Genomic DNA, 144,179 nt, shown 5'->3' with positions numbered 1-144,179 from the left:
GTTGCCGGTGCCAGAGCAAAATTCTCCCACATTGTTGCTCCTCGGGCCTTTAAAGGTTCCTTTGTTCATATCTATCTTGTCTCCCTTTCCTCAAGCTTGCTACATGGCTCCTTAGTTGCAGCCTCCTGCATTATAATTCTTGCATTCATTGGATCTTCCCGTATACTCCAGCATCTCTCAGGGGAACCGGGATTGTGGTAGGGCAGAAGTTGTTGTTGTTGTTGTTCAGTCGTTCAGTCGTGTTCGACTCTTCGTGACCCCATGGACCATAGCACACCAGGCCTTCCTGTCCTGCGCTCTCTCCCGGAGCAGAAGGCAGAGTGCCAAATCCAGCAGCACTATGCCACTGTTGGTGAAGCAGCTTTTTCAGCCTGCCTCCCATATGGCCATGAGGAGGAACTGTAGCCATGGTGGCTAGCCTTGCTCAGTGCTTCTGGGTTCTTATTTATTTACGTATTTATTATCAACATTTATATACCACCTCATCTACTAAAAAGCCATCAAGGCAGAATTCAACAATTCAAAACAGTAAAACCTTGCAACAATAAAAACAAGAACATTTAAAAAAGTAAAAGCATTTAAACAGTCAAAACTACACATTTTTAAAGGCTAAATTGAAAAGATGTTTCTTTACATCCTTTCTAAAAGCCAAACGAATTAGCACTAGGGATGGACGAAAGTCACTTACCTGGTCCCGCAGCTTGCTTCGCGATGAGGGGGAGGCGCTCCATTCCTCCCTGCCGAAATTCTGGCTGGGGGGGAGGTGCCTCATCCCTCCGGACGAAATTCTGGCTGGGGGGGAGGCGCCCCATCCCTCCGGCCGCGAATCCTCCTGGCCGGCCGGGATGCAAATGGCGGCAGCCGTAGCCACTGCCGTTTGCGTCCCTGCAGTCAGCCGTGATAGGCTACGTAAATCCTTACATAGCCTATCGTGGCTGACTTTGGGGGAAAAAAAAACACCGCGCGTACGCAAATGGCGGTGCCCATGTGCGCCGCCATTTGCATTCCTTATTTGGGCACGTGTAGTCTACGTAAACATTTACGTAGACTACGGCGAAAATAAGGGCAACGCTATTTGCGTTGCCCTTATTTTCGCCGTAGTCTACGTAAATGTTTACGTAGACTACACGTGCCCAAGTAAGGAATGCAAATGGCGGCGCCCATGGGCGCCGCCATTTGCGTACACGCGGTGGTTTTTTTTCCCCCAAAGTCAGCCATGATAGGCTACGTAAGGATTTACGTAGCCTATCGTGGTGTTTTTTGAAAATCTAGCCGTGATAGGCTACATAAATCTTTACGTAGTCTATCATGTTTGCTTGTGTGTTTTGTTTTTTTTACTGGGAAATGGCGGCGGCGGCAGCCGGTCGGAAGACCGTCCGCCGCCGCCGCCGAACTGCCGCTAGGAGCCGCCAGCGCCAGGGACATTCGACAGAGGTAAGTCCCATTCTGGGGGTGGCGGGGGGGTGGCGGACCATTTCTCCACCAATTTTGGGGGGCCGAATGCGTTGGCATTCAGCCTCCCGGAGATTCGTGGAGAAATTCTCCGACATCCCTAGCACCAATCGTAGCTCTGAGGGAGAGCATTTCATAGTTTGGGGGCAACACAGGGGAAAACCCTTTCATGCGTGCCTGGCAAAAGGGCCTCTGTGGGTAATGGCGCCCCCAAAAGGGCCTCTCCTGCAGATCTTAATACTCAGGAAGGGTCATAGTGAGTCAGGTGGTCCCTTAGATAGCCAGGTTCTAAGCCATTTATGGCACAATTGTATGCATGTTTAGACAGCAAAAAGTCCTAAAACTCCCAGCATCCCCCAGACAGGTATTGGGTGTGGTAGGACTTTTTGTTGTCTAAACATGCATAAGATTGTGCTGTTAGAGCTTTAAAGGTTAAGACCAACACCTGAACTGGACCCAAAAAGCAATTGGCAACCAGTGTAGGTCTTTCAGGACAGATGGAATATGGTCTTATGCAGAGCCAACAATGTTGGAAGGTGTGCAAGACTTTCCTAATACAAAGTTGCCATGTATTTCCCAGCATTGCCATGTAAGAGATAATTAGTGCTGTCTAGCACCAAACACACACACAAGCCTTGCAGGTAACGATGAGGTGTAATTTGCAAACACTCATGCTGATGAGCTGTTTCTAAAAAACTGACACAAATATTGAGTATGGATTTACCTTGTGCAGGTAGCAACAAACCACTGCTGTAAAATGTATACTGAAACCATTTAAGAGCATGCCTTCACCCTGGGAAGTGGCCCTCTGAGAAGGTACGAACATAAGACAAAGCCTCGTGAAATCGGACCAAAGAGCCACCTAGACGATGCCTACCCTTGACTCCAGCTCTTGCTAAATGAGATAAGTGAGCTGAAAGCCAGCCTTGAGGAAATTAAAGATGTGGAAGCTGAAATTAATCTCCTAAAGCAAGCTGTTTAGAGATCCAGCCAAAGAGCCAATTATGCTGGAAAGAGAGGGAGCAGTGAAAGTTAAACTGGTATAAAGGAGACATAGATGTGGAGTGCGGTTAGAGCTGCTGCGTCTAACTTGTGGCCCTACTATTAGAGTGAGGCAGTTGCCTCAAGCAGCAGATGGGGTGGCATCAGCGCCGACACCACCCTGCCACCATTCTTTCCCTCGGCACTGGTTGCCTGGTAGTGGCCACACTTGCTTGTTCCTGGCTTGGATGGTCTGCCTGTCCTGCCTAGTCATCTTCTCCCAACATGGCAGAAGCAGTGCCATTGAGAACGCTACGCTCCTTGGCGGAGTGAAACTGGCACAGAGGCAGCCAGCCCAGACCATGGACTCTGGCAGGCATCACATGTAGTGCGCATGCTCACACAGCTCATGCTGCGCCAATGCTGCTGCAATGCCAGCATTTCTTTGGGCAGCAGGTGGGGCCTGGTGTATTGGTGGTGATGGGGTGTTGGAGAACAGAGCTGTGTGTGTCACACAGCCTGGACTGTTCCTCTAAGCTAGCCTGTTCCCCACAGGTGCAGTGGATGACCCAGTCCAGCCAGTGCCTATACATGGAAGCGGAGAGATTCCCTTGTCCTTCACCTCAGGCAGCAAAATGTCTTTGGCTGGCCCTGATGTTCAACACATGTCTAGACACACGTGGCCCACTTCTCAAGTGTCCCTTGACTTGAACTCTTCTTTAAAAAAAAAAAAAGCTGCCACTTACTATCCTTCGCCCAAGTCCCTAATTTTCACTTTATCTCCCTGTGCTTCTGGATTTTGTTGAGGGTCATCTCTGCTGGTTGCAAGAGTACACTATGCTACTAATAAAAAACACAGGGGCGAGGAGAGGACCTCCAGACATTTTATACTTGCCTGTCCTTCCTAGCAGATGAACCATCCACTTTGTATTTCACAGTGTTCCCATTACACCACAGGTCTGTCCTGGTCCTTAAAAGCCCTCAGGAAAGATGCCCTGAAATCTTAGAAACGCCAGTCTTGTGTGAAAGGACTCTCAGCTTCCCATTATGTTCCATTTTGCTGTTTGCAGAAAAGCTGAAATCTTCTGTTTCAAGGTACCCTGTCCCTCTTTGCCCTTTAAGGGCCATTCACAGGAGCTGTGTCCTCCTGGTAAACCCACTCCAATTTTACTCAGATTCTACCTGTGCTCATCTTGAATGTCATTGCAGCTCTTTCCCATTAGGCACTTATTGTGATAATCTGTTTATATGCAAGCCAGTTCACAAGGTTTCATCACATTCTCATGTGAACAAGAAGCGGAAGCCAGGACTGAGAGGGTGGGGCTGTACAGACAGAATGCAGGGTTGATTTTCATTGGCTTCCACTCAGCTCTAGGGGACAAAATAAGTGGGCTGCAATCTGAGACAAAGCTGAGGTTAAGCTCCCACGGTATCTTTAAATTCACCCCTTTTCTCTTGGCAGCCTTTCCCTTTACTGTCAAATGCTGCATTTGGGGACAATAGTGCATTGAGGTCAAAAGCCTATCACACAGCCTGTTTTACAGGGCAAAACCCTCACAAAGAGGATTAATCAAAATAACAAATAAAATATAGCAAATAAAACAGCAGCAGCAGATAACCCTTAGATAAAAGCACCGTACACTAAAATTGACCAAATGCAGAATGGAATAAAGAAGTCGTGAAAAATAGGTCCGCAAAAAGGGAGCCATACACATTTCCCAGGGGAGGATGTTCCAAGGATGCAGGGCCACCACAGAAAAGGCCCTGTTCCTGGTACTCACCAATCTCACAGCAAACTGCCCTAACTCTGCTGACAGCAAGTGGCTCAGTTTGCACCAAGAAGGGCCTGTGAACAGTGCAAAGTGTTTCTGTGTGCAGAGAACTATATCGTTTCTCCTCAGAGGTTGCTGTCTTGTGCACACTCTCCTCTGTTCCATGTCCCACCCATCATAATGAGAGGCACAACAGCAATGCTTAACATTTATATTGCACTTCGCAATATTCACAGTGCTTACATTGTATCAGTAATTCATACAGCAACACTGTGAAGTAGGTCAGTATTATCCCCATGTGCACTATGTAAAAACAGGATGCTTCCGAGCGAGGCTTCAATTGTGCAATCGCTTGGATGAAATCAAGGATGCAAAAATTCCTTGCAAGTTTGTGAAAGTGACCAGAAACAGGGGACATCACTGCCCACTATATCCTGCCCTGTGTGGACAGAACCTAAGAATATAAGAAGTGTCATGCTGCATCAGTCCAAAGGTCCATCTAGTCCAGCATTCTGTTCCAGTTTCCAACCAGCTGCCTGAGGGAAACCCACAAGCAGGACATGAGTGCAACAGTGCCCTCCCATTCATTTTACCCAGCAACTGGTATACACAGGCATACTGTCTCTGATACTGGAGTATATAGCCATCAGGACTAGTAGCCACTGATAGCCTTCTCCTCCATTAATTTGTCTTTTAAAGCCATCCAAAGTTGTGGTCATCACTACATCTTGTGGTAGTGAATTCCATAGTTTAACTATGCGCTGTGTGAAGTACTTCCCTTTTACCTGTCCTGAATCTCTCACCAATCAGCTTCATGGGATGCCCCCGGGTTCTAGTATTATGAGGGAAGAAGAAAAATGACTCCCTATCCACTTTCTCCATACCATGCATAATTTTGTACCCCTCTATCATGTCTCCCCTCACTTGCTTTTTCTCTGAGCTAAACACTCCCAGATAGTGAGATGCACGCACCTAAAAAGCCACTAGACCCCCTGTAGTGTGGACAGTAAATGGGAATTCTGGTTTTAGCGTAGAGCAGTGATTGGCAGCAGGAGGAACTCTCCATGTGGAAGCACCCAAAGTCGCTATTTTCTTCTGGAATTTCACAGATTTGTAGCCAAATACCTTCAAATGTGTTTGGCTGCTGTAGAACAGCGGGGCCGTTGCTTTGATATCAGAACTGCCAACTTGGTTAGTGAAAGAAGTGGTTTTGAAATTCTGAACATTCAGTAATGAGTTTTATGGTATTGAAAAGTGAGGTTTCTAGAAATACACGCTGAGAAATTCACATTTTGGGTACGGAAAACAAAAACATTTTCCAGATGGGTAGCAGTGTTAGTCTGTTGCAGCAAACACAACAAAGTCTCGTAGCACATTAAAGACTAACACATTTATTCTGGCATAAGCTTTTGTGAACACTGTCCACTTCATCAGGTGCAAAACAAACAAAGTAACGTGCCTACTATTGAGGCAATAGAAAAATGTAGCAGGGGATTATTTTGGATATATTATTGATTTATTTAATGATATTTATGATCATTAAAATAAAATTTTAAGCCATGTACATGACAACACAGCAGCTGTCCCCAAACTGGTGCTCTCCAGATGTTTTGGACTACAATTCCCAGAATTCCTGACCATTGGCCATGCTGGCTGGGGCTGATAGGAGTTGATGTCCAAATGAAGATTACCATCGTCGGAATGCACGTTGGGGAAAAGTATGTTTTCAGTGGGTACCCAAAACCCCGAAGGGTCAATGCCTGTCTAATTTGTAGTGGTAAAGAGTTCTAGAGAGTGGACGCTAGAATACTAATGGCACTAACTATTCCAAGCCATCCTGGACCAGACCTCTGAAATCGCAGGCACCGCCAGGAGAGTATCCCCTGATGAACATAGCAACCACACAGGCAAGTACAAGATCAGGTGTTCTCTTAAGTATCCTGGATATATGAAGCTGCCAATCAGGCCCTTGCTTTATCTAGGCCCATGATGTCACTAGTGGTCTTTCCATGCTGCCCAGGATCCTCTGAATTGGAGATGCTGCAGGTTGAACCCAGTACCTTTGGCATGCAAAGCATGTGCTCTCAATGTTGACCCTGTCTTTTTTGAATCCCCCTCTCTTCCCTTTCCTGGAGGAGACTGAAAATAAATTAGGGGGGAACATTCAAAAGCTAATTTGCTATTTTTGCAACATCCATGGGGTCACGAAGAGTCGGACACGACTGAACGACTGAACAACGACAACAACATATATCTTAGAGTTTCCAAAACTTTTCTCTGCTGATAACAAAAATGTCTCTCATCTGGTGGTACCTGAGATAAGAGGTGCCATTTGCTGGCAGGCAAGCCAAAGAATGTGTTTAAAGCAGCATCAAGAGGCATGTGAATGATTTAAAGACACAGGCCTGAGCACACACTTAGACAAGCAGCCCTTTTGTATTGCAATTCACTTACTGTCCACTATGTTGAGCAAGTTCCCAGCTTGAGCTCTGCTTGCTGGGCACAACAGCAGAGCTCAAGCTGGGCAACAGCACCACCCTGTGAGCAGCTGCAGGACTGCGACCACGTAATTTGGGGGCAACCCTACTGAGGTTGTAGTGATGAAGGGAGTAAAACGAATATTTTGAAAACCTACTTTCCAGAATTGCCCATATGAGCTCGGGGAGGGGGGGGGGCATTGTGTGGAGAAGGGGAGAAATGTGAATAAGATTTGCATAAGTATCAAGCTGAAAACCATTCTACTTAATCCCCTTTCCTACACTTGTCAGTTACACTCACGCTGGAGAGTTCAAAGATGTTTTAGCAGATGAATAATTTACAGGAAAATGTGTTTTGTGTAACTCTCGAATTTCGCTTCACCTTCGACAGCACATTTGGGGTGCATTTACTAATTTAAGACATGACAGGTGGCTTTCAAATGCAACACATCATCTAACAGAGTTTTTGTTTTACTGAAAGAGTGCAGGGCTTCCTTGCAAAAATTCAGACCATGTTCTTGCACTGAGTATTTTTGTAGTGGTATGGCACCCTTCCCCCTCAATTTATGTAAGATATGCAGAGCATTTTATTTGTTTGTTTGTTTGATTGATTTATACCCCACTTTTGTACCAAAAAATGGCACTTGAAACAGCTTACAAAACAATTTAAAATAGAACACATTAAAATACAATACAAACATAACAATTGCAAAATAAAAACAGCATCCCACCCACAGATCTGCTTACAGGCCAGAGTCCTTGAATAAAGTAGTCTTTGTCTGCCATTGGAAGGATAGCAGAGAGGGAGCAAACCTAGCCTCCCTTAGGACAGAGTTCCACAGCCTGGGAGCGGCCACCATAAAGGCCCTGTCTCGTGTCACCACCAAACACGCCTCTAACGGTGGCACTCTTGGAAGCAGGGCCTCTCCAGAAGATCCTAAGGACCGGGCAGGCTCATATGGGAGAAGGCGGTCTTTCAGGGAGCCTGATCCCAAGCCACACAGGGCTTTGTAAATCATAACCACCACTTCGAATTCTGCCCAGAAGCAGACCAATAGCCAGTGAAGCTGCTGCAACAAAGGAGTCACGTGTTCCCTGTAACCAGCCCCGGTCAACAGTCTGGCCGCAGCATTCTGGACCAGCTGAAGTTTCTGAACAGTTTTCGAAGGCAGCCCCACATCGAGCGTGTCACATAGTCCAAACAAGATGTAACAAAAGCATATGTGGCTGTGGCCAGATGAGACATCTCTAGGAACAGTCGCAGTTGGCGCACTAGCCTCAGCGGTGCAAACGCACTCCTGGCCACTGCCGAGAGCTGGGCATCAAGGTTCAGGAGACAGGCAACTGGTCACTGGAGTGCAACTGGGGCCTAAAGGAATTCCCAGCTGGCTTGCAACATGAGTCCCACTGAGTCTCACCACCACCACCACCTGCATTACGCACCTCAATTAGGGCGGCCGCTTACACATTGCCCCCAAACCCCGAAATGCATCACCACAGAAGGGGACCAAAGAGGACATGGATTTGCATGTGCTAATTTATATGCATAGAAGTACTATGATTTAAACAGAAACACAATAAATCTCACTATAGTGGCGGAGACAGTGACCAGGTGACCTGTGTGCCTGCTCAGCCTGCTGCTATTCATTGCTGAGCCACTTCCAGCCCCTTCCCTCTCTTCAGATGGGTCTGGATCTCTTAAACTGGGCTTGCAGTGGACAGCCCTTCAAACAGAGCAGCCTTCCCCAACCTGGTGTCCTCTGGATGTTTGGACTTCGACTCCTATCAGCCCCAGCATGGCCAATGGTTAGGAATGCTGGGAGTTGTAATCCAAAACATCTAGAGGGCACCAGGTTGGGGAAGGCAGAAACAGAGGAATGTCCTCTTTTAAAAGACACATGGACACCCTAACCTCAGCTACTTTCTACTAGGGATGTACAAACGTCACTTACCTGTGACGAAATTTGATTCGCGGTGGGGGGGAGGTGCTCCGTCCCTCCCCCCGAAATTCTGGCCGGGGGGGAGGCGCCCTGTCCCTCCCGCCGCAACTCCTGCCAGCCGGGTCTGCAAATGGCAGCGGCTGTGGCCGCTGCCGTTTGCGTCCCTGCAGTCAGCTGTGATAGGCTACGTAAATGTTTACGTAGCCTATCACGGCTGAGTTAAAAAAAAAAAAATCACGCGTACGCAAATGGCGGTGCCCATGGGCACCGCCATTTGCGTACGCGTGGTTTGTTTGTTTTTTTAACTCAGCCGTGATAGGCTACGTAAACATTTATGTAGCCTATCACGGTTTTTGTGTTTTTTTTAACTTGGAAATGGCGGCGGCAGCCAGTCAGAAGACTGGCTGCCGCAGCCGCTGCTGCCGAAGTGCCGCCGGAGCCGCCGCCGCCAGGGAGATTCGCCCAAGGTAAGTCCCGTCCGGGCGGGGGGGGGCAGACTGTTTCGCCACCGATTTCGGGGGGCCGAATGCGCTGGCATTCGGCCTCCCCGAGATTCGTGGCGAAATTCTCTGACATCCCTACTTTCTACTGTCTGTAAGTCACAGTCCACAAAAGCATTCAGCGGAGGCTGATGGCTCCGATGTCAGTGGGGCAGTGAATCCACTCCGTGTTTCGGTCAGAACCCTACGGGAGCTATCCAAGGTGCAAAGCTCTGTTAGAGTTCTGACTAGTTCTGCCCGAAACCCAGAGCAGATTCACCACCCCACGGACACTGAAGCCACCAGGCTCCACTGAAGGCACTTCTGCTCTCACCCCCTCTGTTTTTCCTCAGTGTGAACAGCAACAGAGGCATTTTCAAAGTCTCCTACCCAGCCTTCCTTGTTAGGTGGGTCTGCCACATTTTTAGGGGAGGCACAGAGCAGCAGTCAATTCCTCCCTCCCCCCCCCCTCCCATGAAAGGGCCTGGCCAGGAGAAGGAAAAGGCGGCAACTTTCCCCCTCGCTGCTCCTCCTCCTCCATGTAGAAAGTGTGATAACTTACATAAGTTAGTAAACTTATAAATCATCCTTTAAATGGAGGCAGTCATTGTCATGTCACAAATTTAAAAAACAATTTTCCCTGCAAACAATCCGGGGGTGGGGAGTACGCGCATGTGCCCCACCTTGTGAGGCCTACAGAGTAAAGGGCATAAAAGAAATGTAGCAAGGAGCTTGCATCTCCAAGAGCTCGTAGCCATGGCCAGGCGGCCAGGCAGCCAGGCGGCCAGGCCCAAAGAGCACTGCTTTAAAGTAAGCCAGTACTGTCCCCCATATTTGAAAGAGTGTGTGCTACTGGTGCCAGGTACAGTAACCTAATGTCAGGGATTCACATCTTGATCTTGGGGTTGTGCATATTTTCGAGCCAGCCAAGCAGTGGTACTGTGGAGCCTGGTCTCACAGGGATCTAGCACCAGCACCTTTTTATTAGCAGGGATGTTTCATATCATCCACACACACACCCCGCCCTTAGAATTCCCTGCGCCCTCTGGGCTCAGCTGCAATCCTCACAGGAGCTGGGGGTAAATGAATTTTCACAGCTACAATATATTGCTCCCTGCTGTAATGCAAAGTATTTTGGGGTGGCTGGGTCTTGAATGGGCAATTAAGACCCATTAGTTTTACAAAAGACCTGCTGCTGGTGGAGATGAAAACCACTAGGACAGGTTTGTTGTGGCCTGCCTGAATTTCTGGCCCCTCCTTGGGGGCGTGGCTATGGGGACTGTCATGATGACCACCTGCCTTTCAAAATGTACCACTACACCACTGCAACCAAGAAATATTGGCCCTGCTCTTCTGCATCTCAGCCAGTCACTCCCATTCAGCTCTCATCTTCTGATTACAAAGGACTGAGGTCGAAAGTTGAGAGGTCTGCAGGCCTTGCTCAGTTCAAAGTGTGGCCCATTCATTGCTGACCAGGCGGTGGGCAGGCTAATGTTCTCAGGGCTAATTCACACAACTGGGAGTCAACTGGCAGGGCAGGACAGGTAAGGAGTGGCACCGCTCACTCTTCTATGAAGCATGGAGAGGCTGCTCTGGGGTGCAGCTGCTCAGATTTCCTTTGCCAGAAGGGGGTACTCCACTTTCACCAAACAGATGAATGGTTTGTTACTGTCAGGGGGCCCTAGCTGGCCCCTTTCAGTCTACTCCAGTAGCCAACTCCAGACACAGACAAAGGATTATTTTCAAGGCTTCATTCCTTTTAAAACTTAACTCTATCACCAGCGACTAAGCTATGATCAGCAGCGTAACCTATGCCCCAGGTTGGAAACAGTTGGTCCCCGTTTGAACGAGAATCACTTGCAGACCCTGAACTTATGGGCTAGGGAGAGTCCCTCCCCTTTTCCCTTGAGTCCTCTGGATGCGCCCATTGCTTGCGCGCCAAACGGGCGCTACGCCTCCTTTCCGCGCCCTCCATAGCTCGTCGCTCTTTGCATCTGCGTCGAGCATCCAGCCAGCCCTCATCCCGCACTCTTTCACTCCCAGGACTGCTATCTATGTCTGGAATGCTGGCAAGAGGAATCTCTGCCAGCTGCAGGGCCTGGGAGGGATGAGCGTGCTCCTCTCCCACGGACAGCTGTTCCTCCTCAGAATCAGAACTGCTCTGAGGTTCTATGGGCTCAGTGTCCACCCTGACAGTTACAGAGCCAGCTGCAATGCACACTGAACTTCCCATTTCAGGGACAGAGCTGGAGTTCAGCTGTGCAAACTCAGCACCACTGCTGCCGGTTTGAATCCTGTGCAATGCGCACATATTTATTTATTTATTTAATTTCTTAATTGCCCATCTGACCGGTCACCCGGCCACTCTGGGTGATGTACAGCAATACAAACAGTTTCAAAACAATAAAATTCCACAATAAAACATCATATTTCTAAAAATACCCTACCCCACCCGAAATGCCTGCCTGAACAACCACGTTTTTAATGCGTGGCAGAAGCTCATTAAAAAGGGGGCATGGCGGAGTTCCCTAGGGAGGGAGTTCCACAGAATGGGGGCCACCACAGAGAAGGCCCTCTCCCTCATCCTCACCAGCCTAGCTGTCCTGGCTGATGGGACAGAGAGATGGCCATCCTAGACTGATCTTGTTGAGCGGCCTATCTGGTGTTGCTGGAGGCACTCCTTGAGATAGGCTGGGCCAGAATCATATAGGGTTTTAAAGGTCAAAACCAACACCTTGAATTTGGCCCGGAAAACAACTGGTAACCAGTGCAACTCCTTCAGCACTGGAGTGATGTGGTCTCACCAATGGCTGCCTTTTATCAGGCGAGCCACCGCATTCTGCACCAGCTGCAGCTTCCGAACCATCTTCAAGGGTAACCTCACATACAGCGCATTACAGTAGTCTAGACGAGAGGAGACCAGGGCATGTACTACCGATGGGAGCAGATGGTCGGGAAGGTAGGGGGGCAGCCGCCATATCAGATGGAGTTGATACAGCACTATCCGGCTCACAGCTGACACCTGAGCCTCCATGGACCGCTGGGAGTCCAAAATGACCCCCAGGCTGCGGACCTGTTCTTTCAAGGGTAGCCGTACCCCATTCAACACCAGGTCAACATCCCCCAACCTCCTCTTGTTTCCCACCAAAAGTACCTCGGTTTTGTTAGGATTCAGCTTCAGCTTATTCCTCCCCATCCAGCCACTCACCGTCTCCAGACGTTTGGACAGGGATTCTACGGCCAACCTTGGTGAAGATTTGAACAAGAGGAAGAGTTGCGTGTCATCCGCATATTGATGACACTGCACCCCAAACCTCCTGATGATAGTCCCCAGCGGCTTCACATAGATATGAAATAGCATCGGGGAGAGGATGGAACCCTGTGGCACCCTACAAGTGAGTGGCCACAGGTCCAAAACCTCCTCTCCCAGTGCTACCCTCTGGTACCTGCTGGAGAGGAAGGACTAGAACCACCGTAATACAGTGTCTCCAATGCCCAACCCCTCTAGGCGGTCCAGGAAGATACCGTGGTCAATGGTATCTAAAGCCACTGACAGGTTGAGGAGAACAAGGAAGGAGCATTCACCCCTTTCCAAAGCCCTCCTCATGTATGCTTACGTAAGGACTGCCTTATCTTTTGAGCATTTTGTTCCAATACCCATGTGCCCCTGTGAAGAGCACAAACAGGTGGAATGGGGATAGCTGCACTTGTTCACCTCCACCATCTGGTACACACTGCATTTGAACATCCCTGCAGCCATCCTGACAATAAAGCAGATGTCCTTTGTCAAAGGAGACTGTGCAGCGTTGGTACTGAGAGTAGCAATTTGATGGGGATTCACGTTCCACGAAGGAGTGGACCACAGCCTCCAGGCTGTGCATGCAGACGTCGTGAACAGGCTGCTCCCGCTGTGCTCTTCCTCATCCCAGTACAACTTGTCCACTGCTGGGACATTAATAGAGGAGCAGTAGAAGCGCCCTTGCCACACCAGTTACGATTTCCAGTCCTCCCACCACTACCAGTGCAGCACAGGGTCGCAGTCCCTCTCTGGTCTTCCTTCTGCCTTAAACAAATTGTCTTAACCAAACATACCAAGTCCTGAAGTCTTGAGCTGGGGCACTCTACATCTGAATATATTTACAACAGTACTGGGCAGGGGGGACTTTATTTTTCATGTTGTAATTTTTACATGCTTTTCTTAAACAGGAAACGATAGCGGGGGTGGAAATAAAACACAGCATCAAAAGAGATAACATAAAAGAGAAGCAGTTTCCAGAGGGGGGAGGCCATGTTAGTCTGCTGCAGCAAGAACAACAACGAACATTGCAGCACCTTAAAGACTAACACATAAAATGGAAAGCAATTTTCATCTCTAAAAATGAGCTCTAAATTGCAACCATAATGGAAAGTCTGTGCTTGGGTGAAATGGTGAGTGTCGGGGAGAACACAGGCTTCTCCCAACAGCTAGGCAGCCTGTCTCAGATTTCTGGACTAGCTTGTCCTCTCTAGCAAGAACACAATTCTCTGGTGATGTGGTGAAAACTGTCTCCTCAGAACTGAGGCTTCTCTCTGTGCATTACATACACAAACTCACAACCCAGCAGCCCTCGCTCCTGGGGTGGGCACAGGCTAGATCTGGATCTACTGGTAGATGGCAGGGTAGATCTGCAAAGAATTTTGACTCCCTTTTGTTTAACAATACCAGCAACAAAATTATCCTCCCACCCCAGTCTGATATTATGCTGCTGAAATGAAGAAAGCGTAGGATAACCAGGGATGGATGTTTGTTTGGAAGGACTGTGAGCTACATTCATTTCTACTACTCAGAACAATTTCTCTAATTATAAATATGTCTTTCATACCAGGCTCTGGTCGGTGGATCTCGGGGCTCTAGTAAAAAAAAACCAAAAAATACGAAGTTGATTGATCCTGCAACCCAGAAGTCTGCCCATCTCTGCCATAGGGCTTCACTACACCAGGCTTTTATCTCGCAGTTTACCGGGGCTGCTTCTTCAGGATTCTTTGTGGGATTTAGATCGGCTCTTTACACTGGCTGACATGGGCTGTTTTTCGGGGCTGTCTTTCTCAGCAAGGTCTTGGCAGCCTCTTCACCACCTCCTCAGAATCTGCTGCCTCTCTCGGCTTGGTCTAGGAATTGGGCGGAGCGGAGTTGGTTGGAGGAAGACAGAAAATGCTGAAAGGAGGGATGCTTTGTCAGAATTTGCTATGCTTTTTCTATTTCTCCTCATCCTGCTGACTCCACTGAGGTAGCAGAGAGGGCACCCCAATTTACCCAGTCAGAGAGGACCACCCAGAATATATAACTCCATCAACTCCATATTACATGTTTATCCTGCCATTCTTCCAAAGAGCTCAGAGCAGCATACATGTCTCCTTCCATTATAGAACCCTGCAATGCAGCTTAGGCAGAGGAAAGGGTAGGGGAGAGAGAGCCTAGTCCAGAGTATCTTCCCTTCTACCCCAATGGAGTAGCTTATCATATGGAGCCACCCTATATTTACCTCATGGTGCTGTGGTTATAGCAAAACTGTGCAATTTCACATGGCCATTATAGCAGATTTACATTCGAATACTGCATTATCTTCAATCTTTTAAAAAGCGGGATAAAGGTTAAAAAAAAAAACAACCATGGGAGATGCCCTGGAGTTGATGACGTCATGTAAAGGACCTGCAAACGTCTGTGAGTGACCAGTCATGAGCACAATAAAAACCTCGAGTAGAAATGCACTTAGTCTCCTGACTGATGGCAAAGGCAGATATGCTTATCTGAAGTCATGGAGCAGCTGGCAGATGCAGCAGAGCGTTCTTTGCTGGCAGATATTGGGGGAGCAAGCTCCCGACAGGTGCTCCTCCTCTGGCTGATGGATGGGGCCAGACTGGTTTCCCCCTTGCCGTGATATATTTAAGAACAGCCCTGGTGGACCAGACCAAAGTTCCATCCAGTTGACCATTGTGTTTCCAGTGGTGGCTAGCCAAATGCCTCTGGAAACCCAAGAACAGGATATGAAGGAAATAGCCCCTCCCAGCTTGTTTGTCCCCAACATTTGGGATCCAGTGGTATATGCCCTCTGAAGTTGGAGATCTGACTTAGTGAGCATAGCAAAGAGCTGTGAATACCATGTACTCCTCTTAAACTTGGATCGGAAAACAAGCACACACCCTTTTGCAGCTTCTCTTAAAACATGGAGAATTCCCATCACAACCCATCTCGTCCCCTTTCCCTAGGGAACCTGGTGGTTTGCTAATCAGTCTGCAACAGGGGTAGCTCTGTGATAACAGTTCAACATATCATGACTAAGTTTCCCCTAATGCAGGGGTGAAAAACCTGCGGGCTACATGGGGTCCATGGAAGTATGAGGACCCCACCCCATGTGAATGAGTGGGTGGATGAGCGTGGGTGGATGTGTGCGGTCCCTAGCAGACACATATCAAAAAAGTTGTGGACTTCTACCCTAATCATTTGTAGCTCTCTGGGCCTTGCTTTGCATGCACAACGGAGGAGGAGGAGGAGAAAGCACCATAAAAATATGCATCACAAAATAAAGCTGCAAACTACATGAGAGCTACAGGCAATTGAGTCTTATCACACCCATAAGCAGAGCGTGAGAATTAGTTTATTCATTCCTATTTCTAACCTATCCTTTCCCAAGGACTTAGGACAGGCAAAAAGACTTGAAAAGCCAATTATAACCTGATAAAAACATGACAATGTTCCTATTAAAATACACATGCTCAAAACAATTAAGATGACCTGATCACTGCTCAGCTCTGGCTATTAAGGGCAGAAGTACAGGTTATGCTTGACACGGGGACAACTGCTGAACAGAATAGCCCCGTGCCTCCCTTTCTCCATGATGTTAAGACACACTCACCTTTGTCGTGGATGTCATCACATAGTACGTCCCAGCATCTCCTGCTCTCACATCGTTGTGTGGCAGAGACAGGGAAATGCACGATATTGCAACACAGGTAAATATGCCTAACCATTAAAGCGGAGAGGGTAGAGAAGCTGCTTGGAAATTATGTATGATCAGGTGAGGTATACATGCACTGAGCTTTCTTTTTTTAAAATAACACAGAGCTGCCACTTCAGTCAGAAGCAGTGTGTGAAGCCCAATGTCTAGATCAGCCTTCCCCATCTGGGTGTGCCCTCCAGATGCTTTGGCTACAACTCCCAGCATTTCTGACCATTGGCCATGCTGGCTGGGGCTGATGGGAGTTGGAGTTCAAAACTTCTGGAGGGCCCGAGGTTTGGGAAAGCTCATCTGGAGATATCCTAAGACAGCGCCAAAATATCTTCCAACACTTCCTGGATGGGATGGCGGGGAACGAAACCCTCAGGCTCACACTTTGCTGTGTCACTAGAGGAAAGGGGATTTTAAATACCGATAGCTTATTGATGCCCAAGATCTTTTTATTGGAAATGCCAGGGATTGAAGTAGACACGTTCTGCATGCAAATGGTGCCCTCTCTCAGTGAGCTATGGCCTTTTCCAAGCAAGGGAGAACACGTTACACAGGGCACTGTAGCAATTTCCTACTGGACAACCTACTCAGCTTTGAACAATTTCACCAGGCATCACCTTTGCATGATTTTCTAACCTATCTTCAATGCCATATGAGCTAGAAACTTGTTTTTCATTTTTTAAAGAGCTGAAATAATTAAAAATGCAGAATTCTGCACTTACATGGTATCACAGACTACACAAAGCCCAGTTTGTTCCATACAAAGCATATGTATGAGAGAATCAAACAGAGGAAGAATACAGTAGAGTGTTCTTGTGGGGTGGGGGAGCAGTTAATAATGCAAGGAACGAAACTCTGGAATACTTCTCCCCACCCCAAAAATCAAGTGTGACTTTGTATATTTAAGACAAAGGCATGTTTGGCGGATTTGACAGATGGCAAGAGGCTTTCAAAAAGAGGCTTGCATATTTCAGGTTTCCTGAGTGAACATACTGGTTGCTAATATGACAGGTTACAAACATCAGAAGATTTTGCTGTTAATTAGCCATTTGACAAATAATACATCCCAGCATCTCAAAGACATTTTTGAAGCACTTGGGTGACATCTGGTGGCCAAAGTTTATCTCCTCCTCACCTCCTTTGACACACCATGTTTGTCTTTTTTAAAAAAAAAATTTGAACAGAGAACAGTTTTTCAAACAGGAAGGCCAAAAGGCATCTCGGATCCAATGGTTAAGAACAATGCTATGCATGACAAAAGTAGGCAAGGTCTTCTATGGCTCCCACTTACTTTCTGAGATGCCATGCATGAGTGCTTAACACACACACACACACACACCCCGCCAGTTCAGGGGATTTGGGGCGGCGGGGAGCTTGGAGAGAATCAGTGAAGGCCAGCATACAAGATCCTGTAGTGGACTTGGCTACCAGGAAAAGGACAAAGGTTTCATTCTGCTGGGTGCATGACAGGATGGAGTCTCCCCCTTCCTCAGGATTGCCAGTAGCATTTCCTGGGCCAAATACACTCCCTCCATTTCTCACACACTTGCACACACTGGAGAGCATGACCTCTGGTCACCTGACAGGCCATCTGAGCTCTGGGGGATGACCTCCCCCTGAACAACAGCTCTCCACACTGGTCTGTAGCTCCGACCTCAGGTCTCTTCTCAGGGGTAGAGGAGAAAGTTGGCAGGGAAACAGTATATGGTACAGAGGGACCATTTATAGACCCGGGGGTTGTGGGGGGCAAGGGGGAAGGAAAGGTGTCGCTTCTCCAACATTTTAGGCTACATACAGTGGACCTTGGACAGCTCCTTTAGAGTTCTAACTGAAACCCAGAGCGGATTCACTTCCCCACTGACATCGGAGCCACCAGCCTCCCCTGGCTACCTGTGGTTATGTCTCAGGGACATCTCTATTTCTGGCCAATTTGGTGGTTCCAGAATACACAGAGGGACTATATAAATGGGCCTTTGTACGAGGAACTGCATGCCAAAAGTACAAATCCGTTTGCTCCAAAAAGAAAAAAAAGATTTGTTGCTATAGTAATTATGAAGGGGTGTGTGTGTCGTTTTTATACAGTAACCACAGGAGATGCTCTTTAAATCTACTGCCTTTTTTGGCATGAATCTATCCAAGAGAAGACTTTTAAGCCTCGCCAAGAATCACTCCTTGCTACTGCTCACTCTCTGCTCTTGGTGGTGCCTCCTGGCTGCCTGCTCAAATGCTGCAACGCAGCAGCGGTGCCTGCATCCATCCTGTGAGCACAGCAACACAGGCACATCCGCACATGGGCGATGCCTGTGGCCGTATGCAGACTGGGCTGGCTGCCTCTCTGCCTGCCTGCTCAGTCAGGAGCCTGTTTGTAATGCGAGAAAGCAGATTAGACGAGGCAGACAGCCCGGCCCGCAACAAACATGCATTGCTGCTACTAGGGCAGCTGCTCTGGAGAATGGGAATGGCCAGGGGGCATGGGAAGCGGCCCCTGCCTCACTGTCTAATGGTAGGGCTGGCCCTGCCTCAGCCCTTACGGAGTTATTCTCATGCTTACTTTGGAACCACCTGCATTTTAAATATGCTAGAGCAAGGGCGGCCAATTGCTACATGTTTAAAACCCGCCCTACTCCCCCGCTGGTGGTCTGCGGGCTAGAAGTGCATTTTGCCACACATGCCCCAAATCTTAAAACATAGGAGCTTCGGCTCTGAAGTAGCATATAAATACAATAAATGAAATTAAATTGGAAGAGCTGTGTTGCATCAGACCCAAGGTCTGTCTAATCCAGCACTCTGTTCCCACAGTGGCCAACTAGATGCCTGAGGGAGGCCCACAGGCAGGACATGAGAGCAATAGCACCCTCCCACCCATGTTCCCCAGCAACTGGTATTCAGAGGTATGCTTCCTCTGATCCTGGAAGTATTATATAGCCACCATGGCTTGTAGCCAATGATAGCCTTATCCTTGTAAAGCCATCTAAACTGAGGACCAATACATCTTGCGGAAGTGAATTCCATCATTTAATTATGCACTGTGTGAAGTACTTCTTTTGTCTGTGCTGAATGTCCCACCAATTAGTGTCATGGGATGACCCCAGGTCATATTCATGGGGAAGCCCACAAGCAGGACATGAGTACAACAGCACCCTCCCACTCATGGTCCTCAGAAACTGGTATACAGAGGCATACTGCCTCCAATGCTGGAAGCAATATATATATAGCCATCCTAATGAGTAGCAAATGATATCTGATGGTTAATCAAGGAGGAGGAGGAGGAGGAGGAGAATAATCACTACTAACCATAAAAAGGCTTTGCAGTACGACTGACGACTCTTGAAATGGGGGGGGGAACGTGCTGGTATATGGGGCCCTGGGGAGATAGCAGAGCTAGTCTATGGGTGGCACCCGGGTGTTTATGGCAGGAGGATTAGAGTGCTATATAAACCGGTGGAGGGGGGAGATAAACAGCCTTGCCCATTGCTTTTCCTGCAAAAGCAAAAAGCCTCATCCAGGCTGGTGCTTCCCTGGTTGACAGGCAGCCAAACTTCAGTTGCACAGCAGGGAGAGGCCAATGGCTCATCGGCAGAGCACCTGCTTTGCAGGCAGAAGTTCAACCCCTGGCACGTCCAGGGTTTTGTTTTGTTTTCTTTAAAAAACAACAACATCATCATTCTGGCAGAGATCAGGGAACGCTGCTGCCAAGAAGACAATATTGGGCTAGTTGGACCTAGTATAAGGCAGCTGTCTACAACCACATGTGCTAAGGTATAGTCACAACCTTGCATGGTGTATGGAAAGAGAGATGTAAGACCAGGTGTATGTCTATCTCACACAGAACTTCTCAGGGGGAAGTGCATTTTCCTTAACCTTGAAACTATACGCAATTTTTTACAACCCACTTTTGGGGAAGTAACATACAATTGTGTTGTGGGATGGATCTGGGCTGCAGCCCACCTTTTGTCATTCTTGAACCAAGGCAAATACTTAATTTTAATGGAATTGTCAAGATGGTCTGCAAACCCACTGCATCTTTTTTAAAAAAAATCAATACAATGGTGGCTCTTAAGAAATAGGCCCCACTAGAGAACAAGGAAGAAGAAAAACTTGCCAAGATCAAATGGTATTTCAATGAATATGTATACCTGTACGCCTGCTGCTTTTCCAGTCAAAATGCCATTTGATTCCTCCACCACACCTAGAAAACAGACGAGATCTTTATCCCCCACCCCTTGCATAGAAGGAAGCAACCCCTCAAATTACCTGGACAGCTTGACTTGAAGAAACAGATGCAATTTGTTAAAGTTGTTATTTTCCCTTCCAGGTCTTGCCATCCTTCAGCTTTATATGTAAAGCCGTATTTGCATTTGTCTTAACCCTTCTTTTTTTAAAAAAAAAAAAAATCTCTTTTCCTTTCCATCATTCTGAGCTTTAAACAGCAAGACTGTGAACCACCACACATATTGAGAATTCAAAACAACTGGCGATACATTTGTTCTATGAAAAAAAAAATCACAGGTCAGAGGCCCAATTTGTGCATTACATACCGCAGGCCTGCGGATCTTGTATGGCAGTCTGCCCAGATCTGCAAAAGACTCAAGGCAGCGGGGGGGGGGGGCATCCTTTAAGCACCTAAGCAGACTGCAACACATGGCTGGTGGAGCGCATTGCTTGGCCCACAAGTTGGACAGGCCCTATACAACTGGCTAGAAAACAAATATAGTTCTTATACAAAGTCAGCCATGCTGGTCCAACCCTCTGGAATAGCGCTCATGTGTTGTGTTTTTAACTGTGTTTCCAATTCATTTGTTGTTGTGTTTTAAGATAGATTGGATTTTGTTAGCTGCCTTGAGTGCCATTTTTTAGTGGAAAAGCTGGATATAAATTAAAGTCACATTAAATATGTCACACCAGAAGGATAACATGGATCACACCGTCATAGGTAGCAAAGGGGCACTAGGGGCATCTTGGATGTTAAAGGTAACTGAAGGGAGTATTGAGTTGCATATTCTTTTCTTGCCAGCCTCCAATTCATTTCAAGGAACTAGGTTTCCAACAGCACTGTGTGTGAGCTTGTCGGGGCTGGTGTCAAGGGTAGGCATGGCTGGGCACCTGCCAAGGGCCCACATCCCAGCAGGGGCCCACTGGCAAGGCCCCCCTGGAGTTGCTCCTCCTCTTCACCATTCTAGCCTGCTTGCTCTCCTGCCTCTCGCTGTGGCCCAAATAACAGTGATGGTGAGGCAGAGCAGCAGATGCTGCCGCCGACTTGCTCCCTGGCTCTCTGCCTGTCAAGGAAGCAAGTGGCAGCGATGATGAGACAGGGGGGGAGCAAGAGCAGCTGGGGACCGTGGCAGTGAGACGGCAGGCTGGCTGAGGGAGGGGGCCCACGGAGGGTGTTTTGCCCAGGGGCCCTCCAAAACTTGGAGTTGGCCCTGAAAATCAGGAAGCTTGGACCAAATTGGCTACACTGCAAGATGTGACATGCGAAGTGAGAGGCAGCTTTTAAGTATCAGAGGCAGAAAACGCTGGAGTAGCAGCTCTCCAAACACTGGATTAGCAACTTTCGCCCAGTCTCAAATCTGCCATTTTGGGGCAAGGTGATTGAGCGGGTGGTGGCGGTGCAGTTGAAGGCACACTTGGAAGAAACCGATTATCTAGACCCATTTCAGTCGGGCTTCAGGCCTGGGCATGGGACAGAAACAGCCTTGGTCGCCTTGGTAGATGATATGAGGAGGGCTCTGGATAGGGGTGAATGCTCCTTCCTTGTTCTCCTCGACCTCTCAGCGGCTTTCGATACCGTTGACCATGGTATCCTCCTGGACCGCCTGGAGGGGTTGGGCATTGGGGACACCGTATTGCGGTGGTTCCGGTCCATCCTCTCCGGCAGGTACCAGAGGGTAGCACTGGGAGAGGTTTCGGACCCATGGCCACTTACTTGTGGGGTGCCACAGGGTTCCATCCTCTCCCCGATGCTATTTAACATCTATATGAAGCCGCTGGGGGCTATCATCAGGAGGTTTGGGGTGCAGTGTCATCAATATGCGGATGACACGCAGCTCTACCTCTCGTTTAAATCTTCACCAAGGTTGGCCGTAGAATCCCTGTCCAAATGTCTGGAGACGGTGAGTGGCTGGATGGGGAGGAACAGGCTGAAGCTGAACCCTGACAAGACCGAGGTACTTTTGGTGGGAGACAAGAGGAGGCTGGGGGATGTTGACCTGGTGTTGAATGGGGTACGGCTACCCTTGAAAGACCAGGTCCGCAGCCTAGGGGTCATTTTGGACTCCCAGCTGTCCATGGAGGCTCAAGTGTCAGCTGTGAGCCGGACAGCGCTGTATCAACTCCATCTGATACGGCGTCTGCGCCCCTTCCTTCCCGACCATCTGCTCCCATCGGTAGTACATGCCCTGGTCTCCTCTCGTTTAGACTACTGTAACGCGCTCTACATGGGGTTACCCTTGAAGACGGTTCGGAAGCTGCAGCTGGTACAGAATGCGGCAGCTCGCCTGATTAAAGGCAGCCGCCGGCGAGATCTCATCACTCCAGTGCTGAAGGAGTTGCACTGGTTACCAGTTGTTTTCCGGGCCAAATTCAAGGTGTTGGTTTTGACCTTTAAAACCCTATATGGTTCCGGCCCAGCCTATCTTAAGGAGCGCCTCCAGCAGCACCAGACAGGCCTCTTAACAAGATCAGCCTCGGATGGCCTTCTCTCTGTCCCATCAGCCAGGATAGCTAGACCGGTGGGGATGAGGGAGAGGGCCTTTTCTGTGGTGGCCCCCACTCTGTGGAACTCCCTCCCTAGGGAACTCCGTCATGCCCCCTCTTTAATGAGCTTCTGTCGTGCATTAAAAACTCTGTTGTTCAGGCAGGCATTTGGGGTGGGTTAGGGTATTTTAGAAAATGTTTTTATTGTAGAATTTTGTTTTAAACTGTTTTTATTGTATGTTATACATCGCCCAGGGTGGCAGGGTGACCAGCCAGATGGGCGATTAATAAATTTAATAATAATAATAAAAAAAAAAAACACTCTCTCCAATCCCCAACTCTCCAGTCCCCAACCCCCAAGCAACTATCTTGGAAGCTCAAAGCAGCCCTGCTTTCAATACAGACATGGATACATTCGTTGTTTATTGATGTTCTACTTTTATTATTATTAAGTGAATGTTATCCTGCTTTCCAGGACTTCATCAGTTCAGGAGAATTGTCATTTCACAGGTGGAGCCACAATCTCATGCAAATTCTTTGTTTTCTTACAAACCAAAACGGTCCGGACAGATGCTCATAGTGCAATCCCCAAGTTAAAGAAGGTAAAATGACAGGATTTTGGAAGTTTTGAAGCAGGCCTCTTGTAGCTAAAGTGGGAAAATTTAGTATAAAATTGCCAAGGGATGCAGCAGTCATAGGTATTGCAGTGGTGGGGCATACTAGCTTCTAGCAAGAATTGTAGCCCATCCATTTCCAGTGCCTGTGCTTCTAGAAGACAGGCAAGAAATCCCCACCCACCGATAAAAGGACATACAAGATTGACAGGAGGGCACCAGCTTCATTTCACAGAATTTGGAAGGTCAGAAGTTAATGGTGACAGTTTACTCTGCAAATGATGGAAGCCAACCCTTTTGAGCAATTGCAGAGGCACCGTGTGGGGAATTCTAAAAATCTTCAACCAACTTATCGAAACTTACCCGTGATTTCCCCTATGTGTGGCTGTCCAAATTGCTCTGACTGATGAAAAGGAGGTAAGCAAAGTATTGCTAGTAAACAAGGTACCCTGACCTATTGGGAAAGACTGACCAGATGGCTCAGTTCACCAACATGTTAAAAGGATGCTGAAAACCAAAGGCCCCTGCTCAAACTTCAAGACACCTCCATGGCCTGCAGCTAGAGTTGTGTGGATGCCACAACTCCCTACAAGCATAGAATGCAACACTATGTGCAGCACTTGGCTTCCAGACAACCTCAGCATTAGGGGGTTTTAAAATCAAGTTTCTAGACCTACGAGTACAATATGCTTAAAGTTATGCACACAATACCTCAGTGAAACCCCAGACGTTAGTAAGGTGGCCAAACAAATGTAAGTGGTCCAGAGGGCAGGTGCTTCAATTCTTGATTTGCATAATTTATAACATTGTTTTTCGTGAGACAAGTATGGATAACCTATGTTGTCTTGGTGAACATGACTACCCCAGTCCTCTTCAGTAATGTATGCACTTGCCCCTAAAGAAAGTAATACCTCGTGTTTACATCCAAGTCATTAACCAGTATCCAAATTATTAATCCAATTAGACAATTCAAGTCCCTTTTAGACTGATGAAGCCACAGACAGCAAAAATGTTAGTAGACCGCTACACGTAATCCATTATTCAAACAGAATGAAGTATGTAGGAATTTCACATCCTATGTCCCAATAACTGCTAAAAAAAAAAAACAACTACAGTGCAAGAGAACTGCCAACAGCCCAAAACAAATGCGTATTTGTCTGGGACGGCTTGGAGACTGGCCAATGCCTCCCTGCATAATTCATTTTTCTGACCCTGTCTGCTTCCGAGAGAAACAGAATCATTCAGTCCCATTGCAGAGATAACAGCAGAATTACCTGTTTGAATGAGTGAGTCCCAGAGAAGTACAGGGAAGTGGGGTCCTCTGTTGGTTGGTGGTTCTTACTCTTAAAATATAAAACTTTTGTGGGATGTATGCCAGAGTATGTCACAGCTGCCTCTAATTTTAGACTGGGGGGGTTGGGAAACCTTGCTCTTACCCAGCCTTCCCCCATCCAGATGTATTGGTCTGCGATTCCCATAATTTTCAGTCAGCATGGCCATTGTCAGTATAGTCACATAAGGAGAATGTAGCTTTCCTTGAAACAGAATTTGGGCTGCCTGTGAGAAGAATTTTGTTTCATTTTTAAAGCAGTCATAGGAAACATTCTGCACTTGGGCTAGGGAGACCCGAGTTCAAATCAGTACGCAGCCATAAAGCTCACTGGGCAACTTGCCATTCTTGTCAAGGCTAACCTACCCTCAGCAGTTTGTTGTGAGGACAAAGCGGGGGGGGGGGGGGAACCACACACCATTTGTACCCACCCTGACCTTCTTGGAGGAAGGGTGTGATAAAAATGCTTTTCCAAAATAGTAGCCAACTTATCATAAATTTTTAAGTTTCCCAAACATGCGCAGATGATTTATTGCTGAATTTCAAATGATTGTTTATCAAGAAAAACCAAGAGTTCTGCTCTAACCTCAAGGGATTTTTCTTCAAGCTACATGGACTGTAGCAACACAAATTCAGCCGATGACATTCAAGGCCAAAATTCTTCTAGACTGTTGCTTACAAAACTCATTAATCTTCAGCACAATCAAATGCGACTCGTCTTACTGCCGATCGCCATTATACATAAATAGCAATTATTGTTCCTGGCAAGGGCTTGAGTTGCCTCTTTATGATTTTGTATTTTAATCATCTGCTTTTTTAGCACTCACCTTCTGTAAGAAGTATTTAACAAGTGCACACAATTTCCCCTCCAAGACAGGTTTTAAAAGGAATGAATGCTATAAAGACAAAGATGTTACTAGTCCAAGGCTTGCATGATAAATTGCTAGAAGGCAGCGCTGGCAAGAAACCTTTCCTATTTTGCCAGAGGTGTGCAAGCAGGATGTGTTTAAAGAGAATGTTCAGCAGGTAGCAAGTAAAGCTAGTAAAACAAGATATACATTACTGTGGGCTTGCAAAGGATTTTTGCTCACATTTCTCTAATAGAATCTTGTGTGTCTCCGGGACTTTGTGCATTGTTAGCAATTATATACGCACAAAATGCCAAGAAACAATGCAATCCTGTACTTGTCTACTCAGAAGTAAGTCCATGGAGTTTAGTGTGGCTTATTCCCAGGTAAATGGGCATAGGATCGCAGCCTATTTCTATTATTTTTCACTGAAGCCAAAATTGAGATGTGACAGCAGCAGTAATATGTTTGCGTTGTACAGATATACTGTAGCCATCTTGAATATAGAAGAGCTTTCCGTCCTGGTTGGCAGAACAAGCTCTGCAGTCAAATGAAGCTGTGCTAAGACTGTTATACAATTAGAGAGTCCACTGCAGCAGGGAGAACTCAAGTTCTGACCAATCCCTGAATTCCACAAGCAAAATATGCAGGGATTTCTCGGCAGACAAGTTGTGATGGAATGAGTTCCCTGCAGGTAAAGAAATCTGATGCCACTGCTCTAGGTCAGCCTTCACTAACCCAGACCCTTCCGGATGTCTTTGATTACAACTCCCATCATCCCTGACCATAGGCCATGCTGGCTGGGGCTTATGGGAGTTACAGACCAAAGCATCTGGAGGGATCCAGGTTGGGGAAGGCTGCTCTAGGTGCTGCCAAGATATAGGATAAATCACTCTTCTTCAGATACCTAACAGCATCCATCAGCAAACCAATTCTCTGTGGAAGTTCAGTCTTGAGGTTTCGCAATCAAGATGACGACAGTTGTGCCAGGTAGCGCGAAGTGACACCATGGAATCTGGTGGCTAAAGCAGGATCCCACAAATCCAACTTTTATTTAACACAATAATACTGACCCTAACTTACTAGATCTCAAAATTCCCCACCACATCTGACTCTCACTTTCACACTTACTTACAGCTGCCAACCCCTGAACCCATCTCCCGTCTCCAAGGACGTATCTCTCCACTCCTTTCCTAGAACATCTGAACAGAAGATCACACATTCTTTAAGTATGCAAAGTAACTTTATCCACATTTGCAAGGTTTATTCCAGGCCCACACAATTTCCCCTGGAAGAAGTGGTCAACCTGGCTCTAAGCCTGGAGACAAGCAGACCACGCAGAAAGAAAGGGGGTGGCACGACTATATGGATGCACACAGTGTGCATCCAAGGTTCCCTGCAAGACAGATGCCCAGGAAGCAAAAATGCTGCAGATAAGAGTTGTCCTCTTGACCCTGTCACCGACACTGTCAACACACAAGCACAAGGGCAATTGGGGGAGGGGAGCAGAGGGGCTCAATGACCCCAGATGAGGCCTACAAAGCACCCTGAGAACAGGACAAAAAAGTTTCCAGAGTAAGTCTATGAGCAACACCACCAAATCCAACGAGCATCTCCATATTTTATTAGCACTAAAGAGTCTCTTGTACAAGGGATTGCTTTTGAATTGCAGGACGATGGCGATCTAGTAGCCATCTAATAGAAGACTTTTCTTTTTCTAGTTGCAATGACCAACTCGAATGGAATTCCGCAAACTAAGTATATAGGGCAGTTTCCAACACATCCTTCTTCCTAATTTAATGGGAACTGGGAACAAAAGAGCAGGGAGGAGGAATACGAGTGTTAGAAAAGGGGGTTCTAGCTGCTCTTGTTATGGCATTGGGTTTCTTTGTACAATCAAAGCATTATTGCATCAGAAAAATGGATCATGCACGTTTTATGTTTTCAGACAAAAAGAGTTTAACCTGTATTATTCTTGTCATTTCTAGCTACGTTTCAAAGGTGCACCAATTCTACAGTTTTATACTTCTCTCTTTTAGTCGCATGCTTTGCCTATGCACATGCGTTAGATAATAAATATTAAATACAGGAAAGAACATTAGAAAAAAAAGACAACTGACAACAGGAATATTTTGTGGCAGGTCCGCCAGATAAGGAGCATGTCAGAAAAAAGTTTGAGGTAATTACGTTGGCCACACCGCTCCAGCAAGACTTGTTTGAAATTCACGGAAGTTTTTCAGAAAATTCAAGTACACAAATACCAGCTGGGGTCTTCAAAAATGCCAAAAGCAGTAGCTTTTTTTTTTTTCTTTTCCTTTATTAGTCTATTAGCCGGCATTCACAGAGCTCCTTGTAAATCCTTTTTCGCACTCTAGGCATGTCTTCCTGGGAGAACTGAAAAGGCTGGTCTAAGGCGAGGCACTTGCAGTACTGTGGGAAAAGATTGAGAGAGAGGACAACTCTTAGGAACCAAGACCAGAAATAATAACAAGCAGTTTCTAAAAAAAGGAAAGTTGGTTTTCAGTTGCATCCTTACCTGGAGCACAAAAACTCCACAGTCACTGTCATTTTTCTGTTGTGGAATGCACTAGAAGGAATTAAACAGAACACGGTTTACCACAGGCCTCTACATTAGATCCCTGTTTGAAACACTTATCTGAATATAGGCAGGGAGATCCTTCTCTGGTCGGTCCTCATTTCTGCATCATCAACCCAAATCTAGCACAAGGATTATTGTGGCTCAGAGAAGGAACACTGGGGAAGAACCACCAAACAGCCACCTTCCTGGCTTGCCAAGGGACAGGACAAAGCGCAGCCTTTGCCAGCAGCTCCCCATGCACCCTGTTTCCCAGAATTCCGGCAGCATGGCCAGGTCTGGTGGCAGCAGGGAAGGGTGCGCCTCCTGCAGGGTCCCAGCGTGGCCAAGGCCCCCTAACCCTCCAAAGTAGCCCAGCTGTGCTCTAAAGCCTAAGCAGCTGCTGCCAGTCAAAGCAGACAATTCTCTGATGGACAGTCAGGTAAGTGTTGGAGAAATCCATCCAGGGGATGAACCTTGACAAGCTTCCACTGATTCGGCCCCCTGGACTTCGGTACATTTTTATCCCGCAGAGCCCGACTCACTCACTCTGCAGTGAGTTGGGCAAGTTCACAACTTTCCATATCTTTTAAGTTGTGCAAATTGCAGCCAAAATTTGCAGAAATCGCTGCCAAAATTTGCACAAATTATGCAAATTGAACTATAATTTATGCGAATTTGTGCAAATTGCAGCTGCAAATCTCTATCTGCGCAGCTGGCTTGACAGAGTTTGGGGGGAAAGCTGCAGCTCAGCCCACAAATGCAAGCCAAGCTGGGCACACCACGGAACTCCATCGAGCCAAAAGTGGGACAGAATTTCAAGCAAAAGACATCCCTTCAGTCAGGAAACAATCTGACTTGGTATAACTGTTTCAACTGGGTTAGGACTTTATGTCTATATTTTATTTCAGAGCTGGTCAGGAAGTACTGTGGTGCTGGAGAAGACTCTTACGAGTCCCCTGGACTGCAAGGAGGTCAAATCAGTCCATCCTAAAGGAAATCAACCCTGACTGCTCACTGGAAGGACAGATACTGAAGCTGAAGCTCAAATATTTTGGCCACCTAATGCAAAGAGAAAAGTCACTGGAAAAGATCGAAGGCAAAAGGAGAAGGGGACAGCAGAGGATGAGATGGCTAGATAGCATCACCAATGCAATGAATATGAACTTGAGCACACTCTGGGAGAGAGCGGAGGACAGGGAGGCCTGGCATGCTATGGTCCATGGGGTCACGAAGAGTCGGACATGACTTAACGACTGAACAACAACAGGAAGTAGGACTCCAAATATTTTGGATTTCAACCCCCAGCTTTCTGGATCATTGACCATGCTGGCAGAGGCTCCTGGGAGTTGAAATCCAAAACATCTGGAGATCTACCTTCTTCCCACCCCTGTTTTGTTTTATACTTCATGTACCTCTTATTTGTGAACAGCCCAGAGAACGGGTTGATGGGCAGTATAAAAGTTTTGGCAATATTTAAAATAGATTAAATATATGAGGCCCATGTTCTCCCAGCACACAACAGAGTTGAAATTCAAACCAGTTCTGATTTTCTCCTTCTCCTACAATGAACGTTTGTGCGAAACCTGTTCAAGCGTGGGCAGATAACCACTCATACTCCTCTCAGCTTGTTTCCACCATGACCTGGCAGCAGCAAGAGAGGCAGCAGCTGCCAAGAAACTGCCCACATGCTTTCCTGCACCGCTGCCTATCTCAACTCTCGCTACTCAATTCCCATCTAGATCCAGCAAAGAGGAATGGCCTAGGAACACTGTGGAGAGAGAGCAGCCAAAACTTCGCCGCTTCTTAAAAAAGAGAGTGTGGTTTTGTTCTTGCGCCAGCAGAAGAATGTGGTGGCGGCGGCGGCAACTGCAGACTCAGTGCCTTGCGGTGAAGCGTTCATCCACCTCCAGACTAGAGACCCAGTCACCATTTCAATGGCAACACATTTTAAATTTCACTTGGAAAGTGGGGAGGCAGATACAGTTTAACAAGAGACAGACTGCAATAGTATTAAGTAGCTCATTTTAGAGGAAACTGTTCCTCTGAAGTCTTCAGAGCTAAAAACTGTCATGATGGACTGGGCCGAGTCACACAGCATACAGCAAGGGCTCTGTACTCACGAGGAGCTCAGATCCTTGTGTGAATGAGGCCAAGTAATTTAACACAAATACATATTTTATAACAGAACACAAATTACATCTCCCAACCTAATATGAAATTTTTAATGATCTCGGCAGGATGGTTTCTTCTCAATTATTTTAAGTAAATATTTGAACATTGCTATCCACTTTGCGCAAGAACAATTTATTTTGTGCCCACACAGAAGTGCATGCACACACACAAGCCAAAACATGCTAGCTCAGAAAAGCATTTGTTTCTAGGCTTCATTCTATAGAATACAGCTTTCTTCAGCTCACCTCCATAATAGATTTGGAAAGCTACAAAGGCATTCTATGGTAGGATTGCAAATAAGTCCATATGACTTAGTAGCCCACACATACCTACGTTAGCGATTTGTTGCCAAAAGGTAGGGAGAGGGTGACCCTGGGAGGACATTTTTATTCATCCATTCAATGGACATCATCCAGGTAGATGAATTTCAGGACAATAGGAACATAGGCCAAAGGCCTGTCCAGTCAAGCATTCTGTTCCTGCAGTGGCCAACCAGATGCATATAGGAAGCTGACAAGCAGGATGTGAGCTCAATAGCACCTCCCACTTGTGTTCCCCCACAACTGGTACTGAGAGGCATACTGCCACCTATAGCAGACTTAATATATAGTCACCATGACTAGTAGTCACTGTTAGCCTTGTCCTTCATGAATTTGTCCAATCCCCTTTGAAAGCCATCCAAACTGGTGGCCATCACTTCATCTTGTGATAGTGAATTCCATCGTTTAACTATTCTCTTTATGAAATAGTACTTCCTGTTATCTGTCCTGAAGCTCCCATCATTCAGCTTCATGGGATGACCCCTTTGGGTTCTAGTACTATGAGAAAGCCCCTTCATGGATCATTGCCTTGTTGTGGCAAAGGGGCTTGCGTAACTCAGTGAAGCCATAAGCTATGCCGTGCAGGGCCACCCAAGACGGACAGGTCATGGCAGAGAGTTCTGACAAAAGGTGGTCCACTGGAGAAGGAAATGGCAACCCACTCCAGTATTCCTGCCAAGAAAACCCCATGGAACGTATCACAAGGCTAAAAGAGATGACGCCGGAAGATGAGCCCCTCAGGTCGGAAGGTGTCCAATATACTACTGGGGAAGAGCAGAAGGAATTTCCAAGTAGCGTCAGAAAGAGTGAAGCGGCTGGGCCAAAGCCAAAAGGACACTCAGCTGTGGATGTGTCTGGTGGTGAAAAGAAAGTCTGATGCTGTAAAGAACAATATTGTTTAGGAACCTGGAATGTAAGATCAATGAATCAAGGTAAGCTGGAGGTGGTCAAACATGAGATGGCAAGATTGAACATCGACATCTTGGGAATCAGTGAACTCAAATGGACAAGCATGGGCGAATTTAATTCAGGTGACCATTACATCTACTACTGCGGGCAAGAATCCCTTAAAAGAAATGGAGTAGCACTCACAGTCAATAAAAGGGTGGGGAAAGCAGTACTGGGGTACAATCTTAAAAACAATAGAATGATCTCAGTACGAATCCAAGGCAAACCATTCAACATCGCAGTAATTCAAGTCTATGCCCCAACCACTGAGGCCAAAGAAGCAGAGGTTGATCGGTTCTATGAAGACCTACAACACCTTCTAGAACTAACATCAAAAAAAGATGTCCTCTTCATCATAGGGGATTGGAATGCTAAAGTAGGAAGTCAAGAAATCACCGGGATAACAGGCAAGCATGGCCTTGGTGTACAAAATGAAGCAGGACAAAGGCTAATAGAGTTTTGCCAAGAGAACACGCTGATCATAGCAAACACTCTTTTCCAGCAGCACAAGAGGCAACTCTACACATGGACACCACCAGATGGTCAATATCGAAATCAGACTGATTATGTCCTTTGCAGCCAAAGATGGAGAAGCTCTATACAGTCAGTAAAAACAAGACCTGGAGCTGACTGTGGCTCAGATCATGAGCTTCTATCGCAAAATTTCAGCTTAAATTGAAGAATGTAGGTAAAACCACTAAAACATTCAGGTATGACCTAAATCATATCCCTTATGAATATACAGTGGAGGTGAGGAATAGATTTCAGGGATTAGACCTGATAGACAGAGGGTATGAGGAACTATGGACGGAGGTCCGTAACACTGTTCAGGAGGCAGCAATTCCATCCATCCCAAAGAAAAAGAAATGCAAGAAAGCCAAGTGGCTGTCTGATGAGGCTTTACAAGTAGCTGAGGAAAGAAGGAAAGCAAAAAGCAAGGGAGAAAGGGGAAGATATATCCAACTGAATGCAAAGTTCCAGAGAATAGCAAGGAGAGACAAGAAGGCCTTCTTAAATGAACAATGCAAAGAAATCGAGGAAAACAACAGAATGGGAAAGACTAGAGACCTTTTCAAGAAAATCGGAGATCTCAAGGGAACGTGTTGTGCAAAGATGGGCATGATCAAGGAAAAAGAAGGCAGGGACCTAAAAGAAGCAGATGAGATTAAGAAGAGGTGGCAAGAATACACAGAAGAACTATACAGGAAAGATCTGAATGTCCCTGATAGCCATGATAGTGCAGTCACTGAACCTGAGCCGGACATCCTAGAGAGTGAAGTCAAGTGAGCCTTAGGAAGCATTACTAACAACAAAGCTAGCGGATATGACAGTATTCCAGCTGAGCTATTTAAAATCCTAAAAGATGATGCTGTTAAAGTGCTGCACTCAATATGCCAACACATTTGGAATACTCAACAGTGGCCACAAGACTGGAAAAGGTCAGTTTACATTCCAATTCCAAAGAAGGGCAATGACAAAGAGTGTTCAAACTACCGTACGATTGTGCTAATTTCACATGCCAGCAAGGTTATGCTCAAAATCCTACAAGCTAGGCTTCAGCAGCATGTGAACCGAGAACTACCGGAAGTACAAGCTGGGTTTCGAAGAGGCAGAGGAACTAGAGATCAAATTGCCAACATTCGCTGGATCATGGAGAAAGCAAGAGAATTCCAGAAAAACGTCAGGTCGGAATTAAGATTGCCGGGAGAATTATTAACAACCTCAGATACGCAGACGATACCACCCTAATGGCAGAAAGCGAAGAGGATCTAAAGAGCCTCTTGTTGAGGGTGAAAGTGGAGAGTGCAAAAGGTGGTTTGAAACTCAACATTAAAAAAAACGAAGATCATGCCATCTGAATGGAAGCAGTGACAGATTTTACTTTCTTGGGCTCCAAGATCACCGCAGACGGTGACTGTAGCCATGAAATTAAAAGATGCTTGCTTCCTGGGAGGAAAGCTATAGCACACCTAGACAGCATAGTAAGAAGCAGAGACATCACCTTGCCAACAAAGGTTCGTATAATCAAAGCTATGGTTTTCCCAGTAGTAATGTATGGCTGTGAGAGCTGGACTATAAGGAAGGCTGAGCGCCGAAGAATGGATGCTTTCGAACTGTGGTGCTGGAGAAGACTCTTACGAGTCCCCTGGACTGCAAGGAGGTCAAATCAGTCCATCCTAAAGGAAATCAACCCTGACTGCTCACTGGAAGGACAGATACTGAAGCTGAAGCTCAAACATTTTGGCCACCTAATGCAAATATTTTGGCCACCTAATGCAAAGTCACTGGAAAAGACCCTGATGCTGGGAAAGATGGAAGGCAAAAGGAGAAGGGGACGGCAGAGGATGAGATGGCTAGATAGCATCACCGATGCAATGAATATGAACTTGAGCACACTCCGGGAGAGAGCAGAGGACAGGAAGGCCTGGCGTGCTATGGTCCATGGGGTCACGAAGAGTCGGACACGACTGAACAACTGAACAACTATGAGAGAGAGAGAAAAATCTCCCTATCCACTTTCTCCACATCATGCATCATTTTGTGCACCTCTACCACGTCTCCCCTCACTCACCTCTTCTCTGAGCTAAACAGTCCCTGATGTTGTAATCGTTCCTCATAGGGAAGTTGCTCCAGACCCTTGAACATTTTAGTTGTCCCTTTTTGCACTTTCTCCAACACTACAATATCCTCTGTGAAGTGCGGTGAGAGGAACTGTACACAGTATTCCATCTGCGTTTGCATGATAGATTTGCATAAACCATTATGATATCGGCAGTTTTATTTTCGATTCCTTTCCTAAAGATCCCCAACATGGAATATGCCTTTTTCACAGCAGCCATGTACAGAATCAGCAACCCCAAGTTCCTTTTCGTGGTCATTCACTGCCAACTCAGCCCCCATCAGCATATAAGTGAAATTAGGATTTTTTTGCCCCAACATGCATCGCTTTATACTTGATTACACTGAACATTTGCCATTTTAATGCCTATTCCCCCACTTTGGAAAGTTCCTTTTGGAGCTCTTCGGTGCCCCTTTTTGGTTTAACCACGCTAAATAATTTGGTGGTGTTGACAAATTTGAACACCTCACTGCTTACCCCTAACTCCAAATCATTTATGAACAAGTTAAGAAGTTCCAGTCCCAATGAAGATTCTTAGGGGAACCCACTGTTTATACCCCTCCCTTGTGAGAACCCCTGAAGCTTGTAGCAGGTGCCTCAGAGGCCGACAAAGAAAATCGTCATTGCGGGCCTCGGCCTCAGCACTGCCGCCAAGAGTGCTTCAGGCAGCTGCGCTGCGTTCGGAAGAAGAAAGAAAGAAGTGCTCTGGCCCCGGCTGCCTAGCAAACAATACACACGTTCAACAGCCACTCCATCAAACTTGTCACACTGAAGAGAGATTGCGAGGGGAACCAGGCACACCCTGAGGAGCACTGGGTCCTAAGCGGCTACTTGATGTCTGTTTCATGTATCAGGCAGCAGCAAATCTCAGTCTGCAACCGGATTGACACTGTACAGGCAGCTGCAGCCAATTTCAGTTTTCCAGCAAGGGCACCTGTACCACCATTCGATATCTCCCCTACCAGAACTGTCAGCATCGGTACATAACGTAAGAAGAGCCCTGCTGGATCAGACCAAGGGTCCATCCAGTCCAGCATTCTGCTCACACAGTGGCCAACCAGCTGTCGACCAGGAACCCACAAGCAGGACATGAGTGCAACAGCACCCTCCCACCCATGTTCCCCAGCAAGTGGTGTGCATAGGCATACTGCCTCTGGTACTGGAGGTAGCACACAGCCATCAGGACCAGTAGCCACCGATAGACTTCTCTTCCAGAAATCTGTCTAACCCTTTTAAAGCCATGCAAATTGGTGGACATCACTACATCCTCTGTTAGCGAATTCCATAGTTTAACTATGTACTCTGTGAAGAAGTACTTCCTTTCATCTGTCCTGAATCTCCCACCAATCAGCTTCATGGGATGACCCCCGGGTTCTAGTATTATGAGAGCGGGAGAAAAATGTCTCACTATCCACATTCTCCACACCATGCCTAGTTTTGTACACCTCTATCGTGTCTCCCCTTACCCTCCTTTTCTCCAAGCTAAACAATCCCAGCTGTTGTAACCTTCCCTCATAGGGGAGATGCTCCAGCCACTTGATCATTTTAGTTGTCCTTTTCTGTACTTTTTTCCAGGTCTACAATATCCTTTTTTAGAACTGGTCACAGTGCAATTCAGCAACTTGCACGTGTGTGTGGCCGGGGGGTGGGCAGAAGCAGCCAAACATATTGTGGCAGTCTGCACTATGCAATGCTGGGTTCTCGAACATGGGGCCCATGGAACCTCACTTGGCACCCACCAGGCTCCCTGCCCAATTTTTATTTTATTTCTTAAGATTATTATTTATTTATTTTTATTATTTAACCAAGAGGCTGGCATACTGCAAAATTAAGTGCTGCCCTCCTGTACCATCTTTATTTGGATTCCAAAGACTGCTTTTGTGTTTTGGAGCTCAGACCAAGCTGAACAATCCCAGCTGTTGTAACCTTCCCTCATAGAGAAGTTGCTCCAGCCCCTTGATCATTTTAGCTGCCCTTTTCTGCCCTTTTTCCAGCTCTACAATATCTTTTTTTAGATGCAGTGACCAGAACTGTACACGGTATTCTAAGTGTGGTTGCACCATAGATTTGTATAATGGCAGTATGATAGTGGCAGTTTTATTCTCAATTCCTTTCCTAATTATGCCTAACATGGAGTTTGCTTTTTTCACAGAGGCCGCACACTGAGTTGACATTTTCATTGAGCTGTCCACCACAACGCCAAGATCTCTTTCCACCTGGCTGCATCCAAAGTCCCTTCCAACAGTCTAAGCTAGGACCACCATTTGCCTCTTCCCCGCCCCACTCCAAATTGCAACGTCCATGGAAACTTTCCACGTTAACCCCCAAAATTTTTGAAGAAAACAGCCTAATTTAGTTCTGAAGTGGTATGTCCCAGGATCCTGACCCCACTCCTAGTCAGAAGTGAGATCCAAAGAGTCTGGCAGTGGAGAGAACTGGGTTACTGAACCACTGCAGGAAGCAATCAGCAAAATGGTCACCCTGCTAGAGTGCAACAGCTATTCACCTTGGCTTTTCCCAATTCATCCCCCTTTTATTTCCTCCATGATATGTCTTGTTTTTACCTCAAGACTATACACCTACAAGCAAAACCTTTGTTATGCCTAATTTTTGCACAGTGTAATTTTAGGAGCATATTCATACATGAAGGGTTTTGTAAACACATGTACCACATTCGTACCTCTACATTTTTCAGCACATGCTTGAAAAAACATGAGAGACTTGGCCCTAAATGCCCTGGCACAGGGGCTACAAAAAGAGACACAGGGACACTAACACACCCAAGCTGCCTCTAAACGCTCCAGTTTCATCTTCCAGATTCTTCCAACGTGAAAGCCACCAGATATTCCTAAGGTTGGGTTATGTCCTAGACCTCACACGACTCTCCTTCTCCCTCCTAGGGCTACACAGTCTCTTACGGGGACCAGGGAGGGGAGAAGTGGAAGATCATCCTCATATAGCAATAAAGCTTCGAGGCATCTCATTTTGAGCAGGAAGCCATTGGGAAACTGTCTAATGTGCAATGGCCCATTTTATATCTTCAGAGCTATTACGGGATATGGTTATGCAAGTCACAAATTCCCTTGTTTGCACTTCACACAAGTTGTTCTCTTTTATCACTGCCAGGCTACATTTGGCTGTAAGTGGCTGTTGCACTGGCGTAACCTGGCAGACTTGACAGCCCTATGGGGAAAAGCTATCTTTCCCAACCTTTAAAACCATCCCTTTGACAGAGATGCCCCCACCCTTCTCAATACAGTACACTTCTATCTCCCATGTTGTGCACCAGCCTTCCCCAGCCTGGGATCCTCCACATGTGTTGGATTACAACTCCCAGCATGCTGAGAGTTGTAGTCCAACACAGCTGGAGGGCACTGGACTGGGGAAGGCTGTTGCTTGCAACTGATGAACACACGTCTAGCTAAGCTACGAATCCAGAGGCATCCTGAACAAACAACACTATCCAACTATTACCCCTGCCCCCAATATTTTTACAATATTTATTTTATTTATTTATTGCATTTATACCCCGCCTTTCTCCCTCTCACAAGGAACTCAAGGCGGCCTACATTATCCTCCTCCTCACCGTTGTATCCTCACAACAACAACCCTGTGAGGTAGGTTGGGCTGAGAGTCTGTGACTGGCCCAAAGTCACCCAGTGAGCTTCCATGGCCAAGTGGGGACTAGAACCCGGATCTCCCGGCTCCCAGTCCGTCACTCTCACCACTACACTACACTGGCAATAAGATAAGAAGGTACGGTACAGTAAGGTAAGAACAAAGGTAAGAATGTTACAGTGGGAGCTGGGACATATTGTACCAAGTACTGGACCAGTGGGTTCATGTGGCACTCTAATTTCATGATGGTTCAGTTTGGACAGCTAAAAGACATATCTGTTGCCTGGTGATGGGCAGCTGGTGACTGCATAATATCCTGGCTTAGGCACTTAAAAGGTGGGTGCTTTAAGCAGGCCTCAACATTTTAATAGAGCATAGTGTCTTTCTGTCAAGCAGCATGTTTGCATGACACAAAGGCTCATGAAACACTTTGCCATCCACTTTGCATCTGTAACACAATGAATTAGCACTGAATATTAAAGGAGTGTGCTGTATGGCTCCACCACAACTCATTCCATTCCTTGAAGCATACTTCCATAGGGAGAAAAAGAAAAAAGAGGGCCTTTAAAACTTCCACTGCTGACCAGTAGTAGTGTGAGTGCTATTCAAGTTTGGAAGCTGAAATCTGATTGCTCGCTCTCTGGGAGCTTGCTTGCGTCTATAGTCCCTAGACCAGCTGGAGCAGCTTCCTCTGCTCTGCTGGGAGGTGGGAAACAGACTGAAACTTCCTGCCCACACAGCTGCTGGGAGTACTCAGAGAGAAAGAGAAATGCAAGAACACACACTTGTGGAAGAATCCAGGTCAGGTGCAGCCGTCTTGTCATCTACCCTTTCTCTGCACAGCTCTAGAACATTCCTTGTGCTTACAAATAACATCCACAGCAGCAACTGGCTCTGCGATAGCTGAATCTCTGGGAAACCAAACCCTTTCTCAGAGAACATTAGCACACAGAAGCAAGAGACATCACCTCACTATTGCCTGCCCCACCTCAACGTTGGGCAACATCTCCACTATTTGCGCCATGAGTTCACTACCAACCCATTACATAGATATTCATGTACCTCAAAGGCTCTCGGGGCTTCCGGGGGGGGGGGGGGGGGGACAGAACGTTGCCTTTGCACGCTGACTTCCTGTTAACGTAAGTCTTTTAAATTTTACTTTACAAAGCCGCCATTCCAAAGATGCTGATGGTTCTTACCTTTGTAACAGCAGTCTGCCAACCCTGAAGGAAATCGGGATGATTCTTCTCTCTAGCTTCTGTCAGCAAGTATTTTCGTATGTTCTTTAAAAAAAAAGAGAGGGGAAATATGAATCACAGCAGTTTGGATTCGTACAGAAAACTTAACTAAGCACTTCCCTGCTGATGATCACTCACAAGAGCAGTGACGTATAGCGGAGAGAGTATTTCGGTTGGACTGGGGAAACCTAGGGATTAATTCTCTAATAGGCCATGACCTGAACCACAGAGTCTCAAGTTCATGAAGCATGCTACATAGGCCCCAAGCAAGTCACTAGCTCTCAGTACAGTCTACCTGACAGGACTGACGCAAAGATAAAATGAAAGAAGCCACTGTATACACTGCCCTGAGATCACAGAAAGGAAGTGGAAACAATTGGGATAGATAAAAGGCTCAAAATGTTTGAGAGCTATTTAGGACAGATTTGAAAAGACTGGACAGGACAGTTGCTTTCATGAACATGGGGTATGAACTAGGACAAAGTTGATAACTGGGGGAGGAGAGGATGTACGTTTAGTACAAAACATGTACAAAAAATGTACTTTTTGTACAAAATGTAGCCGGGGTTCACACAATACGGTAACCCACACTCAGGGGTCGAGTGGGGGTTGAGTGGGGGTTGTCGCTGAACTGTGGGTTGTTGTTGAAATGTGAGTTATCATGTTGTCTGAACCCAGCCACAATAACAAACCACAGTTTGTTAACCACGATAACTCATGTTTCAACAACAACCCACATTCAAGCCATACTCGACCCTTGAATGTGGGTTATCCTGTTGTCTGAACCCAGCCGTAGTATAGGACAAAAGGTAGATATGAAGTCTATGGTTAATGGCTGCAGATTGATTGCAAGAAGGGCTTTTGGCAGAGCCAAAGGAGCAGGTGTCCCTTTTAAAGACAAGCTTTGGGTCGTGGAAACCTCAACAGTAGGATGTCTGGCCTGGGATCCTATACTAGAATATCTTATCAGTTTAATCCACAGAAATTCAAGTCAAGATCCGGGCCAGTTTCCACACGAACAAAACTGATGCGATCTCCCTTTGGCCAAAGAGGACCTGAGATTCGTAGATCAGGAAGTCCAAAGTATTACGGAAAAGGAACACAGCCCTATGAATGGAGGGGCCAAGTCTTGTTTTAGGAACACCTGAGGCATTGCATAGAACGGCTGTGACAAGTTACGCTTACCTCAACGCAGAACTTAAAATGAATGCCTTGAGAGTCATAAAATGAAATAATTCGGTTAGGGAGATTCACAGTAATTAGGGACCAGTGGACTTCCAGATGAATAGGAATTAACAAGAGAGTCTTTTTGAAAAGGTCCACCTGACAAAGAAAAAAGAACATCCATCATTAAAAGTGTTCATAACTATATGCAATTAAATTATATTAGGATAACACTTGATACAGAATAACCTCACTGATTCCTAAGAAGAAAGGCATTAGAGGTCTGAAAAGGTTTCTCCCTATGTGCATTGGGGGGGGGGGGGGGCGAAATCTGACAATTTTTCACGAACCACATTTCTCCTCACCCTGTATGAGTGAGGAGTTCTCCTCACACCTGTCAGGTGTAGGGAACCTACGGTCTTCCAGACACTGTTAGACTCCAGTTCCCATCAGCCCCAGCCAGCCAGGGCAATGGCCAGGGATAATGGTAGCTATTGTCCAACAAAATCTGGAGGGCCACAGGCTCCTCACCCCTGTCCTATACTATTTTATCATTTGGCAATTAGAAAAGAGGCGCTAGTAATGTGGTAGGTACAGACAGCTTAAGTAAATTGTCATGATTTCTCTTGGCAGTCATCTGCTGAATTAAGCCTGATATTGTCAGATATAAAACTGCACAAATTGTGTTCCTTTGAGTGAGTTGTACTCCTTGTAGCAGAGACTTGCAAGACCAGCAAAGTGGGCAGACTTGGAGCAGAGAGACCGCGGTTCAAATCCGCACTCACCCATGAGGCTCACTGGGCAATCTCAGGCCAGTCACCATAACCAACTTTACAAGGCTATTGCAAAGAGAGCCCGCACCTACCCCAGACTCCCACTGTTTACCACCCTGCGCTCGTTGGAGGAAGGCCAAGATCCAGAAAGGGATAAAAGAAGAGATATTCTGGTTTCTGACCAAGCAAATTAAGATCCCTGGTCTAGCCCTTGAGACAGCAGTTACAAGTCAAACACTACAGATACCGATTGAGGTAACACTTCCAAGTGGAAACAAGCCCTCTCACCCCACCCCAATGGGCAGAACCTTAGAAAACAGCTCCTCAGATCCCAAGGAACACACATTTTGCCAAAGGCAATTGCTGTTTCAAGCACCCTTCAACTACAAGTTGAGCATCTATAAAGCACCAACTGCGTTCTAAGTGCTACACAGACTCTAGAAGTAGCAGCGCACCTGGCCAACCAACAATTGATCGATAACACAGGGATGGAGGGAGGAAGGCTGCCACTGATAGATGAGTAATGGGGCCAGAGTGAGGGAGGCAAGGCAGAGGCAGTTCAGAGGAATCATCAAGTCCTAAGGCTTGAAAGTGAAGGAGACGACTGCTCCAGGCATAAGCATTAGGATAGCTAGAGGCCCATAAATGGGAGTATGAAAATCAGAGAACAAGCTTAGATGCAATATTGGGGGGGGGAGGGAGGGAGGCCAACTAGGCTCTGACAAGTGCTTGGGTAACATAGGCAGTGCCAGCCCCAACGCAATTTTTATTTATTTACCAAATTTATAAACCATTCTACATATTAAAGAATCCTGAGTCGTAAAGGGCAGGAGCCAAAGTATGCAACTTACAAGCCAAAATACAAAATAAAAATATTTAAAATCAAATTATACCAATAAAACTGTGGCTGGTCTTTTACTCAGGAATGAATGAATGAAATAAAAGTGTCCTGAGAAGATGCTGAAAATATAACAATATTGATGCCTGCCAACAGCCCTATGGGGAAAAGCCATCTTCCCCACTTTTAAAACCATCCCTTCAACACAGGTGCCTCCACCCTTCCCAATAAGGTACACTTCTATCGGTCATGTTGTATACCAGCCTTCCCCAACATGGGATCCTCCACATGTGTTGGATTACAACTCTCAGCACATTAAGAGTTGTAGCCCAACACATCTGGAGGGTGCCAGGATAGGTGAGCGTGTTTTACACTGTGGCTTACAACTGATGAACCCAACCCTAGCTAAGCTACAAATCCAGAGATAACCTGAACAAGCAACGCTCTATAGCAATGCTAGCGCCTGCCTGGCATCAACTGCCAGGGAATTGCAGAAAGAGAGGACAGACTCTAAACAGACCTCAGGACCACCGGGAGTGCCTCATCTGATGACCACAGTGACATGGCATGTCGTTAAGGGACCAGGGCGTGCTCCAAAATACCCTGCTCCCAAGTGGTTTAGGGCTTTATACACCAGTACCAGAACCTTAAACCTGGCTTGGTAGCAGATAGGCAGTCAGTGCAATTCCCTCAGCAAAGGGGTTACCTGCTGAAAAGGGGGCAGGACCCCAACAACAGCCAATTCTGTAACAGCTGCAGCTTTCAGACCAGCCTTAAGGGCAGCCCCACACAGAGCATGTTGCAATAATCCATTCTTGAGGTTACTGTGGCCAAGCTCTCTCTGCCTCGCTGCAAAGCTCCAGCATTAGCAGGAGTCTTTGCCCCCTTCCTGCTACACTTACATCAGGGTTTCAAGCCTGCACGCCTAATCTGGCCTGCGGCAGTTCCCCATCTGGCCCACAGAGCCTCCTTGGATTCCTCCAGGGTTTGTGATCATAGGTTACAGTGGGGATTTCCCCAAGTGCCACCTGGCCACGCTCCCTGAATTCATTCAGCCCGTGCAGTGGGCGGGGGGTGGGGGGTGCCCTACTGAAAAACTGTTCCCCACCCTTGACTTACATGCCTCGGAGGCATTGGACATTAAAATACTGTAGGACTGAGCCGAGATGGCAGAAGACAAAACGGTCATTTGAAACACGATGTCGCGGGCAGTAACACTAGACAAAAACCCTTAGCTGCTCCACACAGATGCTATTTATATACACTATGTTTACCTGCCCTCCTAAAAAAATACTTTGCTCAAGGTGGTTTACAAAGGTGGTTTACATGGTGCAGCTTGATGCCATCAAAGAGCACAAAGCACAATCCCATCAAAGACTTTAGCAGCAAGCAGAGGTGGCAGAGAAACAGCTCAGGTTCGGTCATTTACGCAATGACATAGGCTAGTCAGGGGTGGAGGACCTTTTCTGTCAAGAGCTGCATTCCATCAGGGGTAATCTGTTGGAGGCTTATGCTGGCAGGGGGCAGAGCCACCCTCTTTTCTCTTTCTGCCACCCCCTTTTCTCTCCCTCTCCATCCCCTCCATGCCAGGGGGGAGACAGACTGCTCTTATCCGAGGTCTGAACTGCAGAAGACTTTGGAAATTAGGCCGAAGGCTGCAAGTTGCCGGCCCCTGGCCTAGGTGAAATATGAGTACTGCAGCAAGGCCTCCCCAGAGATCTTCACAAGGGTGCGGGTTCTTATGGAGGGAGACCTCCCTGAAGATAGCAGGATCCCTGCTTAGTCCTTCCAAAGGTAACTAGCCTCTTGGATTGAGCCTGAAAGTGAATGGGCAGGGAGTTCTACAGTGTAAGAACAGAAGTCACATGTTCCCTTGGCCTCGCCCCAGCTAAATCATTTGTCATGTTCTGTACCAGCTGCAGCTTCCAATGCTGATTGAACTGTAACACTGAGGAAGCTCTTGCCCCATGCATAACGTCCCTGCACATCTGCCACGTATGGGCCAGGTGGCAGCCATGCAGGCGATGTAAGGATACATGCTGGCCCACTGGCTAAGCTCCTTCTAAATGGTGCAGTAGCTGTAGGGACCACTGCCCCAGGCAAGATGTTTGGGGCAGTGCTTTGCATCTGAAGTCCACTCCAAGTACTTGGGCGACAAGCAAAGGCAACAGATCACCTACTTCACTCCTCTCCCAACCCTCCCAAGTCAGTTCCAGTCGCACCACTAATGGGTCCGGATCTACACACAAACACTTACTTTTCAGATCTGCAGGTGGGAGAAAGCCATTTTTTATGCTTCCCTGTATCAGTCTCCAAGTAAAAATACTAGCACATCACGGAGATAAGTTCTCACTCTGACCACTTTCTACATTACTTCTGACTGCTTCCTGCTAGAATAAAACTATCACCCCTACCCCCCACATGCAATCTGAAGTGGTAGACTCCATTCTCTCACCTCATCCCCCCTCAGTTTGCTCTTTATGTAAACCAAGCCTTAAGACAGTCACTTGGAGTTCCATCTTCCTTCTCACATGCAGTTTATTTGATGCCATTTGCTTATTTAAACAGAACCTTTAATTTATTTTCAAAAAACATAACAGCTATTGCCCTACATCCCTTCCTGCTGAATTATTCAAAATCAATATTTTTTTGACAGCACACTATGAGATGGTGTTGGGTTTTAAGCATGAAATTAGCATTTCTAAAAGACAGCCTTCGACCCACAAACACATACAACAGCGCACCAGCCAAATGCCAATGAAATAGTGCCTTTCCGCATCTAACCCACTAGCGAAGATCTGGAAGGCATATGGAGAGATGGAAACAGCCTCAGGCAAGAGATGAGGATGGCAGCTTAATGGATAGGACAAACATTTTTGCACGGTGGGCTGCATGCGTTTAATATTTAATGCTGTGTGCAGGACTCTTATGGAATGTGAAGTAGATTCCTTGGTCCCAACCATCTAGGTTACGATTTTATGAAAAGGAACAATTATACCAAATCCAAAACTGTGTACATCCCTATGCCCATGTCCACACACTCCACCAAAAACAGCAGATTGACTGGGTTCACACAACAACCCACATTCAAGGCTGAGTATGGGTTTAGTGTGGGTTGTCAATGAACCGTGGGTTGTTGTGTTAACCTAGCTGTGCTAATAAACCATGGTTTGTTAACCATGGACAACCCACAGGTCACAACCCAACAAAAACCATGGGTTCTCTTCATGGGTTGTTCATGATTAACAAACCATGGTTTGTCAGCATGGCTGGATTCACACAACTTTTTCAGCAGCCTAATTTGCATAATTCTTCATCCAAGAGGAGAAAGGTTGCATGAGCTAGGCCAATGGCGGGCAACTTGTGGTCCTCCAGATGTTCTGACCTACAGCTCCCATGAGCCCTAGCCAGCATAGCCAGTGGCAAGGGATGATGCGAGTCATAGACCAAGATGCCTGGAGGGCGACAAGTTGCCCAGTTCTGAGCTAGGCCATCATGCATATGGGCTTCCATGTCAGTGGTGGAAAAGAACCGTTTGTGCCTCTCCACCACACAAAATTGGAGCCCTGGCACTAGAGAGCTTATGAATGGGCCTAAGAAACTGACGGTGGCCAGGCAGGACTTCACTGACTGGCACAACTCCCCATGCCCCATAAATTGGCACAGAAGTGCCACTGCCTCATTGCCCTATCACACTGCCCACCTACCACCGAGATCTCCCTCCACATTCCCATGCCAAGTTCTTTGAACATGTGAATCCTGGAAGCAAAACTACACAATGCAAATATGCTAGCCTACCTAACATTCTGTACACCAAAATGTCCTTGAATGCACATGGTTCTGAGTTCAGCTTGGGGACCCCATCTTAAACATGGGCAGAATTCTTAGCTGGGATTATTTGCAGATAATATGCTTCCTGCAAAATTACACTGAATAGCCTACATTTGTGCCCTATATTAGTCTGCCTTCCTGTCTAGCGTTTGCAGTAACACATTTCTTTGAGCTTAGCAATGTTTATGATGGTTCTGTCCTAAACTTTAAAACTCAACATCTGTTTCCATTTGTATCTAAATGCAGGAAATATTGTCCTCCAAATAAGGAAACATGACATCTTTATAAAGAGACCCTCTTGTGAAAGTATAAATTTAGTACTGGACAAGGTTAAGCAGTTCATGCATTGCTAAAACAACAACAGGGAAAGGCAGATGTGCTAAGATGAGTACCAGTTAGGAACAAGGTAAGAGTGTCAGAACTGGATCTGGAAGGTGTGAGTTAATAGCTTAGCAAGGAATTGAACACAAGGTAAAACTAGACATTACAGCAGGTGCAGGACTGCCCACTAAGAACAATGGCTCTTAACCTCCTCTTTCTGCACAACACTGAGGGATATCCAGCACATGATATGATGCTTCTCCACTGCCAATATCTCTAGCTCATTACACTGACTTCTTGCAGCACAGTGACACTGTCCTATATTTGGTATGTTGCATTCAGTATCCTTTGATTTTACAGAGGAGAACAAGATTCGGGGCTGGTGTTTTCAGCAGCATCTCAGTGCCTGCTGTGCCATCTAGTGACATCCTCAGTGGAGTGCCATAGACAAGTTGTCACTTTCCAGCCTTAACTTGTGTGAACACAACGGAATTCTTTCATCTTATCTAGTGAAAGAAATTGAGGTCCTTCACTTGCTATTCAAAGCAACGGATAAAAGCCATTCCCACAATGAGACGAGGGAAGACAAAAAACCTAATACAAACCAGTATAGTGCAATGGCTAAATTATTGGGCTTGGATGTAGTTACAGGGTTAAGCTAAAACATCTCTTTTGCTCCTTGTAGGAAGGATAGTATTTAACATTCATATAGTGCTTTCAAGTGTTCAGAGTACTTCACATACATTATCTTGGAGCAGCCTCACAAAGTAGGTCATATTGCAGGTGGGGCACTCAGGCTGAGAGCCAGAAGCTTGTGCAAGACTACCTAGTAATTTCATGGCAGAGATGAAATTTGAACTGGGAGCTTCTCAATTTATGTCTCAGTCTTAGCCACTACAACAGGTCCCAGAAATCACACAGCAAGAATTAACTGATGCTTGAGGAGAAAGCGAAAGCAATTTTATCACAAGTGTAAAATCAAACTTATTCTGGGATAAAAAGAAGAAAGCGTATGCATCCTAAAGTTTAATTAAAATCCAGTCGGGTGAAACGAGCATTTTCAGCTGAACTAAAAATGCTACATACAAAGCATGCACAAAACAAAAACAGAATTCTACTGTGCAAGCTAAGTAACAAAATCCAATTTAGTTTCCCATTCCAAGTAGCAGAACGGTACCATTTAAATTTATGAAGCCCTGTTTTAAATGAATACTTACAAAAGAGGATTGACTTTTTATCTCCAAAAGAATTTGAAGAGGGTTGGCCCAACTACGGAGGAGATCAGAGGTACTACAGGATGGCGGGACCTCAAAATGCTGGGAACACAGTCATGAGTGCATTGCTGGATGAATGGGTTTTAAACGAAGGTGATTGAAATAACTGACTTAGATCCACAAGAAAAAAGGCCGATTTAAAAGAAGTTTCTCACTGATACTTTACATATTTCCCAAGCAATGGTGCAGATCTGACTACAAAACCATGTTAATTTACAACTAGAGTATTATTTACAGTATTTATTCTAACAACTAGGCCTTACATCGCTTTGTCACACTGTATACGTTTTGCAGACTTTCCTTATTTTTTTAACCTGTATGGACAATGTCTTTAAAATAAGGGATCTTTCTTATAATTAGAAGCCATGACAGTTGTGAGGTTTAGAATAATGATACAGGAACCTGCAGACTAGACAATTTTGTCTTTTGTTTTTTCCAGGGTTGCTCTTTTCTTCTTCACTTTACCTTGGGCCAGGCTGCAACCTCAGCCCCCCCAAAATGAAATGCCCATAATCAATAGGATCAAGCAAGGACTGCTAGTTACTGAGCAGGCTAGATCAGTTTCTTTTTATGAGATGAAAACAAAACACCTGCATTTGGTAGGCAGACTGAAAATATTTACAAGGGGGACCTCCAACAAATGCAGGTGAAGTGCTCCTGTTCAGGGTTCCAGCCATCCAGACCTTCTTTCAGAATACTCCATTTCATTCTCCTCCAGTTTTCCATGCCCACTGAGCATGCTCAATACTCACTAGACTGTTTGGGGATCTCCCCCCACCCCCACCCCCAGGGTGTTCTTCCCTAAAGATTTTGTACTGCAAGCCTTGGGATGCCCCACAAACACATTGATACTTCCCCTCTTTTGTATGGATGGTGCTATTTTGGCTACTTAAAGATCCACACTTGGAGAATGAGTTCACTATTAAGAAAGAGGATATTTGAGAAATGATTAAGTTGGTTCTCCATTTACATTTAAAACAGCCACCTTTAACTCAATATATTTGGTAGAGGGCACTGGATCAGATTAGAGATTAACTGTAGAGCTAAAATGCTTGTGCTCAGATTTTATATTAACCAAGTTGTTCTTTAAGAGTATCTTAGTATTAACATTTTTAAAAAATAAAAACCAATTTTATTATTTTATTATTTTTAAAGGTCATCCATTTTTGTCCACACTGAGTTGTTTCCAAAATTTCAAGATATGCCTTAAAGCTATACATTGGCAACAGGATTATTCAGATGGATTTTAGGTGCACCTCGGTCCCATTCAAGGCCTCTCTGCAAACAAGGGCTAATTCAGCATTCACGTGCGATGTGATACAAAAATGCATGGATCTTTTAAAATGTGTAGATAAATGTTTATTTTTCCCAAAATAAACACAAATGTCCACAAATTTTCATATGGGAAAGATGGAAAAATCACAATCCAATGTGGAAATAAGAGAAAGCCTTTCCTCTTTCTTTCTGGGAATTCTTTCTGGGAAAGGCTCAGTGGGTGGATTTGCAATGTGCAAATTCTTTCTGGGAAAGGCTCAGTGGGTGGATTTGCAATGTGCAAACAGGCTATTATCCTTTGCTATATCTGGAAGGCTTGAAAAGATATTTCCACTAGGTCAGTGAGGGTGGAGGGTGCATTCCCCTCTACTAGGCAACACTGCTTGAGATTCCTGAGTTACTGCACAAAGGTGCCTTGGTCACTCCTGCTTTTGGTACATGGCTGTATATATTCTGTGACACAATATGCTCTAGACATACAGGGAAATTAGTACCAGACACAGAAATCCCCCTTAGTAGCTTCTGTGTACACTGGTCCATCCAGCGCAGTGCGGTTTACTGTGACTGATAGCAGCTATATAAACTCTCAGGAGGGAAGCAAGAGAAGGGTGTCTTTCCCAGTCCTGCTGGGAAAAGACCTGGAGTCTTTCAACTAGACATACTAGCAACTAGGGATGTGCATCAGATTTGGCCAAAGGCTAAAGCACAAGCCAAATCAGGCCCCTTTGGCCTGTTTCTGGCGCTTCCCAAGGCGAAGTGGACTTCCCTCTGAAGTGACCAGAACTAAAGCTGGACCTTGCATGAGGCTTCGTTCATAATTCAGCTTTGTAAAGGCTGATAAAAATAACGTTTTTACTTTCATTTCTTTAAATGTTGATGGGGTGGGTGACTGACAGATCTACCTTCTAATCATAGGGCCGTTTTACCAGGGGCTCTCCAATCACTGTGCTTTGGAGAAGGTCAAGGGTGGGACAGTGAGATAAAAATTCTTCCAATAGTGCCAGGCTTCGTTGGTTTTCAATCATCATGCTCCCCTAGCCCCTGCGCGTATCCTTCTGAAACTCTGTAGGTTTCTTGCCTGGAGAAACCTCCATGACATGTGCCATTTTCATACAAATTGAGCCAAAAAAACATGGGGGGAGGGAAAGCAAAAAGGATCTCTCACATCCCACACAATTTGAGGAACCCCCTACCACATCAAACATTGCATCTATCATTCTGAAACTTTGCAGTTTTCATATTCAGGGCCACCTCTAGGCTTCTTTCATTTTCAAAATAGTCCAAAAAGAACATGGGGGTAAGCACACCCTTTTTTGGATGCTCTCCAAATGTAAATGCTGCTCTTGCACATAAACCCCTGCATCTGTTCATCTGAAACTTGGCAGGTTTGGTCCCCTCAGAAGGGGCAACTTTCCCTGCATATTTCAACCAATTATGCCAAGAAATAAAAAAAGTCATGTCAGCTCCCTGAGAAAAATTGGAATACAAATGTATTTTACAGAAATTTGGCAGGTGTAATCCCCTCCTAACGGGCTACCATGCCTGCAAATTTCATCCTCCGACTTACAGCTGTATTTTTTTGTGTTTCTCATGGTCAATGGAGATATGAAGCTTCAGATTTCCGAATCTCAAATTAAGACCGGTACCCAAGTTGAAGCAGATGGCCTCCAAATCAGTCCAAGCAGGAGCAGTCCATTTTCCAAATTGGGGTCTGAGTTGAATTTTGTGGCTACTGCATACCTTTCCAGGCAACTGAACCTCAGACCTTCAGCATGCAACATGTGTGTTCTATGAGTAAACTATGGCCCCCTCAGATCCAATTTCACCAGCAGAAGACACACTACATAAATCAAGCATTCTGACTCCTTTTGATTAGTCTATACAGGTTGTAGAAGTCAGTTGTGCCTGCCACTGACACTAACATTCCCGCAGGGCGGGAATGTTAACTTTATAAGACAGAAGGCACAGATGTATTGTGCAGCATGGATGAAGTTTTATACAAGACCTCACTTTAGGGCAGGAGGATTAGACTAGGACTTGTGCCTCTTTTCAGCCTTGCTTCTATGACCAAACAAGAATGCTGAGCTGTCAATGAGGCAAGGGGTTGCCTTTCACCCCACATAGTTCTCAGCATCTCACAGGCACCATACTTTCTGGGAAGCAATCTTAAACTTTGATGCTTCTCATTTAAGGACACATCTTTTTACAAAGCTGTCCCATTATTAAAGATGGCATTCATTTCAAATTCATTCTTTAAAATGGCTTGACATTCCTCACCTGCTAAGAGTGTTCAGTTTTAGCATGTAGAAGCATACCTTTTTAGTCCATCGTTTTACCCCATTATATCCTTTGGTTACCAGCTGTCTATGAAAAAAGCTGTTGAAGAAATGGACCTACAAAGACAAGGTGGTCAGTGATTCAACTGATCAAACACAATTGGTACCTTAATGCATGCCAGGATCTCTACAGCAAAGCTGGCGTGCAACAAGGAGAAGGGGGAGAGCAGTGTGTGGCCATTAACGTTTTTCTCCCACTCTCATAATACTAGAACCTGGGGTCTTCCCATGAAGCTGATTGGTAGGAGATTCAGGACATATAAAAAGAAGTATTTCTTCTCACAGCACACAGTTAAACTATGGAATTCGCTACCACAGGATTAGTGATGGCCACCAATTTGGATGGCTTTAAAACAGGGTTAGACAACTTCCTGGAGAAGGCTATCAATGGCTACTAGTCCTAATGGCCACGTGCTACCTCCAGTATCAGATGCAGTGTGCCCTTGTACACCACTTGCTGGGGAACATAGGCGGGAGGGTGCTGTTGCACTCATGTCCTGATTGTGGGTTTCCCATGAGTAGCTAGTTGGTCACTGAGTAAACAGAATGCTGGACTAGATGGACCCTTGGTCTGATCCAGCAGGGCTCTTATGTTAAACCATAGTTCATAAAGCTGTGGATGAACATCTGAGCACAGCATCCATGCGCTCTGGAGCAGAGTTCATACATAAATAAAAAACAGACCGAACAAGAAAAATTATACTAGGGATCTGCTCTCTAGCTAACCCCACTCCCACAAAATAATATATGTCTTCATGGTGGACTCTCCAATTTTTGTTAGGACATACCTTTACACCACCTCTTTCCCCATCCTATTTCGCTAATTTTGCATTAAAAAAATGAATGAAAGACACTAACCTTGTCAGGGACTGCATCCATTATGAGCTCACCATACATGTTGATAATCTGAAAGGGTTTAAACAAGTAACCTACATTAGGTTAAACAAGTAACCTATATGAACACACACACACACACACACACACTCTCTTACGAATTGCTCCTCCACAGCAAGTGATGTTAAGCAAGTGATGTTAATGATTCCCAATCATTCTTTCAGTGTGTACTATATAGGCCAGATTATGAATACTCTGCACTATAGGTTCTGCACATCCTAATTCTACACCAAAGAAAGCTGGAATCTCCAAGTAATTTACTTTATTATTGCATTTATATACCATTTTTTTTCCTCTTGCAAGGAACCCAAGGCAGCTTATATGGTCCTCCTCCTCTCCATTTTATCCCTGTAACAACCCTGTGAGGTAAGTTAGGCTGAGAGTCAGTGACTGGCCCAAAGTCACACAGGGAACTTCATAGCCTGAGTGGGGGACTAGAACCTGGATCTCCCGGTTTGCCACCACACTGGAAAATTGAGAAAGGTTGCGTAATTTCTCTTCTCCATAATTTGATCTGGTTTTGCTCTGAGTTGTAGGACTCCTTTCTGTCTAAACACGCGTAGGACTGAGCCCTTAATATATTGGTCTCCACCAGAGCAAGTTCATAGATTTTCGAACTGCAGTTATACCCTGGCGTTTTATATGTGTCTAGCAAGGGAACCCCTGTATTTGAGAGTTTAACATAGCAGATCTGATACATTTAGGGCGCAATCCTACGGCCACTAGACAGCGGCTAGACAGCCATAGGATTGTTCGGTTTCCGGGAAACAACCTCACAGCCCACGCTCCAAGGTCAGTTCCCAGAAACCCACCTCACCACCCCCTCCCCCACTGCCTTGTAGGCAGCACGGATCGTCCCCAGGCTGGGATGAGCAGCGCAGAATGGGGAAAAGGGGCGTTCCCAGAGGCGGGGAGTGCTGGTATGACGCTTCCTATGCATCGTCCGGCCTCTCCCCCACCCCACCGCTCCAAAGTCCCACGGGCTAGGCAGCCGAAATCGGCCGTCTAGCCACGAAAGCGAATCCACCCACCCTGCACTAGATAGGTGGTCACCTCCAAGTTCAGAGGCGGCTGCCCATCCCAATAGGATTGCTCCCTTACTCTCCTGGTGCAGAACAGATGGACTGCACCCAAGTTTTTTGCAGTCCAAAAAGAGGCTACTATTTTACAGTGAATAGATTTCCATAAATAATCAAAACAGTTGCTGTAACTGGGGCTTAGACTTACCAACACAAAATAGTATTTAAACTTCTTTTTCTAAACAGACCAAGTTCTTCTCATTTTAAGGCAGTGGTGCCGATCGTCACTTAATGTAGCAGACAAGTATGAAAAGGAAGCTGTCGTGGTTATTTGCTTTAGAGTTTTGTTTTATTTTGCTGTAGCAATTGACTATCTTCAAAAGCTCCTTTTTCTCATTCCACTGAGTAAGATTGTTGACTTAAAATATGTACTAATCCTTGCATGGCTTAGACGCTTCAGATCTTGGATATTGATTTTCACCGTCTTGTTTGCCATCTAATTAAAAGATCTAGTCTGGTACATATCAAGTCATCTCCTCACAGCATGACAACATAACCCATCGGAACCCAGAACTAGTTGCACGGGAACCGAGACCCGTGCAATGAATGAGAGCTGTCACCCATCTTTTAAGTCAGTTAACTGGCAAGAATCTAAACTAAATAACCCAGAAGTAGAAAACAAAAGGCACAGAGCAATTCTGTGCTAGCTATGCAAGAATCCCAGCTTCTTTTCTTTTTAAGGAAACCATCAGGCTTCTAGCCCTCAGTGTTCCAAATTAATCTCAACAGTGAAAGTCATGAACAAGCAGACCAGCAAAGACCCACCCAGCTTTATCAAGACTTCCAACTGTCTTGATCTTAAATGCATGCAATATTGCAATAAAGCACAGGGGGAAGTGCAACCTCAAGCTATGCTTTGGCAGCTCTGACATTCATGAAGACAGTGTACAAATGGTTAACTATCCGCTGTGAAATATCAAGGGAAGTCACACATCCACGGCTCTCTATACAGCTGTGACATACATCATCATCTAAAGCATCTAGTTTTCTAAGCACCGTACAGAGTGTAAAAGATAACACAGTCCCTGACTGCAGGCTCACAGTCTAATAGACGTGATGCAAAAGGAAATAGGAATGGGGAAGGAAGAGGAAAACAAGCACATTCTGGTAACGATTCTTGAAGTTATACTTTCAGCAGCAGCACCTGATCTGCACAGGTGACTCTCCCTGCATTACATACAGTCAATCCAGCAGCCTTCCATTGGCCTGCTGACAGCAGAGGCCAGAGTACACTTCCCTTCATCTCTGCACTCCCAGGGCAACTGGCACTTAAAGCAGAGTACTGTTTTTGCAATTTATTTTCATTTTTTACTCAAAGTGAGAACTATCAGGTCAAGTACGCTGAAAAGAGATAAAACATATCAGTACATCTGTCTACCCAGCTATTGGTGAACATGTATCATCCTACATACTTTTGTAATGTATTTGCCCTTCCCTCTTTCTCTTTGATGCTGAAAACATCTCTCCCGAAAGAAGTATAGACCACTGGTGGGTGTGCTTTTGAAGACCCCATTTATTTATTGATTTATTAAATTTATTAATCGCCCATCTGACTGGTCACCCAGCCACTCTGGGCGATGTACAACCCACCATAAAACAATTTAAAACAATAAAATTTTACCATAATTTTTTTTTTTTAAATACCCTAGCCCACCCCAAATGCCTGCCTGAACAACAACGTTTCTAATGCACGACGGAAGCTCATTAAAGAGGGGGCATGACCGAGTTCCCTAGGGAGGGAGTTCCACAAAGTGGGGGCCACCACAGAGAAGGCCCTCTCCCTCGTCCCCACCAGTCTAGCTGTCCTGGCTGATGGAACAGAGAGAAGGCCATCCGAGGCTGATCTTGTTGAGCGGCCTGTCTGGTGTTGCTGGAGGCGCTCCTTAAGATAGGCTGGGCCAGAACCATATAGGGTTTTAAAGGTCAAAACCAACACCTTGAATTTGGCCCGGAAAACAACTGGTAACCAGTGCAACTCCTTCAGCACTGGAGTGATGTGATCTCGCCGGCGGCTGCCTTTAATCAGGCGAGCCACCGCATTCTGTACCAGCTGCAGTTTCTGAACCGTCTTCAAGGGTAACCCCACGTAGAGCGCATTACAGTAGTCCAAACGAGAGGAGACCAGGGCATGTACTACCGATGGGAGCAGATGGCCGGGAAGGAAGGGGCGCAGCTGCCGTATCAGATGGAGTTGATACAGCGCTGTCCGGCTCACAGCTGACACCTGAGCCTCCATGGACAGCTGGGAGTCCAAAATGACCCCCAGGCTGCGGACCTGGTCTTTCAAGGGTAGCTGTACCCCATTCAACACCAGGTCAACATCCCCCAGCCTCCTCTTGTCTCCCACCAAAAGTACCTCGGTCTTGTCAGGGTTGAGCTTCAGCTTATTCCTCCCCATCCAGCCACTCACCGTCTCCAGACATTTGGACAGGGATTCTACGGCCAACCTTGGTGAAGATTTGAATGAGAGGTAGAGTTGCGTGTCATCCGCATATTGATGACGGAAACCATTCAAAAGGAAACCATGTTTTTTCCAATAGTCTAAATAAATCATTGTTCATTACCCCTCTGTTCAGTGTACCTTGGTGTGTCAATCTTTCTGATAATGCTATTTTCCATACCCATAGTAACCTAGCCACTGTGATCCATGCACTGGCAACCTCACAATTAAACTACCCTAATGTGCTCTACGTGGGGTTGCCTTGTGCCTGGTTCAGAAGCTGCAGTAGTGCAGAACAGAGCAGTGGAGCACCGAGATATACACAGATTACACCTGTGTTTAAAGAACTGCACTGGCTGCCTATTAGCGACCAAGCCATGTCTGTTTGCTGACATACAAACCCTTAACAACTTGAACCAGAACACTTAGATGACAGTCTTCCTGTATCTATACCCAGTTGGCCTAAGATCTTCTGTGGAGGGCTTGCTGGTCGTTTAAATAAATAAGTAACCACCGATCTATGGTCTATGCTACAGTTGTTTTCCAGTGCCTGGCAATCTCCTGTCAGCCACTACTAATAAAAATTGCATGATTTCATTATGGAGAAGATGTTTACGGTTTTCCTAAAAAGATAGCAGTGCTGTTAAAGGGCTTAGTTGTACAGATTGGCAGGTTACATTTGAGAGTATTTCCAGAAAGTTTGAACATGCCAACTGTTACACCAACACATGGATCAGTGATCCTCTGACACTGCACCCCCTCCAGCATGCTGGAGAAAGATTTTCATTTATATAGCGCAGTTGGACTGGGGTTAAGCCAGAGGCTCACGATCATCCTATGCAGGGCAGGAGGAGCAGTGGAGGCGATCTTCACCTCCCTGTCTTCCCGCCCTGCATTTTTCACTAGACAGGCTTTTTTGCCCATCTAGCTGGGGTGCTTCAAGAGGGGGAGGAAAAGAGGCTGGACAGGCCTCAGGATAACTCTTATCCTGGCCTCTCCAGTCTCCTCCTTCCCCACAAAATACCCCCTTCTTCCGTTCTCTGAGGTCAAGTTCCTGACCTCAGAGAGCAGCTGGCATGTTTTTTTCTGCGCCAGCTGGGAGACGGAGGGGGGTCAGAGCTCCGATTCCCAGCTCTGACGTCGGAGTGCTGTCTCCAGCCTCAGAGCTGGGAATCCGAACTATCCCATGGCTCCTCAGATGCTGTCTGGGGCCACAGGATCGCTCCCTTAGATGTGTTTTTCCTTAGTGTCCCCAGAATGGTTTTTAACTGATTGCTCCATTTGGTGTTCCACTGAAACTTTTTTTATACTAGATCCAATGTCCACCCGCCACACTGTCCTAAGCCCTCCTGTTCCACATGTCTAAGCCAGGAACAATTGATACATGCAGGAACCTATGATGTCTTTTTGACTGCAAATAGTCATTTTCAAAGATAGTTAATACTCTTGCTTCCTCGTTTTTACCAATCAATGTAGAAGCAAAGCTTTCTCCTTCAAGAATGAGGAGTCAGGATACCTGTGGATCCTGCAATATTTCTTTTATCCTCTCTGTTACCTCTGATGATCAGATCTCAAATTCTAACTATTACTTTCTCTACCCACACCTGAATTGTAAATGTACAATTTGAATAGAGAGAGATCCAAGGGTGTTCTACAAAAGAAGTTAAGTGGACAGGTCTAGGAGGTCAAAATGTTTCTCTATTAGTTCCATTTTTTTTCAGGAAGAGATTTTATAGTTTTGTTAATATCTGGTTTTTAATGGGTGAAATAATGAAGCACCTTGGGTTAATGATTCCAGTGATAGCTCCATCAGAAGGGAGCCGCCATTATGAACGAACGGTATTGCGTGCTTGAATTGGAATGAATCATAATATGACTTGAGATTAAGAAAGCCAAATCCCCTTTCTTTTTATGCATCGGTAAAATACGTTTCTACTCACGTGCAGCTTCTCCCTCTTCTCATTAAAAGCCTCCAATAACTTCCAACATTTTTAAAATCAGAGTTGGGGGTAACTATATCATGAGAGTGTGGGATAAGAATAAAAGGACCCAAGTGTTTTTATCCTGTGGTATTTTCATTGCACACAGGTGTGCTTTATTACAACCTCAATGAATGCATTTGAGATCAAGGCAGTTGGAAGTCATCCTACATGTATTAACGCTGAAAGAAATTGGCAGATTACTCTAATCAAGCAATGAAGAACAAGGATCCAAACACTGCCTTGCCTTACTAACCAGCCTCTTTCAAACTACCCCCTCCCTCCTGCATTCCAAATCCTCTGGCATGCACAGAGGCAGGGATTTCTGTGCAGGGATGTAGAGAAGGTAGCAACAGGAGAGATTCCTGTCAAATCTTAGTGCAAGAAGCAGTTCACGGAAGTGGTATGTGCTGCTTAGCACCCTTTTCTCCAGAGGATCAGGGGCACCCTCCCCTGGGTAGTAGATCTGTGGATGCCCAATTAAAAAAGAAAACCTTCTAATTCATTAAAAAAAGGTTTCCCCAACTGGCCTCATATTTTAAATACATATAAGTACTTACAGAAGATGTAGGCACCTGATGCCATCTCAGAAGAGGCATTGCTGGTGCTATAAGAGAAGGGGGAATGCCTCTTCTAACTTTTTGCCCTCTGAAAATGCATATGCATCATCCAAGAAACAATGTTTTCGCTTCCCTTCAGAACCGTTTTGATCCATATGCAAATTCATGCAGAGTTTATCAATTACAACTCAGGATTGGTCAACTATGGTTTCATTAATCAGATGACAACTCTAATGCATCCACAATCACATTTGTAGGGAATGGGTCTTTCCCACCTGAATAACGTGCTTCCTGTGGTACGCTGATTGCGTGGGAGAGATGGTAATCCATTATCAACCCCACCCACTTGGTTAGATGGAGACCAACCAACACAGCATAGAAGCCTGGAGAAGTGGGTCCCATTTGGTCTGGAGAGTGTGTAAAAGGGGTCAGAGATACAAGTGAAGTGAATAATATCTTCAAAATATTATTTGTATCTAAGTCATTGTTCTCAGAAAAATAGAAAAATTCTTCTTGGGAAAACCTTACATGCATGTCCCGGACCATGACTATTTTATTTATTCAAAACACTTCTACCCTGCCCTATATCATCAAGATCTCAGAAAATGTTTCTGACGCTGCAGAAACATTTTTAATTGGTATTAAAATTAAATTCAGGGAACCAACTCTCTCAGCCTCTAGAGTTGGAACTTCTTTTGAAGTGTTGTTTGGGTTTTAGCTGATAACTGGTCAGGCAGTAGGCCAAAGATAAATGTTTGCATATATTTTTTTCTTCTCTCTCCTCTTTTTTATGTTATATTGTAATAAAGTGCATATTTGTGTGCGTATGTGTGAGTACACATATAAATCTATTTTTAGATATTATATTACTTAAAATATAGAAATGATTTGTTCCTGTTTTTGTCTTTCTCTTAAACTTCTTTTTCCCCTTTTTGTTAGTAGTATCACTATTAATATCACAATGGGATTATTGTTGTTGCTGTTCCTGGCTGGTTAAACCTTTAATGTTTATTAATACGTGTTAACTGAATAGTAATTTATGATTAATGGAAATGGATTTTTTACTTCTATTTCTGTGCTAGAAGACTGTTTGGATATTTGGTTTGTCTTTATTGAAGTTTAATATAATTGTTTTTTCTTTTTTTTTCTTTCTCTTCCTTCTTTTGCTATCCTCCCTTTCTTTTCTTTTTTTAGAATACTGTAATGTTGGAAACTGAAGATTTTGATTATATTGTTGGTAGTGTTTATTTTATTTGTAAAAATAAAATAAAAATAGATTTAAAAAAGATCTCAGGGCAGCATACAGATAAAATCACTGTAAACAATATAAAACAATAAATAAACATCTAAAAACATAATAAATTATTATGCAAGCTAAAACCACTTAAAATCTAAACAAATAAAACAGTTAAAACAATGTGCTAGGGAATGCATTTAGCCCTCAAAGGCTTTGATAAAAAGCCACGTTTTTACTTGGCGCTGAAACGACACCAATGTCTGCGCCAATCAGGCTTCCAAGGGGAGGGCATTCCACAACCAGGGTGCCAGACCAGAGAAGGCCCTCTCCCACATCCCACCATAGTGTATGTCTCTCGTACTGATGGGACAAAGAGGAGGGCCCCTCCAACAGATCTCAGTTCTCAGGCAGGCATATATAGGGAGAGGCACTCCCTCAAATATCGAGGTACCAAGCTGCTTAGGGCTTTAAATGTCATCACTAAAACCTTGAATTCTGACCAGACACTTATTGGCAGCCAGTGCAATTCCTTTAAAACCGGTGTTATATAGTTTTTATGAGGTGTTCCGGTCAGCAGCCTAGCTGCTACATTTTGCACTAGCTGAAACTTCCGAGTCGTCTTCAAGGGCAGCCCTACGTAAAGTGCACTGCAAGAGTCTAATCAGGAAGTTACCAGTGCATGTACTACTGTGGCTAGGTTATCCCTGTCCAAGAAAGGCCATAGCTGGCAGATCAGCCGAAGCTAGCTCCAAGAACTCCAGGCCACGGAGTCCACCTGGGGCTCCAGTGACAGGGATGGATCTAGGAGTACTCCCAAGCTACGCACCTGCTCCTTCAGGGGGAGTGCAACCCCATCCAGGACAGGTTGCTTACCCAATTCCTGGACTCGGGAACCACAAATCCACAGAGCTTCCATCTTCTCAGGATTTAGCTTCAGTTTACTGGCCCTCATCCAGCCCATTATAGCCTCCAGGCACTGGTCCAGCACCTTCACCGCCTCAGCTGACTCCGACGACAAGGAGAAATAGAGCTGAGTATCATCAGCGTACTGGTGACACCCTACCCCAAAACTCCCAATGACCTCTCCCAACAACTTCATGTAGATGTTGAACAGCATGGGGGATAGAATAGAACCCTGTGACATCCCACAGCTTAAAAGCCATGGGATAGAACAAGAATCCCCCAATACAACTCTCTGGAATCGGCCCTGCAGGTAGAAGCAGAACCACTTTAGCACAGCGCCCCCAACTCCTATCCTGCAGAGCCGATCCAGTAAGACACCATGATCAATGGTGTCAAAAGCCGCTGAGAGATCCAGGAAGATCAACAGGGTAGCACTCCCTCTGTCTTTCACCTGGAGTACGTCGTCAGTCAGAGCAACCAAGGCCGTTTCAGTGCTGTACCCTGGCCTGAAATCAGACCGAAATGTGTCCAGATAATCAGTTTCCTCCAAGAACGTCTGAAGCTGCCCAGCCACCACACGCTCAAGCACCTCGCCCCAAAAGGGGATACTGGCAATGGGGCAATAGTTCTCATACACCTGGGGGTCCAAGGAGGGCCTCTTCAGGAGAGGGTGCACCACAGCCTCTTTCAAAGCAGCAAGGACCACCCCCTTACAGAACGAAGCATTTACCACTCCCTGGACTGACCCAGCCAATCCACCCCTGCTAGATTGTATAAGCCAAGATGGGCAAGGGTCAAGCTTACATGTGGTGGACTGGACTGATTCAAGCATCTTGTCCACATCATCAGGCTGCAATAACTGCAACTGAATAGTAAAGAGATACCCAGCTTGAAAGACAACTACCCCCAAAAGCCCTTCTTCACCAAAGTGATGGTTTTAAGATGAACTTCCATGAGCATCCTTATCAGGATTTATCTCAACCTAGAGAAAACTCACATTGCAAAGGACTGTACTAGGTAACTGCTAATGTCTACAATTCATTTTCTATAATAATGCCATAAGCAGTGTGCAGGGTACAAGAGCTGATTAGTGCTTTCCATCTGCCTCCAAAGAAACCAACATTCCATTAAGCTACCCTGACAATCAGGCAGGAATATCACAAAGGTGTGATTGAAAGCACCATTTTAAGCAGTTTTTAGAGGGCAGTGGGTGTTTGTTTTTTTAAAGCAGAGCCTCAAATTGCTCTCACCTGGTCATTTAGCCAGTTCTGACCATCCAGCGTTGTCAGATCATCCATATCCAGCATGTGCTTATTATAGAAGACCCGGAAATTGCAAGTGGAAGATTTGGGATGCTTTGTCTGATACTTCATGATTTCCTTGGTGATGAATGGCTTTCTGGAACAGAATAAAGGCAGCCAGGAAAGAAACAGACAAGGCTAAGTTATCAAAGCACATTTGCGACACAGCTGTGCAAAGCAATAGACAGCGAGTGGAATCTCAAATCTGAACGAGCAGAGCTAAAAGTTATATAGAGAATTACTAACCTATGAGAAAAATCTTCATTAAAGACTTCCTTTAATCTTCCCATAACATCCTTTTCACAAAGTGGAACTAAACTGCCATATTTCTTCATTACTTCATCTAGGAATCCTTTAATAAATAGTTTTGAAGAAAAAAAAACAGACTTAGAAGAGTATCAGCCCCACAAGAACCAACTCATATTTCTGTGGATGAGTTTCCACAACCCACCCTCAAATAAGGAAGAGAACTGCACAACAGTGACAAAACAGGCTAACTGGCAAGCAATGTAACGTAACGACGGTACTGGACTTGGACCTGGGTTCAAATGAGTTTAGGAATAGATTGATGTCCTTGAGTCTTGCAGTCTCTTTCCTACTGCAAGACAGAGAAAGAGCTCTCATGGAAGACTAACACCCACCCTAGTCCCTCCTAGAAATCTAGAATATACACAGGGCACATGCAAGTCTGTAGAGCTTGTCTAAAAGGAGGGCTAGAATCCTAACAAGCAGAAACATGTGATAGCAGGGCATTTTAATCAGCATGCTATAAGCCCTATCTAGATAAAGGGTGTCCTGCAGCCCCAGTGAAATTAATCTGTGGGTCACACAGCTGCAGTGCTTGATGAATTCCACCTTTGGTGTGAAGCCTTTCCAGGTGGATGCAAGAGATTCCAATCAGCACATTATCATTTCCACGGTTTTGGAAGGGAGAGATATACCCCTAACGTCTAGATAAATTGAGGGATATACCCCTAACATCTGGATAAAAACAGTGATGCAGAGATGAACAAGAAATACACAGTGAACACAAATAAGCAGATGTTTTGAATGATTGCAATCTGACTTCATTTCCCTAAAAATACCTTATTCTGAAAGACTGACCAGGCTACTTGTAGGGAGGTAGAGGACAAGCATAAAGAAATAATTTGAGTGCAAACAGAACCTTTTGGTGGCCACATGTCATACTTCTGATAGGTGCTATACTGGTCAACCTGCATTCAACCCAACTCAATTAGAGCCATTGAAATGTACAACAAATCCATTTCAGACACTCTTGGATAAAGTTTGCTCACATTTTGATGCTGAAAATGTTTTTAAGTACATACTACACAGAAATTAACTGCTTTATACCGCTTTTTATCACCACCATTTACACCATGGAGTTTCTACCATGGAATGGTAGAGGCCAAGGACTTGACCACCCACATACATTCCAGACTCAGTTGGAATATGCCAGCTGGTGTCTTGTGATATCCAACAGCTCATTCAGTGCTGACGCATCCCCAGCAGCTAGTGGCTTCCTTGTTGACTGGTTATAACCACAAACCTACCCAAGGCCATTCAGGGCTTTGAACCATGCATGAGCTAAACATATTAATGCCATAACAAGCATCTCCACAACATAAACATAGCTCTGGGATGATCCAGAAGGGATGAACAAATTTGTCCATTCTGGTTTCTCATTTTCCTCATCTAAGCTCATTCTCTCCTATTTCCACATCAGCTTGCAACTTCTTTTTTAAATCTGCACAAAAGTGTGTGGGCATTTTCATGCACATTTCTTCTAATGTATGCATTTTTGTATGCAGCTTTGCCTAAAGTAATGCATTTTGGACATCATGTTCCCTAATATACACATTTTTGTAGTTTGTTTTTTTTAACTAGAAAACTGCATTGCAATACCCAGAAAAGTGCAAATACCAAAGGATAACTGTGCTTCAGTTTACATAGTGGTTCAGAAAGTTCTAACCAAATAAATTACTTCCTCAACCCTAGTCCAGTGCACGTTTTAGACCAGGACTGAAACAGGCACCTGATGGCAGGCAGACATGGGTCTGGGAATCAAGGCTGATTCTACTGTGCAAACTGACAAGCGAAGCAGGAAAGACGTGGTAGAAGGTCTTAAATACTTCCTGTGCCCACTGCTTTGCCCAACTTGATGTGGCAAACATGTGTCTGGAAATTAAGTAATGAAGGGAAAGTTCTAGGGCAGATGTTTTGGCCTACAACTCCCATCACCCCCTACTATTGGCCATGCTGGCTGGGGCAAAGGGAATTACAGTCCACAATAACTGGAGGACACTAGTTAGGGGAAGGCTATTTTAGGAAAATAAGTAATAGGCAGGCAGCATTAAGCAGCCCTGTACATCAACCTAAAGATGAGAAGGCCTGGCAGTAAAAAAATTCAGGAAAAAACCATTTTTCCCAGGGGTTTTTCCAAGGATCGTGGGGGGTTTTCCTGAAAAAAATTGAAAAAATGAACAGCTTTGGATTATGAAATATTTTCTTTTAGTATTTAAGACAAGTGTTTCCCACAAATTGATTTCTAAAATTGATTTCTATGAAATAAGAACACTTTTACAGAAATAGAGATATCAAATGTCTGGAAATAAAGAAGTCATGAGGGAAAATGTTTTTTAATCCTTTCTGTAAGATTCCCAGCATAGTTATTTCTTCCATTCCTTATTAAAATTACTGATCTATCTTTGACTGATAGCCATTTAGGGATGCTCCAAGTCATGCTCCGTTTCCCAGCGTGTGAGTGCAGTCACCATACCACAATATGGAAGAAAATGTGCATTCTTGACAGTTTGGGTTGTGTATTACAGAGTCCTGAATTTCTGGGCTTGTCCTGGTTAGATGCTGTAGCAGTCAATTAATGTAGCTCTAATCTGAAACCCACATGTGAAAAAAACACAGTAGATTATCCTGCCACTGTCACCAGATGCAACTGAATGTTTTTTTTTTTAATTAACTTTGAGGCTTGGGTCTATAGAACTCACTGCCACAGTTTAATAGAGTCCTCAATTAGACCTCACCACTAGGGAATGCTGCCTCAGAATAAACCCTCTTTACCTAAAAGAAACCTGGTAGCCTGGTTCCTATAGCATAGGCATAGGATTGCAACTATCACTAGAGACCACCTTTCAAAATGAACAAAACTAAGAAGTTCATTAATATAAATTATTTACAAAAGTGAATAAAATGCCACTTCAAATAATGGGTTGAGATTGCTTAAAGGTTCTTTTGATAAACATGGTTGCTTACCATTCCTAACAGGTGGGAGAGTCTTTCCTAGCTAAATAAAATCTCAATAGCTTTTCCCTTCAGACCAGTTTTCCCTAAGCTCCTCTCCACAAACAGGAACAGGTTTAGGAATTTCCCTAAACTTCCTTACAAATAGGAACAGATGCTGTACTTCTGTCTTCCTCTGCCTCCAGTTCTTCCTGCTTCTAGGATGATTGGAGTGTTTCAGGGGCTACTTACTGAAGTTTCCTCTCGCCAGACATAAATGGGAATCTAAAATCTGTTATGTATAACTTCCTTTGCTCATAAAGTTATCATGCTGGGTATATTAAATTTAAAAGTGTAGCTCATTCAGACAATAATTACAACTTCATTGAGTTTACTTTTAAAGTTTTCAAATATAATAATTTATGAGCAAATCAACTTATACATAGTATAACTTTAGGAACATAAAGGCTGCTTTATGTTCCTAAAGCAGCCTTTCCCAGTCTGGTGCCCTCCAGGTCTTCTGGACTGGATAAGCCCAGTATTCCTGAGCACTGGCCACGCTGCCTGAGGCTGATGGGAGCTGAAGTCCAAAATATATGGAGTGCACTAGGTGGAAAAGGCTGTCTGAAAGCAACAAAGTGACTTTAGTTATGTAAAGAGTGCTTAAAAAATAAGTATTGCTTATTTTCCCCCAAATTCCCAGTTTTTCACACGCGCACGCACGCGTGTACACACACACATGGGGAAAATGGTTTTTCCATGGCTTCAAAATTTCCAGAAACTTTACATCTCTACTTCTACCCTGCAAAACTCGCTGCTCCATGTGCCAGGGAGAAATGGTAACCTAAGTTCCAAAACATGTTTGCCATCCAGTGTTTGGGGTAGTGCAATATGCAGTTTCCTCCAACAATCTTGAGTTATACTGATGCTTTCCACAGCAAATGCATACAGTCCTGGAGGCAAAATATGTGTATCTGCACCATGTACCCCTTCCCCTCCCCCAGCCCAAAGTAAAGCTGGAGGCAGTAAAGGGACGCTCTGTGGCTCAGCAGTAGAGCACCTGCTCTGCATGCAGAAGGTCCGAGGTTCAATCCCTGGCATCTCCAGGTAGAGCTAGAAAAACTCCTGCCTGAAACCCTGTCTAAAGCCATTGCTGCTGGTCAGTGCCAACATTATCGGGCTAGATGGATCAATTCTGTATAAGGCAGTTTCTTACGTTCCTATGACCAATCAGGTCCCCCAAAGTGCAGAGATACATGTGCATGCCTGTTACACCCACACTTTGTGCTCCACCAGCATCTTCCACAGCAAACTGATTGCTTCCCACATCAATCACGAGTGCTGTTGGTCTTAAGGAGTATTTCAGGGCTGAATGATGAAGGCAACGCTCCAAGGGCAAAGCAGTGTTGGAAGCATTTACACCACAGTTCCATAAGGCTTGTTTGGTTTCTGACGAATACAGTCATGTTTTCCCAGCAGCGGCAAGTTCTGGGATAACATCTGCATTTCTAAAGCACTACAGGAGCCCTGGCAGTGCATATGGTACGCAAGCGTTTTGTCGTAATAGAACATCCACCCCACTTACTAGCCCAGCATATCCATCCAGGAACAAAAGTTGGCTGGTGGAATGTTATTTTGACAGATCTCCTCTAATAGAACACTTACATGCTCTTGTGCTCCCAGGAATCACATAAATGCAAAAAGCTACTCCAGAACTGACTCTCAGCTACACTGATGCATTTTTCAACCACATGCCCCAGCAAATGTGAGCCTGTATGCATCAGCGCATTTCAGACAGTTCTGAAAAGCACACTTGTAAAGTGACAGAGGGTCGCCTCGTTCCTTTTATAATCCACACTCATAATTACACGCAGCCTCTTGTTTCAGTATGGACGTATTAAGTTAGACCATGAATTACCGGAATTCTCTAACTTAATACTTTCACACTGAAATAAGAGACCGAGTGTATAATGAACATAGTTTACAAGCGTAAATCTCCAGACCAGGTTCTTCTAGATTTCTGGGGCCACAAGAAGCAGAGAAAATATTCTGCAGAGTAACTGTCTTTTGATTTTGTTTTTAGTCCTCGATTTCTCCAGTCTCCATTTCTTCCCATATTGAGCACATCAGATGAAATACCATCACTGATACATCATAATTTAATTGCTACCCATTTTGCACTATCAATAAAGGGCAGGCCTGTCAGGGTGGCTTGATTTAAAGCAAGTTTCCCACTGAAACTTTTTCATATTTTTCCTAAACAATGGTGCAGATTTGACCACTAAACCATGTTAATTTACAACTGAATAGTATTATTTACATTGTTTCATTCTTACAAGTAGGCTTTGCATCTTTGTCTCACTGTATATATTTCACATGACTTCTTTTTTTTACCTATAGAGGAAATGGTTTCAAAATATTTTCATACAGGGTCTTTCATACAACCAGCACCCATGACAGTTTGAAGTTAACAACACAATCCTATACATGTCTATTCAGAAATATGTTTCATTGAGTTCAATGGGGCTTAACAAGTAAAGGTGTCCCCAACCAGTCGTGTCCGACTCTAGGGTGCGGTGCTCATCCCCGTTTCTAAGCCGAAGAGCCAGCGCTGTCCGAAGACGGTTCCGTGGTCATGTGGCCGGCATGACTGAACACCGAGGTGCACGGAACGCTGTTACCTTTCCCGCCGAGGCGGTACCTATTTATCTACTTGCAATTTCTTGCTTTCGAACTGCTAGGTTAGCAGAAGCTGGGACTGAAGACGGGAGCTCACTCCGTCACGCAGCACTTGGGTCTCGAACTGCTGTCCTGCCGACCTTCCGGTCTGCAGTTCAGCGTCTTAGCCACTAAGCCACCGCGGCCCTAATGGGGCTTACTCCCAGGTAAATAGTTATAGGATTGCGGCCCAAGTATGGGAATGCAGAAGATGGATAATGAGCAATTGTGACTTCTCTTTTTCTTCCCCGTGTTGCTTGTTTCTTCTTCACTCTTTGTCTTGGCCCTCACAAAAACAAAGTAGCAAACAAAACTGAAAGGACATGACTGATAGGTCAAAGCAAGGTTTGATCATTACTGGGCAGGCTAGAACAGTTTATTTTCATCAGGTGAAAATGAAATACCTGTTTGGGTAGAGTGCAAATACTCATACCTGAGAACTGATTAGATTGGTTAGGAGAAACTTAATATTGTTTTAAATCAAAAAATCCAATTTCCCTGATTTTTAAAAAAAACCAATTTTTATCCATCACCTGTCTTGCTTTCTTAACTAACTCTTCTGCCTTGCTTGGCCCAGCTCCACCATCTCATAAGCACAGAACAACAATCCCATCCAAGCTGTGTCTTTGCACATGCAACTTTAATCACGGAAACAGACATCAAAAGCCCAGAAGCCTCAAGAGGCACGAGCTGGAAGTCAGGCTAGACAGAGCCATTTTTATGAGGTGAAAAGCTAAAATGAATGCCCATGTTTAACTGAATTTCCTACCAGCGTGCATGAGTGTTGCAGAACCATTAATTCATTCTTATAAGACTACAACTGTAAGTTCGGCTTGTTTACGATGAGACTTAATTGTAACTATGTTGTTTTTTAAAATGAGAGAGAATTCAGTATTTTATTTATGATTTTTAAATAAAAAAGAAAAGCAGATTTCAATTTAAAACTCCAATCTAAATCCCCCCAAAATTCCCACATCTGATTTTTTAATCAGTTTTTATTCACCCTGCAATCTGTAACCCAGCAAGCTGCAGACAGCTCGTCAAGTCATATATTATGGGCTGGCAAGTGCTTGACTGCTGCGCTCACAATTTCAAGCAGTAAAGCAAGCACAAGAGCTTTACTGCACTCCCAGCAGGCTGCAGCACATGGCTTGGGAGGGTCAGAAGTTCTACAGAGTGGTCATAAGGGAGTGAGGACAACCCAGCTGAAGCGCTCCATAAGCAACATCCCAATTTCAGCCTACTATAAATGCAGCAAGAAGTACAATAGTTGTGACTCATGCAAAGCAATTGCGAAAATGTTACTGAAACTAAGGGAGAATTCCTAACTTTGTGCGATATTCAAGGGAAACCTGCAATAAGCATGAAAGGAGTACGTATCTACCACAAAGCCACGCAGCCAGCTGCTCATCGCTGATGGAAGAAGCTCTCTGGCTGCTTCTTTTGCCACTCTTTGGGGTCCCTGATTTTTGTCCTGTGCTTCCTCTCAGAGGCTCATCAAGAGGGCTTTTACAATACGGATGATCCAAGAGCTCTGCACCAAAGACGTCCGTGTTTAGGGGCGCTTCCACTTCCATCTGACTACGACTGTCTTCGTTCTGGGCCACCTCCACAAGGACGGGTCCATTAGCAAAGTTGTCATTTGTGCCCAAATCCTCCTTGGAGGGCTCCAATACTACCTCGTCAGCACCCATAACCTGATTAGATTCTTCTCCATCTTGACCTGAAACAGAGATTTCTTTCTCCATTACAGAGATGAAAATATCATCACGGCAGTCGTCCAGTGTGGGCACGTCCTCCTTGTGCACAGCCTCTGCCCCACCTGAAGCTCGTCCGTGCAACTCTGGCATGCAGGTTTCAGCAATGCCATTTTGGTCTCTGGGTGCAAGGTCCTTATAATGGCGCTCCCTATGCTGCAACAGCGCATCCTGGGTAAGGCAGGCATCAGGCCGATGCGACTGACTCTCCTCAATTAATGGTCCTGGCATGTGATTGTTCATATCTGACAAGCTGAGCAGGATCCAGGGAGATTTACTTTTCAATTTCCAAGAGGGAAACAAGGTCCTGGAACCACCCGTAAAGGCTCCTCTATGGAAGTCCTCTTGTCGATCGCTGGTTACTTTGTCCACCCAGCTTAGCTTGCTTTTGTTCAAATTACTCGTTTTGCCTCTCCAAAACTTAGGACAAGATTTTGCAATTCTAATGCGAAACTTAACCACAGAAAGTTTCTTATACATCATAAATAGAGATCTGCTTTTTGAAATACACTGTTTAAATTTAGGCCTTCTCCTAGTAGTCAAGAAGCCACAAGTTCCATTTTGCTTTAGTCCTCGGCAGCAGCACTGCCTGCTAGAGTTATTTAGAACTATAATTTCATTGCTTTCACCATTATTGCTCTCTCCCCCATTCTGAGAGAGACCATCCTCTTTTAGTGGAAAGACAATAATACTGGCCTCAGTGCAGTGTTGCTTGCCTCGACAAACCTTTGAGTCAACTCCTAAACCACTGCGTTCATTGAGCAGTTCACTCTGAAAGGATTTCCCACAAAGCTCTTCTGCCGCTGTATGTGGACCTCCACTTTGACACCTAGACAAAGATTTTCCGAGTTTCTTTTGTGGGAAGGTGCAGTTTTCAACAGGTGCAATTTGCTGGGGGTTTGCATTTAGGGGCACATCAGGAACCCATTTGCTCTGGAGCTGAAAAGCCTTCCTTCTGCATGGTTTAGTTCGTTTCAAGCTCACAGCCGTCCGAGTGCTTTGCCTCCCTCTTTTAAGTAGAGAAAGACGCTTCCTTTGGAAGCAGTATTGCCTCAGCCCCCAAAATCCCACAGTCCATTTTCGACAACTGGCCAGCAACCGACTTCTCCGCTGTAAATTTTTTCTATGTTCTTTCATTTTTCTGCTGCATTATGATCTCGAAGTGCAGCTGCAACAGCAAAAGAAAAGAAAAAGGGTTACATTTCAGAAAATACCTGAGTTTTATAGTTCCCAATCCTCCAGCAACAAAACTGTTTAGAAGCATTGCTCTCTAAGGGAGAGATGGGTTCCCTGATGCAAGTTGCAGCCTGATGCCAGGGGATTTCTGGATTCCTTCCTAATCCTTACAACCATGCCATTTCACTGAACTACAGCCAACCTCACCCCTCCACCAGTGGAGGAAATTCAGCACCTTACTCCCTTCTACCAATTAGTGTCAAAAGCTCCCTGTTTCACCCTAGCTATACTTGGAGGTTCATGTTTTGATTCTTGCTCCAGATTCATTGATCCATTCTTTACTCCACCCATCCCTAGTACTTCCCCAATCCTCTACATTTATTCACATGTTGCTACTGACTTAAGGGACCACATCCCATTCTACATCAGATATATCTACTGAGCTGCCAGGAAGGCAAGCGACTGTAGGGAACAGCTGAGAACAGCATGTTGGGAAATAAACTTTTCTTCCTAGGAACACCAAGTGAAGCTCAACGACTAAAAGCAAAAGCCAGTTCAAATCTCATCTCAGCCACTACGCACTCTGCCACAATATGGGAACAACCCTGGCCTACCTTACAAAGCTACTGCAAGGACTACTGATAGTGTGTGCAAAGTGCTTTGTGCTTTCAACACATGAAATGTGTTACCTTAATTATTATTTTATGTGGCTTATTATGATCTCACTCCTGGTCAGTTTGAAGAGTCTCTTTCTTTAGTGTAATGAACAATTAAGCAGTACTGGAGTCCACCTGTAACTGGTTTTAATACAATAAGAGACAAAGTATGTTAGAGAGAATTAGGAAACAGAAATTAAAGGAATTAGGAAACAGTAAAGACAGCATAATACTGAAGTTTGTAGAAGTCTGCTTAAGTAATCCAAATTACAATTAAAACGTGCTTTAAAACAATCAAATATATAGATGCCCACATGAAATTGTTAAGTTTCCTATAAACTGTACTTCTTGTTAGTCTGGTCTTGGTCATATAGTAGATGAATGGGGAGTTGTGAAGCTTTCCTATTTCCCAAAGGTCTTTGAAGGCAATGCAAACCATAAAGGAGCAACTTTGCCCACTTGTGCACTAGCAAACATTCAGTAAGAGACAATCTATCTTATTAATTATAGCAGGAGAAGGGAACCTGTGGCCTTCCAGACTGGACTACAACTCCCATCAACCCCAGCCAGCATGTCCAATGGTCCAGGGGTGATGCGAATTGTGGCCCAACATCTGGAGGGCCACAGGTTCACCACCCCTGAATCACACTTCGGCCAGTCACATAAGGAGCAGTTTTAACTATAATTAATCTAGGAGTTTCCTTTTCAATCTTATTCTCCCCCTCCCCACAGAACAAAGTAATTTGGATGACTTTCAATCAATAATAGATTAGGTCAGCGGCCTCCGATACAAAAGTATCAAGAACTGTGAAGAGGGTGAAATGGGAATATTAACCATCCACTAAAGCCAACATAAAAAAGGTAGAAGTGGGATTTGGCCATCACTGTACCAGCCTGTAAACCTCAATGCCTGAAACTAGGAAGAGCCACTAAATCATAAAGCTATATGCTAATGTGGACCACATGCATAAACTACTCCAACCCCCTCAAATGAGGCAGGATATTCTATAATTACATTCGTTCCCATAACACCTTCTGAAAGCACATGAGGAAGCCAACTTGAAAGTCTAGATCTAGTTAGCACCTCATTGAGGGACCTCCAGGGAATCCCATGTATACCCCCTTGGGTTCCATGATGGTAGAAAGGTGGGATAGAAATGTAATAAATTAGCCTTCCCCACCTGGTGAGCTCCAGATGTGGGGGCTACAACTCCCATTGGGAATTACTATCCCATAATAATTTCCAGAGGGGTAGCAGTGTAGCAAAAAACAACAAAGAGTCTTGTGGCACCTTAAAGACTAACACTTTATTCTAGTGTAAGATTTTGTGGACTTCTGATGAAGGAGAAAGCTTATGCCAGAATAAACTCGTTAGTCTTTAAAGTGCCACAAGAGTCTTCCTTATTTTTTTGCTGCAACAAACAGAGCTGCCCCCCTGGAAACTATTTCCACTGTAATAAATAAATACAGCGACCTAGTTCACATGCAACAGTGGCAAATCATGGGTTAATTAATCCACGATTTGCCATGGTGTGAGCCAGGTGCGTTCCACAACCATTTTGAATATTCAACCCCCAATCGGGCCCTTGGAGATTGCTATATGACATCCAAACCCAGACACTAAAGGTTAATTGTGGGTTAAACAGCCCACAGTTAAACTACGGTTAGTGGTTAGGTTAACTGTGGGTTGTATAAGGTATGATTATACAATTAATGTATAAGATTTGGACAACATGTAGCAAACCCCAACTGGCCCAATCAGAGTTGAATATTCAAAAAGGCTGTAGAAAGCTCCCAGCACATGATGTGGCAAATTGTGGGTTAATTAATTGTGGGTTAATCACATGCGAACAGCCCTAACATCTGCAGCATGTTGAACCCTTGTAAAGAAAGAGATGAGGAGGAAGTGGGGGGGAGGGAGAGGAAATGAAGTGAATGGAGCAAGAACAGGGAAAACAAAATGCCCCAGCAGGTATAAGGAGGAGCAGAGGGAGAGAAGAGAAGCAAAATGGCACACATAGGACAATACTCCATACTTGTTGGGGAAGTTAAATCACAAGAAGACTGCAAACACGTGTTCTGGACAGGGCTGTGAAAATCCCACTCAAATGCCATGAGTTCTTTACTCCTCATATAGTATCCTGGAAAAGATACCAAACATGTTGTTTCCCAGAGTGCTAAAAAATCTCAGTGAGAGCATTTTCCAGGCCTGAAACTGAGCTTTAGAGAACAGTATCACACTTTTGCCCATCATCAGAAAACAAAAAACAGAACTAGCAGTTCTGGCAGGAAGTTATAATTGCCATCTTCACACCCATCTGGTAAGTCCTTCACTGTGGCCCAGATTGTTCATCTGTTACTACTTAGTTATAGGCAAAGTAAAACGATCGGGGACCTTCGCAATGTTTGCCCTTGAGTCTACAATCAACCCTAATAACTGCTAGCCATCTACATTGTTACCACAGCGATCTGCAATGCAAGAGCCTGAACAAAGATGAAGGATTCTTTCATCACTGTTACATACAAGTGTTATCAGCCTTTTGTCCTACAAGGGTCATCTTTACAAATGAGGGTTGATCAGTGGATAGCTCACAAAAGTAGTCCGGTCCCGGTCCAAGGAGCTTACAATATAAGAATGGAGATAAAGGGTGTGAGAAAAGCAGGGGAAGATCAAGGATAAGCAAGGAAGTGGAGGGAAGGGAGACTTAACTGGCTACAGAAAGTGCAGTAGTCACACTTTTAGGAAATTACCTATACCAATTTCCAAAGATGTGGTTACAGAGAAGGTACTGAAAGACAGGTAGGTGACATGATCAACAGAAAAGAAAAATCCTCCTTTTAGGATCTCTGAAGTGAATCAGTCCACATGGACATTTGCAAAATGTCAGTGATTCCCAGAACACACAACTGCAGATTGGAGTGCAGAGAATCAAAAGTGGCTTGTTTAGAGATGTGGCATCACAATTTCTGGAAGTTCTACAAGGAAAAACATCTCTTTTGGGAAACACACACATTTAAGTGGAAACTGAAATATATGCAATACTTCCTTTATCAAACCTTAGCTTATTTTACTGCTTTCACATAAGCAGACACAAGTTCTTTGTGACTGGCCTTGCCTCCTATGGAAGTGGGAGTGAACGTTTTCCTCCCTACTCCACTCCTTTGATGAGCAAGAAGGCATAATTTAAAACTTAGAATATAAAATTTCACTGCATGGCATATTTGTGGGCAGGACCCAATGCTCCCACTGTGCTTCCAGTGGGTATGTTGTGCCAGCAGGACCCACCACTAGCTCTTCCTAACGCAACCCCAAAAACGAGCAGCCTCAAAAGGGAAATGTTTAACAGTGCAGTCTCGTATGTGTCTACTCAGAAGCAAGCCCTACCAAGTTCAATGGGACATACTCGCACATGTGTGCGCACTCACACACGCCTGTAGGATTGCAGCCTCAATTTTATACAAGTAAAATTCCTAATATACCCAACACTAAAGAGAGAACTGCAAACTGTTGAAATATGGGGCAGAGGGAGAGTTGAGAATAAAAAACACAATGTTTGTGATATTATTTGGACAGAAATAGTCTGATTATCAGAATATTGAGTAGTAGCATTTTTGGACACTGAGTTAAACCAAGTAAAACTTTGTCTTAAAGCATTTCACTCATTCCTAAAGAGAAAATGTTTCATAGGACCTTTCGTTAATGTTCCCCAAAATCCCATGAGAAAAATGGTGGGGGGAGGCTTTGGGGGGAAAAAGCTCTCTCCATTGCACCAAGGCCTTCACATCTCAGCAATGTGAGGAAGGGAAGGGAAGCCAAGGACAGGACCAGTGATGCTCAACAGCCCACTTACCCTTCAGACTACATAAGGAACATCCAGTAACCCTGAACATCTTTTCCGTGCCAGGGCCTCACAACTAGAAATATTTTCCCAGGCCCAAATAAGTTACCTTTCAAGGTTGCCAACAGAATTAATGGTTTGTTACTCGCACAGTGCTCTGAAAGCACTGTTAAGCAGAACTAGGTTCTCTCTTACAGAATTGCTGTAGCATAAAGCATAAAATGTCAGCCATCCTGGATCAGTCCAAAGGCCTATCTAGACCAAGATCTACTTGCACAGCGGCAAAACCAAATGCCCCTGGGAAGGCCACAAGCATGACATGAGGGCTACAGTGCTCTCCCACAGTTGTTTCCCACCCACTGGTATTCACAAGCCTGCAGCCTCTGACCCAGGAGGCAGCAGATAGCCGTCGTGACTATAAATTGCCCCAGAACCGGGCTGAAAACAAGAGTTGTTTGCATTAGTGAACCACATGCTGGAAGATATGCAGAACAGGAGACTTTCTACAGGATCAGTTTAAGCAACAAGAAGAGCAAAGACCTTTGCCAGTTGCAACAAAACTGCTGTTAGATGGTAGTCTAAATTTTACAGCCTAGAGAAGAAGCAAGTCTAAGACTGCAATCATTCCAGAGCAGAAACCTCCCTTCATAACAGTGTAATCAATCCCAAATTAACTATCAGTCTTATTACACAACTCTTTATAGTATGAACGACTATATAAACAGACTATACATTAAGTGTTTTAATGTAACTGAATTCCAAAGAAGAGCAATTATTTCAAAAGGAAGCCCTGGACTATTGTTCTGTCATACTAGCATGTATATTTTGATTCATTTAATATGCCACATTTGAGATACCACACCAGTCTAGCCTGTTTCACAAGTTATCCACTCCTTTAACTAGTTTTTCCACTCCTATGGGAACAAGAAAAGTCTCACTCCCACCAATCACCAACACAGGCCTCGCTTTCAATCCCAGATTACCATGTCATGACTTCATAATATCATCACCATTGCAGGGAGAATGTGCTGCAGGCTGCCTAGGTGGAACAAGATGCTTTAGCCAAATAATCAGATTTTGAATACACACAAGCTATTAACTTTTCACCATTCCAGAATGCCTATGCCAATACGAAGTACTACAACAAAGAACTAGCGTGGTGGCACAAACAGAACAGAAAGTTCAACTCATCAGCCTGTTTTCATTGTCCAGGGAACATAGCAGCAGAAATTTTCATGCATAGAAATTTCCTTCTGCACATTCCACAGGTGGCTGAAGCCTTCCCGAAGTTTTACCCACACTTTGAAGCTTTCATGATAATAAACTTTTCACAAGGTGCAAAACATTAAAACACTCTACCTGACACTATACTTTGCACATGATCTGTTAGTTTTATACATTTAAAAGTTAATTACATTCATGATTTGTTTCTAGAAGACTTGTGCCTGCTAGGGAGCACAGTTTTGCAAACTAGACATTTTATTCCAGACATTTTATTCCTTTTATTGACTGACCACATTATTGGTAAGTAACAAAACCTACACAGCCAAATTCTAAAAGCAGAAGTGGGCAACTTACTCGGTGCTAGGAGACACACTGGAAAAATGTGACCAGAGGGCTATAACTAATCTAAGCATTTCTGCTACATGAAGCATAATTGTCATGAAAATGGGAAGTATCAAAATAAGTCTACTTGTGGCAGAAATTTCTAGCAGTAAAACACCACAATTCAAAATAGGCTAAAATCTGACCATGCATGACCACTCCATCCCTAGCCCAGCTAGTGGACATGGTTATCCTTCTACTACAATGGCTGTTCTGTAATTAATTATAGAGAATCTTGACTAAGGGAGCAATCCTATGTGGAGAGGCAGCGGCCTCCAAACTCAGAGGCAACCACCTATCCAGTGCAGGGCAGGCGAAGCACAGAGGGAATCTTCCCCGCACTCTGGCCACCCCGCACTCGTGGCTACACAGCTGATTTCGGCTGTCTAGCTGTGGGACTCCGGAACGGGGCGGGGGGAGGCCAGATAATGCATAGGAAGCATTGCACGGGCACTTCTGCACGCCCAGGAACACCCCCTTCTGCCCTGTTCTGTGCTGCTCAACCAAGCCCAGGGACAATGGGGTTGAACATTACAATATTTTCAAAATGTATACAGTGAATGTGGATGGGTACTTACCTAGAGGCTTTACCATGCAGAAACATTTCAAGGGGTTGTACACAACCATGAAGCCAACTTCTGGGAAAAGGCTGTTAGACTGCCACAATGTAGTTGGTTTTTTCGGCAAAGGGGAAGACGTTACTACCCCTACCCTAAATCATTTTACAAAATAGCCTCTATTGGTAAAAGAATATGCAAACTCTCATACTGCACCGAATTCCTAACAATATAAGTTGTTTTATATACCATATGATTTTCCCAGCAGTAGCAGATTTACTCAAATATTCCATCAGTGATGCTAAACAGAAGCCAGTACCCATATTTTCTAGATTCATTGACCTCTTTCCCACCCATACCACATCCGACTCACATGCACTGCTGTGTAGTCCGTTGTCATCAACTTATGTAGTAAACATGAACTTGAAAGGCCCTAGGTTTCCCATACCTACACTGATCAGTGTCTGGAAACCAACTTTACAACTCCCTTGATGATTAGACCTTTCCAAGAAGAAACTATGAAGCCTGTAAAAGGTAGGGGTGTACGAAACCCCGCTTCCTGGCTCCGCCGATCTGTTCCTCCCCCCCCGAAATCCTCGACGGGGGGGAGGCGATCCATTCCTCCCCCCCAGAATCCTGCCTGGCTGGCTTCGCTCCGTGGCCAGGCCACGGAGCCACCAGCCGGGCCAACCTGCAGCGGGGCCTCCAGCCACTGCCAGGCTGCTGCGGACACAAATGGCGTCCTGTGTAGGGGACGCCATTTGAGACCCTGCTTTAGCCGTGATAGGCTACGTAAATATATACATAGCCTATCACAGCCTGGTGTAGGGAAGCAGCAGCCTGGCAGCAGCCGGAGCTGCTGCCAGATCCGGAGCCGCAGCCAGGTAGGCTCCGTTTCACGGGGCTTTCACAGGGTGGTGGGGCAGAGGGCTCCGTTCTGCCACGGATTCCGGGGGCCCAAATTCACTGGAATTCGGCCCCCCTGGGATCCATGGCAGAATTCTCTAACATCCCTAGTAAAAGGGGGGGGGGGAAATGGAGAGGGGGATGGTATCCAAACAAATGTCTTTCAACAAGCAAAATCCCAAACAAGTCTTGTTCTTGCCTCCTCTGATTAGCTCTATACTTTGGCCAATGGCATTCTAGAACTCAAAGTCTTGATGCATTCCCTAACCTTCCACCCCAAGCCACTCAACAGTGGGTTTCCTTCATCCTCTGTACTGCCCAACAGTCCAATCGTATGCATATTTACTTAGAAGAAGTCCTGATGTCAACAGGAAATACTTCCAAGCATGAATAGGACTGTAGCCCAAATCACCTGGGAAAAAAACTACCACTCCATTTGTTATTCTCGCTGTTTCTGCATATTATATTGCGAATATTGCTTAAGCATCTCAGTTTCAACAAGAATTAGTTAAGACATTAGGTTCATGTAAAAGTATGAAACACACAGCTTCACAGATGTAATATTTATATACAGTTCAAGGTATAACCTGTAGTACTTCTCCTAAATGGTAACTGAAGCTGTTCTGCTTACTAACATTGTAAGTATCTTCTTTTAACACTCTTACACAAACAGTAAAGCACAGCAAAATAGAGGCTTATATTACAAAAGAGAAGTATCTGCACTTAAATGATCAGGCAATGAGAAATGAGAAAGACATCATAGTAGACAAGTAGTCTGACCTGATACACGGCAGCTTCCTATCTACAAGTAAAAATTAAGAAGCTGACTAAACACCTTGTGTTGACCAAAATTACTTTTTAGTTAATCAAAAAGGATTCTTAGAAAAGTTCTATGCAAAATTACAATTCCACCAAGGCTACCAACTACTAAGTGGTGCCTGGCATTATACATACATTAATATACACCATTTTAACCAATATAGCAAACTTGTTGGATTCTACTCTTAAGAAGCTTGCTCCAGTATCAGCTACAACTTCTTAACTGCTGAATTCACTACATTTTCTAGAATTACATCAAGACAGGTAACTAGGTATCACCACTGTTCTCAGTTAGGTGTATACTGCCAATAAAAAATTGCTCACTCCTCTGTTGCTGCCTGTACTCTTTTTAGGATGTGCTGCTGTCCTTAATGCAAATAACATGCACATTCAATGACCAGTCCCTCAATTCAGGCTCTCTGGAGATGGTAAGAGAGCCAAGTAATTATATTTACTTGGCTCTCTTGTCAGAGCAATCTCCAGATAAACTGGTTTGAACATGAGAGCTCACTCAATCAGACCAAAGGTCCACGTAGTCCAGCATCCTGTTTCTCACAGTGGCCAACCAGAAGCCTCTTGGGAAGCCTACATGCAGGATGTGACAGCAACAGCCCTCTCCCATTGTTGTTGCTCAGCAACTTGTACTCAGTGGCATGCAGCCTCTGATCCTGGAGGTAGCATATAACCATTGTGATTAGTAGTCTTGATAGCCCTATCCTCCATGAATGTGTCTAATCCCCTTTAAAGCCATCTAGGATAGTGGCCTCCATGTCACCTTGTAGCAGCAAATCCCATAGATGCTTTCAAACTGTGGTGCTGGAGAAGACTCTTACGAGTCCCCTGGACTGCAAGGAGGTCAAATCAGTCCATCCTAAAGGAAATCAACCCTGACTGCTCATTGGAAGGACAGATACTGAAGCTGAAGCTCCAATATTTTGGCCACCTAATGCGAAGAGAAAACTCCCTGGAAAAGACCCTGATGCTGGGAAAGATTGAAGGCAAAAGGAGAAGGGGACGGCAGAGGATGAGATGGCTAGATAGCATCACCGATGCAATGAATATGAACTTGAGCATACTCCGGGAGAGAGCAGAGGACAGGAAGGCCTAGCGTGCTATGGTCCATGGGGTCACAAAGAGCTGGACACGACTTAACGGCTGAACAACAACTGTGTCAAAATGACTGCCTTTTGTCTGTCCTGAATTTCCCACTATTATGCTTCGCTGGATGACCCTGGGTTCTAGTATTACGAGGGAAGGACATGGGTGTGGATCCTAGCACTATACTGAATATGAGTATCATACAAATACTTTGATTACTGCAAGTTTTTTTAAGTGCTCCATTGCTTTCACACTCACAGTGCATTTGAGCTAAAGAGCAGAAAACTCTATCCTTGAAAAAAACGTACAAGGAAGTCTTTTCAACCACCTTTCCTTCAAGTGTTCTGTGAGAAGTCCTTATCAGAAAAGGAAAACCAGCAAGGAATTCAGTCCTACATATACTCTTCGACCCTTTACTCCTTTAGCCTACAGAACTACCACACACAGGGCCTTTGCTGTGCACTACACAACACCCTGTAGCCTGGAACTTCCTGCCAGAAAATCTTCTTGTCCCATCCTACCCACTACCCTCTGCTCTCCTCTTCAGGGCCCTCCTGTTTTCTGTTAAGCCAAAGGCTTAACGTTTTAACCCACATGCTCAATTGTAACAATACCTAAGCACACATAAGTGTATTACCTCATATTAATCCCTGGTTTCTTCCACATCCCTCTGTCCTCATCCTGCTGCTTTCTCCAATTAAACATTTTAATTTGTAAATGCTTTGGAGACTGGGACCTTATTAAATAACTCTAAAATGTACTTTTGAGAACACTGTATACATTTTATTACTTTTCTCCACAACTTATCTCACTGAGGAGGAATTAACAGCTGTCTCAACTCACACACCCCTTAGCGACTACTGCCTTTCCCCATAATAAAAAGCCACTCACCACAGCCAAATCACAATCTATTTTAGCCCCCATTTTATCCCCTCCTATGAGGAAATGCACCCCACTATTTCCTGAAGCACTCACCTTTGCTGACCACCTCAAATACCCTATCAAATCTCAGCACACATTTCCCCTATGTGAAGGCCTCAGATTATTCACAGAACTTCCCCTATCCCAAGGGAAACCCACTTAAGGGCCATCCTTCAATCTACAGGGTGGCCAGATCTACAGATCAATTTCTGAGTGATTTGAAGTAAATTGGCAAAGATTTCTGATTCTCAATTGTTTTAACACTGGCAACAAGAGGAACTACCCCTCACTAGATTATACCACAGAAATGAAGAAAGCTGAGGGCAGGGGTGGGGGTAACTAGGAATGGATTTCTGTGTAGCAGGACTATGAACTCAATGCAGTTCTGATAACTCAAAAACAGTTTCTTGGGCTGAGCATTGTTTTATCCAGCCTTCCCCAACCTGGTGCCCCCCAGATAGGTTGGGACCATGCTGGCTGGGGATAATGGGAGTTATAATCCAACACACCCGAAAGGACACTCAGCTGTGGATGTGTCTGGTGGTGAAAAGAAAATCCGATGCTGTAAAGAACAATATTGTTTAGGAACCTGGAATGTCAGATCAATGAATCAAGGTAAGCTGGAGGTGGTCAAACATGAGATGGCAAGATTGAACATCGACATCTTGGGAATCAGCGAACTAAAATGGACAGGCATGGGCGAATTTAATTCAGGTGACCATCATATCTACTATTGTGGGCAAGAATCCCTTAGAAGAAATGGAGTAGCACTCATAGTCAACAAAAGGGTGGGAAAAGCAGTACTGGGGTACAATCTTAAAAATGATAGAATGATCTCAGTACGAATCCAAGGCAAACCATTCAACATCACAGTAATTCAAGTCTATGCCCCAACCACTGAGGCCGAAGAAGCTGAGGTTGATCGGTTCTATGAAGACCTACAACACCTTCTAGAACTAACACCAAAAAAAGATGTCCTCTTCATCATAGGGGATTGGAATGCTAAAGTAGGAAGTCAAGAAATCACCGGGATAACAGGCAGGCATGGCCTTGGTGTACAAAATGAAGCAGGACAAAGGCTAATAGAGTTTTGCCAAGAGAACATGCTGATCATAGCAAACACTCTTTTCCAACAGCACAAGAGGCGACTCTACACATGGACGTCACCAGATGGTCAATATCGAAATCAGATTGATTATGTCCTTTGCAGCCAAAGATGGAGAAGCTCCATACAGTCAGTAAAAACAAGACCTGGAGCTGACTGTGGCTCAGATCATGAGCTGCTTCTTGCAAAATTTCGGCTTAAATTGAAGAACGTCAGGAAAACCACTAAACCGTTCAGGTATGACCTAAATCATATCCCTGATGAATATACAGGGGAGGTGACGAATAGATTTCAGGGATTAGACCTGATAGACAGAGTGCCTGAGGAACTATGGACAGAGGTCCGTAACATTGTTCAGGAGGCAGCAACGAAATCCTTCCCAAAGAAAAAGAAATGCAAGAAAGCCCAGTGGCTGTCTGATGAGGCTTTACAAGTAGCTCACGAAAGAAGGGAAGCGAAAAGCAAGGGAGAAAGGGGAAGATATACCCAACTGAATGCAGAGTTCCAGAGAATAGCAAGGAGAGACAAGAAGGCCTTCTTAAATGAACAATGCAAAGAAATCGAGGAAAACAACAGAATGGGAAAGACTAGAGATCTCTTCAAGAAAATTGGAGATCTCAAGGGAACGTTTTGTGCAAAGACGGGCATGATAAAGGACAAAGAAGGCAGGGACCTAACAGAAGCAAATGAGATTAAGAAGAGGTGGCAAGAATACACAGAAGAACTATACAGGAAAGATCTGAATGTCCCTGATAGCCATGATAGTGCGGTCACTGAACTTGAGCCGGACATCCTAGAGAGTGAAGTCAAGTGGGCCTTAGGAAGCATTAGTAACAACAAAGCTAGCGGAGATGACAGTATTCCAGCCGAGCTATTTAAAATCCTAAAAGATGATGCTGTTAAAGTGCTGCATTCAATGTGCCAACAAATCTGGAACACTCAACAGTGGCCACAAGACTGGAAAAGGTCAGTTTACATTCCAATTCCAAAGAAGGGCAACGCCAAAGAGTGTTCAAACTACCGCACCATTGCGCTCATTTCACATGCCAGCAAGGTGATGCTCATAATCCTACAAGCTAGGCTTCAGCAGTATGCGAACCGAGAACTACCGGAAGTACAAGCGGGGTTTCGAAGAGGCAGAGGAACTAGAGATCAAATCGCCAACATTCGCTGCATCATGGAGAAAGCAAGAGAATTCCAGAAAAACGTCTATTTCTGCTTCATTGACTACGCTAAAGCCTTTGATTGTGTGGATCACAACAAACTCTGGCAAATTCTTAAAGAGATGGGAGTACCAGACCACCTTACCTGTCTCCTGAGAAACCTGTACGAGGGTCAAGAAGCAACAGTAAGAACCAGACATGGAACAACCAATTGGTTCAAAATTGGGAAAGGAGTACGACAAGGCTGCATATTGTCACCCTGCTTATTTAACTTATATGCAGAGTACATCATGAGAAATGCCGGGTTGGATGAATCAGAGGTCGGAATTAAGATTGCTGGGAGAATTATCAACAACCTCCGATATGCAGACGATACCACCCTAATGGCAGAAAGCGAAGAGGATCTCAAGAGCCACTTGTTGAGGGTGAAAGAGGAGAGTGCAAAAGCTGGTTTGAAACTCAACATTAAAAAAACTAAGATCATGGCATCTGGCCCCATCACTTCCTGGCATATAGAAGGGGAAGAAATGGAAGCAGTGACAGATTTTACTTTCTTGGGCTCCAAGATCACCGCAGACGGTGACTGTAGCCATGAAATTAAAAGGCGCTTGCTCCTGGGGAGGAAAGCTATGGCCAACCTAGACAGCATAGTAAGAAGCAGAGACATCACCTTGCCGACAAAGGTCCGTCTAATCAAAGCTATGGTTTTCCCAGTAGTAATGTATGGCTGTGAGAGCTGGACTATAAGGAAGGCTGAGCGCCGAAGAATTGATGCTTTCGAACTGTGGTGCTGGAGAAGACTCTTACGAGTCCCCTGGACTGCAAGGAGGTCAAATCAGTCCATCCTAAAGGAAATCAACCCTGAGTGCTCATTGGAAGGATAGATAATGAAGCTGAAGCTCCAATATTTTGGCCACCTAATGCGAAGAGAAAACTCCCTGGAAAAGACCCTGATGCTGGGAAAGACTGAAGGCAAAAGGAGAAGGGGACGGCAGAGGATGAGATGGCTAGATAGCATCACGGATGCAATGAATATGAACTTGAGCATGCTCCGGGAGAGAGCGCAGGACAGGAAGGCTTGGCGTGCTATGGTCCATGGGGTCACAAAGAGTCGGACACGACTGAACGACTGAACAACAACAACATCTGGGGCAGGCACCAGGTTGGGGAAAGCTGCTCGCAATCAAAGCATGCGTTCTCCCACTGAGCTACAGCTCTTCCTCAAATGTTCACACAGACGTTGAGCAACCATGGGCCGGTTTTGCTCGTGTTATTCACATGTGGATCCTCCATTGTTCCTCTATACCAGCCTTCCCCAACCTGGTTCCCTCCTGACGTGCTGGACTGCAACCCTCCTTATGGCTGGAAATGACGGGAGCTGGGGTCCAACCCATCCGGAGGACACCACGGCGGGGAACGCTGCTTGTAATCCAAGAAGAAGAAGACCCCGCAAGCCCGAAGTCTGCCCGCCCCTGCAGGAGTGTATGGAAACACCCCACGCGCCTTTTCCAGGCTGATCCCTCCCCACGCAGGCCAGACCTCACACGGGCTCCCACGGGAGGCCACGGCCCGCCAGAGGCCCCCTCTCAGGGGGATTCGCCCCACTATTACCGGGGGCGGAGGCCTCAGCTAGGCCAGAATGCCTGGCCTGGCCGCCCCGGCCCCTTCGGAGCCAGCTCGGCCCAGCCCATGAGGCGAAGGGGAGAAAGGAAGGGAAACAAAACACGGCCCCCGCCCCCGCCGCCGGCCCGTACCTTTGTCGCTGGGCGCATCCCGGCCGCACACAGGGGCCTCCTCTCCCGCTCCCGTCCCCCCGCCCCCTCCACGAGCGCGACGGCCCCCGGCAGCCCCTCACGTGGGCCAGGCTCCCACAACCTACACGGCAACGACCGGCCCAGCGCCTCCCACGTCATTGCTCGGCGACGAGAGCTCCGAAGCGACAAGCAGGGAGGGGGCAAGGAGAGCGAGAGGCCGCTTTTGAGAGACGCGATGCGCATGCGTGACGGGAGGAGGCGTGCGGGGGGCCTCCATGGACGTAAGGGGCGGGGCAGCAGTAAGGGAAGGAGAAGAAAGGGCTCCGCCATCTTTTGAGGCGGAGGGAGGGAGGGAGGGAGGGAGTAGTGCGCGTGCGCCGGCCAGGAAATAAACGCAGGCCGGCGCGCGGCGGGCCCTTCTCACTGCGCATGCGTGGTTGGCTTCGGGTGCTCGCTGTCTCTCTTCAGGCGCTGGGCACGGACGCGTGTGAAGGCCCCTTCACGCGTCCATGACGAACGTCTGAAGACTACAGAAAACTCCTTCAGGCCCAGAAGTGTTGGGAAGCAGCCAGCTGGCCTGGTGGAACCCACTGAAAGTTCTCCCTCAACCACAGTGCCAATTTATGTGTTGTTTATTCCATACAAATAAATATCCAAGGCAGCTTACAAATAATAAGAACAAAGAAGCATTCTTTGAAGAGCTTCCGCCGGGCTTTAAAAACCTGGCTGTTCAAGGGGGTGCTTGGGGTGGTTTTGGGGGGAGTTTTAGAGCGGTGTTGTTAGGTGGTTTTATGTTTCAGTTGATTATGTAAGTTTGTTGTATTTCGTGTTACTAGTATTGCATTTATTTATTTATTTTATTTATTGCATTTATACCCCGCCTTTCTCCCTCTCGCAAGGAACTCAAGGCGGCTTACATTATCCTCCTCCTCACCGTTGTATCCTCACAACAACAACCCTGTGAGGTGGGTTGGGCTGAGAGTCTGTGACTGGCCCAAAGTCACCCAGTGAGCTTCCATGGCCGAGTGGGGACTAGAACCCGGATCTCCCGGCTCCCAGTCCGTCACTCTCACCACTACACTACACTGGCATGCCTCCTAGAGCAGCCGGGTAGCCGGCCAGATGGGCGGCTTATAAATCTAATAAATCACATCAATATAGTAAACTCACAGTAGAGCATGATACTTTTTTGAGATCGTCGTTTGTTATCCGACGGTCCCCAGGACAGCCCTCAGTCTCCAGTGCCTTTGTGGTAGCACGGGGGCTCCTTCGCGCGTTCGTACTGAATGTCTGACGAGGACCGCGTTCAGGTGCATAAATGCTGGGATTTGCATTGATGCTCAGCTTGCATTGGTGCGGAATCCACTGCAATTTCTCCCTCTGTTGGGGTGCTGCTAGTTTCAGATCGTGGCTATCTGACAGGACAGGATAGCACCCCCCAGGAGGAAGGTACTCAGCCCCCAGGGCCCTTGTGGTAGCCCAGAGGTTGGAAGGAAGGAGGCTGAGGCTGCAGGCACGGCAGCAGATTCAGTGCTAGCTTGAAAGTCTGTGGTAATATCCCCCCACTGTCACCCTACACCGTATACAAAGCAGCAGGTGCCACTAACGTCAAAGAGCGCCACCAGAGAAGCCGCAAATACATACGTACAAAGAATGAAAGCTGACATTTCCTCAGCGTTTCTCTAGGGTGTCACCCATTTGAACACAGGGGAGAGGGAAGGAGTGGGGAGAGGGATTATGGCCTGGCAGATCTCAATGAGAAGTAAAAAATAAAAATCTGGAAGGGTCCCTGCTATTAAACAGACTAGAATCTACTACGGCCTTCCCCAACCTGGTGCCCTCCAGATGTTTTGGACTACACTCCCTATCATCTCCCAGACCACTGGCCATAGCTAATGGGAGTTATAGTCCAAAAAGGAGATTGTGTATGCTGCCTTGGGCTCCTTGGAGGAAAGGCAAGATATAAATGTAACAAATAAATCTCTGGAGGCTCTTGTGTGGTCTGCATTACAAACTACACTTTTAACTTCTGGGCATTAGGCAGAATGTAATAGTTGCCTCAGATGGCGGATTTGGGGCACCACAAAAGTAAGGCATATTGTCATGTTTTGCCATTATTATTGTATATAGTACCATCAGTGCACATAGCACTTCACAGAATGCAAGTGGATAGGTTCCTGCCCTTACAATCTAAAATTCAACAAGGGAGAAACAATGGAAAGTGTGGGAAATGGACGCAGGAATAAACAGGGAAAGTATACGTAATTGTTTCAGTGATATGTGCTTGGACTTGGTCACAGATGAGTCACAGTAGGGCACCCACGTCCAACCTAGTACCCTACTGATGTGTTGGACTACAACTCCCAGCATCCCTCTGCTTGGCCACAGGTTTCTGGGAGTTGTAGTCCAACACGTCAGGAAGGCACGTGATTGGGGGAGGCTGCATGGGGTATGGGAAGCAGGAGGATGTGTCAAAGAAATCCCCCAAAAGGTGGGTTTTGCAGAATGCTTTGGAAGAAGTAAGAGAGATGGCATCATGCAGTTGTTCCGGGTATTGTTCATTATATCGTTAATATTAGTAGTACTACTATTACAACTACACTTTTACTAGTGTAGTAGCAAAATAGTGCGGAATTTCTGACCATTCAGTTCCCATGCTGGCTGGGGCTGATGGGAACTGAACTCTAAAAAGTCTGGATTGCACCAGGTTTCTGGCTCAAGGATCAAATTCTCTGGGGACATCCATGGGTTTGTATCGGCTCAGTACAGCACAGGTGGGCAGCCCATGAGCTGCTCTCCGTGCTGCCCAGGGAGCTCTGCCCACTTTCCCTGCTGCACAGCTGATTGGCTATCACCCGGGTGGCGGGGAACTGGACAGAATCAGAGCCACTGGAAGGGGGGGATTAACTCCCACTCCCAGCAGTCCCTGGCCAGGTGTGTGTATATGAGTTCCTGTGTGTACACATGAGCAAGTGCGTGCGTGTGCATGTGTATATATGACTGTCTGTTTCAGAGGAGGCAGGGGAAAGGATGTGTGTGTGTGTTTGCCTGTGCGCGTACCTGTGTGCACCCCTGACCCACCTCCCATTGCCACATGATGCCCTCTGGGAGGGAAAGGTTGCCTGCCCCTGCACTCAAGTAGCCTCTTTGGCTCGAAGTGCCTTTTATCAACTTCTCTTTATATGCCAGCTGTAACAATGCCTGCCTGGCTGAAGATGGTACGGCATGGTCACTCATGCTCTGGTAACCTCCCATTTATTAGATTATGGCAATGCATTGCACGTGGGGCTCCCTTTAAAAGCTGCAGTTGGTTTCAAATAGAGCTGCAAGATTATTAATTGGAATTGGGCATTTTGATCATATTGTGCCAGTGCCTTACCAGCTGCACTGGCTCCCAGTCTGGGCCCAAGTTAAAGTCCTAGTTTTAACCTATACTTTCTAAGTGGCTTGGGACTAGGTTACCTGAAAGATCATCATCTTCCATATATACCTACCCGAATCTTCAGAGACCCTGCTCCAAGTGTCCCCACCAAGCAATGTAAGGCAGGTAGCTAGTAAGGAAAAGGACTTCTTGGTGGTGACACGCAGGCTATAGAACAGCCTCCCTAGAGAGTCTCACCTGGCACCTTCTTCATGCTGTTTTCGGCACCAGGTGAAAACCTTTTTATTCACCCAGGCCTTTTTATTCACCCAGGCCTTTTCAACGCCCTTTTCACTCTTGCTGCTTTAGTGTGCTTTTTAATCTGAGCTGGTAATTGTTGTTCACTGTCTCTGCTAGAAGGATAGTGTTTTTATTCTGCATTTTTATTGCTTGCTGACCTTAATTATTGTATTTCCTGGTTTTTAACGTTTTATTTTGTTTCTCTTGAACTGTAAGCCACCCAGTAAATACTGGTTGAGGGGCAGCCATATAATCTTCAGAGCAAAGAAGTGACCAAAAGACAACAAGTAGGCTGAAAGAAGTACGTTATGCTGATATGCAGGTAGAGAACTGCTGGTAAAGCAACATGGCAAGAAAGCTTGTTTAAAAAAAATACTGCACCAGCCAGGCATGCATGACACATTTAAACATGCTTATCAGCTGCTTTTATTATCTTCCTGAACAAACAGATAGATCTGCTGAAGAAAGAGCCCAGATTCTGTGCAGTGTTAAGCAATTAACATATATAAAATACCGCTAAAATACCACTAAAATATGTTTTTCAGCCTTGCACGCAGAGAGCAGGTAAGTTGTGGAAGAATTACATGACTCTAGCGCCACTAGCTGGACTCTTTGGGTTATTGCTTTTATCTTTTATTTGAATGGGTAAGCGCTGCGTGACGGAGTGAGCTCCCGTCTTCAGTCCCAGCTTCTGCCAACCTAGCAGTTCGAAAGCAAGAAATTGCAAGTAGATAAATAGGTACCGCCTCGGCGGGAAAGGTAACAGCGTTCCGTGCACCTCGGTGTTCAGTCATGCCGGCCACATGACCACGGAAGCGTCTTCGGACAGCGCTGGCTCTTCGGCTTAGAAACGGGGATGAGCACCGCACCCTAGAGTCGGACACGACTGGTTGGGGACACCTTTACCTTTTTTAAGTAAAAGTACAGGCACATTTTTAGAACAGGCCCATCTTTCAGTCACACAAAAACAGACACATACTACCTGTCGAGCAACAGCAAAAATGAATGCCCAGCAGCACCAATTCTGCAGGATAATAAAGCCACTTTCAGATGAAAAGTTATCCCAGCATCAATAGCAATATTAACATCATGAACCTGAAGATTACTCCTTCTCTTTTAGATTAACCTCATCCATCTTTAGTCAGTGTTGGTCTCCCTTTTGGGTTCTTACATATGCAGTTTGACCTTCTAAAGTATCATTATTCTATAAAAAAAAGCCCCATGGCATCTGGTTGAATCTTGCTGCAAAGCGGAAGCAGCAGCTGGCAGCAGCCGTTCCATCAGGCTACAGTGCAGAGAGAGGGAAGGGAGGTTGGGCTGTTCCATCACCTCTGCTGAGAGACCACTATCTCTTTGGCCCTCCCTCAACTGTGCCTAGCTGGCAGCCCTTCCACCCTGAACTGTTTCCATCCCAGCTGTTTTTTACAGGAACGGTAACTTCAAAACTGGTGCCTGCGCTTGTTTTTTGTTTTTTTCCCTCCTCCCTTCCAATCCCCTTTTCCTTCAGTGTCATGTCTTTTAGACTGTAAGCCTGAGAGCAGGGGGCGGCTTAGCATGGATTTTTGAAAGCCTCTCCTGGAGCTTTTTTGGCTAAAGAGTGGTAGTCATGCTTTAAATCTATAAATAGGTGAGAAATTCAAAGGGCTGTCTTCTATAAAGTGTTTGCAGGAAGTGATCAGATAGTGATTGGTTCCCTGTGACCTCAAGCTGTATCGTTGCCCCCTGTAGGGTCCCAATAGACAGGCAGAAGGGTGTTGCAGCAGGTTGTCCTTTATTTCATAAGGGGCAGGGGTAAGTATTTCAGGGAGGTTTTCAGGTACGGAAAGCCTCTCTTTCCCTGCACTCGCAGCTTCTGCCCAGGACACAGCCGCACGCTCTCTGGCTCTGACCCTGGGGCTGCAAAAAAGAAATCCACATTCCTGGTCCCTTTGGGGGCAAGTCTCTCCCTCTAGCCCAGGAGTGGACAATATGTGGCCCTCCAGATTTTTTTTGGCCTACAACTCCCATGATCCCTTACCAGTGGCTATGCTGGCTAGGGCTGATGGGAGTTGGAGGCCAAAACTGGACGGCCATAAGTTGCCCAGCCCTGCATCTTGCCCCTGTTGGGACTGCCTAAGGCCAACTCCTGCCTTTCCTTGTTCCCTCGTGAAAGGGGACTGCAGTAACCAGCTTGCCCTCCTGGCTCATCTCAAAGGGCTTGAAACAAAACCTCCGAGGGCCTGTTATGTTGCCACCTTCCCTGTCTACCTCTCATGTTACAAATGAGAAACTGAAGCCGTGGGGGTATGGGTGGCACTGGGCTAGCGAGTGCATAGCTGAGCGGTCCTCGGACCACAGCCCCCCCCCCCCCCCGACATTCTGTGCCAGCACCTTAGCCGTTAAACTCACTTGTCTCCGTGAGCTGGATTTATTCCTGAGCACAGAATCTAGGACATTGTTTTGGTGCAGAGTGCTGTGACAGCCCCTTGCATATGTGTAAACTGTTCTCAAAGGCAAGAGGATCTGCTGCAGCACTCAAGAGAGCAGCAGCTGGGGAATAAACCTCATCTAAATGGAAATATGATGTTGTGAGAGAAATCGCTTGCATTGTACCAACTTCCATTGGTGTAGGACAGGGGTGGAGAACCTCTCTTCTGACCCACCAGGGCCCCCAATCCAGCCCATGAAGCTTCCCAGGACAGGCACGGCCCCTTCCTGACATCACACCCACTTACATTTTTAATCTATTTATTTATTTACAGCATTTGTATACCGCTCCACATCCAAAGACCTCGAAGCGGTGAACAGCAGACTGGGTAAAGAACAGAAACACCATGTTAAAAAATTATAAAAAATGTTTTTAAAAAGAAATAGAGTTCTGATAAAACCTACTCTGTTAGCACCGGTGTTATCTCCAATCAGCGGTCAGAGATAAGAGCAGGGTTTTCTTTGTCACCTGACAAGGGAAAGGGACTCAGATGATGTCAGGAACATGGCTTTCAGGGGGGCAGAGGGGACCACCCCTGAGGTCATCTGGCCCCCAGTGGGTGTCCAAGGAATCCACCTGGTCCTCGAGTCCTGGACAGTTTCCCACCCATGGAGTAGAAGGATGCAGTGTGCAGGTTTTGTGGAGTTTCAACAGGTGGAGAGAATTCCAAAAGTTTGCATACACCTGTGGAAAGAGCTCCATATATTCCTGTGTCTGGAATCCTACTAGAGAACCTTTCCAGTTTAAGTTACTTTCCAGCACCCATATGGAACCTGAATTTGATATACAACACAGCTATCGCTTAGCTACCTGGTATTTCCTGTTCTTGACGATCAACAGTGTGACCATGGCCTGAGGCAACGGTTAGAACATTTCCAGATGAGGAAAAGCCAGGCAGCACTTGATGCAAATTTCTTGTACATCCCTATAGCTCCTGCCAAACAGAGCAGAGCTTAAGGAACGGCCACATAACAGCCACAATTTGGGCCCATGAGTAAGATTGATCTGGCTTTTATGGGGGTCAGGGAATGTCACATGATCAATCTCTGGCCTATTGCGAGGGGGATTCTTTGCTGGCCTGTTGCATTTCCCTGCAGTTCCCTTTCTTGACCAGAGCCAGGAGCAGGTGATGCACAGGCTGAGACCCCGCCTCAAGTCCCAGGTTCAAGATCTGCTACAGGGTACAGCCCTTCTAGGCTATCTGTGTTTTAATTACAGAGTCTTGTGGTACCTTAAAGACCAACAAGTTTATTATGTAATAAGCCAGGCTTCCCCAGCCTGGAAGCCTCCAGATGTGTTGGACAACAATGCCCATTGTCCTCAGGCAGCATGGCCAATGGATGATGCTGGGTGTTGTAGTCCAACACATCTGGAGGGCCCCAGGTTGGAGAAGGCTGGCATAAGCTTTCAGGCATCTGATGAAGTGGGCTGTAGGCCACAAAAGCTTATGCCATAATAAATGTGTTAGGGCATTTCTACACAAAGCATTTCTTATGTGCATGTCATTCCCTACTCACGATTCTTTATGGTTCTTTAGACGACACTGTAACCCTCCAGTTTCACTTCTGTGTCTAGCCTGCACTTTTGGCAAGTTTTTTTGGAGCAGGGAAAATGTGGCATTTAATTGCGAAAGGGAAAGAAAGCACATTTTCCTCTTGTCTAGTTGTGCTGTTCTCCTATACCACAGTGTTACCTAGAGGTCATGTACTGGAAAAGCAGGAAGGAAACACTCCTCATGTAGTGCTCAGATCTCAATTCTGCAATGAAACCGGAAGTAGATGCAGCAGATTAACAGCCTTGGGTAGAAAAGCTCCTAGTCTTTAAAATGACTAACAAGTGGCATAGCGGTTTTGGTTTTTGCTGCGACAGACTAACATAGCTATCCCTCTGGAAACTGTATTTTAATGTTGTTACTGAAAGAACTGCAGTAGGAAATCACATCCTTGGGTCCTCAGAATAGCTCAGAAAGTGGAAAGCTATGGGGAAAAAAGCCTGAAGTGGAAGAGAACACTCTTATTTTGCTCCTTCCGCAAAATAACCGCTGCCAGGTTTCTCCTCCAGATGCAATCACAGCTCTTTGCCTCAGACTAGGTAGAGGGCCTGCTATCACTCCACAATCCAGCAGTTCTGGGAATTGTTTCTTCCTTGCTGAAGTGTATTAATAGCAGCTCTTGAGCCTGGGATTAAAAATGTACTCCTAAAACTGGGTTCCCTGGTGGTTAATATAACTTGCTTCTCCATACCTCCCTCTTTCTCTCTCTCCTTCTGCCAACAGAGAGCTTCTGCAGAAGATGACTCATTCTCAGAGCGGCAGCCCAAATGAACAGAGACGCTGTGATGTATGGGCTCGCTGCTGAGAGAGAAATATGAACTCGTCATAAAGGACCGCATCTGCCAACTTGAGCACAACAAAAGCATTTTATGGGGATGTTTTCAAATGTGCTACGTGGATCATGGGTCTCCCAGGCACAGCTTCTCCTGTTGCTGCTGCCATCGTAATGTTGAGGGCATACCTTATTGGTTTCCTTTTATTTTATTGTATTGTATTGGGGGGTGTAAAATAAGTATGATGTATTTTGTCAGTACAATGCATTTTGTAACTATATGCAGATAAAAAATCAAGAATTTACTCTCGATGCAACTTCACCCATTTTCATTTGAAAAACAGGTGAATGGCTTGGAGGCCCTATTCACACATTCCAGCAAGGAGCTTAGAGGAGGGGTGCTGAACCTCAGGCCCAGGGTCCCAGTCCTGGGATTCCCAAGATGGCCACGCCCCTTCCCCTGGCGCCATCCCTTTCCCCAACCATCAATCATTTAGTGATTTCCTGGCCTTTGTGCAGTATTTTCTCCTTTCTAAAAGGCTGAAATGCCTCTCCTGAGGTTTAGGGCTCCTTCACACAGAGCTTTTATCCTGCTATTGAGATTGCTCACTCACGGACATTTGCGGGCCCTTTAGATGATGTTGTCAATCTCCAGGGGTGTCTCCCGCACTAAATGACCTTTATTCCATTTTTAAATAGATCGGAGATAATGAGCTATCAAATTACCCCACTTGAGTTCCGCTTGAATTCCCTCCGTGAAAAAGGAAAAGATGGAAGAAGAGGAGTGAGATCAATGAAAGATAATGGAAAACTCAGATAAGGGGGAGAAGGAGGGGGAAAGGGGAGGGAGAAAAGAAAGCGCATGTATAGGGAGTCCATTGTGATCCTGCATTTAGAAGAGAAGCAAAAAACCCCATTTTAAGTGCAGGTTTTTAGGCTGGTGTAGAATAGAAATGCTCTTAGTGACTGGCGGAAAGAGCTTTCAGCTACAATATGCTGGTGTGTGGGGTGTTTGGAGCCTGCCCCCTTTTGCCTTCAGGCCCACCCACCACTGGAATGCAGCCCCAAAAGCTTCTCCAAAATGGAATTTGAATGAAAGACGTTCTCCACCCCTGGTTTAGATTTTCCCCCCACCCCACCAAATCACATTACTACACCAGTGGAGGCCAGTGGCTCCGATGTCAGTGGGGCAGTGATCCACTCCAGGTTTCAGTCAGAACCAGTCAGAACTCTAAAGGAGCTACCCAAGATGCCAAGCTATCCTTTGGAGTTCTGGCTGGTTCTGACTGAAACCCGGAGCGGAAGCACTGCCCCACTGACATCGGAGCCACCCGCCTCCACTGTCCTACACCATTGCACCCATTCAACTAAACCCCTTCCTAATTGCATATGTTAGCAGCTCGAGGCCTGGCTGCTTCAGAAATGGTCTCATGCATCTGGGGGGGCTGCACTGGTGGGTCACTGCTGAGGTCCACACTTCAGTTGACCACCAGAGCCCCTCCCTGGCCCTGCTTCTTCTCTTGTGATTATCACCTGCTCACCCACTTTGTCCCTCTGTCCCAGAGGGAGAGCACCAGGCTAACAAGTGAACAAAAAGGAACAACAGTTGCCACTCACCTGCTCTTCTCTCTGAGTAGTGGTGGGGAATGAGGCAGATGGAGGGCAAGCAGGTGGTGGCAGCAGGGAGCTAAAGAGGAACCCACTGAGACCATTTTTGCCTGAGGGCCCCCCAAAATCTGGAAATGTCACTGATCTACCATCCAGTCTCAAGGATTCCACCCCCAAGCCCTTCACCATGGCATGGCAGAAAATGTACAGGGAGGCATGTGGGTGTCGTTGTGCGCCTGATCTAATAGCAAAGGAAAACAAAATTGACACCCCGCCGACACCCCACCCCTGAGTGTGCAATATGTGGAAGGGAGAAGTATTTGCTTATGCGAAATCCACGAAGGCAATATCCGGGCCAGCAAAGCGACGCGGAAGGAATGAAATAAGATGAAACCAAACACGACAAGAATATCGGTACAGACACAGCCGAAGTGGATTCACAGGGCACCTTTTTCCATTTTCCCAGCGCCACTTCTGTTTTCTGCAGTCGCTAACACAGAGCTGAAGCAAAATTAATGTTAAGTAGTAGCGATAAATGTCCTTCGATTTATCTCTGCGGAAAGGAGCCAAATGACCTTCCCTTTCATACTCAAGCTGCCCTCATTTTTTTTCTAAAACACGGAAGATTATTCCATTTCCTCCTAATAGTGTTCCTGAATTGAGGACTCCTGACACCCAGGTTGCCCATTATGTCACTTGCATATTACATTCCCATCTTCCCACACACTTATGCTTTGTAGCTGATTATCATGGTAATAATCAGGCCATTCTTCTTCTAATTGTGCCCTCTGTGCGCTAGGGAACGCTGGCAGTTCACTAGATTCCTCCACCACTGTGTGACCTGAGCATCAAGCTGAACAGACCTCAGTCCAGAATGCAAAAGTCACAGAGGCACAAGTCAATCGCAGTCATGGGCAGTTTGTAAAGTGCTGGAAGTAGACGGAAGGACTGGGGAACAGGGTCGGCCCACTGTTAAGCAGGATAAGGTAGCGCACTCCTCCCTAGCAGCAGTTTGAGGGGATCCCTTTCAAGTACAGCTATTTGTCCATTATGTGCAGCACAATCCTATGCGTATTTTACTCGGTGGTGCATTCAGGGCAGGACTTTCCTGCCGAAGCCCAAGACCCACTCAGTAGAACAAACAAGAAGTCCAGAGTCTAAAATTATTGAGCACAACTAATATGGGTGGCGGTTCACTTTGGTACAAATGGCAAAAATACTCCAGTTCAGGAGGGCATTCCTTCGCAAAACACAAAACCCAGGCAAAACATGTCACTTTGTTTTGCCTGCCTCCCAGTTTAATAATAATAATAATAATAATAATAATAATAATAAATCTTACCCCGCAAATCAAGAGGAATTGGGAGCCTGGAGGGTTCCAAGGGAGGTGTCTGTGAGCACCTTGATGCCCATGGGGAGGGATGGGAGGAGCCTAATGGAGATGTTTACTCTCACAACAAGAAAAAGATTGCAAGGTGGTAAACCTGAATTTTGAATAAGAAAACTTGGACTTTTCTTGGGATGTACCACCTGTTGTTTTTAAAGATCAATATTGTAGCAAAACTCACTTTGCAACGTGCAAAGTGCAAATTTCAGGATGTTCTTAATTATCCCGAAATTTGCAGCTTGCAATTTGAGTTTTAGCTGCAATATTGGTATTTTAAAACAAAGCCTGGGAGTCCCTAAGAAAAGCTCAAATTTTACTTTTCGCATCTTTTATTATTTTAAAGGGGGGGATTATTCTGCAGCGGCGTTCACTTTTCTTTTTAATTTCAAATTGTACTTTGGTTTTCATGCCCTTCTTCCAGCTCTCCTTTAACTCTACAAAGCCAACAACTTCAAAAGCTAGCGAGGAATGAACTAGCTGGGACAAAGTTGAAGAAACTGACCTTGTGAGAAAAGAAACATATTAAACATGCCAGTAATGTTAATAAATGTCACCCTAAGAGAGGGGGCAGGGGAGGCTATTACGATGAACAAGCGCTGCAAAAAATGGGGGCTCAAGTTGAAGAGGCCATTTTGAAGAGGAATGCCAGTCTTGATAGCGACTCAGATGTTTTGCTTCATTTCTGTTTCTTCTTCTTCTGTTAACCTCTTTAAACTTTCATTCTGCACCATCCGTCTGTGCCAGACAAAAACTAGAAGTCGAAAAGCATAATACAGGCTCTGGGTTCTTTCTCAGCAACAACAGCACGACATGTACTGGATTAGGAGTTGCAGATCTTGGATTGTGAAATGATGGATGCCCACACGGCCGAGAGTCTAATGAAAGTCTTGGGCCTCGTTTGTTTAAAAAAAAAAAATCCAGAGGGGGGTGCAGGAACCTTCTTCAAGTAGAGAAAAAGCAAGATGGAAAGGGTTCTTTGCAAGATGGAAAGGGTTGCTGGAGCCCATCAGGCCACCCTTCCATCTCCTTTAATACCTTGTCTCTGAATGTTTTTAGCTGTCATGCAGCACCATAATGTGCACAGTGACCAGGAAGTGAAAATGATATCTGTATACGGAGTCAAAGAGAGCTAGTGCGGTATCTGGAGTAGGCAAAAGATGAAGGCACATTTAAGGCACAATCCTGTGCATGTGTACACAGAAAAGGGGCCTTCAGTTCCCAGCATGGCCCAGCCCCAGGTGGGTAATGGCCATGCTGGCTGGGGATGATAGGAGTTGTAGTCCAATTTCTCTGCAGGGCACCAGGTTGGGGAAGGCTGTGCTAGGTGGTACACACAGATTTCACATACTCTGATCTCTCGACGGGTCAAAACATTACTTTAAAACTGTATCTAGCAGTTAGCTCTTTTTTTCTTTCAATTATACTCTTGAGTAGTTTGCAGGGCCCCTGATCTGGATCTTAAAAGTCCCCCAGCCCCCCCCCCCCACACACACACACATACACACACTAGGATCCCAGTCTGGATCAGGCCCCCTCTACCTAATCTAGAGTAAAAAATGGGATGGCGGGAGACGTAGCCACTAGATACAGATTTAGGGTTTTTCTACATGAGGCCGTTAATCTGCTGCATCTACTCTTGGTTTCATTGCAGAATTGAGATCTGAGCACTACACAAGGAACGTTTCCTTTCCTGCTTTTCCACTACATACCTCTAGGTGGCACTGTGGTATAGCAGAATAGCACAAATACACAAGAGGAAATTATGCGTTCTTTCCCCATCAGAAATAATACCCCATTTTCCCTGCTCTAAAACAACTTATGGAAAGTCCGGTTTATAAACAGGAATGAAATTGGAGTGTCATGATGTCATCTAAAGAACCCATAAACAACCATGAGTAGGGGAATGACAAGCAAACCACAGATACATCATGTAGAAAAGCTCTTAAAGTAATAACTGTTTTGGCTTTGAGCTCCGGGGGTCAACTGGGGCTCATGCCATTTCACACATTACAAGAAAGGCGGGCAACTTGTAGCCCTCCAGATGTTTTGGCCTACAATTCCTATAAATCCTAGCCAACATAGCCAATGGTAGGGGCTGATAGGAGTTGTAGACCACAAGTTGCCCACCCCTGTATTACAGGCACTCATGTTTCTCCATCCTTGTCCAACTTCTAGGGCCCAGTTCAAACACAACAGTGGGGTGGGGGTGGCCCCTGAAAATCACTCCCTTGTAGGCAGAGTTCTATAGGGCTTGTGTCACCTTGAAAAACCATAAGCCACGTGGTTTGGCATGATCAGTAGGAGGCTCCGCTTGGGTTGTCCCACCATGCTCTGGAAGGAGACCGTTGGTGCAGCGCAGCACTGCAATGTTACTTGCCTATCCCTCTCCCCACCAGATAGCTAGAGGATGCAAAATGAATTATGCAAAATAAGCAAATACATGCAGATATGCGCAGTTTGTTCACATCACAGAATTGGGTTTTTCTTGGTGCAGAATATGATGGGGCAGGTGTATCCCTAAACAGAACCACCCTGATTATGACAACTTCCCCTATATTTTTAGATGTTGCTTCCATTTCACAAGCACGTCCAAGACTGTAGAACTGGTAGAGAGAGGGCGAGCACCTAGAAGACTTGCAGCTGCCTTATACAGAATCTGGCCATCGGTCCATCTAGTTCAGTATGGTCTATCTGTTGTATACTACTCAGGTCTCCAACGCAGTGCCAGTGGGCCCGAATGTGTCCACAGACACCTTTCTTGGTGCCCACCAAGGTCCCTCCCCTCCCGAATTTAATTTTCTTTCTTAAGATTTGATTTGATTTTAAAACGGGGAGGTTGCCATGCTGCAAAGCAATGTGCTGTCCTCCAGCACCATCTTTATTCAAGTGCGGGTCACAGTGCGGTTGTGTGCTTTGGAACTCAGCCCCTACCTCAGCCTTGTACTTAGGTTCTTGGGTAAGTTATTTCTAGTCTCAAGAGTTTGCCTTCTGGGAAAGGAGTGTTTTGTGACTAGCCATGCCAATCATGGCAGCCATTCTATGAATGAGCAAGCCCCCCCATGGCAGCCATTTTGTAAGAGTGCTTACAGCACTTCCTCAAAATTTCAAAAGTGCCCACCGATCCAAAAAAGGTTGGGGACCCCTGCTGTATTGCCTGGCAGTGGCTCTCCAGGGTTTCTTTCCCAGCCCTTCCTGGAGTTGCTAGGGATTGAACCTGGGCCTTTCTGTATACAAACCACATGTTCTACCACTGAGCTACAGCTCTTCCCCAAATGTTCACACAGAAGTAGAACAACCATTGGCTGGTTATCCTCATGTTATTCATATGTGGATCCTCACTTTCCTATATTGTTGATATATACCATCCTTCCCCAACCTGGTGCCCTCCAGATGTGTTCGACTGCAACTCCCATCATGGCCATGCTGTCTAGAAATGATGGGAGTTGTAGTCCCATGCATCTCAAGGGCACCAGGTTGGGGAAGGTTGATATATACATACATATTTAGATCTAAACCAACACAAAAGATCCTGGACGAACAGAAGTGGAACAGCAAGAAAAGACGACCACTTTCATTCTGTGCTCTTCCTCCATTTGCCACATGAATGGAAGTGGCAGCAAAAATTAATCTGGATCCCTCTCATGTCTTTCTGCAAGTATAACAAACTGCATGTTGGCTGGACTTGACATGAACTTCCTGAGCCATGTCTAGTCTTCACTCATCAATGAAACCAAGACAGAGACTACGCAAGATTAATTGCACCAGAAGTGTCACATATTACAGCCTAAAATTCAGAGAGGTTAACGAGCCTCAACAAGAACCATGATGAACATTCTGGACTAATGCTCTCCAGTCATGCTATATTACATCCCTTTTACTGAAGGGTGTACAACGAATACCTTTCATTGAAATCAAACGTCCAGAGCGAAACTGTAATCAACAGAAGGGTTCTGTGTAATGGTTGGAATTAATCTTAGGGTAAGGGTGCAATCCTATGCAGGTTTAGACAGAAAAAAAGCCCCACAACTCCCAGCATTCCCCAGCCAGCAGGGAATGCTGGGAGTTGTAGGGCTTTTTTCTGTCTAAACCTGCATAGGATTGCACCCTAAGTCAGTCTCTCCTAGCCTGATAAGCTCTAGATGTGTTGAGGTGCAACTACCATCATCCCTTATTAGCATTGGCCCATAGAGTGTGCCAGATTGGGGAAGTCTGGAGTAAGGAAATTGGATATGTTGTGATCCATGTATCAAAAAATTGATAGTAGTAGAATTATTTTCCTCTGTTAAATGTTGGGGGGTTGAGACTATGCTACTATAGGTTTAATTCTGTTTCATCAATCAGAGCCCAAGTAGCTTAAATCCAGAAGTTTTGCCAAGCCCAAATCTGAGCATTTCTTTCCCCACAAGACATCCCTTTAAGAATAAAATGTAGGACAGTTGATTAAAAAGTAAACATGTGTTGCCTCTGGGAAAATATTTCTGGCTTTGAATTATGCATTGGAAAATAAAGGAGATAATAAATAACCCTCTTTTTTCCCCTCTCCTTCGTGTTGACTCACCAACATTAGGCTGATGAATAGGTCTCTGTAAAAGAGCAAACGGAAGACGAAGAGTCTCTTTTTACTTTTAAAACATGAATCCAAGTAGTAAATCTACGCAAGCCAGAACACATCCAGATGCTCTTCTCCAAAGAGAAAACATTTTTTTTAAAAGAGAGAGAGAGAAAAAAGGTATTGATAAGAAATGCAACATTACTGATGGCATTTTTCTTTCATCATTTTCATGATAATGTATGAGTTATCAGAGTTGCGTTATCCTCTGGATTAATGTGACACACTGTATCTATTTTATTTTTAAAATGCAGTCCGCATCTTTCCATCAGAGTTGCTGGTGTGTGTGCGTGTGTGTGTGTGTGTGTTTAGCAACTCCAACTGTTGTTAGATTCATAAAATTTATTTATTGGCTTCTTAGGAGGCTGTTTATCTAGACATTCCCTCCCTCCTGTCTTGGCTGTTCTGAACGGATGATTTGAGAGGCTTGCTGCCGAGCTATCCAGCTGCTCTGCCAGGGATAAGTACTAGACTACAAGCCCCATAATCCTTGATCCATATCCATCCTGATGCCAGACATCTGATCCCCGTGAGGGCTGTCCAAAAGCTAATTCGCACCAACCTTGCAGGGACTGCTTTTCTTCTTCTGTTCATTTTATAATTGCATTTCTTGTTTTTAACATTTCCGCCCTGCCTTCCTCCCTGTTCCAGGTCACTCAAGAGTTTAAGGGAAAGGGGCTTGACTGAGTTAGTAATGCAGCTGAGAGGGACAGAATCAGGATGAGATAGGTTTGGTCCCTGTATGATCTAGTTCTTCAGACACAGCAACCAAGGTTTATTGGACCAAGAACAAGGATACTCCCTCCTCTCCTTACCTCCTCCCTGCTCTGACATGCCTTAATACAAGACTTCCAGGATTTGTTAAACCAGTTTTCTGTAAAATCCAGACCAGGAAGCCATGCTGATTCTACTTGTTTTATCACCCTAAATAATTTTGTGTCATCAGCAAACATGGCCACCTCACTGCTCACTCCTAATTCCAAGTTGTTTATGAGCAATTTAAGAAGTATGGGTCCCAATATAGATTGTTGTGGAACCCCACTATTGTGAGAATTGATCATTTATTCCTACTCTGCTTTCTGTTCTTTAGTCAGTTACTGATCCACAAGGATCTCTCCTCTTATTTCATGAATGCTAAGTTTGCTCAGGAGTCTTTGGTTTGGGACTCTATCAAACACCTTTTGGAAGTCCAAGTAAACAATGTCTACCAGGTCATTCCTGTCCACATATTTAATGACACTCTCAAAGAATGCTAAAAGGTTAGTGAGACAGGACTTATCTTTATGGAAGCCATGCTGATTATTTTTCAGCAAATCTTGTTCTTCTATGAGCTTACTAATTTTACCTTTAATAATGCTTTCAACCAGTTTACCCAGAACATACGTTAAGCCAACCAGCCTGTACTTACCAAGTTCCCCCCTGGATCCCTTTTTAAAAATTGGTGTTACTTTTGCCACTCTCTGGTCCTCTTTTACAGTAGCTGATCTTAGGGACATATTACATATTTTTGTTAGGAAATCAGCATTTTCACATTTGAATTCTTTAAGACCGGTTTATTTCCAATCTAGCAATAAGGCTGAGAACTCCAAGGTTTTCTACAAAAGGCATATATTGTTTAATTGCAATTTATGAGCCACTATATGGAACTAGGATCAGATCCTTAGCTTATCAGACTGGTTATGTCTGAACCAGACTTATTTTGTTTTTTCTGAGGCTCAAATTTCTCTCCCAAACTGCCTTCTGGATCAGTTGCATATACAGGGACACCTTATCACCACCTCTTTGCGGAGGGCATATTTTGGATCCTGAGCTAACTCTGCCAGATGTTACCTGCATTATAGCCCTGTTCAGGAGTTATTATAACAGAGGAAACTCGCCACGTAAACAAGGATGGGCTGTGCTGAGGAGCCCCAGCCCCCGATGTCATGCCACAGTGTAGCTCCATCCATAGGTATCCACGTGTACAGCACAGATGTCTCCAGGGAGTCCTCCGTGAACAGCAATTGCCACTCTTGCCTTGGTAAGGTTTTGCGGGGGAAGCTGTATTGTTTTACTGTTATTTGCTGTTGCCATTTTAATTGTGTTCTCCTGTTTTATTATTGTGGGAATCTGCCTCAAGTTGCGCGAAGATGCGGTAGACACATTGTAAATTAACCCCTGTTGCTGCTCTTGAGGTGATGGCATAGATTGCGCCTCTTTAGAGTGTAGGTGGGAGGTCACATTTTTCAATGAACTCCTGCATTTCAAACCAACCAGCCTCCCCATCAATAGAAACCTGACACAGCAGGGAGCAGTCTGGGCTTGAACCTTTCTCCCTGGTGTGCTAGATTTTTACTTGCTTAGGGTGGCTTTGCGTCCTCTTTTACAGAGGACAGTGCTTTGTTCGAAGGGCTGCCAGACAACCATCCTCTGTCTGAAGGCATCCTCTGCTTGAAAGGCTATCCTGACCAATTCCAGTTTAAAGATAAAGAACTATAAGAAATGTTGCCCATCCCCAGTGAGCACCTGGACAGAAGGCTGAATGGGTTGGCACACAGGTTACCTGGTCACAGTTTCCTGCACTATGGTGAGATGGACTGAATTAAATTATAATGATTATTTCTAAATTCATCTATACACATAAATTAGAATATGCAAATTTAATGCAAATCTGTGTGTGTGCGTGTGTGTTTCGTTTCATCTTTTTTGAATCATAAGTAGACACCCTATGAACTGGCACAGTCTCCTTTATTACCTTATTCTGCTGCATTGTAGACTCGACTTGGGTGTGATCTGTTCTTCTTTGCTCAGCCCGTTTTGATGAATTCTCATTTTTGAGAACATGACAAGCTTTGATCAGAGCCCAGGTGAAGCGTCCAGTAAGGGCTTCTCCACAAGCAACAATGCAACTCAGATTTCTTCGAACAACCTCTTGCCTTACTAAATGGACCGTGCATATCCCCCCTAATACACTGGGCACTGAACCTAAACAGAAATGGTCTCATAGTTTAGTAGATAACTAACAGGCTAATGGAATGTATCCAAGGGGTCAGCTACTGCAGCAGCAGCTATAATGGACTCCATGTCAGTAAACCCTAAGGCAAAGACAACAGTCTAGGAGAGGAATTAATTTGAGGTCTCTAGAGAACCGACATGCTGATATAATTCACACTAAGCAAGTAGAGCATATTTGTTTTTATGTCCTCGGATCGCAGGTTGATGAATACATTGATCAGCCCCCAACCAGGTTTCTTCCAATTTAATGGCGCTCGTTTCCTGTATTTATTACGGCAACTGAGCTTGCAAGAAATAACAGCAAACCATAACTGCTATTATTCTTAGAAAAAGCAAAACAATATTATGGGGAAAGAGGCCTGGATTGTATTTTTTGTTTTGTGTTTTTTCAAAGCATGCATCTGTAGCAAGTCAGAGACCACCGTCAGCATGGCTGACATGGCCGGCTTATACCACTGCTGCAGTAACAAGGCTGAATCCATGCTGGATCTGGTCCTCGTCATTCCGTGAGCCTGGCTCCTCACCTTCCGTTCTCAGTGCTGGGACTCCACTCTGGAAAGTGTGACGAGTACTTCCAATCACATACCGCAGGAGGGGGCAGGATGTGGGCCATGGGCCACAGTGCCCGCCCAGCTGTTTTGGGGGAGGTGCTACTGCCACTGCCGGCACTGCTGAATTTGCGGCTGCTGCCACCACAATAGAAGCAGCAATTTGGGAAGTAGACTGGGTATGTGTAGTTTAAAAGCAGAATCATGTTTCTGGAAACCTTTCAGAGCCTGATTCTGCTTGTAAATAGAATCATAGAATCACAGGAGCACAGAACAGTAGGGTTGGAAGGGGTCTATAAGACCATCAAGTCCACCCCCCTGCTCAGTGCAGGAATCCAGGTCAGAGCATCCCTGACAGGTGGCTGTCCAGCCTCGTCTTGAGTGCCTCCGGTGTGGGAGAGCCCACCACCTCCCCAGGTAATTGGTTCCATTGTCGTATTGCTCTAACGATCAGGAAGTTTTTCCTGATGATCAGCCGGAATCTGGCTTCCGGGCATGTGCTCTCTTTGCATGCGCTCCCTTTGCACCTTCTTTCCTTCTAAAAACATGAGAAGAGGTGTTGCTGCCACTGTAGCAGCAGCAAATTCAACAGTGGTGGAGGGGGCAGAGAGCAATTTAGGTGGCAGGAGAGGGGGTGGACCCCTGTGTACAGGGTGTGTCTTTTTCAATATAGGACCACCACAGCCTAACATAGAGAGCCAGTATGGTGGTGTGGTCAGAGTGTCAGACTAGGAAGGGGGGGGGGATGACCGAGATTCTAATCCCTACACAACCATGATGTTCTCACTGGGTCCCCTTAAGCCAGTTACTATCTCTCAGCCTAAACTGCCTTGCAGGGTTGATGTGAGAATAAAATGTGAGGGATGGGGAGGGTAAACCATGTACACTGCCATAAGCTCCTTATCGGAAAGGCAGGTTATAAATATATTAAATAATAAATACTCCCAAGGAATTAGGATTATGGATAAGAGTCTTCCAATCAAGTACTAAAGCCACAGAACTGCTCTTTTTAGAAATTCACAAGCCTTTGAGCTTTTCTACATGAGGCTGTTAATTGCCTATTAATCCGCTGTATCAACTTTTGGTTTCATTGCAGAATTGAAATCTGAGCGCTGCATGAAGGGCAGTTCCTTTCCTACTTTTCCACTACATAACCTCTAGGTGGCAGTGTGGTGTAGCAGAATAGCGCAAATACACAAAAGCAAATTGCGCTTTCTTTCATTTTCACAATTAAAAGCTGCATTTTCCCTGCTCTAAAAAAACTTGCCAAAGTGCTGGTTAGACACAGAAGCAAAACTGGAGGGTCACGACATCATCTAAAGAACCTGTAAACAACCATGTGTAGGGAATGACAAGCACACAATAAATGCCTTGAAAAGCCCTTGTTTTTCCCACCTCTCCTTACAAGGCAATTCAAACATGCTCAAATGGTACAGTCCTGTTGCTAGCATGTACCACCTTTAAAAGGCCATCCCTAAAATCTCCCTAAAATTCATAGGGACATCATAGGAATAGCTTTTGTACCAGGGACAGGTAATGAAAAAAAGCGGGGGGGTGGAGAAAGGAAGTTGGAGTGTATATGTCAGACACTGATGTAACACTTCCAGTTATTTCGTGTGGTAAAGACATTTTGGGGACTGTGGAAACTGTCCAATTGCAGGTTTCATTGGCTTCCTTCCTCCTGCCCTCTTAATCATCAACCCATAAAACGTAACTGTTTCAAGATATGCAGAAAGTGGACCTAAAGAGTAAACTTGCTTTGTCAATCAATGAAAAGGTCAAAGGCCTTACTGAATTCTCTTGAAACCAGAGATGGCCCTGCCACATGAAGAGACCTGCTTCAGGCTGAATCTACACATGCAGTTTTACTGTTACCATACTGCAGTGATAACTATTGGTACCCATTGGTGTCATGTCCACCAATAGTTATCACTGCAGTATGATAGCGGTAAACTGCTATGTGTAGATTCAGCCTCAGACAGAAACCGCTCTCTGAATGGTGCAGCAAGACTTTTTAAAGGGTTTGCCCTAGCAAGGAGGCGGCAGAGCTATTTCCCAGGGTCCGCTTCAGGCAGCAAAATGTCTCGAGCTGGCACTGCTAAAAGCCTCCTCCTCCTGCTCATTTACCCCATTACAATGCATGGTCCATCAGATCTGGGAGGTAATACATAGCCATTAGGACTAGTGGCCACTGACAGCTTTATCCTCCATGAATTTGTCCAATCCCCTTTAAAAGCCATCTAAATTGGCGGCCATCACTATATCTTGTGGAAGTGAATTCCATAGGTTGACTATGTGCATTAGTGTAGTGGCAAATTCAGAAGGGCGGGGTCCCTTCGTGAGAGTCACAGCCATGCCCCCTCACAGCCGCGCCCGCTTCTAAGATTGTACAACCTTGTAAGATATACAGCCTTCAGCTGGGATCCGAAACAGTGCAGCTGAGAGTAAGGCAGTGGTATTTCAACTGGACATCTGAAAAAAAATGCAGGGGTGTTAATCTTTTTTGCACATTCATTCACGCACTCACTCACAAACATTTTAGGTTTTCAAAATATGATACTCTATGGAAGCCTCACTCTCTCATCTCAGCCCTCATGGACAGATCCCTTCTCATTTAAACAGCCCCTTGCACACTCCCTTAGTGCCCCACCATTACCCATTAGCCTTTCCTAAGCTCCTTCATTATATCTCTCCCATCCCGCAACAGAAACATCCACACACCTAGCTGGATTGAAACACACACACACACCTTCTTTCTCCTCCTTTCCCCGCCAACTGATTTTTTTTCTGTTTCCCTTCCCTCCACCAGGGTTTGTTTGCCCAGATACATGCCAACCTTGTACCAAAAAGTGTAGCTGACAGAGAAGGCTGCATTTGGCAGTTCCGCTTACTGTAGAAATTAATGTTCAAGAATTTTTTTAAAAAAATACTTTTTATTTTATTTTTTATCTTTGTAAAAGAAATAAACAATACCAACAACCTAATCGGTAGCTACAGTTTCCCAACAATACAATACTCTTAAGAAGACACAGCAATAACAAAAAGGAGCAAAAAAGAAAAAATATTTAAAAGGATTAGATTTAAGCTCCAGTACACACGGGCTTCAAATTCCACTCACTTAGTAAAATTACAATTCAATACAGCAGAAAATTAATGTTCAAGAATTAACAGTGCAATCCAATGGGTGTTTATTTCAAATTAAATTTACAGAGAACTTGGGAAGGCAGCTAAGGCTGCAGTCCTACGCACTCTTACCTGGGAGAAAGCCCAATTGGCCATTGAACATAGCGGGTCTGACTTCTGAGTAAACATGCATAGGACTGTGTGATAAATCCTAAAAACTGGCACAAACCATCCACCTGCCCTGCCCCATAAGTAAATAATGGTGGTGGCAGCACACGCCCACCCCACTGCTGCTGTGGCCAGAAGCAGCAGCCCTGAACAGGTGGCGGTGTTGCAGGAGACGCGGGCAGCGCGGGTGCGCAGGCACAGGGCAGGGGTGGGTGGAGAAGCCAAGAGCTGAGGAGAAGGGGGGGCGAGAGGAGGCTGCACAGCTCCCTCAGGCTCCCTCTCTCGCTCGTTCACTCCCTTTGTCTGGCCGGCTCTGCGTAATAGAAGAGAGGCAGCCAAGAGGCAACCGCCCGCACTGCCTCTGCTCCCTCCTCCTACCCTAGCAGACTGCAACTACCCTAGCGGCTGGGGGCTGGCTTCAAAAAAGTGTGGGAGTGAAGCCCCTGCACGACCTGCCACCACTACACCACTGACCATGTGTTGTGTGAAGAACTCCTTCCTTTAATCTGTCCTGAATCTCCCACCAATCAGCTTCATGGGATGACCCCTTTGGGTTCTAGTATTATCATGAGAAAGGGAGAGAGAAAAATTCTCCCTATCCACTTTCTCCGCACCATGCATAATTTTGTATACCTCCCCTTACTTGCCTTTTTCCTAAGCTAAACAGCTTCTGACATTGTAACCTTTCCTCTTAGGGGAGTCACTCCAGCCACCTGATCATTTTCGTTGCCCTTTTCTGTACTTTGTCCAACACTACAATATCCTTTTTTAGGTGTGGTGACCAGAACTGTGCACAGTATTCCAAGCACAGTCACCTCATAGATTTGTATAACAGGAGTACGATACTGGCAGTTTTATTTCTTATTCCTTTCCTTATGATCCTCAACATCAAATTTCCCTTTTTCACAGCAGCTGCACGCTGGGTCAATGTTTTCATTTAGCTATCCACACAACCCAAGATTCCTTTGCTAGTCAGTCACATGCTCAGACTCCATCAGCAAATATGCGAAGTTGGGATTTTTTGCACCAGTGTGTACATCACTTTATACTTGGGCTGGATCTACACTTACCGCCTTTTTTCGCTTCCAGTGAGATTTCACTGCCCACCTTTCACACTACACAGTACCCACCTCAAATTGGAACTGGAATTTCCCACTTCCGTGCTCCCGCTTTCAATACCCTAATATCCCGGTATTTCCCCTTAATGTGCTCTGATTTTCCGCCTTCGCTATCATATCCGGTCGTAGTCCCCTCCCCCGCCTGTCCATATGCAGCGGTGTTTGTATTTCCCTCCTATCCAATCACAGCTCTCAACGGCCCCATGTCTTCTTCCAGCTACCGATCACATAGCTTCCTCAGCAGCCCCCATTTCCTCAGCAACAAGCAAAGGGCTGGATGTGTGCGCGCTTGTCTGATCTTGGAAGCTAAGTGGGGTCGGCCCTGGTCAGTAGTTGGATGGGCAACTGCCTGGGAATCAGGCTTCCTGCACTGAGCAGGGGATTGTTGTATCCCTTCAAATGAGATTAAGTTTTACTCCCTCCTATCCCCCGCTCCGGATGTTGTTGTTGTTAATTAAGGCGTTATCCTTGCAGAATGGGGGCTTCTCCGCAATGTTTTTTTTTCTAATTGAGGCATGATCTTCAAAGCTTCGAAGTTGTGAAGCTTCATATTTTTGTTAGAAAATCAGCAATTTCACATTTGAAATCTATAAGATATGTTTGTTTTCAATTTGTCTATAAGGTCTAGAACTTCTTGTCACCACTATTTGCTTCAGTTCCTACCTGAAAAATATCAATTCAGGCATAGGTATCTGCCACATATCTTCTGCGGACAGACAGATGCAAAGAATTATCTGCAGTCTCCTGGCCCGCCTTTAATATTCTTTTGACTTCTTGTCATCCAGTGGTCCAACCACCTACCTAGCTGGTTTCCAGCTTCTGATGTATTTAAGGAATTGTTTATTGTTGGTCTTAATGTTAGTAGTGATATTTTCCTCAAAACCCTTTTTGTGCATCCTCTAGGCAGCAATCCTATGGTTCCTGGGAACGCATTCCAGGGGCCATAGGATCAATCAGATCCCTCCCTCTGAAGCTGGACAGAGATCCAAGCTCAGAACCCCTCTCCAAGCCCCTGTGGAAACTCCCATACCTTTATTTCCCTGGTGTCAGAGCTCCAATGTCGGGAGAGGTAAAAAGGGAGTGAATTAGGACACAGCATGGGCAGATATGGAGATTATTTGTATCCACAGGATCCAAAACCCTCCCAGTCCCCAAACATACCTCCAGTATGGAAGATATTTATGCCAGCCCTGGTTCAAAAAAGAAAGACCAAAAGAGAAAAAAGAAAAAGATCAGAAAGTGAAAAAAGATGGAACTCCTACCTCTCTTCCACCCTGCCTACTTAAGCCCAGTCAGGCTTTGAATGTGGCCATTTGTCCACCTTCAGAGCGAATGACCACACACTCTGTTGAATTGCTTTGTTATTGTTTGTTTGCATTTCATTTTGCAAGTTTGTGTCCCTTTTTGTTCTCCTTGTTTGGGCAAGATTTCTATTTTTCTGAAGGAAGCTTTCTGTTACCTTTTGGGACATGGGTTCCTTTGATGCTCTGTGCTATAACCTGGTTGCAGGGTTCTGCTATAGTCTTGAACAGAGGTCTATGTAGGTCAGATTTTACAAGGAAGCCAGATAGGAATAGATCAGTACTACAAAAAGCTCCTAGTGGTTCTAGGTCTAGAAGCCAGGCAAGGTTGTCCGTATGTTGCTCCAACAAAGAATAGTGCAAGAGTGAGCCTTAAGTAAGAGTTTGGCTGAATTTAGGCTGGTTGGCCCCACCTCCATCCTGACAGAAATGTTGTTTCTTAAAGGGTCCTGGCCTCTTTTATCAATCTCAGACCACAATGACTTGGGTGTAGATGTGGTATGCTAGTCTCCTCATGACCCAAGTCCTCAGAGTTTGAGGATGGTTGCAGGGGAGGCAGGCCCTAGGCTTTTCCTGGGGAACTGGGTTTTGGGGAGGATGGAAGCCTTGAGACAACCTTTCCATAGTTGAATTCTCTCCCTGAACCATTAATGCTGGGGCCTCTTCCTCTGAGGACAAGAAGTCAGAATCCTTTGAGGACAAGGGTTCAGGCTCCTGGTCCATGACACCTTCTAATCTCTAATACCCTCTGTGAATCACACCTCATATGCCATACCACTGAACTCTGGTCCAAGTTCTCACAAGTAAATATTAGAAACCTATTTGCAAAGATTACTATATACTAGTTTACACCAAGCAGTGCCTAGCCACAAATAGACCAAAACTGTGTGCAACAGTAGATTAGCTGCACCCCCAGGGCATCTCCAGAATTATCAATACTAAATAGAATAGTATTGGTTAGAATACTAAACCAAAAATCTAGAAGTGACTCAAAGAAGATCAGGCTCAATCTCCTGTCAGACCATTTCCTTCTTGATCAAACCATGAAATGCAAGGTGCAACCAGACATAACATTCTTAACAACGGTCACAGCAGGTTCTTCATTCACAGTGTGGAGCGCCTGGTTTGCAACTTGCCTTATTCATGCCCTCTTAGCCTTATGCTTCAAGCAAACTGCCTACCTTTAAAACCATTTCTCATTGCAAAGTCCTGTACATGTTTGCTCAGACTTACGCCCCATTGAATTAAGTGGGGTTAATTCAGGAAAGGGTGGTAAGGACTGCAGCTTCAATGTCACATACAGTGGAGGCTGGTGGCTCCGATGTCAGTGTGGCAATGCATCTGCTCCGAGTTTCAGTCAGAACCAGTCAGAACTCTAAAGGAGCTTTGCACCAAGGTGCAAAGCTCCTTTTGAGTTCTGACTGGTTCTGGCTGAAACCCGGAGCAGATGCATAGCCCCACTGACATCGGAGCCACCAGCCTCCACTGGTCACATATGAATTTCTATGACTATAAGTTCAGTAGTAGAACAGACTACCTCAGGAGGTGTGGGCTCTCCTTTGCTGGAAGTGTTTAAGCAGAAGCTGGACAGCCATCTGTCACGAATGCTGTAGTAGTTGTGTTGTTCAATGTAGATCCTGCATTGAGCATGGGAATTGTGCTAAATGACCTCCAAGGTCCTTTTAAACTCTAAAATTCTATCATTCTATAACCTTCACCCCACTCCTGAAAAAGTCACAAATATATATTAAAAAAAAAAAAAGCTGCAAATGTGCTCCAAGGATTGAGGAAGGGAGGTATGTTGGTGAAGGCTCAGGCACTAGCCAATAGGTGACCACCATGGCCAACTTTTCCCCAAGACATGAAAAATGTGTAGCTTTAAGAACTCCTCCAGGACAGGAAAAAGTACACTTGTTTTCAGGGCAGCAAAAGGCTTTCAACCCAGTATGCCACACATGACATATGATGCTTGTCCTCTCCCACAGATCACTCTATGGTGTTGTCAAGGAGCAAGTGTACTGCAATGGTTGCCTGCAGAGCAAATTGCTCTCTGCAACCCAAGGAAGTCTAACCAATAAAGAAAGAAATGAAGCTGGTGTGTGGGGAGAGGGGTTGGGTGGATGAAGGCCAAAGAGCAAAAAAGGAATTAAAAATATATCCTGAAGAGAAAGAAAAAATGGTGTAATTCCAGAAATCGTCCAACACTCCCTTTTCTATCTCAGCAGGGGGGCGTTCAAAGTGTGTCTCCTTTGCCATGAAAGCCAGAGAGAATTTTTTATAACGGTGCAAAGAGATCTAAAATTCACAAAGCCTCTGACATCTCTGGAGTTCCCTCATTGCACTCCTCTGCTAGCCTTCCACAGTTGGTGAACGGAGGGTGGGGGTAGGGAAGACAGCAATTCCCAGAGGACTGCCCAGTCACAGGGTTGTGACAGTGCTTCGCAACACCCTGCAAGTAAAAAGATGTGCTGCTGCATGACTTCGTTGCACTGAACTGGCCCCTTTGAAAAGCTTCGCCTTCGCCACAGAAATGACTGTGCAGAGCGACACAAGCGACACCTTCTGGTGAAAAATCAATATCGCAACATTCTTAGCTATGAATTTCTGCAGAGGGAGCTGCCTTAGCCCACTGCAGCAAAAACAACAGTCTTGCGGCACCTTCAAGACAAAAAAAGAACGTCTCATGGCATAAGCTTCCGTGGACTCGAGTCCACTTCATCTTTAATTGCCTTTGAGCAGCGGGAGCAACAGGTTTGAGGGTGTCCTGGCCAAGTTGAAAACCAGAAACAGATAAAAGGAAGGACTTCTTCACACAGCGCGTAGTTAAACTATGGAATTCACTACCACGGGATGTAGTGATGGCCACCAATTTGGATGGCTTTAAAAGGGGATTGGACAAATTCCTGGAGGAGAAGGCTATCAATGGCTACTAGTGCTGATGGCTATGTGTTACCTCCAGCACCAGAGGCAGTGAGCCTATGTACACCAGTTGCTGGGGCACAAGGGCAGGATGGTGCTGTTGTGCTTGTGTCCTGCTTGTGGGTTTCCTGTGGGCAGCTGGTTGGCCCCTGTGTGAACAGAATGCTGGACTAGATGGACCCATGGTCTGATCCAGCATGGCTCTTCTTCTGTTCTTAGGTGGCCTCCAGGGGCCACACACACACACGCACGCCTGGTGGGGGCCCACAGCAAACTTACCCAGGGGGAGGAGTGGGCAGAAATGCTGCAGGCCGAAGCAGGGACTGGTAATGGTGGGCAGCATGGTCCAGATTAGCAAAGCACTAGACAAAGTGAGGGACTGTGGCTCAGTGGGATAGAGCAGAAGGTCCCAGCTTCAATCGCCAGCATCTCCAAGTAGAGCTGGGGGAAAAAAACCTGCCTGAAGGCTGCTGCCAGTCAGTGCTGACAATACTGGGCTAGATGGACCAATGGTTTGACTCAGTATAAGGCAGCTTCCTATGTTCCTATGCAACATCTTAATTTCACCAGAATACCTCTGGGCCCTTATCAGGTCTCAAAGGCAACTGGGGTAAACTAAGGTGGTGGCTGCAGTTGCTTAGTCCAGCATTTTTCTCATCCATGTCAGGCCCTGAAATTTAAGCAATTAGTTAGATGCTGTTAAATGGTTGTGCAATCTGGTATATGTTGGCATGACCACCAAAGCTATCAGGATTAGGCGATGCGAACGCAATAGCTGCATCCGTTCCAAAAGACGACGGGCTCCCCTGGTGAAACAGTACAGGGACATGGGGCTTGATGAAAATGATCTGAAGTTCTGAACAATCAAAAGGATTCAAGGATGCGGGGCTAGGCTACATTACCAACTTGAAGGAGAGAAATATTCTGGATTTATGCTTTAAAGACAATGCTGCCACACAGACTACGTGAACAGTGGTACTGGATGCCAGTCTTGTAACCTCCTTTTGGTTTGCTCTGTATTGGGTTGTATTTTGAACTTGCCATTGGTTTTTTTATATATATTTATTTGATATTTTTGTGAATGGAGATTCAGTGTTTCACTTGAGTTTGGGAAAAGAAACATTGGTGTTTTATTTATGAGCAGCAGTTTTGTCTGTGCCCTAAATGTGATGTACTTGGCTTTAAAGCTTAGGCTTCGGTTTCAGGACCTCAGGAGCAGCTTACCCAGTAATAGATAATGGCGGACATTCCTAGAATCTAAGTGATTAGTTCAGTCCTCCATGAAGAGCAACGTGTTCCTCTTCTGATAGCTAAATGGGCAGGGAGGAAGAGAGAGAGAGAGAGAGAGAGAGAGAGAGAGAGAGAAAGGATGGTCTGCCCACTTTCGTCCCTGGCCCTACCCAGTGTGAGCTTCAGCCCCGCCCACCGCTGGCAAGAGTACCCCAAGGTAAGGTAGCCTCAACAGAAAAAAGGGTTCTCCACTCATGGCATGAAGGGTTTATTTATTTTATTGAATTCATATCCTGGCTTTCTGCCCAAAATGGCACTCAAGACAGCTAACCATAATAAAATACAGATGTAAAACAGAATCTTCATTAAAACATAACATGAAAACAAAATAAATTAAAAACACAATAACATAAACAGCACCCAACCAATTAAATCCCCTTCGGCAAGAATATGGCAAGTCACAGACTCTCAGCCCAACCCACCTCACAGGGTTGTTGTTGTGAGGATAAAATGGAGAGGAGGAGGATAATGTAAGCCGCCTTGGGTTCCTTGCAAGGGAAAAAAGGCGGGGTATAAATGCAATAAATAATAATAATAATAATAATATCAGCTTACTTGCCAAAGGCCTGCCTGAATGAAAATGCCTCTGCCTGCCAGGAGAAGGACCATAAAGCGTTAGCCAACTCGGCCTGCATCAGCAGGGAGTTTCAGAGACTGGGAGTTGGCCACTGAGAAGGCCCTTTCCTGCGTCCCCACTCCACACGCCTCCAATGGTGGTGGGACTGAGAGAAGGGTTTGCTAAACTGATGTACCACTGCTGATGTGAACAAGACCTGAACAGCCCCTGACCGGTGATGGGGGTGACTAGTCCCTTTGTGTATTCCTCGTCAATGGAACTCATTGGACAAGCCATAATTTTGGGTTAGATTGATATGGCAGTGGAAAAATGCAACCCTCTTTAAATTTTGTACAGATACATGTCAAATCCACCTACCCTCTGAGTTAAACTATCATTCAAGGTGATGAGATAAGATTACTTATCTTTTCTTTATTCGCAAAAGTTCATAGGGTGCTTCCAGACCAGGCTTTGTTTTTTATTGTGCAAACATGCCACACTCATGGAATTTTATGGGAGGGGGTGTGTGTGTGTCCAGATGTCATTGTCTTCTATTTTTAATTCTTCTATGTTTTCCCACCATTTATTCTGTGTTTTTTCTCACTGCAAATAACTAAATCAATCCCATAAGGAAAGAAAGATGGAATAGCTGCACAATGCCGTTTGACTGGTAGCAATAGGAGCCCTATGTCTGGAAGTTCTAATAGAGAACTGCCTGAGCAAATGCTGAGATAAGAAGCCCTCCAATCTGAATTCTTAACACAGCCTTGATTTTGATCATTTCCAATCAGTTCATATCCAGAAGAATTCAAAGAGGTTTCCAAGGAAATTGCTGTGCATGGCCTAAGAGAGGTAATACGTGCTGAGAGCAGGATTCTAAAATATGTGTACAGATTAAAATTGCATTTATTTATTACATTTTTAATCTGCCCAATAACAAATGTTCTCCTGATGGATGATGTAACACTAAGAGAATACAACGCAATACAAAAAAAAAAATCACAGGAAAAACAATATAAAATATATGAAAACAGCCATAAAATCTAAAATGAACTCATACAGAACACATTGAAGAGCCAATGTTATATGCAATTTGCATATATATATATATGTATATATTCAAATAGCACAGTTTCTATGACAAGTATAAATTATGCAAATTCAGCATATTCCCTAGTTTGTGGAACTCCGCATGTGCATAGCTCTGCCAGTAGAAGGAGAATTATATTCATAAACCCAAGCCTTTACCAGTGGAATTCTATATATTGGTTGTTTGTCAAATATATATTGATATGTAACCAGCAAGTGCAGCTTGTGGAGAAGTGTGATCTCACTAGAGGTGAAATTCATATCTGCAAATATTTGAAATTTGTCAAAATTCCCAGGTTTGCCCTTCAAATTTTGAATGTAATATCTTGAATTTGAAACCTGACTTTGACTTTTGAATGTGAAAATTTCCCCTCAATATTTGAAATTTAGACTTAATTCTAAAGTTAGACTTAGATTCAGAGACTGTTTTTATTCTAGCAGGTATCAAATATGAAATCTAGTGAAATGTCACCTGCCGTATACTATCCACCATTGCATGTCAGCTATCGTGTACTGTCACAAATTGACTTTCAGCAGGTCCCATAGATGCCTTGATTGACAGTTATGAAAAGGAATGAAATCAGTCTTTAAAGGAGGAAGAAGTCTGGCTTCCCATGCTTCCCAGAGTAACCGACAAGTACCTGCAGGAAATATGATTAAGAATTAATTCACTGGGCCAATGCAATTGTGGCTTGTTTGCTCCGTTCCTGAAACTTTTGCTCCCCATGTTTACATTCTTTAAAGGTAAAAGTCCATCCAAGTTTGCTAGAAAGCTCCTGTTGTGCTTTCAAAATGGGGCCAGAATTATCCCTGGAAATGGGATCACGAAATACTGTTTCCTGAGGCTGTATGGAAGAAAAGCAGTCTGCCCATCTCATGGGGACAACCATCTTTTTTCCTTCCCCTGCAGCCCCTGGAAACAATGGGCAGTATCCAATGCTGCCAATCCACTACCTGTAAATACATTGTGCTAGCGGAAACAACCACTAGCGCAATGGGAAGCTGGTGCTTGCTAGCGCAATCCTGGAAACAAGCCCAGACTAGTATTTCCAGTCCTGGACAGGTCAACGGAGCTCCCTTCTCCGCTGTCATGTCCCTTGGATAGAGTAGTTTCCGCTAGTTTCTGCTCGTGCTAGCCAGTGTTCACCTTCCGTTGCACTAATGGTTGTTTCCGTTCGCGCAGCAGTGGTGCTGGATACTGCCCAATGTTACATGATCCTATTGTGCCACTTCCAGGAACAATTCCAGACCTATTTTAAAACTGCGTGACAGGAATCTTCCAAATGTTAAATTCCTGAGGGCTGACTGTGGATAGATCTTGTCTCTAATGCAGATAGTTATAATACCACTACTTCCCTGAAAACCTTGTAGCAGGTGTGAGGCAGGCAATGTTGTGTCCAGCTCCAGGGATGAGGTGGAGTTAGTACTGTGCCAAAATCTGTCCTCCAATTTCCTGAAAGTTTTCTTCCCCCCATGAAAGACGCTTCCATTTTTCTACCTTGTTACCAGGGCATGTTATGATTGTTTCTGAATTTATTGTGGTGGCGTTTTTGATCATACCTAATCACTGCGAGGTTGCTGAGGGTGCCATGTGGGTTTTTCTTCTTCTATTACATGACTCTCTATTGTCCTGTGCATCCTAATCTGAAAAACACTGTAGAAGGAATTACTTCATGATGTCTTCCCCTGAGTGTGAATAGAAGTGTTGGAAGCTGATGAGACAACAGGCAGCCAGAGAGATTATCACACAGTGAAAGTCAGGACACTCACACACACTCCTCCGTCATTTCGTAAGTAAGGTAAGCACAAGAACCCTAAACCCAACCCAGGAGAACTTTTCCGAATTGTTCTCCTCCTTTGAACTGCTTTTCGAAAGCAATGTCTTTTCTATCAAATTGAATGAGAATGGCTGAAAAAAATGTGGAAGACATTTTCAGCACAGGACTCCAGCCAGCTCCCACAGCCTACAAATGCCTCCTTCCCATATTGAGTCCCTGTCTCAACCAGTCCACACGAGGCTGTGGTTGCCAGGCCAGCTATAGCTGGGCAGATTTGCATGGTTCAGGCTTTGCTAAGAGTCCGCAGAAAAGTTAATCTGCTTCCACTAAGTACCCGCCTTATCAAATGTATCCTGCTCTTACATGGGGCTGCCAGTCTCCCATCCAAAGAACTGCTCAGCTTCGTACCAGCTTAGCTACAGCATGGGGAACATGGGACAGGAAGGTGTGGGGAACACGTGCTGGAGGGTGCTGTTGCACTCATGTCCTACTTGTGGGTTTCCCGTGGGCAGCTGGTTAGCCACTGTGGGAACAGAATGCTGGACTGGATGGATCCCTGGACTGATCCAGCATGGCTTTTCTAATGTTCTTAATGCTGCAGCTGTATGAGATAACCCAGATGGGTCACTGGGCCTGTAGCCTCTCTAATCAATTTATATTAAAGGCAAGGAGAAATCACACACTTTCATGGGACCATTCATCCCCGTGGAAATGGGAGGAGGAATTTCAGCTGCTTTCAGAAAGCCAGGCAACTTTCAAAAAAGGAGCAGCTGCACCAATTGTATTCCCTATGCGTTTCAGCACTGGTCTTTATCAAGGGAACTGAAGAATACAAAATATAAAATACATGATAAATGATATATAATGTATTTCAAATGCTTTCAGGCGGGACCTCGGAGTGCAGGAAGTGGCAGCTGGACAACAGGTAGGATGCGTCGTACCGGCATTTCCGACTTCCCCACCCTGACACACCCCCAGGAATGCCCCGTTTTTGCTGCTCTGTGCTCCTCTTCTAAGCGCAGAGCGTGGGGCCATTGCATGCTACCTACAAGGCAGCGCAATAGTGGGGGGAGGTTGGTTCTTGGGGAACTGACCTCCGAGTGCGGGCTCTGAGGTCAGTTCCTGGGAACTGACCTATCCTATGGCCGTCTAGTCGCTGACTAGCGGCCATAGGATTGTTCCCTTCATGTACAATTTTACATGTTTCCAAAAGAATTCTTAAATAATATGTATTAACTAATTAAAACCTTCAGAGCATACTAAATTATCCTAAAAATAATGTCAAAATTATCTATATATAAATACATAAGTTTTATAATATGACAAAAGTATTAAAAACATAATAAATAATGTGTGTGTATATATATGTATATGTATATCTGTGTGTGTGTGTGTATATGTGTAAATATATATATATATATATATATATATATATGCATTTAAAATATAAATTTATATGTTTTCAACAAAATCTCTGAATAACCTAAAATGACTAATTAAAACCTGCAAAACATATCAACCGGCTTAAAAATGATGATGAGATTCTCTGTACTCAGACACCCAATGATGATCAAGCAGGATTTTTATTTTTTTTTTTAAACTTACTTAGTGTGCAATCCTATGCATGTTTAGACAGAGTAAAGGCCTACAACTCCTAGCAATCCCCAGCCAGCCATACTGGCTGGGGAATGCTGGGAGTTGTAGGCTTTTTCTCTGTCTAAAGATGCATAGGATTATGCCCTTACAAACTCTTAGAGATTCTTCTGGAGGATTCCCTCTCTCTTGTTCCTTCCAAAGAAGACTGAAAAGTATTCTACCTCTCAAAGTATATGTGAGGTATCATCTGATTTTAACCAAATTAAACTGGGCTTAATTAAAGTCTTTCCCCCCTGGCCTCAATCTTAAAGGCAGAATGGTAAAAATCCTGTTAAGACTTAGTACTCCTTATATTGAGACCAATTTCAAGATGTAAACAAGAATGAGTATGTTGTACAGCCTATTCCAAGAGAGACATATAGTCAATATTATCATTTAAGCCAGAAGGGGGTACAGTACCAAGCCTCAAGATCCACATTACCTCCTTTCTGAGTAGTTTCCTCTACAAAGCTCTTTCCTCTTCTCCAGGCCCAAAATAAAATAACCCCTGCTTTATGTCCATGTTGTAAGTGATGTTTGACTAAGGGTTCAGCTTCCCTTTTTTGCTTTGTATTATTAAAATGCTCTCCACTTCTTATCTTCAGCTTGTGGGTAGTCATTCCTACATACATTTAACTGCATGGACATCTATTGATATAAACCACATCCTGGCTGGCACAGGTAGTAAAGCTTTGCAAGAAATATTCCATTGGCTGTTGGGATCCATGAAGGATAACATCTTATATGGGTCTTTGCAGCAGTACACACAGTAACCCCAGGGTTGGTGGCCTTTAGGTGGAGTAGTGCCTAATAAGGTTCTAGATATTGTTCCCCTTCTATCTCTCAAAGTGGTGTCACTGTGCACCAATATTTATTTATTTATTTATTTATTTATTTATTTATTTATTTATTTTATTGCATTTATACCCCGCCTTTTTTCCTCTTGCAAGGAACCCAAGGCTGCTGACATTATCCTCCTCCTCTCCATTTTATCCTCACAACAACCCTGTGAGGTGGGTTGGGCTGAGAGTCTGTGACTGGCCCAAAGTCACCCAGTGAGCTTCCATGGCCGAGTGGGGACTAGAACCTGGATCTCCCAGCTCCTGGTCCAGCACTCTAGCCACTACACCACACTGGCAATATGTCCTTGATATTCTTAGTTCTGTTGAAGGCAAAGACTGGTTTCCTTTGAAAAATGGATATGCCTCCCCAAATATGCCAATACTTCAAAATGCTTCTTCTTGTGGACATAGTAGCTTTATTATAGTACTATATAGTATATATAGTACAAACTACATACTTGTCTACTCTCATCTTTCTGTTTTGTTCCTTCTTGTTCACCCTTAGGTCTCAGAATCTCATTGAGCGTAGTGGAGAGTGCTCTCTTGTGTGCCTTGTGAATGACTTCAGCTGGGTAACCTCTACTTTTAAAATCCCTCTTCAGTTTTGTGGCTTCTCTTTCATAGTCTTTTATCTCTGCACAATTTCTACGTATTCTCAAGAACTGGCTCACAGGAGTGCACGTGCCTAGGATATGAACTCTGAAAATATAAATGTTGTAATCTGTAGGTTTCTTGTATGTTACTGTTTGTAATTTTCCTGCTCTCTTTGCAACCACAATATCCAGGTAATTAATATGGGTGTTACTGAAATGCATTTCAAATCTAATATTTGAGTGTCTCCAACCAAGCCACTCAGAAAAGGAATGCAATCTATTGCTATCACTATTCCAAATGATAAAAATATCATCAATATAACACCACTATTTCAAAATATCCTGAGAATATGGATTATTAGAGGTAAAGATAAAATTCTCTTCCCAAAACCCTATATATAGGTTGGCCACTTCTGATATCATAGGGGATCCCATGGCTATCCTTTTTATCTGCCAGACTATGACCCATGAAAAGAAAAAGTAATTTCTACCAAGGCTATCTCAGCTAACTCTAGGAGAAAATGAGTGGGTGGATGCTGATAAGCTGCACGCTGATCCAATGTCCTTTCAATAACTTCCAGAGCTTCTTTTTAAGGAATACTAGTATACAAGGAACACATCAAGGGTAACTAACAAAGTTGTATCTCCAACTTGTCCCATTTTATCTGTTTTATGTATAAAATCCACAGGGTCACTTACATAACTTTGTAAGGCTGGTACAAAAGGTCTGAGGTGAAATCCTATGAACTGAGAAATTGGTTCAACAGCTGATGCACTACCTGAAACTATCAATCTTCCTGGGGGAGGCAGTACCCCTTTGTGAATCTTAGGGAAGACGTAGCACACTGGGATCGATGTGTGGGTCATCTTTACATCAGAATTTGTATACGTTCGGTGTTTTGTATCCCAGCGTCAAACCTTCTTCTCACAAAATATTAAACTCTTTCTGAATGGATCTTATAGGATCCACAATACAGGGTGCTTATGATGTCTAAGAGTTCGTATGTAAGTTTTTTTGGGGGGGCGGGGTTAATCCTGCTTGATCATCATTGAGTGTCTGAGTACAGGGAATCTCATCATCATTTTTAAGCCAGTTGATCTGTTTTGCAGTTTTTAACCAGTCATTTTAGGGTATCCAGAGATTTTGTTGAAAACATATACATTTGTATTTTAAATGCCTAGCATATGCATATATATACATTATTTATTATGTTTTAATACTTTTGTCAGATGATAAAACTTATGTATTTATACACAGAGAATTTTATCGTTATTTTTAGGATAGTTTAGCATGCTCTGAAGACTTTAATTAGTTAATACATATTGTTGGAGAGAGCAATCCTAGGGGGGGAGACAGATGTCTCTGAACGCGGAGGCGTCCGCCTATCCAATGCAGGGCAGGAGGAGTGGGGAGGAGTGCATCTCCTGTGCGCTCCATCCGCCCTGCAGTTGCGGCTAGACAGCCGATTTTGGCTGTCTAGCCGCGGGAACTTGGAGCGTGGGGTGGGGAGGCCGGACGACACATAGTACCAGCACTTCTGACCTCCTCATCCTGCCCCGCCCCCAGGAATGCCCCATTTCCCCCGCTCCGTGTTGCTCTTACGAGCGTGGAGCACAGGGCCAATCCACACTGCCTACAAGGTGGTGGGGGAGGGAGTTCTCTGGGAACCGACCAATCCTATGGCTGTGTAGCTGCTGTCTAGCAGCCATAGGATTGCGCCCTAAGAATTCTTTTGGAAACATGTAAAATTGCATTTTAAATGCTTTGGTGTACATTATATATCATTCATCATGTATTTTATGTTTTGTATTCTTCAGTTCCCTTGATAAAGATCAGCGTCGAAACGCTTTGGGAATTGAAGAGGTGTAGCTGTTCCTTTTTTGATTTTGGTTTCCAGGCTTACAGCTGGGGTTTTTTTTTTCTGATCCCTATTCTGTTCCAAGCAAATTTCCCCAAAGTTTTGTAGGGTGGCTGAGTGTCCTACTTACAGAAGACAGTCCTCTACTTGAAGGTGTCCTCTGTTTGAAAGGCCGCCCCGTCCAAGCCCAGTTCAAAGACAGAGCACCGTAAGAATGGAGAAGCAGGGACCCTGAACTTGCCCATCAATGGTTAGCCCCTGAGCACGAGACTGAGCAGGCATAAAGGGCACCTGGTCACAGTCTTCCGCAATAGGGTAAGATGTACTGAATTTCTATTTAAATTAGAGTTATCTCTAGATTTGCATTTATACATATACATATACATTTATTTATTTATTTATTTATTTATTTCTATACCGCCCAATAGCCGAAGCTCTCTGGGAGGTTCACAAAAATTAAAACCAAACAACACACAATAAAACAATTTAAAATATATAGAACATTAAAACCACAATGGTTAAGACGCTGAACTGCAGACTGGAAGATCGGCAGGACAGCAGTTCGAGACCCGAGTGCTGCGTGACGGAGTGAGCTCCCGTCTTCAGTCCCAGCTCCTGCCAACCTAGCAGTTCGAAAGCAAGAAATTGCAAGTAGATAAATAGGTACCTCCTCAGCGGGAAAGGTAACAGCGTTCGGTGCACCTCGGTGTTCAGTCATGCCGGCCACATGACCACGGAAGTGTCTTCGGACAGCTCTGGCTCTTCGGCTTAGAAACGGGGATGAGCACCGCACCCTAGAGTCGGACACGACTGGTTGGGGACACCTTTACCTTTACCTTTTTATAACAATACAACCACAATAAAACCTAGCAGCAGTACAGGAGTTTAAAATACAGATTTAAAACAGCAAAGATAAAAATTTAGAAAGCTAAAATGCCTGGGAAAATAAAAAGGTCTTCACCTGGCGCCGAAAGGAGTACAATGTAGGTGCCAGGCGAACCTCACTAGGGAGCTCATTCCAGAGCCGGGGTGCCACAACAGAAAAAGCCCTCCTCCTAGTAGCCACCCGCCTCACTTCCTTTGGCAGGGGCTCACGGAGAAGGGCCGCTGATGATGATCTTAAGGTCCGGGCAGGCACATATGGGAGGAGGCGATCCTTCAGGTAACCTGGCCCCAAGCCGTTAAGGGCTTTGAATGTTAACACCAGCACTTTGAATCGGGCCCGGAAATGGACTGGCAGCCAGTGCAGCTGGAAAAGTACTGGCGTAATATGAGCTCGCAGGCCAGTCCCTGTTAACAATCTTGCTGCCCTATTTTGGACCAGCTGAAGTTTCCGGACCGTTTTCAAGGGCAGCCCCACGTATAACGCATTGCAGTAATCCAGACGAGAAGTTATCAGAGCATGGATAACTGTAGCTAGGCTATCTCTGTCCAGATAAGGGCTTAGGACACATGTGCCAAACTGAATACGCAGGCTCCAGCAGGACATGCCCTAATACTCGCCTTCTGGTTGCACTTACTGTCAGGCGCGCCCTTGCTGCCTTCCGAAATCTGCAAGTAGCCAGAATCAACATGCAGACGATAGGGCTCTTTTCCAAGGCGTTATTTCCATTCAACCTAATGACACTTATAGATGCTAATTGCATGAGCCTAATGAGGGAAACTTAAGAGAGCTGCCTACTTGGGGTTCTAGCCTTAGTGAATCAGTTGATCTCCATTTGGAGGGTAAAGGCGGGAAGCCTCTGACCTTAAGGGCTAGGAGGTGAAAGTCCACCCCTTTCCCGTGGGGCATCGGGGCGCAGCTGTTGACGTCATGCCAAGCGGGCTGAGCGCCTCCTCTCGGTGCCCCCCATCTCCCGCTTGTCCCTATGCCGGTGCCTACCATCCCAAAGCTCCAGTTGTCCCTCCCTCCCCCTGCCTGCCAGGGTCGCTACCACTCTCAGGAATGTGAGCAGGGAGGGGCTGTCCCTCCGGCGGCACCTCTGAACAGCACGCGGGTTCCTCTCCCACGGTTTCTATCTCTTCCTCAGAATCAGAACTGCTTTGGGACTCTATGGGCTCCGATCCAACCCTGATACTTACCTGGAGGAAAAGAGAGCACTCCTCTGCCTTCTGTACAAGGAGAGCAGGGTTCAGAAAGTCCCCCCATGAGACTGCAGCATCATAACCCTCCTTTTCCCCACGTGCCTGGTGAATGGCAATGTGCCAGCCTCTGGCCTTTCTGCCCTTACTCTGAGCCATTCAGTGTCCTGGCCTGACACAGACTCTGGTGAGAAGCACCAGTCCTGCTCCTGCTGCAAGGGAGGTGCATGCCAGGGCCTCTGCAGAGTCAGCTGCCTGCCTGCAGCATCGCCAAGCTCAGCAGTGGCACAGCTGGTGCCAAAGTGGTGAGGGGTGGGTTATGCTGTAGTTCTGCAAGGAGCCGCTGCCACTCACACTGCTTGCAACACAGAGAGGGGGACATAACTGCAGCCATGATGTGCCTGGCAAGCGTAAAAACACGCCCTTTAACACGAACATTGGAAGACCCCCCTAGGGGAAAGCATAAAACTGCAGAATCTGCAAAAGGGATGACAGAACCACCATCCCACCACCCCTGCCCTCAGATTTCTGCTGTGACTTTCTGGCCATGAACTTGACATGTATTACATCAAGCCCTGTTGGTTTTGGCTATTTTTCAAAGGAATAAAACGGACCTGTTGACTTAAACCCTGTTCATGAACTCTCATTTAAAGAGAAGCATTTGACTTTGAGCATGTTTGCTGCCCTTGCACATTTGGAGAACCCTCTCCCCTCCTTGTCTTTTGTAATACAATGTCAAGAATCCCATATTTTACTAATATTAGCAATCAAAAGGAGACCCAACTGGATCAGATCAAAAGACTACCAAATCCAGCATCCTGTTTCCCACAGATGCCTCCAGGGGGCCCACAAGCAGGGCTTGAAGAAGGCAGTCTCCAAAGCCAGCCCAAGATATTTTGCTGCCCAAGGTGAAAAAAAGAAGATGGCGCCCCCTCCCATTCCACATACAAAAGCCGACTGGACTGGCAATTGACTCTGTCTTCAAAACTGATAATGGAACAATATCCTCAACCACACCTGAGGGCAGCATTCCAGCTTAGGGGACACAGGGCAGGCTGTGTGGCATAGTTCTCTCCTCTAAATCCTTGCTGCCACCTCCCAGCATTGGCCGCCTGAGGCAATCCCTTCACTTTGCCAAATGGTAGGGCCAGCCCTGGGAATCACCATCTCTCGCTGTTGCTCCCCTAGCAGCTGGAATTCAGAGTGCAGTCCTATTAATGTCTACTCAGAAGTCCCATTGAGATCAGCTGGGCTTACCCATAGGTGAGTGGGTATAGGGTTGCAGCCTCAGTATCACATTGCCTCTAAACCTGTAGAGTTCATATAGACACCACGATTAGTAGTCATGGATAGGCCCTTTCTCCATGAACTTGTCTAATTTCTCTATAAAACCTCATTAAGCTAGCAGCTACATCTTATGGCGGTGAATTTCATAGATTAAGGTGAGATCCTATGCGTGTTTAGGTAGAAAAAGTCCTACAACTTTCAGCATTCCACAGTCAGGGAATGCTGGGAGTTGTAGGACTTTTTTCTGCCTAAACATGTGACCTTAACATGTGTTGTGCGAAAAACTTTCTTTTTCCTGTCCTGAATCGGCTGCAAAATCAATTTCCTGGGGTGATTCTGAGTATTGTAAGAGAGAGAGAGAGAGAGAGAGAGAAAACCTTCTCTTTGTACAATTCTCCATACTAGATATGATTTCTAAGCCTCTATTCTGTTCAGCTTTAGTCAACCTTTCTCATTAAGAAAAGCCCCACACTTTCAACATAACTCATAGGGAAATGGTTCCAATCCCTGATACTTTTCTGCACCTTTTCCAGCTTGATGATACAAGTGAGGCCTTCAGCAAAACCCTGTAGTGTGGAGTGTTCTGTTCACTGTTCCAGCAAGAACACTGTTCCAGTACACCACTCCAGGGGAGGCTGGTGGCTCCGATGTCAGTGGGGCGGCGAATCCACTCTGGATTTCAGTCAGAACCAGTCAAAACTCTAAAGAAGCTATCCAAGGTTTTCCTCCCCCTCCCCCAATTTACTGTTTCCTTCTGCCCCAATCAGCATTCCATGCCCACTAAACAAATTCAGTCCTTATTTAGCTGTTTTGGGTGTCGCTAGGCTTTTTCCCTAAAAATTTTGGGAGGGGGAGTTCTGCAAACACCATCGGGGGGGGGGGGGAGGCTGCTGTTATGGCTACATAATGATCCACCCTCAGTCACTATTAGTATATACCCTTGACTGAAGAATGGTACACTCCTTCTATCTGGGATGATCGTCCTCTTCCGTCAGGCATGCAGCTCTGGGAGGGATGTACATGGAGCAGTGAGGGAGAGACACCCACCTAGCCAGCCAGATCAGCTAAATCAACCCTGGCGATCAATGGGGTGACAGATGTCGCAGCCAGATCACCCTCACATCCATGCTATTAGTATATGTGGCATGTGGCTCACTAAGACATTCCTGGCTTGGCGGCCCACCAGACACCCCTGCATCTCTGCCACCACCATGGCATTGCCTGTCCCTTCCCTCTGATAAGAGATCAGAGATAAGCAATTCCCTTTCTACAAGGCCCAGGGGTCGGGGCTTTCCCAGCACCCCTGGAGCGGCCAAGGCACCTGCTTTACCACTGTTAGTGGTGGTGGCAAAGCAGCAATCAGGTCAGGGTCACTGGAGCAGCCCAGGAAGCCCAAACAAGGTGTGTGTGCATGTATTCCACCCTATGTGTACCTCTCCCCACCCCAGGATGTGTGCACACACACACATGCATGTGTGTGCGCGCACACACTCACACATGCAGACCCCTGGCTATCCTGGATTTGGCCCCCGGGGCCAAAAGGGTTGTGCACTGGTATGTAGGATGACTCTTTTGAGATGCGATGAGCAGAACTGCACACAGTGTTCTAAATGCTGCTGCACCAGAGACTTGAAAAGGGCCTTACGATACTGGCAGTTTTGTTTTCTGTCTCTTTCGTAACAACCTCAACGATGGAATTTGCCTTTTTCACAGCAAGCGCAGAGTGAGTTGGTGTTTCTATTGACATATCTGCGGCACCCCAGGAGTAGCTTTCCTGGATAGTGACTGCCAATTTGGATTTTGGATTTTGAAATTTGGATTACACATATAGCCCAATGGGCTCTGAACTGGCTGTGCATAACTTTAGGAGTGAGCAGTGAAGTGACCAAGTTTGCTGATGACACCAAATTATGGTTAAAAGGGGGGGGGGGAATTGCAAGGATCACCAAAAGGATCTCTCCAAAATGGGAGAACAGGTATCAAAATGGCAAACACAGTCCAGTGTAAGCAAGTGTAATGCACATTAGGGCAAAAAATCCCATCTTCAAGTATAAGCTGTTGGGATCTGAGCTAGCAGTGACTGACCAAGAAAGAGATCTTGGGGTGTGGTGGACAGCGCAATGAAAATGTCAACCTAGGGCTGCTCTACATTGTGCCTGCCATCGCACCAAAGTCGGGGTCATGTCGGGTTAAACGCACTCGCATTAAAACGTGACTATCCACACTCACCCATTTTCCCGGTTGCGGTTCTTGATCGAATGTGCGAGCTCCATTCACACTCGAGAGCTGTGCTGTTTTCCTGCTCTTAAAGACGGTGGCTCTCATTGGAGGAGCAGAAACTCTTCCTGTTTCTTCTCATTCCCTGTCCACCATCCCTCTCTTCCTCTATCCCTCTGTGTGTGTGTGTGTGTGTGTGTGTCTATGTAGGGGATGGCACGAGCATCCTGTTGGGACTCGAAGCCCGATGAGAGCTTGTCCCTTGCTGATGCCGCTGCAGTAGGTGGGGGTGGAGGGAAGAAGACGGCACCTATCCTCTTCTCCCCCCACCTGCTGGAGGCCAGGGCGAGAGGCTGGGGGATGTCTGCCAATGCTCTTTTCTCCATGCCAGCCTTTTACAGCCAGTGCGAGGAAGAGGGGCAGTGGCGCCGGCACCCAGCGCTTGTGTTTGGGGGGGGCTGCTAGCTTCTTCGAAGCTTCAAAGTTTTGCATCTTCGAAGACTGCCCTGTGTTTGTCCCCCACTCTGAGATGACGTTAAAATTGTCCATGGACATTTTTATCGATATTTGTCTGTGGACACTGAGGACTGTCTGCCTGGATATGTGTGAGTTTTCCATGCAGCGAGCATGGATGGGACTGTGAAAACATTTATGCTTGCCTGGGCTTGCCTGGGCAAGTTTGCGGAGCAATTGGGCTGGAGAAACTACAATTCTTCAAAGATTTGCTTCTTCAAAGATTCACTTCTTTGAAGATCTGAAGCTTTGAAGATTTGAAGATAATGCCTTAATTTTTTTTAAAAAAAAAAGCCGAAGCAGGGGATAGAGGAGGGTAAAACTTAGTCTCATATGAAGGGATAGAACAACCCCCTGTTCAGTGCAAGAAGCCTGATTCCCAGGCGGTCTCCCATCCAAGCACTGACCGGGACCGACCCTGCTGAGCTTCCGAGATCAGACAAGCACGCGCACATCCAGCCCTTTGCTTGTTGCTGAGGAAATGGGGAGTGCTGAGGAACCTATGCAAACAGTAGCCGGAAGATGACATGGGGCCATCAAGAGCCGTGATTGGACAAGAGGGGAAATACAAACACCGCTGTATATGGACAAGCGTGGGAGGGGACTACAACCAGATGTGGTAACGAATGTGGAAAATCAGAGCACATTAAGGGGAAATACCGGGATATCAGGGTATTGAAAGTGGGAGCATGGAAGAGGGAAATTCCAGTTCCAATTCGAGGCGGGTACTGTGTAGTGTGAAAGACGGGCAGTGAAACCACATCGGGAGCGAAAAAAAACATAAGTGTAGATTGGCCCCTACTGTGCAGCTGCTGTGAAAAAAGCAAATTTCATGTTAGGCATAATTAGGAAAGGAATTGAAACGAAACCTACCAATATCATACAAATCTGTAGTGTGACCACACTTAGAATGCTATATACAGTTGTGGTCACTGCACCTAAAAAGGGATATGGTAGAGTTTGTACAAGTTTTTATTTATTATTTATTATTAAATTTATTAATCGCCCATCTGGCTGGTCATCCAGCCACTCTGGGCGATGTACAACATACAATAAAACAGTTTAAAACAATAAAATTCTACAATAAAAACATTTTCTAAAATACCCTAACCCACCCCAAATGCCTGCCTGAACAACCACGTTTTTAATGCACGATGGAAGCTCATTAAAGAGGGGGCATGACGGAGTTCCCTAGGGAGGGAGTTCCACAGAGTGGGGGCCACCACAGAAAAGGCCCTCTCCCTCGTAAGGGCGCAATCCTATGGTGATAGACAGCCGCCTCCGAACTCAGAGGCAACCGCCTATCCAATGCAGGGCAGGAGAAGCATGGAGGGGATAATCCCCTCTGCGCTTCAGCTGCCCTAGATTTGCAGCTAGACAGACGATTTCGGCTGTCTAGCCATGGGAAGGCGGAGTGGGGGAGGCAGCTGCTGGATGACACATAGGATGTGTCATACTGGCATTTCTGCCTTCCCCACTCCAGAACGCCCCTGGAATGCCCCATTTTCCCCGCTCTGCACTCCTCTTCCAATCATGGAGGAGGGGCTGTTCCAAGCTGCCCGCAAGGCAGCACGGGATGGGGGAAGGTCAGTTCTCCAGGAACCGACCTAGGAGCATGGGCTCTGAGGTTGGTTTCGGAAACCGCCGTATCCAGTGGCCATCTAGCCACTGACTAGCGGCCATAGGATTGCTCCCTAAAATGATCAAGGGGCTGGAGCAACTCCCCTTATGAGGGAAGGTTACAACATCCAGGAATCTTTAGCACAGAAAAAAAGGCAAGTAAGGGGAACCATGATAAAGGTCTACAAAATTATTCACAGTCTGGGGAAAGTGGATAGGGAGAACTTTTTTCTCCCTCTCTTATAATGTTAGAATTATAACATGGGTCATCCCATGAAGCTGATTGGTGGGAGATTCAGGACAGATAAAAGGAAGGACTTCTTCACACAGTCCGTATGGAATTCACCTCCACAAGATGCAGTCATGGCCACCCATTTGGATGGCTTTAAAGGGGGATTGGACGAAGTCATGAAGGAGAAGGCTCTCAGTGGCTACTAGTCCTGATGACTATGTGCTACCTCCAGTATGCAAGGCAGTATGCCTATGTACACCAGTTGCTGGGGAACATGGGGAGGAGGGTGCTGTTGCAGTCATGTCCTGCTTGTGGATTTCCTGTGGGGAGTTGGTTGGCCATTGTGTGAACAGAATGCTGGACTACATGGACCCTTGGTCTGATCCAGCATGTTCTCATGTTCTTATGTGCACTTATTTTACACCCCAGTGTGCATAAATCCCAGCTGAGCAGAGCAGAGCAGAGCAAGCTGCTCCAGCTGGTCCAGGGACTACAGAAGCAGGCAAGCTCCCAGAGAGCGAGCAAACAGAGCGAGAGAACAGGGGGAGCAAACAGGAGTTGGCCAGGGGAGTTGCAGTGGTTGAAGAGACAAAGGAGACAGAGGCTAAGAGGTAAGTGGGCTGCAGGAAGCCCAGGGGGCTGCCCTTTATCCTTCTGATTGGCTGTGAGCTCACCAGGTGCTTCTGAGAGCTCCAACTGAATTGGAGGGGTGTGGCCTGAGTACTCCCAGCAGCTGACTGGGCGGGAAGCTTCAGTCTGTTTCCCGCCTCCCAGCTGAGCAGAGCAGAGCAGAGCAAGCTGCTCCAGCTGGTCCAGGGACTACAGAAGCAGGCAAGCTCCCAGAGAGCGAGCGATCAGGGGGAGCAAACAGGAGTTGGCCAGGGGAGTTCGGCAGGGGAGGTCAAGGGGGAGGCCCCTAACATTTTTTATTTTTTATTTTTTTAACTAACTTTTTTCCATTGTAACACACACTTTCACACCAGTGGGACTCTGCTTTTAACCTCTACTGAGTAGAGGAGCAGGCACAGGCTAGTCTAGAACGATCACAAAGCTAGACACAAAAAGGGGAAAGAGGCTATGGAAAGACAAGACTCTCCAGTGGTGGTGACCTGCAAGGTGTGTGCAGTGTTTGTTTTCTTGCCTGAGAACAACATGGCCTACACCTGCAACAAGGGCAAGTTGATCACGCTGCTGGAAGAAAAAGGAAGAGGACTGGCACGGTGACTGTCAACCCTCCGGGGAATAAGAGAACACGAAGAGTTCTTGGACAAAATGGGGGAACTACAGCAGCAAAGGGAAGACCAGAAGCTTGAAGAGCAACAGCAAGCTGAGGCAGTGGGAAATGCTGAGGTGAAGAAAAATGGAGTAGAGGATACTCCTTGGAAAAGGGTGACAGTTAGGAGAAGAAGAATTAGACGCCACTCTGCACCAGTGGAAGCAGTGGAGCTGTGGAACCGATTCCAGGTACTTGTGGATGAGACTGGAGGACAGCCTGCAGAGGAAGAATCACAGGGGAACCTGCATGAGAGTGAGCAAGAGGCTGAAGGTCAGTCAAACAGAGGCGATGAAACCCAGGCCTACAAGAAGAAGAAGAGAAGAGTGGTACTAGTGGGAGGCTCCTTGCTGCGTGGGATCGAGACCCAAGTATGTCGCGAAGACCCGTGGACTTGCCAGGTATGTTGTCTCCCGGGAGGACAGATTAGAGACGTGACTGAAAGGTTGCCTGCACTCATAAAGCCCACTGACAGGTATCCCTTTCTTCTCATCCATGTGGGAACAAATGATACCGCCAAGCGGAGCTACGAAGAGATCACGTCAGACTTTGAAGCTTTGGGGAGGAAACTCAAGAACTTTGGGGCCCAGATAGTTTTCTCATCCATCCTTCCAGTATTTAGAAGAGGGATAGAAAGGGAACGAAAAATACTCCGCGTGAATGACTGGCTATGAAGGTGGTGCCGACGAGAGAGATTTGGATTCTGGGACCACGGGCTATACTTCCTGGAAGATGGGCTGTTGGCTGGGGACGGGTTGCACCTCACAAAGGATGGGAAGAACGTGTTTGGCCACAGCATGAAGAACTTCATCAGGAGGGCTTTAAACTGAATCCTACAGGGAAGGGAGATGTAATGTTGGGGGTAACAATGGACGTAGGCGCATGCACTGCAACGGAGAGAACAGCTCTGATAGCACCCAATAATAGTCTTCAGACACATGTAGGAAGAAAGCCAGACTATGAAGCACATGGTCGTCGATGTCTATATACTAATGCCCAGAGTATGGGAAACAAACAGAACGAACTTGAACTCTTAATACAAGAGGGAAATTATGACCTGATAGGTATAACTGAGACTTGGTGGGATGACTCTCATGACTGGAATACAGCAATTGAAGGATATAACTTGTTCAAAAAGAACAGGAGGAACAGAAAGGGAGGTGGGGTTGCACTGTATGTGAAAAATGCATATCTCTGCACAGAAATACAGGAGGAGGAGCTTGGTGGCCCCATCGAGAGCATCTGGATCAAAATAAATGGAGCAAAGAATAAAAGGAACCTGGTGGTCGGAGTCTACTACCGGCCACCCAATCAAGGAGAAGACAAGGATGAAACTTTTGAAAAGCAAATAGCCAATGTTTTAAGGAAGCATGATGTAGTAGTAATGGGGGACTTCAATTTCCCAGATATTTGTTGGGAGACAAATTCTGCAAAACATGTCCCCTCCAGGAAATTCCTGACTTGTGTGGCGGATAACTTCTTCCTACAGAAAGTAGAGGAAGGAACTAGAGGATCGGCTATCCTTGACTTGATCCTAACCAACAGAGATGACTTAGTGGATAAAGTAGCAGTTACAGGAACTCTGGGGGAAAGCAACCATGTTGTACTTGAGTTCTTGGTTCTAAGGGAAGCAAAAGCCGAATGTAGTCAAACGCGTACCCTGGATTTTAGGAAAGCTGATTTTAATAAACTCAGAACAATGATCAGTAAGGTCTCATGGCAAGCGACGCTAATGAGAAAAGGAGTCCAAGATGGGTGGGAGCTTTTAAAAAAGGAAATTCTCAAGGCACAATCACAAACAATTCCAACAAGAGGAAAAGGTAGAAGACAACAGAAGAAGCCAATGTGGCTTCACAAAAAGCTTAGGGATGACCTGAAAACAAAAAAAGGACACATATAGGAAGTGGAAAGAAGGCCATGTAACAAAGGAAGAGTACAGGCAGATAGCACAGAATTGCAGGGATGGTGTCAGGAAGGCTAAAGCTGAGAATGAGCTGAGGTTAGCAAGAGATGCTAAAAACAACAAAAAGGCTTTCTTCAGCTACGTGCATAGTAAAAGGCAGAAGAAAGAAATGGTGGTTCAGCTATTAAATAAGGATGGCAAAATGATAACAGATGACAAAGAAAAGGCAGAGGTGCTCAATTCCTACTTTGGCTCAGTCTTCTCCCAAAAGAGGGTCTATGACCCCCCTGGCAAAGGCGAAGTACAGGCTGAAGGGGCAGGATTGCAGCTTGAGATCGATAGGCATATGGTCAAGGAACACCTAATTACTTGGAATGAGTTCAAATCTCCAGGGCCAGATGAACTGCATCCTAGAGTAATAAAGGAACTGGCAGAAGAACTCTCAGAACCACTGTCTATTCTCTTTAAGAAATCATGGAGGACGGGGGAAGTGCCAGATGACTGGAGGAGGGCTAATGTTGTCCCTATCTTCAAAAAGGGTAAAAAGGAGGAACCTGGGAACTACAGACCAGTCAGTCTGACATCAATCCCTGGGAAAATTCTGGAGCAGATGATAAAGGAATCCATCTGGAAGCACCTTGACAACAATGCCGTGATTACTCGAAGCCAACATGGATTTGTCAAAAACAAGTCCTGCCAGACAAATCTGATCTCATTTTTTGATCAAGTAACCTCCCTTGTAGACCGTGGGAATGCTGTAGACATCATATACCTCGACTTCAGCAAAGCTTTCGACAAAGTGCCCCATGATATCCTGATGAGCAAACTAGCTCAAAGTGGGCTAGATGAAACAACGATCCGGTGGATCCACAGTTGGCTACAGAATCGGATTCAAAGAGTGCTTATCAGTGGGACCTTCTCAAACTGGGGAGAGGTAACAAGTGGGGTACCGCAGGGCTCAGTCCTGGGCTCAGTGCTCTTCAACATTTTTATGAATGACTTGGAGGAGGAGGTGCAGGGAATGCTGATCAAATTTGCAGATGACACCAAATTGGGTGGGATAGCTAATACTTTGGAAGACAGAAACAAAATTCAAAGTGATCTGGATAGACTGGAGCGCTGGGCAGAAAACAAGAGAATGACATTGAATAGGGATCAATGCCAAGTTCTGCACCTAGGAAAAAGAAACCAAACGCACAGTTACAAGATGGGGGATATGTGGCTCAACAACACTACAAGCAAGAAGGATCTTGGAATTGTTGTCGATCACAAGCTGAATATGAGCCAACAATGTGATGTGGCTGCAAAAAAGGCAAATGCTCTTTTGGGCTGCATTCATAGAAGCATAGTTTCCAAATCCTGGGAAGTACTAGTTCCCCTCTACTCAGCACTGGTTAGGCCTCATCTGGAGTACTGTGTCCAGTTCTGGGCACCACACTTTAAGAAGGATGCAGACAAACTGGAGAGGGTTCAGAGGAGGGCAACAAAGATGATCAGGGGACTGGAAACAAAGCCCTATGAAGAGAGACTGAAAGAAATGGGCATGTTTAGCCTTGAGAAGAGAAGACTGAGGGGAGATATGATAGCACTCTTCAAGTACTTGAAAGGTTGTCACAGAGAAGAAGGCCAGGATCTCTTCTTGATCATCCCAGAGCGCAGGACACGGAATAATGGGCTCAAGTTACAGGAAGCCAGATTCCGGCTGAACATCAGGAAAAACATCCTGACTGTAAGAGCAATACGACAATGGAACCAATTACCTGGGGAGGTGGTGGGCTGTCCCACACTGGAGGCCTTCAAGACGAGGCTGGACAGCCATTTGTCAGGGATGCTCTGACTTGGATTCCTGCATTGAGCAGGGGGTTGGACTCGATGGCCTTGTAGGCCCCTTCCAACCCTACTATTCTATGATTCTATAACTTTACACTTACGTCAGTTGAACCTCATTTGCCATTTTGTTGCCCATTCAGCCAGTGTGGAAAGATCCTTTGGAGAGATCTTCTTTGCAGTCACCATTCTGATAATTTCCCTGGCATCCTCCCTCCCTGGTCCTCATTTGGCAAACTCTGATTCCCTTCCTCCATCTTTCTCTGTCTCTGTCAGTGCTAGCAAAGCTGTTTGCCAGTCTAGTGTTAGAGCAGCCTTCCCCAATGGCCGTGCTGCTGAGGATGATGGGACTTTTAGTCCAGAGGGTGCCAGGTTAGGAATGGTTCTGCTGGGGAGGGGGGAGGGGGAAGACTAACCAAACCTTCTTGTTTCTGTAAATATTTATGGTACAATAAAGTTGTGCTGTTTGTTTGCAGTCCTTGTCAGATAGTTAAATTTTCCATTTGAAAAAGCTATTTATTTATTTGTTTCTTTCTTTGTTTATTACATTTATATCCCACCTTAGGTGGCTAATGCAGTTCCCAAGTGGTCTCCCCTCCAAGCAATGACCAGACCCAGACTGCCTTAGCTTCAGCAAAGTGGCTGCCTCATGCGCCTTCAGACCATGCCCCGGGACAATGCCCCCATTGGTTTAAGTACAGTGTGCAGTCCACTGTGCAGGAACCACACCTCTGGAAAAGATCAGACACACATGCACACATTGAGTTTTGTGCACATGTAGGAATGAGCACATGCAGTAACAGGTCCTTTGGGCTTCCCTTATTCTCAAATAAGGCAAATCTAGCTGCTTTGATTCTGTGAGCTTCTTCACATGGAGCTTTTATCCTGCTATTGAGATTGGTTACTCATGGAAGTTTGCAGGTCCTCTAGAGGATGTTGTCAACCTCCAGGGTATCTCCCGCACTAAATGACCTTTATTCCATTTTTAAAAGATTGGAGATAACGAGCTATCAAATTACAGCACTTGAGTTCCGCTTGAGTTCCGTCATGAAAAAGGAAAAGTCGCCATAAGAGGAGCTATACCACAGCGCCATCTAGCAGCTGTATAATGAAACGTATAGAAGACTCAGATTAAGGAGGAAAGGACAGGGAAAAAGGGGGGGGGGGAGGAAGCATGAGTAAAGGGCATCCATGGTGTTCCTGCATTTAAAATGGAAACAGAAAGCTCTGTTTTAAATGCGGGATTTTAGGCTAGTGTAGAGATGCTCTGTGTCTTCCACTTTACCCTAAAATCACTCTAAGTCTATCAAGACTTGAAGTTACCATGTCATGTATAGCCTCCCAAGCCCTGCCTTGCTGTTTCTCTAGCAACAGCCCTGATCCTTATTTGGCAAACCCTGATTCCCTGGGAAAAAAAACCCTCGCTTGCTCTTGCTCCCACTCTCTGAGCTTTTCTACTGGAGGCTTTTAATTGCAGTACCTACTTTTGGTTTCATCACAGAATTGTGCTCTGAGCTCTACACGTGGCTATCCTCCTCGTCATGCAGCACAGAAGTCAAGCAGGTTGGCCATGGAGATCACTCTCATTCTCCTAGTGCAGACTGCAATGTTTCTGTGCTGCGTGGTGGGGATGGGAGCCCCCTTCTTAGCGCTCAGCACAGAAATGCAGCAAGTTCCCTCTTCCCAGTTGCTCAGCAAATAGCAAGAAGCTATGCAGCAGCAAAGGGGGACCTGCTCTTTTAGGAGCCCCCATCCCAAAGCACTCCTGGCACCTTGAGGCAGTGACTCCCAGCAAAACAGGCTTCCCTTCCCCCTTTCCTTCCCTGTAGGGAAAAGCAAGGGGGCAAGGAAAGTGTTCAGGAGCACTCACTTTCAGGCCCTGCAGGTGCCTTGAGGTGGCAAGTGCTGAGACAGCCAGATTCCCTCTCTCCTTGCCCTTGCCAAGGGGTGAGGTTTCAAAGAGGGACCTTGGCTGAGCCTTGATGGGCCATATGGGGGCCCTGGGAGGGCGGATCTGGCTCACGGGCCAGAGGTACACCACCACAGCTGTAAACACTTGTGGCAAAATAAAGCTCTGTTATTCCTATTCACCCATAATCTTCATTGGTGAGTTAATTTCCTTACTTTGCTGAAGTATAGTACAGGATCTACTGTGTGAGCACCACACCTCTGCAGAAGGTCCCTGTGTTCCAAGTTCGTCAGTGCACATGCAGCAAGAATATTTGGTAACAACTGATTCTTGGGGGACCTCTTCCTCTTCCTCTTCCTCTTCCTCTTCCTCTTCTTCTTCTTCTTCTTCCTCCTTATTTCCTTCTCTCCATTGAGAGAAGTGCCTATTTACTCCTACTTTCTGCTTCCTACAGTTTGACCATCTATCAGTCCGTAAGGCTGAATAATCACACATAGCACCCTTTTGAATAATCAAAAGCACCCTTTTGCACATGGATATGTCTGGATTGAGCCCTTTTTCTTTAGCTGATATGACATTCTTTCATATTCCATGTAATCTTCACAGTTTGTACAGATAATTTCTTCAGAAGTTACTGGCTTGTCTAAGGAGCTATTTGAACTGGGATCTTCCAGCTTTGCAGCTCACACTGTCTTTGTAGACAATTTACTATATAGCTTAGGATAGGGACAGTGCAGAATTCCGTTTTAGTGCAGCAATACGCTAAATACATATCTGGTCATGTAGAAGTGGGACTGCGCTGGGAGTAAGGTGTGTGTGCGCGTGCGTATGCGCGCACTTGTGTGTGTTGCTCTGGCCATCTTCTTTTTAGCATACTTCGCAATTTTGTTCTTATCTAATAAAACTTTGACTCCATGTCCCCACATATTTACTTTTCTCCTTCTCTTGTTTGCAGTCACCTTCTGGACCCTGGACAAAGATTGCAGGCCTTCATGTATGCAAATGGTGGGATGGTTGTGGCATCTTGCATAAATGGGAGCTCTGTGTGGGCTCCTTCCACCCTTCCTTCCAGCAGAACGCCCCTCCTAGATCTTCTGCACCCTGAGCTATGAAATCACTGGTAGCTCTGGCACTCCTGGGTCAAATCCTAGGATGCATAGCACAACTACCTATTCTACCTCAAATACAGTTTCCTGCTTGCGATAGCCCTGAGGTCGAACATGCAGCAGCCATAGCAGCGGAGTACATCAACGCCCATACTCTTCATGGATATAAACTTGCCCTTAACAGAATCGAGAGTGTCAAGAAGGTGTCATCCCAGGTAAGTGCTGCCTGAAATGATACACTGGAAGTGAGGGCCGTTTAGGCTCATTTAACTGTAGAAGTAAATTCCTAAAAACATGGTAAAGGTAGGTAATTTTAGACTTGGGACTTAATGGCCTTACAGGGGCCCCTCTTTAGATGGTAAGGGGCAGTGGAGGCTGGTGGCGTCCCACTGCCATCCGAGCCACCAGCCTCCACTGGTAAGGGGTACATCTTCATTTGCTTCAAAATGTGATAAGCCAGTCCTGCTGAATTTGGGGCCTTCCTGCTTCTTCTGCTGAGAGGGGGCCTGCACCTGGCCCCAACGCAGAAGAGCACCACTAATAGGGCTTGGGTTGCGCGAGGCCAGTCTGAGAATCTGCTTCAGCATAAAGCCCTCATCAGGTGGTTTATTTTGCTAACCTCCCACCGAGAAAGCAATGAGACTGTATGTACGTGGATGATAAACGCATTTGGAGTTCATTCTGCAATCCAGGAGTGCTTATTACTTAGTTGGTATAGGGGATTCAAATGTCCTTTTTCCAGCTGGTGTCCAGATACAATTTTCTGGGAATAAACACAGCTATTCTTGTCATTTGTGGGGGAAAGTGGCAAGGCAGCAGGGTGAAGGAGGGCTTGGAATTCGCTCAGGCACTAGCTAACCCTTTTGTTCAAAAGCACGCTCGTTCTTTTCTTCCAGCATCCCATCATGACTTGTTACATTAAAAAAAATCTTAAGCATTAAAAGAGAATTGAACTGGGCTGTTGATGAGTTTGGAATGAATGTAGATATGAGATTTTGCACACAAATGGCTCCATTGTTTGCCATCCATAGTGGCATCACAACACCAGCTTAGCATGTCAAGCCAGCATGCGAGTGCCGTTTCTTGCGTGCCAAACTGCTATTTCTTCCATTGCACAAATTCTGAGGCATACCAGCAACTGAACCTGCAGCACATCCTGAACAAGGGGACATCAGATGGGGACCCAGCCTGCTTGCTCTTGCTCTGCTGCCAAGGCCAATGAAGAAAACTATAACGAAGCAAAGAAAACCTGCAAGGAAGCCTCATGGCACCAACAGACCAGCACAGGTTCTCTCTGGTGTCTACCCTGGACTCTAGAAAAGTATCCTGGTCAGGAAACCACAATAGATTTCCCTTTGTCTCTTGTTCTGCCTTGCTCCCTTTATGGCGCTGAGTCTGACAAGAAGATAGGGCCAAACCCCAAGGCTACTGGGAACATTTGGAAGTGTTTACCGTTCTACCTTGTGTTTCAGGGCATCCATTACTAGGGAAATTGACAGCGGGAAGTGTGGTATGACGTGGGCTTTAAGTTGTATGTTGGTTAAAAAAAAAAAAAAACCAAAATATAAAACCAAAACATGCAAGAGAGATCAACAAGTGGAGAAATTTAGCTGTAATTATCTTCTCTCTTTTCTTCCCAGGGGCAAGATGGAACTATTTTTAACCTTGAGATGGACTTATTAGAGACGATGTGCCATGTACTTAGCCCAGTGCCTGCTGCAAATTGCCCAGTAAGGCCAGTGCTCGAGCATGTGAGTGTCTGCACTTTGGGTTACCCTTGTAGAGAATTTAAGCTTGCATATTCATGTTCATTGTCCTGGATCCAAGTGCCCTCTTCACCATTACACCAGGTGTGGGCTTACTTCAGTCTTGGATGGTCTGCTCTTTACCAATTATTGTGATTTTAATTTGCACAGCAAGAATGCATAATCAGCATCTCTGAAGGCATAATTAATCTGTGTTAAGTGATCCCAAGGAGACACTCTTTGTCCTGCTTGCAGTGGGGCAAGGGCAGAGCTCTAGTGAATCAGTCAGGGTTAGTACCAAAGGCAAGGTCATCTCAAAGTCCAAACATAGGGCGCTCTAGAGAAGAGCTAGGTTATCAGGGAGACACGAGGCAGGGAGCTGGCGGACAGACATTCTTCCAGCTCTCTTGAACTTTCGGGGGCCCAACCAAAGCACAGCTGCTGGCCATCAGTGCCAGCTGAGGAATGGTCTACTCATGGCACTGGACAATGGAACCAATTTCCTAGGGAGGCAATGGGCTCTCCCACGCTGGAGGCATTCAAGATGAAGCTGGACAGCCACCTGTCAGGGATGCTTTGACTTAGATTCCTGCATTGAGCAGGGGTTGGACTCGATGGTCTTATAGGCCCCTTCCAACCCTACTACTCTATGATTCTATGAGGGATCCTTATTCCTCAGGCTGGCACTTCTGTGTCTGGCAGCTGGCTGAGCCTGAACCTTTGGGCACCTGTTTCCCCAGGACTAGGCTTGGAGTCGGCCTCTGCATCTGAGAGGGGTCTAACTCTGTTGTGAGGGACAGGGTGTCTTAAACCTCAGGCCTGATCCAACCAGGACCAGGACCCACACTAAACAGAAGTGAAGGTATCAATATGACTCAAGTCCACTTGTGTGAAAGAATGATGGTTTATTGATAGAAAACAGATGCAGGTATTAAAAGCAAAGATAAAGCTTTCACATACACATACCCTCAGCTCTCAGCTACACTCATTCCGGTTCCCATGAAGTGATGGGGGCTGACCCAAGGGGCTGGTTGCCTGAGCAGGTGCTGCACCTTCCCCCTCTCAGGTAAGAATAGGTAACAGACCAACCTGCCCGGGATTTTATAGGGCTTGTCTCACTAGGTCAAAGACTGTCAGAAGGCACACACACCTAGGGATGTACGGACTGTGTAAAATCTGCTGTGTAAAATCACCTAGGGATGTACGGACTGTGTAAAATCTGCTCCATCTGTGTTTCGTGGATTGTCCGGCGCCTTTTGTTCCATCATCTGCGCACAGATGGATGGAAATATTGTTTTTCATCATGTGGGAAAATATGTAAATACTTACATAAGTATTTACATAATTTACCTTAGTACGTAACATTTAGAGCATTGTCCCCCATTCCATTCAACGTTTCCCAGCAGAAACTTATGTATTTTCCTACGAATGTATATGTGTAAATTTCGGGAAAGTAAAAAAATCATCCGAAAGCCCATGGACTCCACGTGGCCTGAGGGGGATGCTCCGCAGCAGATTCCGCAGGTCGGATTCTTAGAAATCTGAGCTCATTTTACTCCGTCTCAAATTTCTCCACCATCCCTATACACACCCTCCCTCCCTTCACCCAGAAGGAGAAAGGGAGGCCTTTCTTTCTGGGCAAAAAGACCATTTCTCACAGCAGAGAGGAATATTCTTATCAGCTAGAAAAGTACAAAGTGTGCTACTGTGCATTGTCTCACTTTTGTTAGTAGCAACTTTTTGTGAACCGCCCAGAGAGCTTCGGCTATTGGGCAGTATAGAAATAAATAAACAAACAAACAAACAAACAAACAAATAAAATTAGTAGCAAAAAGTGCTGACCTTCACTTTATGTGAATATAGCTATGAGAATAATTCATGAAAGTCGCCCCATGGCTCAACATGGGTGGACAAAATGGAAGTACTCACTTTACAAGTTCAACATGTGTAAATTCAAGCAGTATTGACTACAAGCATTGACAGCATGGCTTGAGAAGCAAGCAAAAAAATGATCCAAGGTGCAACTTTATACATATGTCTACTGAAGTTGCTAGTCCACTGTGTTCTTTGTAATAAATAGCCCGTCAAAACCTCCATGATAAGGTCAAAAGGTCCATCCATGCTGGCTGAGGATAATAGTTGTTGTATTCCAGCATCCTTTGCAAGAATCCCAGCAAATAGCAGACACTAAGTCATCCACCAGAAATTGGTCAGTTAAATTTGTCTATGTGTGTCTGTTAGGGATGTTGGAGAAATCTGTTCGCGGGGTGGAGTTTGACATGTTTTCCTATGCTCACCCCACCCCCCTGGTTCCTGCTTTTCTGGGAATTTTGTGCATTGGGTGTTTGTGTGTGTGGGGGGGGGAGGTTCTGCAATATGCAGACATTTCTGAACAATTTGCACAAATTACAACCAAATTTACACAAATTGCTCAGAAGTATGCACAAACTGCAGAACCTTCCCCCCAAAAATGTGCAAAAAAGTTTCCAGAATTCAGGGAACAGCCTGTAGCTCATCTTGCTGATGCAAAGTGAGACATACACGCGAGGGAACTCCATCAAGCCAAAAAAGAACTGAATTTCTCTAGTATATGCACATCAGACTTCCTGCATTGAGCAGGGGGTTGGACTCGATGGCCTTGTAGGCCCTTTCCAACCCTATGATTCTATGATCTTAAAGGTGTGTATGTTATTGGGCACACTGATGACCAAAAGAAAAAAGGGAACCAACTTCCTTCCAGTTTATACAACCCTACACAACAACAAATTTCAGAGGATCGCTTGTCAGGCATGTGGGAAAGAGCTTTCTCATTGGTTGCTCCCAGACTCAGGAACACACTCCCTTTGGAAGCGCAGTTGATCCCCGCTCTCTCTGCATTCAGAAAGGGAGCCAAGACATATTTTTAATTTGACTTTTTAAATTCTTGTTATTGTTTTTAAGGTTGTTTTACTGTGTTTTTATCTGTTTGTGCTCTTTATTTTTCCATTTATTTACTTTTGTAAACTGTTTTGATTGGGGGGGGGGGAGGTTTCCAGAGAGGCAGTATAGAAAAGTTATAAAAATCATAACTTTTTAAAAAGTCATGAAAAAAATCATTATAATTTTTTTTTTATTATAAAAATTCACCCCAGCTTGCTCTCCTTGAGGCATTTCTTACCCACCACAGGTGACCAGACGAATGACAGTTTACTAGCTCAGTGTTGGATGTTGGTCTTGCTTGGTTCGCCCTAAACCAACCATAGCATGCCACTCCAAAAGTAGCTGTGTGCAGCATTTATTAGCTAAATGCTGCACAATTGGGATTTTCTACTCGATGGATGCATCCTAATCAGACCTGCCACCTATGATTCTCTTCTTTTGATCATTCAGGCTGTTGAAGCTGATTGTGATGTCAGACTACTCAAACTGGACCAAGACTTCAAGGTGATCGGCACCAGATGCCATTCAACTCCAGGTAATCTATTTTGCTGCTTTGGGGTTCTCAGCCAGGCTGACAGAGCCAATAACTGATAGTTTTCTTGCACCTGGCTCTATTTTGTACCTATTTTTTGCCTTTTGTTAACATTTTATGAGTGTGAGTTGTCAACATTGTTGTTCTTCAAACTTCAGCCTCCTTCTTGGGGTCTCTAGCAGCAAAGCAGGCCAAACTACATGTTACATTCCATGCATTAGGAAATCTGGGGGTGGGGGGGTGGTTAATAGCAGGGGGGGGGGTCAGGATCCTGGTGCCCAAGAAGGGGAGGTGCTCAGCCTTTTCCGTGATGCCACAGTCCCAAAGAAAACCTCACAAATAAGTAGGATGAATAGCAGCAAACCTGAATGACCGACTTGGAAGGGACCCCAATGGGTGATCCAGACCAACCCCCAATCTCATAATAATATTTACTTGGGGCCAGGCAGACCTTCCCTTGCTGGTGTTCTTGCTTGGATCATAGAAGGAAGGGGTGCAACTATTCAGTTGGCCTAATGGCCTGGGTGCCCTTCCTCTTTGCCCTTCCTCTTTGCTACCTC

The 144,179-nt window shown here is 45.4% G+C and overlaps 2 protein-coding genes and 1 long non-coding RNA gene across 8 annotated transcripts in view; 2 read left to right on the top strand and 1 right to left on the bottom strand.

Moving 5' to 3' along the window:
- Positions 1-27,847: 27,847 nt before the first annotated feature.
- On the bottom strand, positions 27,848-84,749 carry SENP5 (SUMO specific peptidase 5). 6 transcript variants are annotated; one of them, XM_084847576.1, is made up of 12 exons: positions 84,586-84,749; positions 72,855-72,959; positions 70,852-70,959; positions 68,614-70,154; positions 61,521-61,626; positions 61,224-61,371; positions 51,740-51,787; positions 50,861-50,938; positions 40,255-40,392; positions 39,031-39,114; positions 28,112-28,162; positions 27,848-28,005 (listed from the first exon to the last, which is right to left on the bottom strand). In XM_084847576.1, exons 4-12 carry the CDS (start codon positions 70,121-70,123, stop codon positions 27,895-27,897), a joined length of 2,274 nt encoding a protein of 757 aa, XP_084703702.1. In that variant the 5' UTR covers positions 70,124-70,154; positions 70,852-70,959; positions 72,855-72,959; positions 84,586-84,749; the 3' UTR covers positions 27,848-27,894. The 6 variants fall into 6 exon arrangements, with proteins under 6 accessions (XP_084703702.1, XP_084703703.1, XP_084703704.1 ...); XM_084847577.1 differs by having other exon boundaries at positions 84,711-84,749; XM_084847578.1 differs by lacking the exon at positions 72,855-72,959.
- A 27,722-nt stretch (positions 84,750-112,471) lies between these two features.
- On the top strand, positions 112,472-121,847 carry LOC146351604 (uncharacterized). The gene is made up of 5 exons (XR_014789628.1): positions 112,472-112,644; positions 114,018-114,259; positions 117,408-117,546; positions 118,411-118,450; positions 120,508-121,847. It is a non-coding gene; the product is annotated as an uncharacterized LOC146351604 (long non-coding RNA).
- A 16,528-nt stretch (positions 121,848-138,375) lies between these two features.
- The window catches only part of AHSG (alpha 2-HS glycoprotein), a 15,277-nt gene continuing 9,473 nt past the window's right edge, over positions 138,376-144,179 (top strand). Inside the window, exons 1-3 of the mRNA XM_084847582.1 lie at positions 138,376-138,638; positions 140,064-140,174; positions 143,538-143,622. Coding sequence (XP_084703708.1) covers positions 138,426-138,638; positions 140,064-140,174; positions 143,538-143,622 — 409 coding nt within the window. The 5' untranslated portion in view covers positions 138,376-138,425. The remainder of the gene's footprint in view (positions 138,639-140,063; positions 140,175-143,537; positions 143,623-144,179) is intronic.

Source organism: Heloderma suspectum, chromosome 3 (assembly GCF_057233095.1).
Source record: "Heloderma suspectum isolate Gila_16-S chromosome 3, 16-S_ref, whole genome shotgun sequence".
In the NCBI taxonomy this organism is placed as follows: Eukaryota; Metazoa; Chordata; class Lepidosauria; order Squamata; family Helodermatidae; genus Heloderma; species Heloderma suspectum.
Note: the sequence above shows the minus strand (reverse complement) of the source record. Positions and strands in the feature narration are given on the sequence as shown.

What these genes read in the sequence shown, in the direction of transcription:
- SENP5 (XM_084847576.1), bottom strand. Translation starts at nt 70,123, where the DNA reads ATGAAAGAACATAGAAAAAATTTACAGCGGAGAAGTCGGTTGCTGGCC. An exon ending in GGCAGACTGCTGTTACAAAG is followed by an intron (nt 28,163 to 39,030) that starts GTAAGAACCATC and finishes AATTCCTTCTAG; the next exon opens with TGCATTCCACAACAGAAAAA. An exon ending in GTGGAGTTTTTGTGCTCCAG is followed by an intron (nt 28,006 to 28,111) that starts GTAAGGATGCAA and finishes CTTTTCCCACAG; the next exon opens with TACTGCAAGTGCCTCGCCTT.